Consider the following 144,179-nt stretch of genomic DNA (forward strand, 5'->3'; position numbering starts at 1 on the left):
AATACTACGTTGGATACATAGTTTTGAAATATAGGGACAGCTACTAAGGATCAAGTCCAAACTGGCGGGTGAGCCCTCATCCCTAGGTTTGCTCGGTGCTAAATCCTACTCCCAACTGAACTGACACTTGTACTGAACTGAACTAAATTTAACTGACATTACTTCTTATTGTGCACATCATAATTATATCAACTAAGTAAAATAATAATAATATCCATTGTTTAACTGAATAATTACTTAAAAATCTAAAATCATGTAAAGCATATAGGTATTGGATGTTCATAACCCGCCAACACTGAATAATCATAAAAGACAATATTAAAGCTTAAAACTGTAGTAGGGAGTCATGGTTCAAAAACCCAGAACATAACATTTCACTAATTAAGTGAGAAGCATGATCTTGAACATGGGGAGGTCTTAAGAAAACAGCATGACTTCATGGCTAAATTCACAATTCGATATTATGACATGAAATTCTATTGAATATGACATGGAAAATAAAATCTTGAAACATGAGATAACCTAACTTTCCATGGAATCATACTAGGACATTTACTGAGTCAAACTACTAGGGAAAAACATGAATTAAACTCATCTTGAACATATGCATCTTCATAATAAAGAAAAACCCATATTTTTAATCAAATAAAGGTTTTTGGGCTCCATGGGTGAAAGGGACCCAGGGTTGAACACCCTACATACCTAAAAAATTGAATTCTTGAATATTTATTGGATTGAAAGCTTGAACACTTGATTTCTTAGGAAAGAAACTTAAGTTTCATCTTAGGAAAAGAGGACGGTTTCTTGAGAGCAATTTAGAGTGAAAGGGGAAAATAATTCCCTTTTGGTAATCCCAAATTGTGTTAAGGATGAATTTAGTTGTGGCAAATTACTAAAATTCCCCTTAGTTTAATAACCAAGGGGCTAGACGGAATAACACTGGCATACCCGGGGCTTTAATTTGATAGGTCAAGCTCTGCGCTGCGGGCTTCAGTCCGGTGGAGCAAGCCTCATGCCGTGACACCTAGTACGATGGAGCAAACCCCGATCTGTGGGCCTATAGCGGTGGGTATTTTTTTCTAGTTTTCCAAACATGCCCTTATGCCAGTCTAAAATCATGAAACACCCTCAAGATATACATTTAGAAACTCTGAGCATGAATCAATTCAAAAATCAATGTCTCGAGGTTAGGAAGACCAAAATAAAATCATCAAAGTTTTTAGGGGTCTTAAAAATGACTAAGTCCTTATCACTTAGAAACAATTTCAAGTCTTAGACCCCTTAAGCATGCAACTACAACTGAATTGGGCTTAGGATCTTACGGGGTATTACAATATCTCCCCCTTGGTTCAATTCATCCTCGAATGAGATTGGTTAGACTTAGAACACTAAGGCAACTAAGATCATATACTGAACATTTATAACTTGCAACATGATTATATAACTGATTCAGAAACATGATAAAGGAACATAACTAATTTTGTGAATACATACAATGACATGAGAATGGTTACATAGCTAAAATAGAGAATGAAAAGAAGTCAGTCTAAGGAAGATCATTATCTCAAACTAAATTTGAGTTAGTAGAGAAAAACTGATCGTACTTGGCTTGCATATCTGCTTCTTCTTCCCAAGTAACTTCCTCAACAGACTAATTGCTCCAGAGAATTTTAACCAAGGGGACTTCTTTATTCCTTAGCCTATGAATTTGATGATCAAGGATCTCAACTAGAACTTCTTTATAGAAAAGGCTATCCTAAACATCCTACTTTCTAAAGGAACAAAAATAGCCGAATCACCGATACATTTCTTTATCAAAGAAACATAGAACATTAGATGCACTTATGTCAAATCTGCAGGAAACTCCAGCTCATAAGCTACCTTCCTAAAATGGTTCAAGATCCTATATGGGCCAACATAGTAGGGACTGAGTTCCCTTTCTTGACAATGCTCTTCACTCGCTTCATAGGCAAAATTTTCAAATAAACTAAATCACCAACCTCAAACTCAATATCCCTTCTTCTCACATTTTCATAAGATTTCTTACGGCTTTGGGCTATCTTCAACCTCTCCCGAATCAACTAAACTTTATCCATTACCTTGAATACTTAATCTAGCCCTATCAAAGAAGCTTCACCTACTTCAAACCAACCAATAGGATACCTATATCACCTTTCATAGAGAGCCTCAAATAGAGTCAATTAAATAGTGAAGTGATAACTATTGTTATAGGCAAACTAAACTAAAGGCAAGTGGTCATCCCATCTACTTTTAAAATCTATAATACATACCCTCAAAATATCCTCTAAGGTATGAATAGTCCTCTCTGGCTGATTATATGTTTGAGGATGATAGGCTATACTGAGATGGACTAGGGTACCAACACTCTTCTGAAAAGCCTTCCAAAAGTGAGATCTGAGTACCTCTATCTTAAATGATAAACAACAAAATTCCATGCAACTTAACCAACTCCCTAATATAAAGACTACATAATCCTCAGATGAGTATGAAGTATGAACTAGTAAATGGGGTAACTTAGTCATTATATCTATAATGACCCTAATTGAATCATGTTGATGAAGCGTACTAGGTAATCCTATCACAAAATCCATGTTCACTACTTCCCACTTCACAGTGGAGATGCTAAACTCCCGCAAAGTACCAATGGGCCTTTAGTACTCAATGTTAACCTACTAATAATTCAAACACTTAGCCATAAACTCTGCAATATCTTTTTTCATACCATTCCACCTATCGATTTCTCACAAATCATGGTACATCTTAGTGGCTCTTGGGTGAATAGGATATCACACATCATGTATTTCTACAAGAATTCTTTCTCTTAGACCATCAAAACACAAAACACATAACCTATATTGAAAACAAATCACACCCTCTCCCACTTAGGAGAAAACCTCCACCTTCAGGTTTGTAACTGCCTCCTTCAACTTAACTAAACTAGGATACCTATCTTTCTTTTCTTTAACTTCAGCAACAAATGAGGATTCCAAACCATTCTAAACCCAAATACTATCCTCAACTAAGTAAACCAACTAAAAACCTAATCTAGAAAGGTGATGAATCTCACTAGCTAACTTCTTTTTATCTACCTCAACATGAAAAATATTACCCATGGACAATCTACTAAGGGCATCAGCCACTACATTGGCCTTGCCCAGATGATACAACACACTCATACCATAATTTTTTAACAACTAAAGCCACCTTCTCTGAGGAAAATTCTAATCTTTTTGCATGAACACATACTGTAAAATCATGTGGTTATTGAACACATCAACATAAACCCCATAAATATAGTGCCTCTAAATTCTCAAGGGAAAAACAATAGTTGCCAACTCAAGATTATAGGTAGGATAGTTATTTTCATAGGATTTAAGCTTTCTAGAGGCGTAGGCTATGACCTTACCTCTATGCATTAATACACAACTAAGAAAAACTCTGGAAGAATTATAGTATACAACCAACCCATTTGTGCCATCTAGAAGAGTCACAACTCGGGCAAAAGTGAGTCGAGTGTTCAAATCCTGAAATCTCTTCTTGCAAGAAACTGACCAGTAAAATTTGACTTTTTTCTGTGTCAAATGGGACATGGGGGATACAATAGAAGAAAACCATTCAATAAACCATCTGTAGTAGCCAGACAAACCCAAGAAACTCCTAATATCTAATGGATAGATAGGTCTAGGCCACTTTCTCACTGTTTTGATCTTTTGAGAGTCAACCAGGATTCCATAACTAGAAATAATATGGCCAAGGAAACCTAATGATCTCAGCAAAAATTTGAACTTACTAAATTTAGCAAACAATTGATAAGCTTTGAGGGTTTGTAATACAATTCTCAGATGGTTTGCATGATCACCCTTACTATGGGAATAGAAAAGGATATCATAAACAAAGACCAATACAAACATATCAAAGTACTTCTTGAACACCCTATTCATCAATTCCATGAAATTTACAGGATCATTCTTTAGTGCGAAGGGCATAACTAAAAAATTAAAGTGATCATATCGAGTTCTGAAAGCTGCCTTTGGAATGTCACAATCTCTAACTCTAAGCTGATGATAGCCGGACCTGAGGTCTATCTTAGAGAAATAACTGGCACCCTAAAGTTGGTCAAACAAGTCATTAATTCTAGAAAATAGATACTTATTCTTTATTGTGACTTTATTTAGTTGACGGTAATTCATTCCCATTCAATGAGAACCGCCTTTCTTATGCATGAATAGGGGTAGATCACTTTGGAGAAATATAGGGCCTGATGAAACCCTTATCTAAGAGATCTTTTAACTCTTCCTTTTATTCCCTAGGTCAGTTAGAGCCATTCTTTAGGATGGAATAGAGATAGGCTGGGTTTCTGGGAGAAGATTTATTCTGAAGTCGAGTTCCCTTTTGGGAGGAACTCCGGGAAGATCTTCAAGGAACATATTTAAAAATCCATTTATTACAGGAATGAACTCAAGACTTGGGGTTTCAAAGTTTGAGTATTTTTCTAAGATAAGATGGTAAACACACCCCTTAGATATCATTTTTTTGGCTTTAAGATATGAAACTATCTGACCCCTAACCAGTGAAGTACTACCCTCTATTCAATAGATGGTTCATTGGGAAACTTAAACTGAGTGACTCTATTTCTACAATAAACTAAACCATAGCATATGTGGAGCTAATCCATGTTGAGAATGACCGATATTAGTAATCTCTAACTCTACAAGATCAACTCAGGTAACATTTTAGGACACTGTGACAAGGTAATTTTTGAATATTCGTCAGGCTATAATGGACTTACCCACTGGGGTAGATACTGATAAAGGATCTACTAATATTTCTGGATTGATACCAAAGTCTACAACTATATAACGAGTCACAGAGAAAAGTAAAGCTCCATGATCTAGCAATGCATACACATAAAGATAAAAGACTTGTAATATATTCGTAACCACATGGGAAAAACTTTTCTAATTATGAAGAGTCTAGAGAGCAAATAGTTTGTTCTAACACTACCCACTGGAGGCACTGGACATGGCACCCTGCTGAGTTAGATGACCTGCTAAAGCTGGTGAAAAATTAGACTAGCCCTATTGGCACGAATCCTTTCCCTTTTAGGCAACCACTAGGCATTCCTAGATCCTATGGTCTGGCTTTCCATATCCAAAACACACATCACTACTAGCCTTACACTTACCCTGATCATTCCTACCATATTTCTAGCAAAGTAGATTACTGCGACCACTGTTTATACTGTCCTGGGACTTAAAGCGTGGCACTCTATCTCAACTATCTTTCCTGAACTTAGGCACTAGCATACTAGTTAGATATGGATCTAGGGCTAAAAATGTTTGATAGAATAGAGAACAGTTACCGCCTTCTGACCTTGGCTGAGAAAAGAATAAACTACCTATTCTGGCCCTCTTATTCTCTCTCTCCATCTTCTTATGCTTCTCCTTCTTAATATGCTAAGAAAGAACCATGTCTCTAGACAGGTCCATCTCCTTAATCAACATAACGGTCCTATACTTCTTAACCACACTATCACCTATACCAAATACAAGCTAACTCAATATAGACATATTATCCACCACCATTGTAGGAGCATACCTCACCAACTGGGTGAACTTAAGTGAGTACTCCTTCATGCTCATATTACCCTACTTCATATTGATGAACTAATAAAGCTTAGCTTCCCTCAACTCTAGGGAAAAGAACTTATCTTAAAAAGTTATGGCAAACTCCTACCACTCTACCGGCCCTGCATAAACACCATGATCTTCCTTCTACTACTTAAACCAGATATGAGCTATATCCTGCAACTGGTATATAGCCAACTCTACACTCTCACTCAAAGTGATTCCCATGATATTTGTCACTTTTTGCAACATGTCTTAAAACTCCTGTAGATTTTTCTCAAACTTGTATCCCTAAACTAGAAGGAGATTCATCTAAGTAAAATCCTAAATCCTAACTACAGCTGTATTTACTAATTAATTGGCTGGGAAAATGACTTGCTAGTTGTTTTGAGAAGCTACAGAATAGGGTAAGGTAGTGAAAGTGGCCCTGAATTTGGCATGACAAAGACACTTATTTAGGGGATCTTCCAGAATAGGTGGGGGTGCAGGATGATCCCCATTCCTTCTTCCATTGCTTCTTTTGGGAGACATTATTTGTAAACCAAATGAAGGATGAGTTAGAAATACTAATTAAATAGAGCTCATGATCTTTTGCATGACATAAACATTGAACGAAGGGAAACTTTCCTAAAATATCTCATAGGCTCTTGCACATAAGTGGGGAACGCATTACACCTATGCACAAGGCTCTACTCAATGCGACTTTCAGACTCCCTATGACACTTTAAAATGTTAAGCTCTACTACCAAGTTTTGTCATAACCCAGGGCTACCTACTAGTTATGATAATGGTACTTACAATCACAGGTAACCATAAGGTAACCCATCAGCTGATAGCTGTTATAATTATTAAATAAATAACACTGATATAGCATATGTTAAAGATAAGCTGATAAAATACTAAAAATATGGATACTAATTATATGTAACAAACAAGTTTAAAATGCCGGTAACAACTGATAATATTATAAAACTGAACAACTATTTACTGACTGACTATCTGAACGCCTCTAAACATCATGAGAAGTTGTTGTTACAAACCCCCAACTAATTCTAACTGATTGAACAATAGAAAATACTAAAATAATTGAGAAAAAATATCACATCCTCAATATATAAGGACTCACCACTATTGTTGTGGGGTAATGTTGAGCTGTCTCAGAATGGCTGAGAAACTAAGTGTCCGAACATATGTTATAAGATAACATTGCATAAAGAAAAGTATGTGGTTAATACTTTGAATATACTGGTATGTGTGATAAGGACTGAATGAAATATATGACATAACTAAGCATGAATGCATAAGCATGTAATATCAAAAAATACAAAACCAAGACTAAACATTATACATGAGTAATATGTAAGTTGTACGGTTAAAATTTCTATAACTGAATAACTGGCCGTCTTCTCACTTAGTCAAGCAAAACTAAACCTATGGGAGGTATTATGTAACTGACACACCCTAATTTGTTCTAATTAGGGTCCAAACTATAACCCCATTTTGTAGGGCGTTAGTACCTTGCCATGGGTACAAACAGTGGCTGTGTAGATCCACTAATTTGATGTTCGAAAGGACTAGGGAGTCAGTCTTAAACTAGCAGGTGGCCCCTAAGAGAGTTTCAGTCCTAGGATGATGGGTGATATCTCATAATCCTACGCTGTCTACATAGTTATAGAACTTACGGACTGCTACTAAGGACCCAGTCCTAATTTGTGGGTGAGACCACATCCCTATGTTTGCTCAGTGCTAAATCCTACTCCTAACTGAACTGACAGTGGTACTGAACTAAACTAAATTTAACTAAAATTACTTTTGATGGTTCTCATCATGATTATATCAACTGTGTAAAATAATAATATCATTCATGGTATAACTGAATCATTACTTGAAATTTTGAAATCATGTATAGCATATAGGTATCAGGTGTTCATAACTTTCCAGCACTGCATAATTATAAAACTTAATATTAAATCCTAAAACTATAGCATCGAGTCATGGTTCAAAAACCCAAAACATAACATTTCACCAATTAAGTGAGAAGCATAAACTTGAACATGGGGATGTCATAAAATGTAAGAAAACAACATGAATTGATTGATAAATACATTATTCAATATTATGACATGAAATTCAATATAATACAACATGGAAAATTGAAACATGAAATATGAGATAACCTAAATTTCCATGGAATCATACTAGGACATGAACTGAGTCAAACTACTAACAAAAATCATGAATTAAACTCATCTTAAACATATGCATCTTCATAATAAAGGAAAACTCATATTTTTTTTATCAAAGAATGGTTTTAGGGATCCATGGGTGAAAAGGACCCATGGATAAACACCCTACATACCTTAATAATTGAATTCTTAAAGATTTCTTGGATTGGAAGTTTGAACTCTTGATTTCTTGGGGAAGATGCTTGAGTTTGCTCTTAGGGAAAGAGGAGGGTTTCTTGAGAGCAATTTGGAGTAAAAGAGGGCAAATAATGTCCTTTTAGAAGTACCAAATCACGTTAAGAACGAATTTGGTTGAGAGAAATGACTCAAATTCCACTTAATTTAATGACCAAGGGGCTAGACAAAATAGCACTGGCACTCCATAGGCTTTATTCAAAAATTCAAGCCCCATGAGGTGAGATTCTGTCTTGTGGATCAAGCGCAGCGCTGCAACACCTAGTCCGATGGAGCAAGCCCTGTGTCGCAGGCTTATTATGGTGACTCTTCCATTTTTATTTTCCAAACACGCTTCTACGCCCGTATAAAAATCCTAAAAACTCTCCCATGACATACCTTTAATAACTCCAAACATAAATTTATTTAAAATCAATGTCTCAAGGTCGGGAAGACCAAAATAAAATCATCAATGTTTTTAAGGGTCTTGAAAATGACTAAGTTCTTAACACTTGGTGAAAATGTCAATTCTTGGACCCCTTAAGCATGCAGCTACAACTGAACTGAGCTTAGGATCTTATGGGGGATTACACTATAGGTGTCAGTTCATAACGGTTAAGATATATAATTTAGGCTAATGCTTTAAAGTTCAGGCTAAGCCTTGTTCCCAATCCCAATTTATTATAAATATAATATATATATTTATTGCATATGGTTGTGAACATTGGCTCAGAATAAGTTGAACTATTATTTCATGGAATTACGTTATCCCCTTTCCAGAGTTATATGCTAGCGCTAACCATGCTAACCATCTCTGAAGACACTTCTAATTTACCTGAATAGTGATAGGATTTTTGGGGTTTTCAATAGTCAACTTTGAACTGGTGAGCTTTCATTGTCTAGAGGGCTATTATTTTAAAGTCTTATTTCATTTATGTCTTATATTACTTCTATTGGACTCTTTTGGCTATTGTTGGGGACATGTCCCTACTTAGATTAGTTTTGGTCTATTTAGAGGATTTATGAAATACTATTAATTGGGATGGTTATTGGAATTCTTAGATTTATTTCTGAATTAGTTGTATTATATTCAATTTTAACTAGGCCAATATGGTGGTCTCCATTCCTCGATGGACTTGAGATACCCATCATGGCCAAGCCATGCTTTGAGTCATGATAAGTTTTGTATCAGAGCCAGGTTCACATTCAATTAGGTTCCACAAAGCAATTTTAAGTAATGTCTCTTTTATGGTTGTGTAGCATGCCACACTTTTAAGGGATAGGCTACGAGGCTTGTAGGAATGTTTCCCTTTCTTGTGTTCTATTTTTTTTGCTATAAAGTCTAAGGTCTTGAATCTTCTCTAATTCTATTTGTTTGTATTTTAGATCATGCATCCCTAAAGATCTGATGCTCATAGAAACTCCTTTGTTTCACCAAAGGACAATATGGATGGAACATATCTTGCTTATGGGGTACGAATCCAGTCTAGGGTCCTTGCTCCTAACTGTCCACATGGAGTTTCACTAGTCTTTACTAGTCCTCCCTGGGCTTCTCAAGCTGATAATAATACTACCGTATTACCTTAATGTGATGTATCTAATGCTAAGTTTCTCCAGTCAATTCATTTTCTTACTTAATTTGTGGCCTTTCAGTCGCGCCAATCTAAGTGTGTTACTCATGTCACTCTTTTTTTTATGCCGCAAGGGCTTACCAATTCATGAGGTTGAGTCCACCATTTTTCACTGGTTCTAAGTTTAAAGATATCCACAAGGATTCATAGATAAGATAAAAAAGATATTCAGAGTGATACATGCTTCTGCCTCTGATTGTGTGAAGTTTATCATAATTCATTGAAGTTTATGTCATATTAGTGGTATGAGAAGCGGGAATAGCTAAGAGAAGATGATGTTGAGCCAGCTATGTAGGATGACCCCTCTGGTGCTTTTCGTGATCATTTTTTTCTCATGTTTGTTAATTTAAAGCAAGAAAGAATGACTTAGAAGGAGTACGACTTAAAATTTCATCAGCTATCTCATTACATTCAAAAGTTGGTATCTTCTATGAGGGATAGAATGAGAAAGTTTACTTTAGGTTTGTCTTGGGACTTGGTGTTGGAGTGAAGGCAACCTTATTGAACAAGGACTTGGATATCTCTAAGCTTATGTGTATATACTATAGGTCAAAGATAAGAAGAAGAGGCAATTAGATAGTGTTGAGAGGAAAATTAAGAAATTCAGGTCCTTTAAGCAGGGTAAAGGCCAATGGTATAGTGGTAGAGATGGCAGGCAGTGGTCTAAGATAAAGTAGGGATATTCTAGTTATTATTTTGTGGCTAGTGCTTTATATCCTAAGATATTTGGTGATCTACTCTTCTAGACTGGCATTGGGTTTAAGGCACAAGGTGCCCAGTCATAGACTAGTAGAGCCCAGTCATCCCCATCTTATCCCCCTTATCGATTTTCTAGTCATATGGATCCTGGAGTTTGTGATGTAGGAAGAATTAAATGCTTTATATAGAGTCATCTTGGTCACATATATGAGGAAGTGTCCTTTAATGATTGCTTCTAGGCTAATAAAGTTATGATTACTGAATCCTTAGATCCAGCACCAAATGGTGCTGTGTCTAGTATCAGCACTAGCCAAAATCATTTTTATCCTCTTGCCACCCATTAGGAATTAAAGGTGTCTCCTGATGTTGTTACTATTATGTTAAAGATTTCCTCTTGTGATGTGTATTTTCTGCTTGATCCAGTGTCAACTTTTTCTTGTATGACCCCTTGAGTACTTATTCATTTTGGTTTTGGTCCAGAATGTATTTCTAATCCCTTTTATATGTGTACCTCAACTAGTGACTCTGTTATAGCTAGAAAAATCTATAAGGGTTGTATGATACTTATCTATGGTAGGGAGACATTGGTGGATCAGATAGAGTTGGATATGATAGATTTTGATGTGATTTGTGGGATGGGTTGGCTCTATTTGTCCTATGTATCTTTAGATTATTGGACCTATAAGGTTAGCTTAAAATTCCAAAATAAACTTGTAATTTAGTGGGAAGGGAGTTCCCTAGTTCTTAAAGGAGGGTTTATTTCTTATCTCAAAGCATAAAAATTAATTTCCAAGGGATGTCTGTATCATCTATTTTAAGTTAAGGATTCTAATTTTGAGGGCACTTCTTTTTAATATATCCCTATAGTCAATGAGTTCGCTGAAGTATTTCCTGATGATCTTCCTAGTATTCCTCTCGATAGGGAAATGACTTTGGGATTGACCTACTCTCAATACCCATCCTATATCTATTCTCCTTATAGAATGGCTCTGACTGAGTTTGAAAGAACATAAGAAGTAGTTTAATGATCTTCTTAATAAGGGTTCTATTTGCCCTAGTGTTTCTTCATGGGATGCTTCTATATTTTTTGTTTGTAAGAAGGATAGTTCCCTTCAAACATTTATAGACTATTGGTACTTGAATAAAGTGACTATGAACAATAAGTATCTTTTTCCTAGTATTGATGACTTATTTGACCAATTTTAGTGCTCTAAGTACTTTTCTAAGGTTGATCATCAATCGCGTAATCATCAATTGAAGATTAGGGCATCGGATATCCCTAAGACTATTTTTTGTACCTGGTAGAGTCATTATGAGTTCTTAGTCATGTCTTTTGGGTTGACTAATGCTCCAACGGTGTTCATGGATCCTATGAATTGGGTGTTTAGGCAGTTTTTTGGATTTGTTTGTTATTTTATTTAATAATGACATCTTAGTATATCATAAGAGTGAGGAGGATCATGCCAAACACCTCCATATGGTGTTGCAGACTCTTAAGGATCGATAATTGTATGGTATGTTTTTTGAAGTGTGAGTTCTAGTTGAATATCACTACTTTCTTGAATTATGTTATTTCTAGTGAAGGTATCATAGTGGATCTACAGAAGATTGAGTCAGTTAACAAGTGTCCTAGATCAATAACTCCAATCAATATTTAAAGCTTCTTAGGTTTAGCCAGGTATTATACTTTATTTGTGGAGAGTTTTTCTTTGATTGATGCTCCATTGACTAAGTTGATTCAGAAGAAGTTGAAGTTTTTATGCTCTGATGCTTGTGATAGCAGCTTTGAGAAGTTGAAAGATAAGTTGACTTCAGCTTTGGTTTTAACCCTTCCGAGGGTACTTATGGCTTTGTTGTTTAATGTGATATGTCCCATGTAGGTATGGATTATGTTTTGATACGACATTGTAAGGTTATGGCATATGCTTCGGGTCAGCTTAAGGTGTATAAGAAGAATTATCCAACTCATGATTTAGAGTTGTTTTCTATGGGTTTTGCTTTGAATATTTGTCATCATTACTTGTATAGAGTTCATGTTGATATATATTCCGACCATAAAATTTAGCAGTATGTATTAACTTAGAAAGAGTTAAATCTCATTCAAAAATAATATCTTGAGTTGCTTAAGTATTATGATATGAGTATCCATTATCACCTAGCTAAAGCTAATATGGTTGTTGATGCTCTTAGTAGGTTGTCCATGGGGAGCTTATCTTATGTTGATATGGAGAAGTGGGGTTTGGTGAAGGACATTTACCATTTGGTTATTCTTTAAGTTTGTCTTTTGGATTTTGAGGATGGTGGGGTGATTGTTCAAGAGGTGCTAAAGTATTCTCTTAGTACTGAGGTAAAGGAGAAGCAAATTTTGGAACCTATTTTATGCAGATCAAAGATGATATTGGTCAGCAGAAAGTTTTGGCATTTGAGATTGGTGGTGATAGTATCTTGAGGTACCGAGGTAGATTGTGTGTTCCCAATATTGATGGATTGCAGAGAGGAACTTTGTTGAGGCTTATGAGTCCTGGCATACTGTTCATCCTAGTTCAATGAAGATGTACTAGGATTTGAAAGAGATCTATTTGTTGAACAACATGAATGAGATACAACCAATTTTTTGAAGAAGAGTATGGTTTGTCAGCAAGTGAAGGTGGATCACTAGAGGCCTGCTGGTTCGTCTCAAAAGATTAAGTTGCCCATGCTAAAGTGGGAAGTAATTAACATCGACTTTGTTACCGGTCTTCCACGGTCTCTTAACTAGTTTGATTTGATTTCAGTCATCTTGGATAGGATGTCTAAGTTTGCTTATTTCTTTCCAATGAGGGCTAATTCTTTTGAGGAGGATTATGCTAAGAATTTTATTTAGGAGATCATCAAGTTAGATAGTGCTCCGGTATCCATTATATCTAATCAAGGCCTACATTTCTCATCACACTTTTGGCAGTCGTTTCATAGAGGTTTGGAAATTAAGGTGAACCTTAGCATCTCTTTCCTCCCTCAGGAAGATGGACAAGTAGAAAGGATTATTCTGACGTATTCTAAGGGATTGCGTGATTGAATTTGTTGGTAGTTGCGTTGATCATTTTCCTCTCATAGAGTTTGTGTGTAATAACAACTATCATTCCTATTTTCAGACGGCTTTGTTCGAGGCTTTGTATGGTAGGAGATATTTTTCTCCTATTGTGTGGTTCGAGGTTAGTGAGACCATATTTTTTGGTCCTGATTTAGTTTATCAGGCCATGGATAAAGTGTAGGTGATTAGGGATAGGCTAAAAACCACCCAAAGTCGCCAAAAGTCCTATGTGGATGTGAGGCACAGGGAGGTAGAGTTTGATGTATGCAATTGGGTATTCTTGAAGGTGTCTCCCATCAATGGAGTGATGAGATTTATAAATAAGGGAACACTCATCCCCCATTATGTTGGCTTGTAATTAATTTTGAGAAGAGTGGGAAATGTCGTTGATGAGTAGGAATTTCCTTTATGTTTGATTTCTATCCATCTGGTCTTTCAAGTTTTGATGTTGAGGAAGTGAATGGGTGATCTTTTCTTAGTTTTTCCATAAGAGTATTGGCGTTTCTGATTTTTTGTCTTATGAGGAATCCTCGATTGAGATATTTGATAGGCAAGTTCATCGTTTGAGGACTAAGGATATGGCTTCAGTAAAGGTTCTATGGAGGAATCATAAGGGCAAAAAGCTACTTGGGAAGCTGAAGAGGACATAAAGTCCAAATATCCATTCCTATTTTATGCCTAGTTTTTTTGGTTTAATTTTGTTTTTTCTTAATAAAACAGCAAAATTAAATCACAAATGGACCAACCCATTTAAACAAGACAGCCTAGTACTATTATACTAACCCGGCCCAACCCGAGTCCAATTTAAATACATATAGCCTAAGTAGGGTTTCTAAAATAGTGTTGGGTTTCCTAATCTTTCATCTCTTTCACGCCTCTTTCTTTACAATTATGATTTCCTACACCAACATTAGCTTTTGTCATCTGATTCTCTGGGTGATCAATGTTGTGCCTCCATTATCATGACTTCCTTGTGATACCAGCTTACAAAAGTAAGTAGTACCTCCTTTACTTTGTTTTGCTTTTAACACCTTCAGCTAATTGTACTATTGATGATTCTTTTACTGAAGTTGTGTTCTTCGGTGGATAGGATAGTGAAATGGATTTTGTATAGCTATGAGGGATCTAGTTAGTTGAGATGAGCTGCTATAACCGAGTGAACTGACCCTCTTCTCTCTTTTACTTCTTTTTATGGATCTTTTGTTGTTGACCTTAATGCTTTCACTTGCTTGTGCTTCACAGAGATGGTAGCGAAGAAGATATAGGGATGCTTGGACCCACGAGTATTTGGTTAATATCCTTATTCCCAAGTTTATCAAGCTCAAAATGACCCATAGACCCTCCCATGATGTTGAGAGTCCTTTTTGTTAGCTGAAATAGCTTAGGCTAGATAGTACATGTACTTTTTTTGATGATTCTATGGAATGTACATATGTTGCATGTAAGCTATTCAACTGTAACCTCCCCTACCCCTTTATCCTCTTGATGGTGTAATTCTCAAGAGTGGACACTACCATTTGTCACTATTTATGATTCCTTTTCCTCTTTTCTATAGCTGATGAAGACTTGTAATTGTGAAAGCACCAATATCTATTGCTAAATTTGCAAAATAGTTAGCTAACTAGTTACCTTCTCTATAAATATACTGATATTTCACTTGTTTGCCTCGCATAAGTTGTTGTATCTGCATGACTATATTTGCTATGTTCCATAGGCACTTCCATACTTCTGTTAATACCTTCTGCATGATGAGTGAATCTATTTGAATGATTACTTCGTTGTATTGTGTATGTTTGTAATGCTTAGCTACCTGAAGGATAGCATTTTCTTCTACATGCATACTGAAGTGGCTCTCCTTTAGCATATAGTACATCCCTATTCAATTCTCTTAAGTAGAATGAGTATGAACTTCCTCTTTCTTTTCATCTGAATGCTCCATCTATGTTGTACTTTACCCATCCTTTTGTAGGAGTCTCCCATAATACTCTTGTAGCCTTTATTTTGTTCTTTAGCTTATCAAACTCCTTTATTATGTCTAGGCATTCATTGGGGAACTCTTCTGCAAGTTTTCTCACTTTCGAAAGCATCCTCAGATTCCTTGTTATATTGTAGATAATCCTCAGCCATGTGGTGTCCTCGTTGTTATGTTTCTTCTTATTTCTTCTCCTCCATATCTCCCACAGAATGATTCTAGGTAGTGCATAAAAGTATGGTTGTTCTCTCTGCTTCACCTCAGCATTCCACTATCTTAGAATTGTTCTTCTTAGGGTCAAGGCTTGAATAGGTATACCTGCAAAAGAAGAAAAGTAGGACCAAGTCCTGTTAGCATAAAACAATCTTTTGAAGACATGAGCTAGTGTCTCCACTGCACGCTCTTCATAACACCAACACTTTGAGGGTCCCTGAATCCCCCACCTTCTTATATTGTTATCCACTAGTACTCTGTTTTTCCACAATCTCTACATAAAAAAACTTATCTTAAAAGGCAGACCCTTAATCTAAATACTTTTATATGTGGTGTTTACATGCTCCTTATTCTTGCTGTACTGCCAAACTGACTTAACTGTAACAACCCTGTTGATTCAATGCTCTATATAGGGAAGTCACCCCCATCTTCTGTTGGGGACTTTACTAATAATATGCTCAGCCATCTCTTCTACAAAAATATCTTTGATTGCCTGTTCGTTCCCTCTGTCTTTCCTAACAAGATCCCTTACTGTCTGAGACTCCGCATTTTTATTACAGTTGTCTGCTACCAAAGAGTATAGATAACCTTGACTAGTCTAGTTATCTAGCCAAATATTAGAATTTTCTTTCCTCATCTCTAGCACTTAACATCTTTTTCCATACTTGTGAGCCAGATGCACCTTTTTTCCATATGACCAGCTTTGGATGCTCTTTTTTTCCATATCATCATCAGCAAAAGCTAGATGATTTAATGTAGGACTTCCTCTTGGCATACCAAATAGTTTGTATTCCCTTTTCTACATCAACTTCTTCAGAGTACTTGATAATACTTTTGCTGCTATTATCAATAATGTAGGAGACAGAGGATCCCTTTGTTTCAAACCTCTTGATGATTTGAAAAAACCTTTAGGCTGACCACTAAGTAGGATTGAATACCAATTATTCTCCAAGAGTCTGTACACCATATCTATGAGAACTTCAGAAAAACCCACCATTCTCAAAACCTTGGTTAAAAAAATCCATTCCACCCTGTCATAAGCTTTCATCATGTCTAGCTTTAAAACCATGTTTGGAGTTTTACCTCTTTTTCTTATTTTTAAATAATTTCCTGCACCACCAATACATTTTCTACAATGCTCCTCCCTTACACAAATCTTTCCTGCTCTAGTGATATCAGCTATGGAAGTAGACCCTTAATTCTCTCATTTATAATTCTTAAAAAGATCTTATTCACAAAGATACTAAGTAATATAGGCCTCATATCAGAAAATTTGTTCACCACTAACTTTTTTGGTAATAATACAAAATTAGTATAAGTAATGAACCTGGGTAATTTAAAGCCACAAAAGAATGTTATGACCATTCTCTTAATGTCCTTCTCAATTATCTCCTATGCATCTTGATAAAAAGCAACTGTCATTTCATCATGGCCTCCTGTACTATTTCTATTCAATCCCATTACTGCTTCTTTGATTTTATCTTATATTGGTATTCTAATAATTTTCTTATTCTGCTTATCATTTATCAGCAAGGGTAATTCATCTAGCAATGAAAAATCCACTGCATCCTTCTTCTTTGTAAACTACTTCTGAAAAAACTGAATAGCCGAATCAGCCATGTCCTATGCATCTTCCATCTAGTCCCCTTCTTCATTTTGAATCCTTCTAATCCTCATTTTTCTTCTTCTTCCATTAACAATAGTATGGAAGAACTTGGTATTCCTGTCTCCATCCTTAAACCACTCAAATCGTGCCTTCTGCCTCCAGTAATCTTCCTTTCTTTTAAGTTGCAAGTTTAGCTTAGCATGAGCCTTAAACAACTTTTCTCTATTTTCTCCATTATAATTCTCTTCAAATTACTTCTCTCTTACTTTGATAATATCTTCCAGTGTTGTAATTTCCTGGAAAATATTACCAAATTTCTATATACTCCACTTTGTGTATGCTGCTATTGTGTTCTTTAGTTTCTGATGAATAACTATAAAAGGATTACCCTCTATCTCTATGTTCCAATTCTACTATATCACTTCCATACAAGTTTCTTCCTTCAACCACAAATTCAAAAACCTAAAGACTTTAACAATGTAGTCCCTTTCCCTTTTGAATTAGTATTCTATCCAGCCTTTTGAAAATGTAATCCTAATCTTTTCTTCCATTCCACCATGTGTATTTACTCCCCTTAAATTGAAGTTCTTCCATATTATCCAAATTAATACACTGATTAAAATCTTGTGTTTCATTAAATGTAACGAGTAAGCCACCAAATTTTTCCTCTCTATTTTTTATTACATTAAAATCTCCTCCTCTCAGCCATGGTAGTTGATGTTAATCTGCCAATTCTTCTAACGAATCCCATAACATCATTCTTTCACTTGGAGTGCATTTTCCATAGACAAGTGTAACTATCAAAGAAACATCTGCATCTTAATTTTCAAATTTTAATGATAATTGTTGTTCATCACCCTTAATGATGTTGTACTCCACATTCTCATCTATGAAGGACCATATCTTTCCTGATGTACTCACCATAGCATGTTTCATACCCAGCCTCTTTCTATACTCTTCTATGTGCTGACTTTCTTAAAATGGTTCCATGAGGCCAATGAAGTAAAACTGGTATCTTCTTTGTAGGGTAATCAGCCTTGTGAAAGCTTGTGGTGTATCGACTGACCTTATGTCCCATATCAATGCATTCATCATGACTTTGTTTAGAGGTATGACTCTTTGTTTGCATTATGGCTTAACTAGTACAAGAATTCTTGTTCTATTTCTTTGTTCTTCCTTGCTTTGCTTTCAGTTATTATTTGTTTTGGTGACAAATAAGCTTCTTTAGACACTTGATTGATATTATCTTCCAAGTCTATCCCATCTAAATCCTCCTTATCTTTATTACAACTTTCCATTAAGTTCTCAATTTGGATAGGTAAAGGTAACACCCCTTTTTTCACCATCAATTCCTTTGTTGTTTAATCATGCATCTGTATTTGTATATCTTCTGCTGCCTTTTGAGAACCTTCTTTGTTTTGACTCTGATCCTTCTGAACTTATACTCTTTGCTGATTATCATTATCTTTGTGTAACACATTCTCCTGATTGACCCCTATCTTATCTTTTTTATTGCTTGAATCCTTTGAAACTGGTATATCTTCAAATACCTTTGAAAATTATTCTAGGTCTTCATTACTGCTAAAGCTTTTGTTTACCCAATCCTTTGTACTAAGTTTCTCTTCCTCCACTTCTTTAACATGATCAAAAATCACAAATTCCTCTTTATTTATTTTGTTATCATCATTTTCAGCTACTACAGCATCAAATAAGTTGGTTACCTCCACTTCTATTTCATTCTCCTTATTTACCTCCCCCAGAATATGCCCATATCTATCTCTCCTATACTTGCTCCTTCTTGTTGGCCATTGTTGGTTATTTGGGTTCCTTTTTCTTTCCTTGTCATATTCCTCCTGTTGCTGCCTTTGTTTATTTTGTTCTTTGCCTTCCTTCTTTATTGCTTCTTCCCTATTGTCTTCCTTTTTCTTATCATATAATTCTGGATGAATGTTTCAATAGCTATCTTCATCATATCCCAACAAATAGCAATCTTTATAGTACCTTGGTATGTAGTCATACCGGATTTGTACCCACTTGGATTTGATTTCTCCCATATAATTATTTTCCTCATTGATTCAAATCCACTGAGGTAGTTTTGTAACTAAATCTAACTCTACCTTAACTCTTGCACAGCTGGGTCTAGTTTAGTTTTTAGTGGCCATATCTACTATCAAAGGCTTTCGTACTACTGAAGGTATCGAGAATATTGCATCTCTGGCAAAGAAAGTCGGTGGTAAGTCAGGCATGGAGATCCAAGCTACTCCAATTGTTGTTTCTACATCAGGCTCAAACCATGGATCCCACTTCAATGTTTGCATTTGTAAATACATTTCCATCGATTTAAAGTAGTAGGTTGTTGTAGATAATAATTGAACATAGTCTTTTAGCACATCTAATCTTATTAGAATATGCCTTGAATCCAATACTCCTATCATACTCTAACCTTTGATACTGCATTAAACTGGTATAATTTTTCTCAAAACATCAATGGGGGCTTGCCATAATATAATTTGCCGATAATAGCATATTGAAGTTTCTCCGGTATGATAAGATTATATATTTCTAATGTATTCCACGTTATTGAAGGCTCCCCATGCATCATTATCATGAGTTTAGGTGGAACTCTAATACTATTATTATCAATTACTTTAGGTTTCAAAAGATCTGAAAATTTTGTACTATAAATCCCCTTTCAACCTCATTATTGCTCTCCTCACTCTTTTGTTTATTGTTTTCATCCGGTGAGATAGTCCCACCGGCCATATTGGCCATATTGGCCGATGATATTGGTTAGGGTCTTAGGTGTAGGTGATGTTGGTTAGGGTTTTTTGCTTGTGGTTAGATATGTGTTGGAAGAATTTTGTGCCTTGGATAATCGAGCTTAAGGTATGCGTTATCCTTAATAGCTATGTTTTCTGACATTGTTAAAGAAACTGTGGCTGTATTTTGTCTTAAAATCATGCTAATGGATGCCTTGATTCATCATTCAGTGACGAATTATCCTAGGGGGAGAATGTAACACCCCAGATTTTATGCCTCTAAAAAGTCCTTGAGTTTTGAGTTTACTACTCAAACCATGACTTACCTTATGACTTATAAGGTGTTCATATTGATTGCAGGACCCAAATCATAGCCTGAATAGTATGGTTTTTATAGGTTACTTCCCTAACCACAACTTTTACCTCACGATTCTTGAAGACTCCATAAGAAATATATTGTGTAAATTGTAACTTCACCAGTATGTGGGGCCCCTGATTCTGTTCTAATTACGACTTAGACCGTACAATTTGTAGGGTCACAATATGAGTCGCATGGCATAAGTTGTAAAAAAAGCAGTAGGAAGAACCCATGTGTCTGCCTAATCGTGCCCCTATAATACGGTCGGGCACACAAGAGATAATTTTAAAGAAAAGTGCAAATAATCCATAACTACACCAATCCAATGAAACGATAGTAGCCATCCAAATATGAACTGGGCTTAAACCAGTACCAATGGATAGTAACGAAAGGCCAGACGCCAGGCTTAAACCAATAGTGTTGGCTAATAACAAGATACCATATGCCCAATTCAAATAGGAAAATTGTGGGTAATAATAAGACGTCACATATATGATCTACATCATATCTCATAATAAATTGTTGGATGAAAACCAAAACTCAAAGGAACCACAACTCCTAGAACAGTAGTAATCAGTACCAAGATTCCTAAAACATCATAACCAGATATCAGACTCGAACCATAACTTATAGTAACCATACCCAACTATAAACATAAAACTTGAACTATACTTTTCATGACCTAAACTAGGTTCTGGCCATGGAAGGTATATCAAGTCCACCGACAACAAGAGACTACCCTCTTTTCCTAGTCAAACAGAACATAATATAAAATAACAGTGGAATTCCAAATGTAAAATAGATAGATAGGTATGAGTCAAAGAAAATCTAAGAATTCAAAAACCACTCCCATGCCTATAGTAATATCATCAAAGACTCTATACAATTGAATATCAATATTACTTGGGACATGCCCCCGATAATAGCCAAATATAAGTGTAAAGAAAAGAGTTAGTAGAATAAAGAAACCCATAACATGAAATAAGTTCTTTCGAAGTATGGAATCTCACCACTTAAATCTGCATAATGAGCTATCCCGTGATAACCTAGTAATTGTGCAAGAGAAGTAAAAGTGTGGCCAGTCCCTACATAGCATGGGGATACAGAGTCTGAAGATAGTTAGCAGTTGGAGCACTTGCACGTAATTTAGGGAAAAAGAATAAAATAATGTACTTAAACATAGTATAGAAATCATTAAAACTAGTGCACAATATACAATGCAATATATACATACATACACACACAAACATTTATCATATACGGGGAAAGGGAACAAGACTTAGCATGAACTTTAAAAACCTTACCCTGGACTGTTTAGCTTGACCATACTTTACCTACACCCACATGCCATATGGGTTGAGATCCCCCTCCTAAATCATCCCCAGTGTATGTTAGTTGCATAACTAGAGCTATTAGATAAGCACACGTTGAATAAGACCAACCTTCATATCGGTAAATGTGAGTTTCTATTATCAATCCTCCTAAGACCTCCACCTTCCACGGTTAGATACACAACCCTCTTTGAGCCCAACTAAAATTATTTGCACATTCTCATCCATTAACTAAGGAGTCTTTTAATTAGGCATTTACCATTGGTATCATCATACCAAAATTTAGAGCATACAAGTCTATTCTATTTTGCCATACAAAACTACTAAACAAAGTTGACTAAATAGTTTCCAATTTAAAAACCAAAGACTGGACCACCAAGGCCTTTCCAACCATTTGAAAACTAAACCAATTCAATTCATGTTCCATTTTTCATTATGCAATGCAATGTTTGAAAAAGAATAGCTAAAATAAGTGATAAATCATATTTTGAAGTCAATTATGCAAGTGGGTCGAGGTTATTATCAATTTTCATAGTAAAACTATTTATTTTAGGAATCCATTATACCCATAAAATCATTCACCATTCCTATACACCTAAAGATTTCATAAATCATCAATTCAATGCATAATAATTCAATAATAATCATGGGAAAACATTTAACCCAAATACATTCAAATCCTTAAGCCAATAGTTCAAAACCCTACATCAAAACCATATATAATAACAACCAATTCATGCCATAAAGAAAAGATAAGTATAGGGAAAGAGGTACATGCTTTAGCCACACAAAGATTTGTAAGAAATTGGGAACATGGAAGTCGGAAGGCGAATGTAAGATGAAAACCTTATGCTTTCTTAGGGTTTGGAGTTTGAGAGTGAAATAATCAATGTTGTATTGTGAAAACTAATGGAAATAGGTTAATATAGTGTTTAAAGGTCGTCCATAGGTGAAAAGACCCCAATACCCCTTATACCAAGTAAACTAAACAAAATACAACCTGAATTTAAAGCATTAGCATGACACGAAGCTTATCGTGGAGATTATTCTCCATGGCAAGCTCAAATCACGGACCCTGACTGGTTCCTCACAAAAATGCTCATAACTTTTTGCTCTGGTTTTGGATTAAGGCGAAATCGTATGTTTTGGAAAGAGGACACATTTATATATTATTTGGTGGGTTTTAAGCCCCAAAATTTAATATATTCTAGAAGTTATATACGTTCAAAGTTGACCCTTGTAGAATTGAATTCCAAAATTTGGTCAAATCAATAGTTCTTAACTCCATTACACTCTAAGTGTTTACTGTGAACATTCTTCCCCTCAAAAGCACTTTAAACCATTGGTAAATGATCATGGCACTTATATTTAAATAGAAATAATTGGATTTAGGTTTATACATATAGAAATAACGGTTCGAATTCTAGCCCAAAAATACGGGGTGTTAAATTATCACCCCCTTGGAATCTTTCTTCCACGAATGATGGATAGGAATCTTTTGAAGCTTTAGAAGTATGGAACGAAGTATGTAACTTCACATTAAGAATTCTACTTCAACAAAACAAGTATAGTAAATAAAAGAAAAGGGATTCATGGTATCACCAAGCGAATTATGTAAGCACGAACCATGAGATAACGGGACAAAAGTTATAGAAGGTGTAAAGTACCCAAATCCCCTCACCCTAAGTGAGAAAATCCAAGCTGGATAAAATTTTACACCTTGGTGTGACACGTTGATTATTAAGAAGGCTAACCTCCATTCCACACCACTTATTGCTAATAGTAGCCTTTGTGAGACATTGATATCATAGAGGGTTAGTACCTCCATATTACAAAATCATCTTGAACCCCTTTCAAAAATTTCAAAACTCTCCCGAATGATTGTAATACCCCGAGAATCCCAACCGATAGAAGAACCATGCTTCAAGCTCATGAGAAATAAATTTTAGTGATTTAGTAGTTTTATGATCAATTTTGATGTATATTAATGACTTAAATACATCCTAGCTATTAGAGAATCAAAACATCCCTTACCGATTAAATTCTTGAGAAGGACATTGCCATAGTCAACTTCAAATGAGCATCTCCCATTCTACACTACATTGAATTTTCAATCTAGTGACCAACCAAAAGATAGATAATTGAATTATATTTCTAAAAATACCAATTTTGCTAAAATCTGGCATTGGAGTAAAAAGTTATGGCTGTTTTATTGAGAGTTGTCCGAGCTACCCAGAAGCGACGGGCAAGCTAACGGACCGTCAAGTCAGCGATGGACTGTCGCTTTGACCATTGCAATTGAAGCAGTAAGGATATTTTTTGGACTAAAAATGATTGTTGGAGTGATGGTCAGTCACCAGAGTGAAAGTCCGTCACTTAGACTGTTAGTTTTGGCCGAAACAATGTAGAAACATCGTTTTAAAGGGATTTTTGGATCTTTTTCCACCCTATTTAACACCCAATAATGTCAAATAAAAGCACATAACTCCTTATTCATCCATAACATTAAAATTAGGGTTTACTTCAAGATTAAAAACCCCAGAACAAGATTCAAACCCTTCCTCAAGAAATCATCTCTTCAAGAGCCTTCAAGAAAGAGTTTTCTAAGGTATGCAGATGTTGATTCTTGGGTCCCTTCCACCTAAGAAGTTCAAGAATCCTTTTTCTAAATTCAAAGATCCTATTTTTATGAGTTTTCATGATTCATGTGAATTGAAGTTGAAGTTCATCTTAGTATTGAGTTTTAATTAATGATTTGTTTACAAGGTTTCAAGCTTTGGCCTTAGTGTGTGGTATTAATGATAAACCCTCTTCAAGTTACTTTTTAAGTGATATGTTTATGTCAATTGACTGTAGAAATTGTTGAATAATCAAAACATGCTCCCCATATGTATTATAAATTGCTTATGTGAAGGAATTAGAGACATTATAGCATGTTGACTAAAAATCCCCAATTGTGTGCAAGCTCATGCATGCCAAGTGTTTGTTGAAAAGACTTAGTGACTGAACTGTGACATGATAACATGAAATTCCTCAATTATGTGTTGTTTAATGCATGCTAAGTGTTTGATGCAAGACTTTGTTGAATGAAGTATGAGCCAATAGCATGTCTCCCTATATTATCACATGTTTATGGTTTTCTAAATTCTTGAAGAGATGCTTTAGTGATTGTGATGGTGAATGAATGTCCATGGTTATGATTTTTCAAGAATGGTTATGTTTTACTTCTATGTCATTGATTTTTGGGGATTAGCTGCAGTCTAGAGCTAGTGTTAGTTTTCATGATAATCTCAGTCAAGCCACAATTCTTAGAACTCAGAACTCTCAGATAGTTACAAAACTTAAGTAATCTCAGTAATCTAAGAAATCTTAGTAATCTCAGTATCGTTAGTATTCTAGCCTCAGTTCAGTACTCATCTCAGATCTAGTAGTATTCAAGTCTTAAGTTTAGACCTCAGTAGCATTCAAGTAATTTATTCAGAGATTCAGTAGTATTTCATCAGATAACGAAACCAAGTGAACTCAGCTTAACTCAGTCAGATCATTCGAGAAATATGATCAATAACAGATTCAGCTCAGTTTAAGTTTAGTTAAGAATTATTTCATAGTCCTTCAGTTGGGAGTAGGAGCTAGCACCGAGTGAGTATAGGGGTGACGGCCTTCCTGTTAGAGAGGCAGTGTCGTTAACAGCAATCCCTAAAATCCAAAACTGCATAGCCAGCACAGGACCAGGAGTCACCTGTTAGATTAAGGCTTGACTATCATACTGCCTTAGCCTTGGCTTTTTGTTCAGGGTCACCCATCAGAAAGGCTTGACCAAAGTAGAGGTCTTTACCCGTAGCACGGTATTGACACCCTTCCATTAGGGTTACAGGTTGGACCCCACTAATTCAGATTTGGGGCATGTCAGTTAAGTGATAACTCCCACAATTGTAGGTTCAGTATCAGTCTTCAGAGTAGAACTCAGAATTCGAACAATCAGATACAGTTACCCATCTCAGTAAAGAACTCAAATAGTTCCATAGATTCATGGACCACCCTCTAAATAGGCTTGTTCTCTCATTAAGTTAATTATTATCAGTATTATCAGATCCAAAGATCACCCAATAGATAGGCCTGATCTTACTCTCCGATTCAGTTGAGTATTCTCATTATCAAACTCAGAGATCTTCTGCTAGATATGTCTGATCTCAAACATAATTATTTCTTATCATTGGTAGTAGATTCAGGGATCATCCATTAGAGAGGTTTGATCTCAAATTTAGTCAGTCAATTGTAGGAAGCTTAGAACTCAGTTATTGATATGAGTAGATTCAGTTAATTAACTTCAGTATCATTAGTTCTAGAGATCACTCGCTAGACAGGACTGATCTCAACTTCAGTACGCAGTTATCAATATCAAAAGTGTTAGTTATTCAGTATCTCAGTATTAATAGTGATTTCAGACGTCAGTAAAGCAGAATTTGAGTTTCAATATTCAGAGTCATGATGATTTCAGTTATGGTTTGTGCATTCATGCATGTGTTCTCATTTAGTGCTCTCATGATTATTCAGTGAAGTAATTGTTTATGCATAAGCCCTTGCATTTAGCCTTACCTCGTCTTGCATACTCAGTACATTCCCACGTACTAATATATTTACGCTATGGTGTTTTACTTTACACCATAGGTTCAGAGGTACGAGATCCAGAATACCCTTAGCAGCTCAGTCCCATTCAGTAGTAGTGAGTCCTCTTCATTCGAGGATGATCCTTATTTTATTATCACATCAGATTTAGTTTATTTTCAGTAGACAGGGTTAGTTGGGGATATGTCCCATCAACTCCACAGCTGAGACTATTTAGAGGATTTTCGGGCAGATGTATCAATATTCAATTTTCAGTTTTGAGAATTTTAGATGTTTTAAACCTTATGGCAAGTTTTCGCCAGTTTTTTTTGCATTTATTATATGATATTATGCAGAGCTCAAGTATAGATATTAGTGGAAGGTTAGCTTGTGGTCCTTCAGAATAATGAGCATCGTTTAGCGTTCGGGGTGCTAGACTCAGGGCATTACAATGATCCTATTTATAGACCTAAAGACCATTTAAGTCAAAAATTGATGTTTCAAACACGGGAGGGTAAAAAATGATGGAAATTTTAAGGGTATTATACTAATATTCAGCAAATATCATAATACTCTTAAACTATGAATTCATCTACGAATACCATACTTTATCATTTCAATCTTATAATTTCCCCTTAAGGAATATCAACACAAGAGCCTGAGGTTAACTACGCATTGCTTCGATATTGAAATCTACTTTGGAGTTAAAAGGTGCTAACTTAAGCTACAAGGCTTTATACCTTACAAACATCCGAGAATACTACTCCATCTTTTCACTGTAGTCAAACAACATCATGTCTTTTTATGAATAGAAGCCACAAAATACAATGATTTGTGTATCTATCAATCACAACATTCAAACCTATCTTTACTACACCCACTTTACAAATCTCATCCCTATAACTTTAATCACCTTCATAATGATTTTCACTACATACCCACTCCTAACTATTTCACATAACAAAAGCTCCATCTCACTCTTCCTATTTCATCTATAACATTAGTTTGAGTAGCCACTCCAAAATTTTACAATAATGATCAACCACTTTTTAATCAACAGTATTAATATTCTCGCATAACCACTACCATCCTTACACAAGGAGAGTAACTTAGGAAATAGAGTACGAGCTTCAGAAATAAGTGTGACGATATTAAATTATAGCATATATTTATTGTACTACTCAAGGTGGGGTGTGTGACGTACGATATGATCTAATAAGCATGAATGGCTTCCCATATCCAGACACTCAGATCATAATTAGAGGGTCAAACATGGATATAGAATGAATAGAGAACAAGAAACATATGAACAAAAAAATTTTGATTACGTAGGATGTTGGTAGAATGTACCTAAATAAGTGGAATTTGCTAGAGTCAGAATAGATTTATCATGACCCATCCCTAAAACTTACCACCATGATACAATTCACCCCTTGGCTCAAAGATCACTAACCCAATCTTGAAATTAAATACCCCTATTAATTCTATGCATAACACTCCACACAAGAACACTAAACTCCCCTTGACAACTTTAATATGAAGACACTAAATTCTTTCTAGGATATCCCCTTTAAGGGTACTAATCACAACTTCCTTCAATCCCTAAAGTCATTGCATTATAACTAACAATTCCATGGGCATAGACATTCATGCTTCTAAACAGTTAAAACTGAACTTTCAACTCCTTAGAATACGAGCATTACACCTCTAATATCATAACCTCATAATATTAACAAAATTTTAAAACTATGCTAATAGTTCTCATAGTCTATTTTCTTCTCCCTCAATTCAGCTCTACATAAAACCATATAACAACTCCCTAGGCTTATCCATACTAAGGAATTTAAGAACATAAACTAGGCATACATAGAACTCATAACTCAAGACCGAGCACATTTTATTCATTAAGCCTAAATCTCTTACCCATCTCTTGATTTAGCCACTATTGGTATTTCAATACTAGACCTCATGCATATATCATAATTACACTCTCCAATATTTCATAAGTTATCAACCTAAATTCTTTAATGCATTACATAAAACCTACTAATTCACTCCCACAAATCTTGCATCACAATCCTCAAGCTAATATTCTCATCACCACAATTAACATCTAAAGTTCAAACTTAGTGTCTAGCAAGTTTTATGTAGCTCTAACAAAATGTCTTGCATAATATACTAGTCCACCAAATAGATAAATCTACCTAACTTCCTTATTTAACTTAACCACGACCCACAAGCATATTATTCCTCACCATATTAATACTATACTTTAATATTAGTTACATGTTTTATCCTACACTAACCAACTTACAACTACTAGATAGAAACCAAGGGGCCCTTAGTCTATTAAAACCACCTAATAAGGATAGTCGATCTTGATCTTATTACCTAACCCCTTATGGTCTATGGAACATTCAGCTTCTCATATTACATCCTCTTACCCATGCGTACACCCCCAACTATCTTCAAGACTCTATAAACACAATCGATTCCCCTCTTTCTATGATCTTCCCAAGTGAACACTAAATTCATAAATTATTAGCCGATCAATCCTTCCATTCAAAACCTATGATTTATTTCACTACTACCATATCTAGTCCTAATGAGCTGTTTTTTTATTTAAACTAAAGATACAAACATTCCAACTAACCACTCTCTTTTACAAACTGTCGCAAGAGAATATTACTTAACTAACACCATAATAGTATGCCAACCCCAAGACTTCACATAAAGGTCATTCAATTACAACTATCTCATTTTTTTTCACTAAAAAGTTACACTCACTTTGACTTCTAAATATAAGATTCATATCACTAACCCCGAGTTCACCTTACTACTCATTGTTCATAACACCTAAATCTATACTACCTCTTAGGATTGAAATACCACCCCAATATTCACATCCATATCCTTTTCTTAAGAGAGACGTTCGCAATAAAGTCCTTCAAAGGGACAGATTTGCAAATCTTACCTTAGGCTGACAAGCATGATTCATAAAGTTAGAGATACATGCTAGAATCAATACACTTTAACTAACTAATGGACTTCTTTTAAGTCCTTGCACCATTTTATTACTTTTGATAACTCATTTGGAAAGGACCACACTTTTGGAAAGCTAAGACATTTGCACTTGTAACACCTCGACACTGAGACATAGCCCACAAATTAGAGTAATGAATTAAGTCAGAAAAATTTCATATGTGTAACACAATTACATAATCTAGAGTATGAAAGAATGAGAAATATTTCATAAATGCCTCGTAACCTCTTGATTATAAGTGCGGTGCACGACACACCCATAAGCAAGACTCGACCAGACATAGCTTTGTCGACACCTAATGACCCTAAACCTAGGCTCTAATAAGAACTTTGTCATGACCTGAACAAGGTCCTAGTCATGATGGGTATCTCAAGTCCATCGAGAACCAGAGACCACCCCTTTTACCTAGTCAACCAGAACATAATATAATAAAAAAGCAAAATTCCAAAAATAAAACAGACAGATAAGTATGACTTAAAGAAAATCTAAGAATTCAATTACCACTCCCATGCCAACAGTAATATCTATAAACCATCTATACTATAGAATACCGATATTCATTAGGACATGCCTCCCGATAATAGCCAAAAATAAGTCCAAAGGAAAGAGTCAACAATATAAAGGAACCCAAAATATGAAATGAGATCTTCCAAAGTATGGAAGCTCCCCACTTCAGTCAGACTCACAAGCTATCCCACAATCACCTAGTCACTGTATAGGAAAATTAAAAGTATGGCCAATACTTGCATCGTGTGGGGATAAAGCATCTGAAGATGGTTAGCGATTGGAGCATGTCAGGACTCAAGTTGAGGCCCTAGATGAGATGAGCATCCCAAACCATAAAGGCCCGAGCACCCTTTTATATCTGGCAATCATACACACTATTCATATACTATAAGGAAATACAAAAAAGATAATAAAGATGGAAACATGGTCAATCACTGAGTTCAACTGAATAGTACAAAATTTGAGTTCATAACCTTCGAAAAAAACACGACATAAGTCTACGAAATCTCTAATAATATGAAAACCATCATTTATCTAAAAAATAGGACAAGGCCCCCAGTTGGACCGTAAACCCAAAATAAAATAAAAACGATCTGAAAATAGGCCATCCAAAATAAGGGAGGCTCACCAACTGCAATCTCTAATAGAATTCAACCTATTGCTTAGCGGGACCCTGGGACTGTGCCTCAGATCCTAAAATATAGAGGGTTAATATAATTGTACTGGTATGCAGAGCAATCCAAAATAACATACTTTTATCCAACATAAGTGAGAGAAATTCATAAAACATTTTACATACGAAATATATATAAAAATACATGGGCATACTTAAAAGGCTTGGAAATATTTTTTGAAACCATGACTCACTCTTTGTCTTACTTCTGAGCTAGGTGGTACACCCTACAAGTCTAAGACCCCATGGGCTATATGGAGTTCTTCCTTGACTCGTCGGCCAAGCCCCCAACCAAAGTTTACCGCAAGGGATGGAGTTTTTGATTATGATATGCCATAAGGCACTAGGCTAGTGTGTAATCCCTCTTTGGGGACATAATAACCCATATCAGCAAAACACGTTTGGGACAATGAGTGTTAGAACTAATGCCTTCTTTGGGTAACCACCTAACTCTCTTTAGGCCCATTTTTAACCTTTTCTAAACATGATCTTTATGAATTCAAAATCTAAATGAAATCTGTATTTTGTTCTATGTTTATCATGGTATTATCTATTTTGGTATTGTCATACCAAGACTTCTAAGTCATATCTTCTAAGAAAAAAAAATATCATGTAAAACTCTTTCATTCAAAATAATGCTCAGACCACCAAACATTCAAATAATATAAGAGAATTCATATTTCAAAACATACGTCAAACAATGTAAAGATTCTCATTTTTTAAACTTCTAACAAATGGTGGTCAATTTCTCAAAACAATTATGCAATTTCTTTGATTATCACATTTAAAATTTAAAACATGATACTATCCCCCTCTTAAGTTCTCAACCATCATAAAATTCATATAACATAGTAAGGCTCTTGACTCATTCTTTAAATCAGGTAATTTAGGAACCTATAACTTATAAATCAAGAAGTAACACAATGAGAGAGGGGAAAATTTATTAATTCATGCTCTCAATTCATATTTAAAAACTCCTAACACATACATATATATATACTAACAAAATCAAATTTAAGGGAAGGCCTTAAGAACAAAACAATATTATCAAAACGGGTTCATAAAGCATAATTGTTAATGTAAATCTCAAAACCCTTTTGTAATTTCAAGGCTTCAAAACATTCAAATATCATTAAAACCATTTCACCATTACCATGTAGTTTTAGGAAAACCCCACGTACCTTATATTGATTAGTCTGAAGATTGGAAACCTAATATTGAAACCTTTCTTGAGAATCTTGAATTAAAAGACTTGAATTCTTGATCTTTGGGGAGGAGCTAGGGTTATATTTTTTAGAAAATTTGAGATGTTTAATTGATGAAATAGGAGGAAAATATCGAACCCTCGAGGGTTATCAGGCCTGATCTGGGAGTTATAAGGTTGGAAAAGACTAAAAATTCATTAAAAATGCGGAACCAAGAGTTGTAAACTCGGAGTGAAGTGGAGCGTGTGTTGCACGCTAATCGCGCGACCTCACTGCCTCTCTTACGAAAATGACTATAAATTTTTTCTCGGGTATTGGAATTTAATTATCCATAATTTGGTGGGTATTGAGATAAAAATTTTCATATATATCTAAAGTTATACACACTCAAAGTTGACTCTTGTAGAATTGAATACTAAATTTTAGATGAATCAAAGATTCGTAGCTCAACTTTGCACTAGGTGGTTTCTATGAACTATTTTCACTTAGAAAGCACTTCCCACACTAGGATAAAAATCATGACACAAGAATCGGGGGATTAGAGTTTACACACATCGGAATGACGGTTTGATTTCTAGCTTAAAAATATAGGGTGTTACAGAGCACTAACATGTAACTTAGGGATGAAGGATAAAATAATTCCATGAACCATAATACAGAAACCATTAAAACCAGTGCACAATATCATATGCAATATATATATATATATCATATGCCGGGAAAGGGAACAAGGCTTAGCATGAACTTAGAAATCTTAACCTGGACTGTGTAGCTTGACCGTCCTTTAACTATACCCACGATCCATATAGGTTCAACTCCTCCTGTAGAAAGGGTCCATGGCGTGTTATCTGCTTGATCAAAGGTATTGCAGAATCTCAGGGAATCCATACCTTTCAACATCCTTGATACAAATACATATATATATAGTGTGTGTGTGTGTGATAGAAGAATACGATCATTAAGATTAACCCTTACAGCTGCAAACATGAGCTTCTAGTATCGGCCCTCTCAGGACCTCCGCCTTCCATGGTTAGCTACACAACCCTCTTTGAGACCAATTAAAATCATTTAAACATTACCATACATTAACCAAGGAGTCTTTTAATTAGGCATTAATCGTTGGTATTGTCATACAAAAATTTAGAGCTTTCAAGACAATTCCATTTTTCCATATAAAACCATTAAATCAAGTTGACTCAATAGTTTCCAATTTATAAACCAAAGACATGGCCACCAAGGCCTTTGCAAAACCATTTTTTAACCTAACCAATTAAATTAATGTTCCATTTACCATTTATGCAATGTAAGGTTTCAAAGAAAATAGTCAAACCAAGTGATAAATCATATTCCAAAGCCAATTATACTAGTGAGTCGAGGTTATGATCAATTTTTATACCAAAACAATTTATTTTGGCAATCCATTGTACTCCTAAATTCATTCACCATCCCTGTGCATCCAAAGAGTTCATAAATCATCAATTCAGTATATAACAATTTAATAATAATTATGGGAAAATATTTAAACCAGATACATTCAAACACTCAACTCATAGTTCAAAACCCAACACCAAAACCATGTATAATAATAGCCAATTTATGCCATAAAGAAAAGATAAGTATTGGGAAAGTGGTACATCCTTAGACACATATAGATTTGTGAGCAGTTGGGCACTTGGAACCCAGAAGATGAACGTATTATGAAACCTGGCTTTCTTAGGGTTTGGAGTTTAAGAGTGAAATAATTGATGTTGGGCCATGAAAACTGATGGAAATATGTTAATATAGCTTTTAAAGGTTGTCCATAGGTAAAAAAAACCCCAATACCCGTCATCCCAAATAAACTAAACAAAAGACTACCCAAATTTAAAGCATTAGCGTGGCACGAAGCTTATCACGGAGATTATCCTCTCTAACACACTGAAATCGGACCCTCACCAATTCCTCAAGGAAATGCTCATAATGTTTTACTTGGGTATCAGATTAAGAAAAATTAGATGCTTTGGAAAGAGGACACATTCATCTATAATTTGGTGGGTCTTAAGTCCCGAAATTCAATATATTACAAAATTTATACACATTCAAAGTTGGCCCTTGTTGAATCAAATTCTAAAATTAGATCGAATCAAAAGTTCTTAACTCCACTACACTCTGAGTGCTTACTATGAACCTTCTTCCCCTCAAAAGAAATTTACACCCTAGATAAATGATAATGACACTTATATTTAAAATGAAATAATTATATTTTAGCTTATACATGTAGAAATAATGTCTTATGCTCAAGCACGAAAATCCAGGGTGTTACAATACCATAACCAATGCCAAAGTGCTACAAAAATTCACAATCAATGATCAAAATAAAGTATATGCATAACCTAAACCATAACTAAAATATATTTAAACAACCATTCACGTATCTTTAGTAAAAAAGGACGAATCAAAGGTTCTGCAACTTAATTTCACATCCTAAAGTGATAGATGCTATGTCACAATAAAAGATAAGATACCAAAATTTACTAGAATGGGGTCCTAACCGGATAAATAAGGCATGATATATATATATATATATATATTATATATATATATATATATATTAAATTAAATGGTATGCAAATACATGTACTTTTTAGAAACTAGTAGGCCTAGCCTACCTAGACACCAAGGTAAATATGTCTCTTCAGGAATTCTCCGAAGAGTGCTCCACTAGAACCCAAGCTTGAATAACTTGGTAAGGATAATTATTTATCTTTTGGAATCCAATTAAAATATCAAAGCTCACTCTAGAAATGGAATGATAAAGGCAGTTACTTATATCTATAAAAGGATGTAAATCAAAGAAAAAAAATATGTTTATGCCTACTAATATATATATATATATGTATATATTCATTGCCAACTTAAGCAAGTTAGGCTAAGTGGAAACATTTTAGTAATTAAGTGGTACTAATTATCTTTAAATGTTGTCACATTGAATGTTTAATGCAAATTGAACTCTCCCTCCACTTCCAAGTGGAAGTGGAGGTCTCACTTTATTAATTTAATACCCGATTAAGTATATTTGGGTATTGCATAGGTTTGTGGTAAAATAAATAAAATATTTTGAATATATCATAATTAATAGAAAATTATTACCAGTAAAACCTCTATAATATAATAATAACATTTTAGTATTTCTAGTTTCATTATATCCGCTTTAAATATTAGTTGACTATAAAAGTTATTATAAAGTGATATAAATATATCATAACTGAAGAATTTTATCAATACGAAAAATACTTTCGAAGGATAATAAATTATTCTTTTACTAAATGCTAATTTAGATTAAATATTCAACAATATATTTGTTATTATTAAACTTCTCAATTGAACCACCCAAAAACTGAACTATCAGTCCCAACAAGTTTTATATAACTTGGGGAAGTTATAGAAAAGCTCTAGAGACCAAAAAATATATAAAAGAAAGGTAAATGTCTATGAGGGTCATTTCAACATCCATGACTAAAAGTACTTTCATCTATGAAAGTAAAGGATGAGGAAATACATGAAGGTTCAAACAGGTAGAGATATTGGGCTTGCATATCATGCTCGGTCTCCCAAGTAGCCTCCTCTACTGGACGGTGATGCCATTGAACCTTAACTACTAGAATATCCTAGGAGTGCAACCATCTAACATTTCTGGCCAAAATGGACACTGGTTCCTCTATAAATGCCAACGCCTCATCCTACTAAACTGAGTCCCACTAAAGCATGTGCGACTCATCTGGAATGTACTACCATAATATAAATACATGAAGCACCACGTGGATGGCTAAAAAGGCAAGAGGCAATGCGAATATGTAAGTTACCTGCCTAGCTATCTACAGGATCTGAAAGGGTCATATATATCTATGGCTAAGATTGCCACTCCTCCAAAACCTCATCACGCTCTTCATAGGTGATACTCACATGAAGACCCTATCATGAACTCTAAACCTCAATGGACGATGTCTGCGGCCAGTATAACTCCTCTACCTACTCTGAGCTACTTATAGCCTGTCCTTAATCACCCAAACTCTATTCAATGATTCATTAAGAAAATCTGTGCCATAAGGCCTAGCCTAAGAATTATCGAACCAACTAATAAAAAACTGACATCACCATACGGTGCCTTAAAAGGTGCCATCTGAATACATAAATAATAGCAGTTATTATATGTAAACTCTACCAAATGTAGAAACTAGTCCCACTGACCCCTAAAATCCAACACACAACTGTAAAGCATGTCCTTTACAACCTTGATAGTCTACTCCGACTGATCATTAGTCTAAGGGTGAAATGTGATGCTAAGATCAACCTAGGTGCCCAACTCTTCTTGAAATGTCCTCCAGAAACTCGAAGTGAGCTGAGAGCCTTGGTCTAAAATAATGGACATAGGTACCCTATGTTAGAGAACCACTTCTTTATTATAAACAGGGGCTAACTTCTCGACACTGTAGGAAACTTGAATGGGGATAAAATGTGCAAACATGGTCAATCGATTTACTATGACCTAAATGCTATCAAAATCATAGGATAAGCATAGTAACCCACCAACGAAATCCATCATAACTCACTCCAACATTCCCTCAAGAATGGATAGTTATTGAAAAAATCTAGCAAGTATCTGATACTTGGCCTTTGCCTACTATAAACAAAGGAAATTGAGCCACAAACTATGATATATATCTCCTTATGCAACTTCACTAGTAATGTTGTGTCAAATCCCAATACCTCTTAACTGGCCCAGGTGAAAAGAGTATCTGGAGTTATGGGCTTTCCGAAGAATCAGTAAAATAAAATCTCTAACCCATCGAACACAAATATGACCACCAAACCTCAGAACTCTCTCATAGTCTAAGAAAATCCTCCTACACTCACCTCTCAATACTTGCCCTCGAATTCTACAGAGCATGCTATCCTCAAATTGACAACTTCAAATATACTCCAACAAGGTGGATCTATCCTCAGCACTTGTAATGATATTCTAGGGGTTAAAAATATACAGACAAACCATCAAGTTAGCTAAGGACTGGATGTCCAAAGAAACTAACCACTTAGAAACTTAAATGAAGGATAAGCTACTCTGTCTCACTCACTTTCTGGTTAAGTCATCTGCTACCACATTTGCTTTTTAATGGATGGTAAAAAATAGATATATCATAGTCTTTCAACAACTTAATTCATCTATGCTGCATCGAATTAAGTCACTCTAGGTTATAATATATTTAAGTATGAGGTGGTCAGTAAATATCTCACAATGAACCCCATGCAAGTAATTCCTCCAAATCCTACGTGCAAATACTACCACTGCACACTCTTATAGTAATCTGCCAACCCGATAATACTATGAACCTCAATAGGTGCATAGGTCTATCCCAACTATACATAGCATCAATCTTTGTTGGGTCCATGATGATACTATTCTTTGAAACTATATGGCCGAAAAAGATACAAACTTTAGCCATAACTCACACTTTGAGAGATTTGCATGAAGCTGATGATCTTTTAAAGTCTGGAGCATGGTCTTTAAATGTTTCTCATGCTCCTTCCTACTCCTCGAATATACCAAAATATCATAAATAAATACTACAATGAAAGAGTCCAAATACGGCCTAAACACGTAGATCATCAGATCCATAAAAGATGTTGGGGCATTGGTCATCCTAAAAGACATCACAATGTTCTCATAATGGTCTTAATGAGTTCTAAAGGATATCTTAAGGATGTCTGCTGCCCTAACTCTTAACTGATGGCAATCAGACCTCAATTCTATCTTAGAAAATACTGGTGCACCCAGAAAATGTTCAAACAACTCAACAATACAAGGCATAGGATACCAATTCTTCACTGTCACCTTATTTAATTTCCTGTAGTCAATACACATATGCATCGATCTATATTTCTTATTCACATATAGAACTGGAGCACCCAATAATGATACACTTAGTATGATAATACCCTTACCGATAAGATCCTACAGTTTACAATTTAACTTCGTTAACTCAAGAAGATCCATATTATAAGAAGCCATAAATTAAGTTGGGTGTTTACCTCGAGGTCAATAATAAACTCTATATCATGATCGGGAGGAAGGCCAGGTAGGTTAGTTGAAAACACATTAGGAAACTCGTGAACACCTAGAATAGAGTTAAGTGATGGACTCTTAGTACTAATATCCCAAACATAAGAAAAAAATGACTCACAACCCTTCGATATCCGTCTCCTAGCCCGAATGTAAGAAATAATTTGCGTCAGAGCGCATCTAATAGAACCCTGCCATATAGTCAAGTGTATGCTAGGCAAGGCTAAGGTAACAGTCTTAGTAAAAAAACTCAAGACTGCATGATAAGGAGATAACCAATCCATTCTCGGAATGATATTAAAATATACCATATCTAGTACAATGAGGTCAATCTGAGTATCAAAATCCTACATCATCACAAAACAAGATATATTTACCCGATCTACTACTAAAGAATCACCAAAGGGGTAGCTACAGGTAATAGTAAAGATAAGGACTCCGAACATAAACACAAACATAGTGCAAAATAAGTAGAAACATATGAAAATGTGGAATTGGGATAAAAAAAATAGAAGTTGGCTAATGGAATACAAAAATCATACATGTGATCATAAGATCTGAAGCCTCAGCCTCTAGTCTTTCTAGTATTACATACAAGTAACTGTCACGACCCGAGGCTACCCCATAGTCACTATAATGGTGCTTACAGCCACAATAACCACAAGCTAACCCATGAGATAGTACCTGCTACAAGCACTACGTAAAATAGTAATACAACACATAAGCAGAAAACAAACTAATAAGGTATTGTAAATCTAAATACTATGTCAACAATATGCCTGAAAAATCTAATAAAATACTAAAAACCAAATTTTCCATTTGAAGCAACTATTAATACTAAAAGAAATGGCTGACTGTCTAACTAATTGTCTAAAATCTTCTAAACATCATGATGAGTTGATGGGACAAACCCCCAACTAACTCTGACTAAGTGAACATGAGGAATAACTAAAATAACTGAGATAAACACATCATGTCCCCAATTGATGAGGACTCACCACTATTACTAATAATTAACATTGATCTTTCTAAGGATTGTCGAGAATATGAGTGTCTGAACCTTTGTTATAAGACAATATAGCGCAAAGAAAAGTATAGAGTCAACACTTTGAATGTAATGTTATATGAGATGAGGACAGACTAAAATACGTGAGATAACTGAGCATAAATGGATGAACATGTAATATCTGAGAATGTAAGACAAAGCATAAACATATTTCTAAGATAATATGAAATCCGAAAGACTAAATTCTATGTAACTTAATAACTTAAGTTCTATACGCTCTGGTAAGGCAATCTAGAGTTAAGACATACTGAATACTGGCTAAAACTGTAAGAGGTATCATGTAACCAACATTCCCCAATCTGAGCTAATCAGGGTCCAACCTATAACCCCAGTTTGAAGCTTGTCAATACTGTGTCATGGGTACTAACATTGGCTGTGTGGATCTACTAATCTATTGTCGCAAAGGACCAAGATGTCAAGCCTAAACTAATGGGTGACCCCTAAGAGTAAGTCAAGCCTAAACTAAAAGGTGACCCCTAATAACGTACGTTGGCTACATAGTTCTAAAACCCAGGGACTGCTACTAATGACTCTGCATAAACTGACGAAAAAGCCACCATCTCTACATTCATTCGGTGCAAAATCCTACTCCCAACTGAACTAACACTGTTACAGAACTAGACTATGTTTAACTGAACATTATTTCTGATAATGCTCATCATAATTAAATCAACTGAGTAAAATAATAATTTCCATGGTTTAACTGCATCATTACTTGAAAATCTAAAATTATGTAAAACACGTAGGCTTCGATTGTTTATAACCTGACAACACTGAATGACCATAAAATATGATAACAAAGCTTAAAAACTATTGTATTAGATCATGGTTCAAAGATCGAAAACATAGGAATTTCATCAAATATGTGAGAATCATGAACTTGAACATAGGAATGTCTTAAAACATGAGAAAGCAACATTATCTCACGGCTAAATTCATAATTCGATATTTTGATATAAAATATGATTGAATACGACATGAAAAATCTAGGTTAAAATATGAGATAACCTAACATTTCATGGAATTATACTAGGACATGAATTAAGTCAAACTACTAAGAAAAAACACGAATTAAAATTATTTTGAACATATGCAACTTCATAATAAAGCAAGAACCCATATTTTAATCAAAGAAGTGTTTTGTTAGGCTCTATGGGTGAAAAGGAATCCATGGATGAACACCCCACATACCTTAATAGCTAGTTTCATTTGAATTTCTTGAGGGTTTATTGAACTTTGAAGCTTGAACTCTTGATTTCTTGAGAATGAATTTGGATTTTATTCTTGGGGAAAGATAAGGGTTTCTTGAGAGCAATTTGGAGTGATAAGGGTAAATAATGCCCTTTTAGAAGTCCTAAATCGTGTTGAAGACAAATTGGGTTTAGGGGAAATGACTCAAATGCCACTTGGGCACTTAAATTAAGAAGCAGGATGGAACACCATTGACGCTCCATGAACCTTGCATCAGTCAAGCGGCCATCGCACCGCGACCCTTGCTTGGGTCAAGCAGCCACCGCATTGCGAATCCCTTCGCCTATGGAGCCATCCTCGCATCACCGGCCTATTGCAAGGCTTCACTATTTCAGCCACCCAAACATGTCCCAAACCTCATCAGAAAGTCCTGAAACTCTCCCAAGACATACTTTTATCCTCCCTAAACATGAACAAATTTGAAAACAAACATTTCAAGGTCAGGAAGACCAAAATAAAATCCATAAAGTTTGGGGATCTTAATAATGGCTATGTCTTAAAAACTTAGTGAAATTTTCAAGCCTTGGACCCTTAAGAATGAAACAAAGGGCTGGATCGATCGTAGAATATTATGGGGTATTACAATATCACCCCCTTAGGAACATTCATCCTCAAATAAGACTGGTTAGACTGATAATACTAAGGCAACTAAGGTCATATACTAAAAATTAATGACTTGGAATATGACTACATAATTGAGTCTGAATCATGATACATGAACTGAAGTGATTTTGTGAATGCATACAATGACATGAGTAGCTGAAACTGAGAATGGAAAAGAGTCGATCTATGGAAAATCATTACTTCAATCTAAATCTATGTTTGTGGAGAAAAGATGAGGGTACTTGGTTCACATATCTCCTTCTTTCTTCCCAAGTAGCTCCCTCAAAGGACTGATTCTGCCATAGAACTTTAACCAAGGAAACATCTTTATTCCTTAGTCTATGAATCTAACAATCAAGGATCTCAACTAGGAATTCTTCATAGGAAAGGCCATCTTGAACATCCAAACTTTCTAAGAAAACAACAACAACATAATCACTGATCCATTTCTTTAACAAGAAAACATGGAACACCGAATCTATTGATGCCAATTTCGAAGGAACCTCAAGCTCATAAGCTACCTTCCCAAAATGGTGTATTATTCTATATGGGCCAACATAGCACGGATTGAATTTCCCTTTTCATACCAAACCTCTCCATCCCTTTCATAGGCGAAATCTTTAAATAGACCATATCACCAACTTTAAACTCAAGGTCCCTTCTCCTCATGTCTGCATAGGATTTCTGATAACTTTGGGCTATCTTCAGCCTTTCCTGAATTAACTAAACATTTTCCATTGCCTCAAACACTGACTCTAGCCCTATCAAAGAAGCCTCACCTGCTTCAAACAAACCAATTAGAGATCTAGATCTCCTTCTATAGAGAACCTCAAATGGAGCTATCTGAATACTAGAGTGGTAATTATGGTTATAGTCAAACTCAATCAAAGGTAAGTGCTCATCCCAACTACCTTTAAAGTCAAAAACACATGATCTTAACATTTTCTCTAAAGTCTGAATGGTTCTCTCTGCTTGACCATCTGTATGAGGATGAAAAGTTGTACAAAGATGAACTTGGGTACCAAGACCCTTCTGAAAAGCCTTCTAAAAATAAAAGGTAAACTGAGTACCCCTATCCGAAATATAGATAATGGAATCTCATGAAACTTTACTCACTCTATAATATAGAGCCCGACATAATCCTCTGATGAGTACAATGTATGAACCAATAATAAATGAGTTGAGTTGGTCATTCTATCAATAATGACCTATATCGATTCAAGTTGACGAAGCATACGAGGCAACCCTGTCATAAAATCCATGTTCACCATTTCCCACTTCCAAGTGGTGATGATGAACTCCTACAATGTACCACTAGGCCTTTGGTTCTCAACTTTAACCTACTAAAATTTTGAACACTTAGATACAAACTCTATAATATCCTTCTTTATATCATTCCACCAATAGATTTCCCGCAAATCATGGTTTATCTTAGAGGCTCTTGGGTGGATAGAGTATCATGCACCATGAACTTCTACAAGTATTTGTTGTCTCAAACCATTAACATAGAGAACACATAACCTACCCTAAAAATAAAGCACACTATCTCCCCATTGGAAGAAACCCTCAACTTTTTTATCTCTAACTGCCTCCTTCAACTTAACCAAACTGGGATCCCTATATTATTTTTCCTTCACTTCAACAACCAATGAAGACTCTGAACTATTTTAAACTAATACACTACCTTCAGCTGACTCAACCAACCTCACACCTAAACTACTAAGCTGATGAATCTCCCTGACTAAATTCTTCTTGTCCTCTTTAACTTGAGCAACACTGCCCATGGACAACCTACTAAGGGCATCTACTGCCACATTAGCCATGCCCAAATGACCCAACACACTTATATCATAATCTTTTAACAACTCAAGCCACTTTTTTTGATAAAGATTTAGATCTTTCTGCATGAACATATAATGCAAATTCTTTTGATCAGTGAACACATCAACATGAAACCCATAAAGATAATGTCTCCAAATTATTAAGGTAAAAACAACAGCTGCTAATTCAAGATCATAGATAGGATAATTTTTTCATGGGGTTTAAGCTGTCAAGAGGCATAGGCAATGATCTTGCCTCTATGCATTAAAACACAACAAAGATCAACTCTGGAAGCATCACAGTAATCTTCAAATCTATCTGGACCATTTGGAAAATTCAAGATTAGGGCAGAGGTGAGTCGAGTCTATAAATCCTATAAACTCTTCTCATAGAAATCTAACCACTACAATTTAACCTTTTTCTGAGTCAATCGAGACATGGGTGATGCAATAGAAAACCCTTCAATAAACCATCTATAATATCCAGCCAAATCTAAGAAAATTTAGATATCTGACAGAGAGATGGGTTTATGCCAGTTTCACACTATTTTGGTCTTTTGAGGGTAAACTCGGATGCCATCACCAAAAATAATATGGCTAAGTAAAGCTATTCATCTTTGCCAAAATTCTCACTTACTGAATTTGGTAAAGAACTGATGATATCTAAGGGTCTTTAATATAATTTTTAAATGGTTTACATGCTCATTCTCACTACCGAAGTAGACAAGGATGCTATCAATGAAGACTATGATGAATAAGTCCAAGTACTGCTTGAATACCCTATTCATCAAGTCCATCAAAGATGCAGGGGTATTTGTTCTTCCAATAGACGTAACTAGGAATTTGAAGTGACCATACAATGTTCTAAAATCTGTTTTCAGGAAGCCAGATTCTCTAACTCCAAGAAGATAATAGACGGATCTGAGGTCTATCTTAGTGAAATAACTGGCACCCTAAAGTTGGTCAAACAAATCATCAATTCTAGAGAGTGGATACTTATTATTGATTGTGACTTTATTCAACTTAGGGTAAATGATTGACATTGTGATAGACCATCTTTCTTATGCGCAAACAGGACTAGAGCACCCTATGGAGAAACACTAGGAGTGATGAAGCCCTTAAATAAGAGATCTTTTAACTGTTTCTTCAATTCCTTAAGCTCAATTGGAGCCATTTGGTTAGGGGGAATAGAGATAGGCTGGGTATCTAGAAGAAGATCTATTCCTAAGTCCATTTCTCTCTCAAAAGAAACTTTAGGAATATCCACAAGGAACACATCTGGAAATTCCCTTTCTACTGAAATGGACTAAAGACTTGTAGTTCTAGAATTTTAGTCTTTGACTCGGATAAGGCGGTAAATACACCCCTTAGATATCATCTTTATTGCTCTAAGATGGGAAACAAACTGACATTTAGGTATTGAAGTACTATCTATCTATTCTACGACTGGTTTATTAGGAAACTAAAATTGAATGACTCTATTTCTACAATTAACTGAGGCATAACATAAGTAGAGCCAATCCATGCCGAGAATTACATCAAAATTAGTCATCTTTAGCTCTACCAGATCAATTGAGGTGATTTTATCAAATACTATGACTGGGTAATTTCTGTGTACCCATTTGGTTATAATAGATTTACCCACTGAGGTAGACACTGAGAAAGGCTGTGCTAACATTTTGGTACTAACATCAAAATTTATAGCTATATAAGGTGTCACAAAATAAAGTGAAGATCTGGGGTCTAATAACATATGAACATGGATATGGAAGACCTGTAACATACTCATAACCATATCAGGAGAACTTTCCTGATCTTGCTGAGTCTGGAGTGCATACAATTTTTTTTGGCATTACCTACTGGTGGCACTGGATATGAAAACCAGCTGAATCAGGTGACCTACTAATGTTGCTAAAGGATTAGTCTGCCCCTGCTGGCAATCACTTCTGCCCCTCTGAGCAACCACCGAACACTCCCTGATCTATGTCCTGGGTTGCTACATCCAAAACACATATCACTACCCACTGTAAACTCACCTAAATAGTTCCTACCATATTTCCTATAGAGCAAATTTATGCGACCACTGTTCATACTTCCCTGGGACTTAGAGCTTGGCTCTCTATCCTGACTGTCTAACCTAAACTTAGGCACTAGCATACTAGCTGAAGATGGAGCTGGGGCTAACATTTTCTAATAGAACTAAGAACGTTTACCACCTTCTAACCTTGGCTGAGAAAATTTAAAACTACCTATTCTTGCCCTCGTATTATTTCTCTTATTCTTCTTACGTTTCTCCTCCTCAATCTACTAGGCATGAATCATGATTCTAGATAGGTCCATTTCCATAATCAACATGGTAGTGCTACACTCTTTAACAACATTATCAGCTACACCAGATATGAACTTATTTATTCTAGACCTATTATCCACCACCATAGTTGGAGCATACCTCGCCAACTGAGTAAACTTAAGCAAATACTTCTTTAATCTCATACTTCCCTGATTCAAGTTAATGAACTAGCTTTCCTGAACTCTTGGGGAAAAAACTTTTCTAAGAAAGCTATGTCAAACCTCTCCTACTTTATAGGCCCTACATCAACATCTCGGTCCTCCTTCCACCACTTAAACTAGGTGTGAGCTACATCCTATGACTGATATGCAGCTAACTCTATACTCTCACTCAAAGTGATGCCCATGATTTTGTAACTTTCTGTACCATGTCCAGAAATTCCTGTGGATCCTTCTCAAACATAGATCCTTAAAATAGAGAGGGATTCATTTGAGTGAAATCTCAGATCCTAACTGCAGTTGTGTTTACCACTAGATTGGCTGAAGCAATAGCTTGTTAGTTGTTTTGAGCATCTTCAGAATTGGCTAACGTCATGAAAGTAACCCTAAATTAGGCGTTAGAGACATGTCATTCAAGGGATCTTCCTGAACAAGAGGTGGTGTGGGTTGATCCCTATTCCATCTTCCATTGTTTCTTCTGGGAGGGATTGTCTTAAACAAACCAATGAATTAGTTAGAGAGAGGAATTACATTAATCTCATGCTCTTTCAAATGACATGAACACTAATAGAAGGGAAGCTTTCCTAAGAACATTTCGGATACTCTCATCCATAAGTGTGGCGTGCTTTACACCCCCGTACAAGACCCTACTTAGTCCGACATTCAAACTTCCTAGGAAACTTTAAAATCTTAGGCTCTGATATTTTGTTTTGTCATGACCCGAGGCCACCCCTAGTCGCGACAATGGTGCTTACATCCACAAGTGACAACAAGCTAACCCATGAGTTAGTACCTACTACAAACACTGAGTAAAATAGTAATATAACACATGACAAATAGATAAGGTACTGTAAATCTAAATACTAAAATATGTGTCAACAACATGCCTGAAATATATGATAAAATATTAAAAACCCAATTGTTTGTCTGAAGCAATTGATAATACTAAAAGAAATAACTGTCTGTATAAATGATTGTCTGAAAGCCTATAAACATAATAAGGAGTTGATGGGACAAACCCCCAACTAACTCCGACTGACTAACATAAGGAAATACAAAAATAACTGAAATAAACAAATTATGTCCTAAATGGATGAGGACTCACCACTACTTCTGGTAAGTAACATAGAGTTGTCTAAGAACAATTGGGAAACTGAGAGTCCGAACCTCTATTATAAGACAACATAGCACAAAGAAAAATAAGCGGTCAGTACATTTTATGTACTTGTATATTAGTTGAGGACTTACTCAAATGCGTGAGATAACCGCGTATGAATGCATGAATATATAATATCTGAGAATATTATACCAAGCATAAACATGTTTCTAAGATAATCTGAAATATGAAAGACCAAATTCTATGTAACTGAATAACTAAAAATCTATATTGTTTGGTCAAACAATCCTGAGTCAAGTCATATTGAATACTAACTGAAACTGTAGGAGGTATTATGTAATAGACATACCCCAATCTAAGCTAATTAGGGTCTAACTTGTAACCCAAATTGAAAGGGTGTCAGTACCATGTCACGAGTACTAACACTGGTTGTGTGGATCCACTAATCTATTATCCCTAAGGACCTGGTGTCAAGCCTAAACTGACGGGTGAGCCTTAAGAGTAAGTCAAGCCTAAACTAATGGGTGACCCCTTATAAACTACTTTGGCTACATAGATTTGGAACCCAAGGACTGCTACTAATGATTTTGCCTAAACTAACGGGGAATTCTCCATCCCTACATTCACTAGGTGCTAAATCGTACTCCCAACTGAGCTAACACTAGTACTAAACTTGACTAAGTTTAACATAACATTATTTTCCATAGTTATCATGATTATATCAACTGAGTAAAATAATAATATCGATGGTTTAACTGAATCATTACTTGAAAATCTAAAATCATGTAAAACAGATAGATATTAGGTGTTCATAACTCTCCAGCACTGAATGACCATTAAATATGATAACAAAGCTTAAAAACTATAATGTGGGATTATGGTTCAAAGACCTAAAACATAGATATTTCATCCAACATGTGCGAATCAAGATCTTGAACATGGGAATAAAACATGATAACAGAACATGATCTCATGGCTAAATTCACAATTCTATATTTTGACATGAAATTCGATTGAATACGACATGAGAAATTGAATTTGAAACATAGGATAAACTAATTTTCCATAGAATCGTACTAGGACATGAATTGAGTAAAACTACTAAGGAAAAATATGAATTAAACTCATCTTGAACATATGCAACTTCATAATAAAGTAAGAACCCATATTTTAATAAAAAAAAAGGGTTTTTTTGGGCTCCATAGGTGAAAAGGGACCCATGGATGAATATCCTACATACCTTAATAGCTAGTCTCTTGAGGATTTATTAAGGGTTTCTTGAACTTAGAAGCTTAAACTTTTGATTTCTTGCGAAAGAATCTAGATTTTTTTCTAGGGGAAAGCGGAGGGTTTCTTGAGTGAAATTTTGTGTGAAAAAGGCAAATAATACCCTTTTGGAAGTCCCAAATCATATTAAAGATGTATTGGGTTTAGGGGAAATGACTTAAATGCTCCTTGGACACCTAAATTAAGAAGTTGGGTGGAACATCCTTGTCATGCCACGACCTTTGCTTAGTTAAAGTGACCATTATGCTACAGCCCTTGCTTAGGTCAAGCGGCCAACGCGCTGTGAACCCTATCGCCTATGGACCCCCCCTCGTGCCGCGGTGCTATCATGAGGCTTCACTATTTCATCCATCAAAACATGTCCCAAACCTCATCGGAGAGTCCCGAAACTCTCACGAGACATACTTTTAACCTCCCTAAACAAGAACCAACTCGAAAACAAATATTTTGGGGTTGGGAAGACCAAAATAAAATCCAGAAATTTTAAGGGTCTTGAAAATGGCTAAGTCCTCAACACTTAGTGAAATTTTCAAGCCTTGGACCCCTTAGCATGCTATTAAGAGCTGGATCAATCTTAGAATATTATGGGGTATTATAGTTACCTTGTCCACTAATCGAATAGGTTCTTTTTCGACCACCGGTCCTACCTCCCTGCGGAATACCTATGAACCTTGGGGACTACCCCTACAACTCTGTTTACCATACTTAGCTGGCGGCGACACTGATCTGATCATTTGTGCATTCTAAACATAATGCACAATCATCCCACGATTGGGACACTCATGGGAGAAGCCAAGAATCTCATAGTCATAACATGAGCACCCGACTCTGTCCAAAAGGTTTGGTGGATTCAAAATGACCATCCTGACTTAAGGAATTTGACTAAGTACCCCTATATGCTTGATTGCTACTCTGACTACTGGTACCACTACCACTGCGCTAACCTCTTTATGATATCTAAAGTGATGTCTGGACTATCCGACTAGGTTAACCCTGATGTGGATAACTATCACGACCCAAACTAGGGCCTGGCCATGATAGATATCTCAATTCCACTGAGGACCAAAGACCACCCCCTTTTTCTAGTCAAACAGAACACATTATAAACTATACTAACAAAAGCAACCAATAAACATCAATAAGATAAGTGAATAGCTCAGAGAAACTAAGAATCTAGCACAATGCCAACCCACAGTATCCACAAAGCCTTTATGAAACCAACATCAATCTAAGTCGTAACATGCCCTCACCGATAGACAAAAGAAATTAAAAAATAGTAATGACATAAGCTAAACTAAGAAGCAACACACTATCTGGAAAAAGAGGCTCAGCACTTCAAGATGACTCATAAATAACTTTGAGATCACCATTACTGTGCAAGGAAAACAAAAGTGTCTTTGGTTCTTGCATCGTGCGGGGATACAATATTCGAAAATGGTTAGTGGTTCAAGTGCTAACATGTAATTAAAGGAATGGATAAAATAGTGCCAAGTCAAAACCACAGTAAAATCAACATGTACATAGTGTACATGTATACAAATACAAAATGTTGGGATAGGGAACAAGGTTTAGCATGAAGGTGAAACATTAGCCTAGACTATGTAGCTCAACCATCATAAAAAAACCATGAGCTATATGGGTTTATCTTCCTCTGCTAAAAGGGGACCACTGTGTGTTAGCCGCACGAAAGGTAGGAATCAAAGAAGTCTAGCAAATTCCCCAACCCAATGTCAATTAAGGATATAAATATATATAAAGTACAAAACATGCACATGATCATCAAGACCAACCCTTAAATCGAAAAATGTGAGTTCCCAGGATCAACCCCCCGAGAAATCTACCTTCACGACTTAGCTACGAAACCCTTTTTAAGCCCATATTAAAATAATTACACATTCTCAATCACTAAACCATAATTATCCACGTAGGCACATACTGTGTGTATCATCATACCAACTACGCATACAGGCTAATATCATCATGCCATAGCAATTATCATCACTTGAAAGAATGCATTGACCCTCTTTGGTTTATTTATTTAAGTTGGTGGAATGCCTCGACCCCTTTTGTTTATCAAATCAATACGGGGGAATTCCACGATCCCCTAGCTTCCAATTTAAAATAAAATCATGGCCAATAAGGCCTTCAAAATCCATGCTTATCTATTTAACAATTTATGCAATGCAATAGCTTAGGGGAGTAAGTCAAACCATGTGATAAATCATATTGCAAAGCCAATTATGCAAGTGCTTTTAAGGAACACAATTTTAGAAACCAAGTTTCAAACCAAAATATCAAATTGGGGGAGTGCCTTGGCCCCTATTCCAATTACAATACTCATACACCCAATTAGTTTAAAACATTCAATTCAAAGCATGAGCAAGTCATGAAAACCATAGGAAAACAATTCAAGGATGAACCATTCCAAAACTCTCAACCTTTATCAAAATCCATATAAATAATCATGTAATACATGTTTTTATTTCAAAAAAGTTTAGGGAAGAGATGCATTCTATAGATACACAAAAATTTGGAGCTTGGAACACATAAGATGAATGCATAGCGAAATCCTTAATTTTTTCATGGATTTTGATTTAGAGAGTGAAATTGGGGGATTTGATCTCTTAAAACTGAAGGGAATAAACTTATTTTATATTTAAGGGTCGTTCATGGGTGAACAGACCCGAAAGCCCCTCACCCCAAGTGAATAAAATAAAAACTGCATAATTTTACACCTTGGCACGGCACACTGCTTATCACAGAGACAATCTTTTGTGCCACGCCAATATCGAAGAGAGTAACCTCTATGAAATGGCAAAAACACAGAGGCTTACCTCCTTAAAATTAAAAAATAACCCCAAACCATATCAGAAAATTTGAAAACTCTTATGAAACACCCTATTGACATATCTTAACATAATTTAAGTCAATAATCGATGTTTTAAACATGTGAGGGTCAAAATAAAATAATGGAAATTTTGAAGGTGTTCATTATCCACTCCTTAGGATCATTCGTCCCCGAATGATGAGTTAGGATACTTTTAGCATGAAAATTGCTGTACACCAGAATCAAGTAAAAACCTCCAAAGGTAACAAGAGGAAAACAAAACTCATACCTTAAGCACTTCTGTCCAACCCATAGAACAAAAATGGCTACTTTGCCTTTATATCCTCTTCAGCTTCCCAAGTAGCTTCTTCCATATTTTTGATTCTCCAAAGGACATTTACTAGAGCTATATCTTTTGTCCTTAATATATTAACTTATCTATCCGAAATATCCACCCGGATCTTCTTATAAGACAAGGAATCAGAAATGTCAACACTATACAAAGGAACAACCAATGATGGATCGCCCATAAACATTTTTAACAGACACATGAAACATAGGGTGAAAGGAACCCAAAATCAAAAGCAATTCCAACTCATAGGCAATATTTCCCACCCTTCTCAAAATTAAGCACATGAAAATATAATAGGTATTTTGTTTCCCCTTCTTTCCAAACCTCATCACTCTTTTTATAGGAGATACCTTTAATAAATCGCCAACCTTAAACTCTAACTCCCTATGCCTCATATCCGCATAAGAACTTCGGAGACTTTGAGTTGTCTTAAGCCTATCTCTAATCACCTTCACCTTCTCTATGGCCTGATAAACCAAATTAGGGCCAAAAAATCTAGCCTCCCCAACTTCAAACCACCCAATAAGAGAAAGATATCTCCTACCATACAAAGGCTCAAACAGAGCCATATGAATACTAAAATAGTAGTTATTATTATAGGATAACTCGATGAGAGGATAATTATCAACCTAACTATCACCAAATTCAGTCACACAAGCCCTTAGTATATCTTTAAAAATCTGAGTAGTCCTCTTTACTTATCCATTCATCTATGATGAAAGTGGTGCTAAGGATCACCTTCATCCTAGACCTCTCTGAAATACATTCCAAATATGAGAAGAGAACTACATACCTCGATCTAAGATAATAAAAACTAGAGCACTATTGATGTTGGGTATATTTATGCACTTTAGTGTAATTTCTAGCTTGTTTAGTCTTTTTTTGGGGATGATTCATGTGCTTATTGTGATTAGAATAATATAAATAAGAATTTAAGTTTGCAAGTATGTGATTATAATGTCTATAAGTTTTTTCAAATAAATTTGGGATCAAATCAATCATTTAGAGTCTAGACGAGAAAAGTAGTTTTACTAGATTGAGCTAGGTGTTATTCTAGTCTATTACGATGGATTCTAATGCGTCAAATGAGTTACTAATGATTTTATTTTGTATTTATTAGTGTAAAAACGTTTTCATAATGTTCAAAGTGTAATTAGAGGAAGACAAGAGTCAATACAATAAGTTAAATATCAACGTAGGCTAGCCTAGTTTTAGCTCAAGTTTCACCTTGTTTTTCTTGATGTTTTGTTGTATTGAGATATAATCCATAGTTTTGATGATGTAGGATGCTTTTGCAGTTGATTATGGTGATATATTTATCTTTCAAAAGCTAGAAATTAAAGGGAAAACAACACCAAAATCTTGGAAGGGGAGGCAATTGCACAAGTCAAAGAGTAGACACAAAAGTGGACTTCCATAAAGGGCTTGTAGATAAGCCCGCACAACCCCCTTTACAGTGATACTCAAAGTCAAGATGAGACTCCTTTGGAGCATTGAAACAGCACAAGTGGTTCCCCTTCTACTCCCATTCTCTAGAATGGGCGATGCCCCCTAATCCCACATGATAATTTTTCCTATACTATATATACACATTGTACAAAATCTTTGGACTTCTTGGAGCATTGTAAGGGGATGATAAATAAATTATTTATGGATATTATTCTTAAACTTTATATGTTTAATATATTTGATTATGTATTCAATTTTTAGATCATTATTTTGTCGATTAGTGGCTTAACGCCAGCAAGGAACATGACTGCCATCATTTCGATTGTTACTGGTGTAACCATTACCTTAGGAAGCGGTACTATAGGTTGTGACCCTAAATAAACACTAGCATGTTCTGCTGGTTGAGATCCTTAGTTAGTGGACCACCAACTAACCCCAATAATTATACCAAACTATCCCAAAGGACAAAAAAGGATATAAATTAAGAGAATCCTGGGCTACCCCTTGTCCAACTTACTGTCATCGTGGAAAAATACCTAGAGCTCTCTCCACCTTAGAATATATGACAAGATCAAGTAATGGATCCTTAACCTAATCTTTAAATAGGACTGCTGTACTATCCTGCCCCGGACCTTTGGGTCGATCTCGGCCCATAATCAAAACTTTAGTAGTAGGCTCGGGGTCTAGTTCCATGGCTCTTGTACCTCACATCCTAGTCATCTATGTAAAGAGTCAACCAACAAATATTAACCACCAAATTTTACCCAATTTCTAGAACTAGATCAAGAAAATGAGATTTTTCCCTAAAAATGCTCCATAGCCTCCCTAAGAAAGGATACAAATATCTCCATGCCAGTTTGTACGACTCTACTAAACATTGACACCAGTACCAACAATATTAGTAAAACCTAGGCGTTGACACCAAGCTTTCACAACCCGAGTTCTCAAGTTATCATGATGCCAAATTTATCCCACCGATAGGCAAGAAAAACTATAGCCTTGAATAATAGGTGATGGGCTAATGGGCAGAAACCAAAAAAGACCATATATCATTATAACATAAGTAATAATAATAAAACAAAAAGGAAACATATAAATTATATCCAAACGTGAGAAGGTAAAGGACAAAATTATACAAATAAATCCCTCCCAAGACCTGGCAAGGTTGGTACAAGAGCCACTACTAAAATATACCTAAAGTACTAGACAGAATCCAAAATATACTAATATATAAGACATCTTGGATACAAAAGACTAATTTGGAATAGATAAAGAAGGATCAACCTCGAATGATAAAAGGCTCACCCTACTCTAGATCAATATTGGAAAATAGGAATAACTTTAACGTTATTGCTAGTACTCGAATCTGTATCAGATTAAAGATGCAAAAGTATAGTATGAGTACCAAAGCAATTGGTACTCAGTAGGCATCATCAGTCGAATGAGCTCAATATAGGAAAATTTCAACCAAATAGTGAGGGTATAGTCAACAATAAATAAGCAATGACCTCTTTTATGGTCATAGTCAGGAGGATATAAAAATACTGTTTCTCTAGTTTTCTTCCATTATTAAGACTTTAACCTCCTGGTTAAGAGATTTTTGGATGATTTCTTCCATTCTTTGAAATTGGATAGGCTCCAAATCGCTATTTCAATTATTTTACTTTTGTTATGTCATTTGAAACCCTTTTAAAAATTTATTTCAAAATTCGGAATTGGGGATTGAGGATTTTTTACTCAAAAGGCATAAAGAGTATTTCTTTGATTTAAACCCCTTCTCTAACCTATTTTCATTTGGTTTTCCCCCATCACATTCTTTAATCATGGGTATGGTATTTCTAAACAAAAATGTTTGTTTTATCCTTTCATTTTGAAAAACACATTTCAAGAGTCCGCTTTGACCTCGACTTAAAAATAGGAAATATGGGTATTTTTGGATTTATTTAAATGCATAGATTCTATATTTGTATATATTAGTTGATTCTGAGTCCATTCAACAGAGTAATGCTCTATGTTGAAGGGATTTAGATAGGGATTCCATCAGTTCAAGGTAGGTTATGGCTTAACTTTATTTAGACTAGGATAGGTAGCTAATAAATATGTAAAAGCATGCTATGGGTATGGGTAAAAATGATGGAAAACTATACTTTTAATGATATTATTATGGTTGTGTTCCCGAAAAGGAGGCTTGTAGTCTTATTGTTGATGATGTTAGATGATGTTTATTATTTGTTGATTGTGTGAGGGATTTATTTGATATTGTTGGAATTGTAATTTGTATTGGTTGCTTTGTTTCTAATAGAAAAACCCAAGGTTTTGGATTATGTGATATTAGTGACGCTTTGCATGCACATTTACTCCAATGGAACACTACTTATATTAAATCATGGTATTTGACATATTGAGTAGATTCTAATCTCCCGTGCATGTGTATTGAATGGATTTGAGATCTTCATAAAAGTTTAGTTATTCACATTACATCCTTATATCACACTTACATTTATGAGACTTTGGCACCATTGAGGAAATACTGATTTTGATAGAACTAAGACACTTTTACAAAACCCTCTATCATAGCCCATGAGTTAGAGAGGATATATGAATATTGAGATTTAGATTGAATAGTAAGATATTATTTGGGATACGAATCCCCCATGGGTCCTATTTGGATGCGTAGAGGCTCTATAGGTCTATACGAATGTTATGCGATAACCTCTATCATATCACATCATCATCATTGCATTTCATACGTTATGCAGCTGTACTATTATGCTTCTGTGTTTCGTTCAATGCATGTCTACTCTGTTTTTATGCATAACTATTTTCTTTTTTATATGCTATAGTTAGAATTTATAGTGGAAACGGTGTGAGCTACTTTTTGGAATATTTTCTAACTGTACGTGATGTGCTCATAATATTATTTATATACCTTATTTTCTAATTTTCTCAGTAGACCTATTATACTTACTTAGTATAAGTGGATCATACTCACCCCTACTGTGCCCTTTTGATACAGATCTAGGTATGAGTGTATTGCATTCTGGTTAGCTCATGCGGTTGGTTATTGAAATTTTTAAGATAGTGTCCACTCTATGCCTTCAGAGTAGACCTTAGACCTTCTCTTATCATGTTGATGTCTTTATTTTGTATTTAGAGATAGACTTGTAGATTTGGATTGCCAGTTGTACTTCTAGTTTTGAGTTGTATTTGATTGTTCTTACACTATGAAATTAGGTTTTGGGGTGGTTTATTGTATCTTTATTATTAAGACTCCTCTATTATTATATATGCATGGTCTGTCTTTGCTCTAGTAGTCTCGCCTTAGGAATTGTTGTACCATTTTCTTCTGACTTATCAATTTGGGTTATTGGCTTACTTGTGAAGTCTTAGCTGCGATAAGTGACATATAACCTTAATTTTTGTGTCACGACATAAAATAGATAAAAACTGGATAAATACGTAGGATGATGCCACATGTCCTAACTTTTAGGTAAATGGTATAAACAACACAAAAGATTGACAGAAAGTGTATATATACACCTAAATTAAAATGGAGGGTATATGCTAGAATTTATGATAGTTCGGGGGTATATTAATCCCCTTTTTGTATACTATAACATATCAAATAAAATTTGTTTTTTTTTTAAATTTTAACAAGAGTTTTATTGATCAATTTAAATTGGATATTTTTCCAAACTTTGATGGTGTGAAATAATTTGATGGGACAGGTTAAACCACGGATTAGGGAATTATGACTTGATGGATTATTTTTTAGATAAATTATATAATACCATACCTTAACTTACAACTATTTCTTACAATCCCAATCCTTTAAAATAATTCCATAAATCTCTTCTTTCTTTTTTTCTCTCTAAAAAGGTCAGATATATCAGTAACTCCCCCATCACGCTTAATTACTTAAACCCTCCATCCTCTCTCCTTCAAATCTCAACTGCATCTTTTCCGTATTACTCGATATTCATATCCTCCTTATTTCTCCCATCCAATAATCATTTATTGATATGCCGGTAAATGGAAGCACATTTATGTCCTTAACTATGGATAGTTTCAAGTTTTTAATCAATCGTTATTGTTTTTACTGTGTTTTTTGTGTTTAATTTTTTGTAATAGTACTAATGAAAAAATATAAGAAAATATGGAGCTTTAAATAGGTGTGACGGCTTCTTATTGAATCATCAGATCTCTGATGAGCTTTCACACCACTCATCATGCCTAAGCGGAATAATTGTAAAATCAAAGCTGGGTGACGGCTCAACTAATGGACCATCAGAGCCCCGATATACCGTCACCCCATCTATCGATTCTTAAACAAAACGGTCAAATAAATAAAGGCAGGTGACGACTCACACGACTGATCACTAGGAATGTGATGAACTATTATCTTATCTATTACGCCTTAAACTAAATGTCTGCTCCAGTTTCACCAAGCAATAGTTCAAATGACGAACTAATACCTCTCCAACAAACCGCTAGACGACCCATCAATGTGGATGCAATAGCTAAGATTAAAATTTTAAACTATCATCTCTTTGGGACCTATAACCCAGTCTAGGGTTAAAAGGTATCTTCCATAATTTGCATATTTTTGTAATTCTTCATTCTCTGGAGAATCGATTAGGGTGAAAAACACAACTTCTTGGTTCTTGCTAAATATTAGAATTTTGAATTTCTCCATGGTATGGTTTTCACTTTACATTATAAAATATACTTCTTTCAACTCTATTATTATCATGAGTGGCTAAAGACCCTGTAACTTGGTTGTGGAATCCTTGGTGGAAAATCACTTTTAGAGTTAATGTATTAGTGAATTTGGATTAATTTTTTAGCTGTATTTTTATTCCTTCAGTGTAATGGATTTCTAATAGTTGAAAACATTAGAACAAGCCTTAAATTTAACTTGCTTGAACAAAGAGTTTAACAATAGGATAAGGAATTAGTAACAAGAATTTAAAGTTCTAACCTCTACCTGAAGATTAATTCTTTAACGCTATTTATCTCTTGAGGTTTAAACCATGTATAATCCCACTACATTAAGTTTGAAAGAAGTAGACTAAAAATTATATATTTAGATTGGAAAACACTTTGATCAATATTTGGAAATGATATCATTATAATTGCATGTGCTGATGTAAGTTCATATTTTACTTGACCATAAGAGATGGGAAGTCAAGTTGAACATAATACTAGTTTATCTTCACTTTATTGATTTAAACATTGCAAACTTAACTACCATTATTAGAAATAAGTGAAACTATTCAATAAACTTTCAATACAACAACCCCCTCTATTTAATGGAAATTGTTGATTAATCATTATTTAAAATACATATAACTTAGATAACACCATATTCCCTATGGGATTCGACCCAAACCTTTGTTAGGTTTTATATTTGTCAATATCTTATAGTTTCTTAAAAGAGTTGTAGTTTTGGCATATTAAATTTATGACCCATTGTTGGGGAATATGGTTGTCAATAAAGTATATGTGTTTTATTTAACGTTCAGTATCATTTCCTAATTTTACTTTTATTTGTTATTTTGTATTTAGACTCTATTAGTTATGCATGCCAAGTACTCATCTTTCAGGTGAGACGTTATTGCCCTAAAATCCTAAACTCAATAGAAAGTTAAGAAATATGGATGAACAATATGAAGAGGAAAGATGGGTTGCACTTGTCACTACTCAGCTGAATCAATAAAATGTAGACGCACTTGGTCCTATGAAAAATAATGGCAATGAATAGCTAGATGATAATGAGTTGGCTAATCCTATGAATGGGCAATGTGTTGATAATATTGCTTTAGTAAAATAAATAATCGAGAAGGAGAAAGAGTGTGCCAACAACCTACATCAAATTTTGCCTTTAATAATGATTATAATGGTAATTTAGATGGGGTTGGTGATACTAGTGCAATTATAATACCTCCTCTAGCTCCTGGGACATAGTATAATATCGCTAGCATAATGATTCAATTACTTAATCTAAAGGGCTTATTTGGTGGGTTGCCTAGTGATGATCCAAACATGCACATGATAAACTTTATTAAAATATGCAAATCCTTTAATTGCTTAGAAGCTGGTCAAAATGTAATTTAGTTGAGGTTTTTTACATTGTCTCTATCAGGGGAGGAGACTTTGTGGTTAACTGGGATGGTGTTCAATTATGTAACAAATTAGAGGCAGTTGAAAGAAACTTTCCTAGAAAGGTTTTGTCTGCCTTCTAGGATTTTACAATTAAGGGATGAGATAAGCAACTTCAGGTAGTTTCAGATTGAGGCATTGCATGAAACATGGATTATATTGAAAATGAAGCTAAAACTCAATGTCCCAATCACAATATGACTGATGAGCACTTGATGAAACATTTTACAAGAACTAAACTCGAGCATGAATCCAAAGGTTGATAATACAGTGGGGGTGAATTGATGGCACACACTTTCAAGGATGCAACCATGATATGGGTTAGATTGACCAAAACTAATAAAGTTGCTATACTTGGGATTTTGAGGCAACAAACACTTATTTAGTTGTAATATCAATCGAGCAACGCTGGAGAGAACTAAAGTGTGACCAAGATATGGAACACATGAAGACTTGGATGGAATTTCTAAAAGAGCACTTATTGTCTGGTAGTGTTGAGAAGGTGAAGGCAGTTGGTTCACATAGTAGAGAAGCCAAAGTAGATTCTGAGAAAGAAGAGAAATACTTGAATAACCAAGGGTGTTTCCAGTCTAATATCTAAGGAAACCAAGGTCGGAATTATAAAAATAATAACTATTATCAAAGCTGGTTACACAGATCTTAAGTAGGGGAATTGAAAGAACAAAGGCAACAACAATAGGATGTATGTACCACCAAGTAGTCATGATAATGATGCAAATGATTCTAGGAAGCTTTTTATGGAAGCTATAATGGCAAAGTTGTTTAAAGGGGTGGAATCTACCAATGTGGGTGTTAAGGAAATGAGTAACCAATTATCTACTATGAGTCAACTAGTTGACTCTCATTCAACTTTTATCAAGCAACTTGCACACCAAATTATTCAATTTGAATCCTTTAACCCAAGGAAGAGGGTGCCTTTCCCCGCGACATGGTGCAGAACCCGAGAAATAATGGAAGTTTTTTAGTTATTACATAAGAAGTGGTAAAGACTTACGAGGACTACAACCTATGTCTCAAAAATAGTTGAAAGACTTAGTCGATGATTACAAAATATTTGATGTTGTTGGGGTTGATGAGATTCCATTTGATACTAAAAAATTGGAAGATGTTGATGGTGAAAAGGTAGATGCTGAAAAATATGGTAACTTAATGAATGATGACTTTGCAAACATGGAAAAAGGTAAGGAGATGACAAAACCTCTAACCCAAATTCCTAGACCTCCTTCATCATTCCCATATAGAATAAAGAAAAACATGGAGGTTGGCAAGTTCAATTAGATTTTTTTCCATGCTTAAGCAATTGGCAGTAAATATTCCATTGGTGGAAGCTCTTGAACAAATGTTAGGATATGCAAAGTTATCTATTGGTGTATTTAGTTTATCTAAGGCACTTTTTGATCTTGGAGGTAGAATCAACTTGATACCATGATAACGCGCAACAAACACATCAATTTAGTGCAAGGCGGTCGTCGTTAATATATTTACACAAATTTAGAGTCGGTGTCGAATCCACGAGGAACAAAGTTAGTGGCGATTAAACTAATTTCAAACTATAGCTATAAGTTAAATTGAAACAAATGATACGAAAAGATAAAATGGGGGTTTTTGATGATCAAACAAATGTTAAAGTTTTAACTTGCTTCAGAGCTCCAAACTAAAATTTCAATAGTTCAAATCCGTGATAGAGGAACTAGATTTGTGATCACTATGATTATTAATCCCCATTAAATAAAAACTATAGTATTGGGTTCTCATGACTTGTGGGAAACACCAAATTATCAGTTTTGACAGTCCATCTAAGTGTTTCTCAACCTGCCTAGATGTTGAACTCCCTAATTCTCTCGAACTTAGGAAATCATTCTATTCATACTGATTTTATCTCAAGTTGATCAATCATGTTACAGCATTAATCATTAGATGGGAGCTTAACCTTCCCAAATCCTTATTTATAATCCACTACCTTAAGTTTATTTCTCAGTTTGAGCAAATCAACATAAGGCTGGATTTATTATTTGCAACTAATAAATAAAAATCATAACAAAGGAATTATCAATATGTCCCCAAAATCACTCAAACCCTATCCAACAATTAATTCCATGGGGGAATAATCATAGATCCCATAACCCTAGTTGTGGGTTTTAGTTCCACATGATAAAGAAAGAGATAGCAAAAATTGTAATCATCATTCAAAGTAATTAAACTTACAAACGATGAAGTCTGAAGTTGATTCTTTTCTAAGTTCAACAGAAAATTCCCACAACCAAATCAAAGAGTTGAAGATTGAATTCTAAGTTAAGAGAGCAAAAAAGAAAGTAAACTCCCTTTGAATAAGTTCCTGATGTTCCGCCCTTTCTTATTAGAAAACCCTAACATATGCTTTAAATACTTGATCCTAATTATGGAAACAAAATCACCGATCACAGTATTTTCTCAGACAGATGATGACATGTATGACAGCTTATCAGGAGTCTGATGCCTTATCAAGAATGTCGTCATCTCCTCTTCACATTCAAACAAGTTCTGTCTTCAGCTGACGATGAATCTTGACGGCTTATTAGACAAGTGATGACTTATTAGAATTGTCATCGCTTCTTCACTTCAAGTTCTCAAGCACTACCTAAGCCTGACGATAAGCCTAATGGCTTATCACAACTCTGATGGCCTATCACAAGTTGTCGTCACTTCTTCCAAATAAATCTCATTCTCTGTCTAAGGCTGATGGCAACTCTGATAGCTTATCACAAGGCTGACGAGTTATCAGACAAGTCATTAGCTATACTTCCCTCTCTACTTGCTCAGAAATCAACTCTTTTATTTCAATTATTGCTGGTTCTCTTGCATCTCGACTTTTACTGCAATATCAAAGAGAAAATAATATAAAACGACAAAAGTTACTTAATACTTTACAATTGTTCTCAGTTAAAAGCCTCAAATGTGTTAGCATCTGCTTATACATCAACACCCTCAACTTAAAATAATTTCTTGTCCTCATGCAACTAAAACAAAACTAAAAGGATACAAAGCACATTCGGCAGTCAATCATCAATTTTAGTTCAAAACATCTTCACCATCTCCAAAGTCAATTAATTTAAAAAACAACTGTGCATATTATTGAAGAACAACAATGCGACATACAGGAATCAAGATATGGCATCAATTCAGCAACAACAACTATGCATGTACTAAGATTACACTATCCAAACAAGTTAGCAAATAGAAACGTAACCAGTGTGCCCTTAGAACAAAGTAGTCCCTCCTCACTCATATGTGAACTCAAGCATGTCAATGTGAGGACGGTCAAGAGATACTCACTCTGAGAAAGAAGTTCCAGTCAATGTATGCCAAATACCATAATCTTGCCCTTATTTTCATTACCGAAGCTTTCAGACAGTTAAGTTAGGATCACTATAGGACTTTTCTTCAGCTTGTAATGTAGGCTTGGGGTTGGTATGATACATAAGGATATTTAAAGTAACTAAGCTTTATTAGCACTACACCATTTTTGGGGTTTCATTTATCAACCTTTACCTTATTTCTCCCTTTCTTGATCAAAGCACATTCAAGTTGGGTATAGTTTTTATTCATTCATATCCTTTTTTTCACAACTTTTCTTTTCTCATTCATTTTCTACCACAGCCAGCCTTGCATTTTTTTTACCCTTCTTTATACTCACGTTACATCACACACCCCTATGATAGCCACCCTCAACTTAGGCTATTTGCCTAAGTCAAAGTGCATAATATCCAAGGAGGACCAGGGCCAAAATAGGTTCATTTTGATACAAATAGGAAGATGATAGGTATAGTACAAAGAATAGACATTCAGGCTCAAAATTAGCATCAAGGGATATTATTCACCCATGGAAGGTCATTTAGGCTAAAAGTGGACTAATATCAACAACGTCCTATGATCCTTTCCTAACCACTATCCTATAACCACAGAAAGACCAATCGGGCAAGTTCTAGATTTAATAAACAATGGGAACTAGGTAGTATCTCACACACACAGCATAAAGGTACATCACATACTACTACCCATTCGGTTTATGCAATTGTTTAGCAATGGTTATCATGTCACTAGTACTAATGCCATAAGAAGATATACAGTGGTCACACATATCATGTTAACTGCGTAAGGCACTTTTATTTCTCCTAGTCAACTACAACATTTTATAACAAATCACAATATTCCTAAACATGCCGAATCTACTAGGAACAAGACTCCAGGGAAAAGAGGCATGACAATAAAAATCCCAAGAGGACATCAATACCCACAAGTAACCCCACCCTCAACTTAAAATCATGCAATATCCCCAATGCGTCAAACCAAAACAAGAGAGTTAGAAATATATTTGTGGCACCATGGGTGCGAAGATCTGATGTCAATCACATAATACGAATATAAATAACAAAATACCTTGGGTTGTCTCCCAAGAAGCGCCTAATTTAGTATGACTGCAAGACCCAACTCAATTTTTTCCTCTACCTTGAGGATATAAATTTCATCCCCAACTTAGAGTCCATCTTCTTGCCTCGCTCATAGGGGTGGTGTAAAAGTTAAGAAGTTGAGTAATGGATTAAGCATGGTAAACCACTCAGCCTTAAAGAGAGGTGTGTTTTTATGTTGCTTGTCTAATGTAAAATCAAGAATATAGGATTCTTGTTCCTCATCTTCACACTCTTCTACTATTCTAAATTATTCCACAAACAAGATATCATCTAAACATAATGTAGAAAAGTGATTTGAATGAGGCCCAATCAATCCCACTTAAAAATTTACACTATCTACTACACACTCACTTTTATTCACTTTCTCGACATCTTCACTTTGAATTGGGATAGATTCTTTATTAGATATTTTCTTTGTTTCTTCTTTTGCCTCTAGCACCATGTCCTCAATCTCGGCATCATCTCTCATGTTTGGTTCGGTTGGTTGGGAAATCACTAAGGGTTGCTCAACATCAAGCTCAATATTAATATAGGGTTCTTGCTCCTTATCTTCACACTTTTTAATTATTTTAAATGATTTGACAGACAAGATATAATCTAAACATAATATAGAAGAATGCTTTGAATGATTGACCTCAAAATCTATCTCATAATGAATGATTGGCTTCATGTATTGACACATATCACATATGAGATCATATGTTTCTTTCTGGTGATCCAACATTCGTTGAAACATAGCTTCAATGCCACTCTTCCCAGTGTTTTGTTCTTCCTTTTCTTGACCATAAGACCTATTAAACTCATAAGAAGAACTAGAATTTAGGTTAGTGCAATAAGGGGAGGGAGAATTTGGGCAATCACTCTAATGTCCATCTTGACCACCACATAAAGAACAATTATACTCCCGATAGGATGGAGATGGTGCACACATCTCTCTTCGGGGAGCATATCTACAATCTTTCCAAAAGTAAGGTCCATCACAATACGTACATGGATCATCAAGATAAGAATTCCAACCACCAAGCTCATGTTTATTCCATGATTCCATAGTAATAAGTAAACTAAAATAAAAATCTACCTAACACAAGAAATACAAGAAAACTAAAAACAAATATTTACAAGTTTGAATTCAAGCAAGTAGGCTAAAATTTCAATCCAACTCAATACGCCAAATTGTTCCCCAGCGACGGTGCCATTTTTTATAACGCCCAACTTATACATCAATTTAGTGCAAGGCAGTCATCGTCAATATATTAACCCAACTTAGGAGTCGGTGTTAAATCCACGAGGAACTATGTAAGTGGCGATTAAACTAATTTGAAACTATATCTATAAGTTGAATTCAAACAAATGATATGAAAAGATAAAATAGGGTTTTTTGATGATCAAACAAATGTTAAAGTTATAACTTGCTTCAGAGCTCAAAACTAAAATTTCTATAGTTCAAATCAGTGATAGAGAGGAACTAGGGTTGTGATCACTATGATTATTAATCCCCATTAAATAATAACTATAGTATTGGGTTCTCATTACTTATGGGAAACACCAAATTATCAGTTTCGATAGTTCATCTAAGTGTTTCTCAACCTTCCTAGATGTTGAACTCCCTAATACTCTCGAACTTAGGAAATTATTCTATTCATACTGATTTTATCTCAAGTTGATCAATCTTGTTACAACATTAATCATTAGATGGGATGTTAACCTTACCAAATCCTTATTGATAATTCGCTACCTTTAGTTTATTTCTCAGTTCGAGCAAATCAACATAAGGAGGGATTTATTGTTGGCATCCAATAAATAACAATCATAACAAAGGAATTATCAAGATGTCCCCACAATCACTCAAACCCTAGCCAACTGTTAAATCCATGGGGGAATAATCATAGATCCCACAACCCTAGTTATGGGTTTTAGTTCCATATAAGAAAGAAAGAGATAGCAATAATTATAATCATCATTCAAAGTAATTAAACTTACAAACGATGAAGTTTGAAGTTGATTCTCTTCTAAGTTCAAGAGAAAATTCCCACAACCAAATCAAAGAGTTGAAAATTGAATTCTAAGTTAAGAGAGCCAAAAAGAAAAGTAAACTCCCTATGAATAAGTTCCAGATGTTCCGCCCCTTCTTATTAGAAAACCCTAACATATGCTTTAAATACTTCATCGCAATTAAGGAAACAAAATCACAGTTCACACTATTTTCTCAAACAGACGACGACGTTTGTGACAGCTTATCAGGAGTTTGATGCCTTATCAAGAATGTCTTTAGCTCCTCTTCACTGAACAAGTTCTGTTTTCAGCTGATGATGAAGCCTGACGGCTTATCAAACATGTGATGACTTGTTAGAATTATTGTCTCTTCTTCACTTCAAGTTCTCAAGCACTGCCTAAGCCTGATGACAAGCCTAACGACTTATCACAACTCTGATGGCTTATCACAGGTTGTCGTCACTTCTTCCAGCTAAATCTCATTCTCTGTCTAAGGATGACGGCAACTCTGATAGCTTATCACAAGGATGACAACTTGTCAGACAAGTTGTCATCTTTATTTCCCTCTCTACTAGCTCAGAAATTAACTCTTTTACTTTCATTATTGCTGGTTCTCTTGTATCTTGACTTTTACTGCAACATCACAGAGAAAACAATCAAAAATGACAAAAAAAGCTTAAGACTTTGCAAGTACTCTCAGTTAAAAGCCTCAAATGTGTTAGCATCTACTCACACATCATGACACCAGCAATCTGTTAGTTGTTCATATTAGAATCCCCCAAACCAATGTCAATACAACTTTTGATGGATCATCATTCAATCAAATAGTCAATTGGGATTTTATATGATGTATTGGTAAATGTGGATTACTTTATATTTCTCAAGAATTTGTGATTCTTAATCATGAAGTAGCCATAATCTTAGGCAGACCCTTTATGGCCATCAAAGTGTCTTAGTGGATAAGAAAGTTGTGAACTCTAGTTTCCACTCAACAACAAGAAAGTAAAATTCAATGTGTGTTAGTTAATGAAACAAGCAAGATACATAAATGTTGTTATGGTCGTTGACATAGTTGATGAAGATTAGTTGGTCGCGTCTATTAAAGAGAAATTTGTTGAAGAAACTTTGGCAGCCGTGTTGACGAATTTTGATGGGTAATGCATTGATGATGTTCATATTACACTTTTGTATAGGTGTAGTGGACATTCACAATATATTTTACCCAACAATGAGTAGGGGTCGATTCCAAAGGGAACAATGTACGTGGAAGTTAAGTAAGGACGGAATAAAATTAACTCACTAAAATCAAAACTTAAGATTCAAGTATTTTGGGGGGTGGGGGGTGTTCGATAATAAAAGTAAAACATGGACGAAACAAATTTATAATATGAACAAGTAATCAATGGCTTTCACAACAATGGAAAACAAGGAATAGGGCACTAAGAATAAATTCTACCAACGATCCATCATATTCAATTCACTAATCACAAATTTAGTCATAGATCCAGTAAGTTAGCCTTAGATTAAAAATCATCCCCTAATATGTCTTTCATCCATTGAGGGTTTTGTTATGGGCCAGTAACCATGGTCATGACGATACTTATTGTGGCTATGATTTGACAAGTAATCAGATCACCAATCTAATAAGAAAGAAGAAAATAATACAACAATTCCTAAGGCGAGACTTCTAGAGAAAAGTCAGCCTAAACATGTACAATTATAGTCGAACTCTGAACAGTAATGATACCATTAACCATCCCAAAACCCAGTGTCATAGTGTAAGAACAATCTAAATACAACTAAATTCAAAAACTATAAATTTGTTTCTGAATACAAAATAAAGATATCAACCGATAGGACGAGGTCGAACATCGAAACCTGTAGGCATAGATCGGTCACTATCTCAAAAGTGTAAATAACCAACTACATGACATAAGTTAACTTGAGATGCACTCGTACCTAGATTTGCACCGCAAGGACTTAGTAGAGGTGAGTGAGGTCCACTTGCACTTAGTAGGTATCATAGGTCGACTGAGAAAAGTAGAAAATAAGGTACATAAATACACACTATGAGTACATCACCTGCAATTTAAAAATGTCAAAAACAGTAGTTCACACCGTCTCTGCTAATAGCTCTAAATATTGCACATACAGAAATAAATAGCTTCCTAAATAAACGGAGTAGATACGCGAGGAATAAATTACAAAAGTACAAAACTAAAGATCCATAATGTATGCAATGCAATGATAATAATGATGATGATGTCACATAATTGAGGTTATCTCATAACCTCCGTATACACCTACCGAGCATCAGTTCTTCCAAGTAGGACCCATAGGGGGTCGCAATCCATATACTTCCTCAATACTCAATTTATGTCTTAGTATCTATATCTCTTCCACGACTCATGGACTACGATAGAGGGTTTTGTAAAAGTAGCTCATTTCTATATAAAATAGTGTTTCCTCATGCTCCCAATGTCAAATAAATGTATGTGTGATATAAGGATGTAATGCTCCCAACCAAGCTAGTATGAAGATCTCAAATCCATTGAATATACATATACATGAGCTAAGAATATGCTCAATATGTCAAGCATCTTTGATTTAATTTAAGAGGTATACATTGGAATAAATATGCATGGAAGGCATCATTTATATTGCATTAACCCAAACTTGAATATTTCTATCCGAATAAAGAGACAAATGCATATACAAAGACAATAATATCAAATAAAACCCCTACATGGGCTATAGGCAGTAAATATCATCTCAAGTCACCAACAAAAACAGAATAAGACCCAACAACGGCAGATAACAATAATAATATCATTGAAATATGTTTTCCAAGATTATTACCTATACCCATACCATGCTTATATATATATATATATATGTATGTATATATATATATATGTATATAATTATATATATAATACCCATCCAAGTTTTATAACAGTTAAGTCATAACTTACCTCGCGATAAAAAAATCAAAGCCTAAAGCCCTTAAACACAAAGCCTTCCCTATTTGAATGGCCCCAGAATTAACTAAAACATACAAATATATAATCTATGAAATAAAAGTAAGGTAATGATACCCATATTGGCTATTTTTAAGTTGGTGGCAAAAGGAACCCCCAAAATCGGTTTTCAGACTGAAAGGGTAAAAATTTGAATTTTTGTTTAGAAAGGCCTTAGCCCTGATTAAAGGAGGCCATAGGAGAAAACTCCCGTGAAAATTGGATAAAATGAGGTTGTAATCAAAGAATTTACATTTTAGGCCCTCCATGCCAAAAAAATCACAAAGTGTTTTAAGCGAAGAGTTGACCGCTTTAGCGGTCTAGCCCCATACGCGAGGCCGCTAAAGTGATCCCCTACCGCTTTAATAATGAACTCTAAAGTGGGAAAATTATTTATTTAATGGTAGATAACGGGTTCCATGGGTCCTCTTAAGTGGTTCATGGGCCACTTAAGTGTCTACCTCTTAAGAGGTCCTTTAATTTCGTAAGCAGCGTAATCAAATACAACTTCATCAACAATATTACTAGGCTGCAAAGTTGTCGATCAATGCCTTAAGATTTTTTTGAATATCATGAAGCCAAACAAAATATTTTACTTGGATAAACTTGACATTTTTAACTCAATGCCGACATAAGATTTTTTAAATGAGTTTTTTTTTTTGCAGAATTGATCCTTGGACCGAATTTTACTAATTTCCAAACCAATGGACAAATGAGATTCAAATTCCACATAACAGAACCAACCATGCTACCAATCCAAAATCAACATTCCAAATCTGTTGGCATAGTCCATTTTCCATCCAACACACCGAACAACAAATGTTGACTAAAGTGAATATGGTCCTTTTTTAACCTCTAAAAAACACAAAATCATACAAATAATTTTGAATCGCATTGAGAACTATGCGAACCATCCCCACACCATAGAAATAACACATTGGAACAATATAGGTAAAATAGTCAAAACACATAAAAAGAAAAAGTTTGCATAATTTAGTCATTATAATATCTACTACTAATAATTTAGTTTGTCCTAGAAAAAAGGAATGAGAATACTTAAATCAGTGAAAAGCTATGGGTAACTACTACGCATGTTAGACTCGACCTCCTAAGTAGACTCATCTATTGAATGGTGTCTCCATAAAATTAGATCACAGAAATATCTCTAGAATGCATATGCCTGATATCTCAGTCTAAAATAGAGTTAGGCCCTCACCAAAAAACAACTTGTCACAAACTTTGTTATGTACCAATGAATTATGTGAAACTCACTCGAGATATAACTATATAGCATGGATACATGAAAAACTAGATGAACTACTAAAATACCTGGGTGTAGTGCTAACTCGTAAGCTATATCTCCAATAGTTCAAAAATCTTAAATGGGCCAATATTCTAGGTCTAAGATTGCCCCTCTTCCTAAATCTCTTCACGCCCTTCATGGCTGATACATGAATGAAGACGCCATACCAAATACTAAATCTCAAGTAATGAATTCTATGATCCACATAGAACTTCTGCATACACTAAGCCACTCGAAGTATATTATTAATGACCCAAACTCTATCCAAAGTCTTATGATGCAAGTCCATACCTCGAGGTTTAATATCAGAAATCTCAAACCAACCAATGGGAAAGCGACAATGCCTACCATATTAGACCTCAAAAGGTGCCATATAAATACTCAAATGGTAGCTATTATGATACACAAACTTTACCAAGGCTAAATATTGATCCCACTAACCTCCAAAGTCGATAACACAAGAACGAAGCATATCCTCCAAAGCCTAAATGGTTTACTCAAAATGATTGTTGGTATGGGGGTGAAAGGTTGTACTAAGATCAACTCGGGTACCCAATTCCCTCTAAAAAGTCTTTTGGAAGTGAGAAATGAAAACTAAAGTTCTATCTGATATAATAGATAGTGGTACATTGTGGAGGTGAACTATATCACAAACATAGATACGTGTTGACCTCTCAGGAATGAAGGAATCTTGAATAGGGATAAAACTTGTAGATTTATTCAATCGATGCAAGGTGACCCAACACTATCAAAATCACGAGAATTTTGAGGAAACCCAGTCACAAAGTCCATGGTGATCCATTCCCACTTTTACATAAGAATAGGTAACCTCTTAAGAAAAGCACAAGGCCTTAAATACTTGGCCTTAACCTGCCGACAACATAGGCAACAAGCTACAAAATCCACTACATCCTTCTTTATACAACCCAACTAATAATGTTGTCTTAAATCACGATACATCTTAGTCACTCCTAGATGAAGTGAGTACCTAGAAATATAGGCCTTCTTCATGATCAACCTTAGTCAATCACCCACTCTTGACACATAAACTTGGCCTCTAAACCTTTAAAAACCATTAGAATCAAGTAAGGCTTCCTTAGCTTCACCAGTAATCACCTTATCCTAAGTCAATCTCAAGCCATCATCATCAAACTAATGAGCCTAAATTTGCTCCATCAAGGAAGATCTAGCCTCCACCAATGTAAAAATGCACCATGTTTCAAAATATTAATCCTAACTAACTGGTTTGCCAAGGGCTGAACCTCCAAGGCTAAAGACCTCTCCTAGGTCAAAAGATACGACAAGATACCTATAATAATCAACTTTCGACTGAAGGTATCCGCAATAACATTAACCTAATATAGTATTAAAATACAAAAACTAACGATGATAGGAGAAATTAAGGATAATCAATAAAATATATAATTCAACATATGAAAATAAGAAACTTAGAACTAAAGAGTATGTCAAACTTTAATACCCTCAATTACAATCTAATTGAACAACTAATTCCCATGATGACCAAGAGGGAGAGAAACGCCCTCTAAACAAAACTTTTTAAACAAAAGTTCAAGAAAATTTGTCCAATACGCTCACTCAATAAAGTAGAATTCATCAATTCATCAATAATCAAGCAAAATCTAAGAGAATGAGCTAGCCTTAAAGGTATTTATAGTTTAGGCTTTTTATTATAATTTTAGGGCCCAAAAGTCACCCAATTGATATAAAAGGCCCACTAGGGACTACTTTGATCTTCTCTTGAAATGCTAGAGCAAATCAAAAGTAGACCCAAAGTGCCTTTGGTGCAAGTCCTTTCCAAGTGTGTTTCTAGCCTCGTTTTGCATTCCCCTACCTACTCCAATAATCCTTTGACCAATACGAGTGTGGTAATCAAAAAATTACACCCTCTTGATGGTAAAGAGTCTTTTTCAAGTATTTATTGCTTCATGAACAATCCTTGGATCCTTTGAAGATCTCGGTCTTAACATCTAGTGAATGACTTGGAGCTAATTCGGATTGTATCGTCCTGTCTATCTTGAGAAGAATTTGACCTCAAATTAAATGGAGGATCATCTTATTTCATTTAAAAAAGTGAAATATTGCACACATTAAAGGTTTTATTCACTTGATATTATAGAAGAAGGTCAATCTTATAGGCGTTATCATTTTTACTTTTAAGTACTTAAAATGGATAATCACCTTGTGGGATCAATTTGGATTTTCTTTGGGTTGTAAACCAATTATTTCATAGGTTCACCAATACCCAATCACTCGGTTCAAGCACAAGCACTTCCTTCCCTTGTTTACTCTTTTGGCAACCTCTTAATTCTTCTTCTCAAGGCAAATTCTCACCTTCTCACGCAACTTCTTCATGGTTTCTTCTCTCTTGCTTCCATCTAAGCTTATCACAACATCACTAGTCAAAGGATTAAGATCTAAAAGGTGAAAGGGGGTTAAAACCATAAACACATTCAAAGGGAGTCATACCAATAGTCGAATGGATATCAAGATTATAAGTAAATTCAACTAGAGATGGGTGGTCCTCCCAAGAAGCTATTTTTCCTTTATCTATGGTGCACAACATAGAACCCAAGGTTAAATTTACCACGTCCATTTTCCCATCTATTTGTAGGTGGCATGATTTTGAGAAAAGTAATTTGGTGCCAAGCCTACCCCACGACTACCTCAAAAAGTGACTAAGGAACTTAGAGTCCCTATCATGAATAATAGTCCGAGGAATTCCATGTATTTTGACAACATTCTCAATAAACAATGAAGCCTTATTAGAAGAATCATCAATTTTATGACATGGAATGAAAAGGTCCACTTTTGAGAACCTGTCAACCACAATAAAAATGCAATCTCTACCCCTCCTAGTTCTAGGCTATCCCAAAAACAAAATCCATAGAGATATAAAGCCATAGGCATTGAGGTGTGGGTAGTGCGGTGTATAATCCTTGAGGGAGAATCCAAGATTTTGAACTTCTACACTATATGAATTGGCCAAAAATTTTAGAAACATCTTAACGCATCTTGGACCAATAGAATTTTTCCTCTAGGATTCCAAGGGTATTATCAATTCCAAAGTGACCCATCATACACCAATCATGCTTATTATGATATAAAGGGCATACACAACCTCCTTTCTTCAAATAAGAATCCATCACACTTGGAGTAAGGAATAGAAGCACAATCTCTCTCCTATATTTCCCTAGACCATGTCTCATAATCTTAGTAGATTTGAGCAAATTTAGGGTTCTCAGGGTAGATTGTCTTTAGAATCTCAAATCCCATCAATTTAGAAGAAATGTAGAAATAATAACATGTTTCCTTAACAATGCATCGGCTACCATATTTTTCTTTCCCTATTTATATTAAATTACATAAGGGAAAGTCTGTAGGAAAGAAATCCACTTGGCATATATTTTATTGAATTTATCTAGGGCCCGAAGATATTTCAAGGATTCATAATCGGTGTGAATCACAAATCTTTAGGTCAAAAATAATGTTGACAATTACCCAAGGCTCTTATAAATACGTATAACTCTAGATAATAGGTGGTATAATTTAGAGTTGCTCCCTTAGGATTTTCACTAAAATAGATAATAGGTTATGATCTTGCATTAAGACAGCACTTATTCCTACCTTTCTTTTATTACATTCAACATCAAATATCTTATTAAAATTATGTAATTGCAACAAGAGAGTAGAGATAAGCATAGCCTTCAAAGCTCAAATGCATGGACATGCTCATCACCCTATTTAAAAGATTAATCCTTACAAATCACCTCAATCAAGGGAGTGGTGATGGTACTAAATTCTTTGAAAAATCACCTATAAAAACTAGCCAACCCATGGAAGCTTCATACTTCACCAGTGGATTCTAGAGTTGGTCAATTCTTAATGGAATCTATCTTAGAATCATCCACATCGACTCCTCTTGAGCACACAACAAATCCCAAGAGCAGTACTTCATTCATACCAAAAGAACATTTTTTAAGATTAGCATAAAACTTTTCTTTTCTAAGTACTTCAAATACATTTTGCAATAGTATGAAATGTTCTTCAAGGTATTTTCTATAAACTATAACATCATAAAAGTATAGCACTAATGTGTGAGCAATTGCTAACACATTTAAGACCTTTAACCAAGAATAATTGCGAAGTCTTAAGCAATTTTTGTCATTTTTTATTTGTTTATGTCTGATTTTACAGTTTAAGCTGATGGGAATGAGAACCAACAAGAATGGAAGTATAGATGTTAAAATCTGGAGGAATCTGAAGAGAAGTGCGGCTATCGATATCTATGATAAGTCGTCAGCCCTATGATACGCTATCACAGTTATCGTCAGACTTAAGTATGAGTTGAAGCTTGTGACGACATTTGGTGATATGATGTGAAAAGTGTGATACGCCATCATGAATGTCGTCATCCTTAAACAGAGAATGGGAGTTGAAGACATTTTTGTGACGACGTTTGTGATAAGCCGTCAGGTTGATGATAAGGCATCAACATCATCGTTAGCCTTAGACAGCAGAAGCCAAAAGTGCAGAGGAGATAACGACATCCGTGATAAGCCGTTAGACTCCTAATAAGCTATCACGGATGTCGTAATCTCTTCCAAGAAAAAGATGCTACTTTAATTTTATTTCCTTATCTAGGTTGAACTATTTAAAGTTTTGTTTTAAGGTTTTCTAAAAAAAAAATTCCATTCATCATCATTATTTGAAAGAGATTTCGATACTTTGAGTCTTGGAGAATATTTTTTGATATTTCTTTCTCTATCTTTTTGGATTCGAACAATACAACTATTTTGGGGATTTTCCTTTGTGATCTAATCTACAATTCACTAATTATTATTCATCTCTCTAAGTTAATCTACTCAATTATAAATTCAATTATGTGTTTCGTTCTTTACATCATGAGTGGCTAAACTCCGTTAACCTAAATTATAGGATCTAGGGTTAGGTCATAATAATGTGCTAAACACTCAAGATTTAATAGGTGTTAGGATATCTTGATAATTCTGAGATTTTAATTAACGTATGTTGGTTGCAAATAAGAGACATACCTAATTTGATTTGCTTAAGAAAGAAATCATATACAGTAGGAAGTAAATTATCCACAGGGACTCGAAAATAATTCGTTTAATAATCAGCATTGTAACAAGGTTAATTAACCTAAGGTAAAATCTAGACAGTGAACAGAAACTTCCTAAGTTCGAGAGGATTAGGAAATTAGACACTTAAATAGGTCGAGAGATATTTGAGAATATCATCAATAAAGATAGCTTGTTATCCTAACCACCGTGAGAATCTTGAACCACTTTTAGCATCTGGCATGTACCGAAAGCGCTAGTGAACATAATTCTGTTTATTTGATAAACTCTTAATCGCCACTCACATTGTTCTCTGTGGATTTGACTCCAACTCCAAAAATTGGGTAAAAATATTGACAACAACCGCCCTGCACTAAATTGATATGTAAGTTGAGTTTTATCAAAAATGGCGCCATTTCTGGGGAACAATTTTGGCGTATTGAGTAGGTTTGGAATTTTAGCGTACTTGCTTGAATTTAAACTTGTAAATATTTGTTTTTACTTTTCTTTTATTTCTAGTGTTAGGTAGATTTTTATTTTATTTTACATTACTATAGCGTCTTGGAATGAACATGAGTTTGGTAGTTGGAAATCGTCTCTTGATGATGCATGTCCATATTGTGATGGACCTCACTTTTGGCAAGATTGTAGATATGCTCCTCGAACAGAGATGTATGGACCTTCTCCATCCTACTTGGAGTATGATTGTTCTTTATGTGGTGGTCAAGATAGACATTGGAGTGATTGCCCAAATGCCCCCTCCTCCTGGTATGCTAACCCAAATTCTAGTTTTTTTTTTATTTTGATAGGTCTAATGGTCAAGAATAAGAAGAACAAAGCTCCAAAAAGAGTGGCATTAAAGCTATTCTTCAACTAGTATTGGATTGTGTGGACACAATAAATGATATAATTCATGATATACATCAAGACATAAGGGAAAATAACAAGGAAAGAAGAATGATAGAGGATATGGATATAGAGGTCAAGCATTTAAAGCACTTTTCCACATTATGTTTAGATGATATCTTATCTGTGGAATCATTTAACATAATGGATAAGTGTGAAGATGAGGAACTAGAATCCTATATCGATGTTGTGTTTGATGTTGAGCAACCCTTGATGATTTTCCAACCAACTGAACCAACCCTGAGGGATGATTCTAAGATTGAGAAAAAGGTGGTAGAGGCAAAATAAGAAACCAAGCAAATCTCTTCTAAAGACTCTAGCCCAATTCAAGGTGAGGATGCCCAGAAGGATGTAACTCCGAAATTAAGAAGAAGACCTCATTTGAACTATTCTTCAACATTGTGCTTAGTGGATGAGATGGAAGTCCACCTACCCAAGCAAATAAGGTATTTTGAGGATGAGGAACATAATCCTTATATTTTGGATTTTGGCATTCAAAAATAGCAAAATGAAACCCCCTACTTGAAGGTCAGTAAAGGCAAAATTTAATGTGCATCAAGTGGATTATTGATAATCTCATCAATACCCAATGAGCCTATGAAATATTTCATATAAATTTGGGTAAGAGATTCAAGTCATCAATGTGGCGAGATAAAGAAAGTGTCATTGTATCCGTACGTTTGCCTAATGCGCCTTGAAGATGTATTGATTAAAAGTTGGGTCAAATCCTCCAAGTGGAGACATAAATAATTGTCAACATGGTATCTTGATGAAGTCTGAGTAGGCAAGATAACTGAGTCGTGTCGCGACATTAAATCAGGCACTGCTTGGAAAGCAACCCATGTGATTGACATCAGATCTTCGCACCCATAGTGCCACAGGTATGTTTCTAACTCTCTTGTTTTGGTTTGACGCATTGGGGATATTGCATGATTTTAAGTTGAGGGTGGAGCTACTTATGGATGTTGATGTCCTCTTGGGGTTTTTGTTGTCGTGTTTTTTTTCCCGGAGTTTTGTTCCTAGTAGAGCCAGCATGTTTAGGCATATTTTGTTTTATTTTGTGATGTGTTGTGGTTAACTGGAAGAAAAATAAGTATCTACGGCAGTTGACATATTTTTGTTAATTTTTGAATACCTCTCCAAAGGACTATTTTATAACTGTGTGATATGCATTTATGTGTGACCATTGTGAATCTTGTTATGGCATTAGTTCTAGTAACATAATAACAATTACTAAACAATTGCATGAACCAAATGGGTAGTAGCTTATGATGTACCTTTGTGCCATGTGTTTGTGAGATACTACCTAGTTCCTATTGTATGTTGAAATCCAAAACATGCCTGGTAGGTCTTACCTTGGATGAAGGATAGGGGTTAGGAAAGGATCATAAGCCATTTTGATATTAGCTCACTTTTAGCCGAAATAACCTTCCCTGTATGTAGAATATCCCTTGATCCCTGCTTTGAGCCTGATTAGCCTATTTCTTTTTATGACACCAGTCACTTTTCCAGTTTATATCATAATGAACCTCTTTTGGCCCTGGTCCTCCTTGGATACTGTGCACCTTGACTTAGGCAAATGGCCTAAGTTGAGGGTGGCTATCATAGGGGTGCATGATATAAAATGAGTATGAAGAAAGGTAGAGTGAAATAAAAAACTAAAAAGTTGGTTGCGGTGGAAAAGAGAAAGAAAAGAAAAAGTTGTGAAGAAAAGTGATTGTAGAAAAGAACCGCACTTATCCTGAATTAGTGTGATCAAGAAAAGAGAAGAATAGAAAAAGGCTAACGAGTGAAACCCCAAAAAGCTAGTGTAGTGTCAAGGAGGCTTAGTAACTTTAAATATCATCGAGTATCATACCAGCCCCTAGCCTATATTACAAGCCTAAGAGAAGACTAATAGTGATCCTAGCTGACCTATCTGAAAGTCTTGGTAATGAAAATAAGGGTAAGCTTATACTATTCGGCATATATTTATTGGAACTTCATACTGAGAGCGAGTGTCTGGTGATTGTCCCCATGGTTACATATGTAATGTCTGATATAAGTGACCTGGGACTTCTTTGTAGCGAGGGCACACTGGTTACGTTGCTAGTTGCTAACTTGTTTGGGTAGTGTATTTTTTACATATGCATAGTTATTGTTGCTAAGTTGATGCCATATCTTGATTCCTTTCTATAATATTATTTATCTTCATAGATATACACAGCTGGGTTTAAAGAGATTAAAAATGGAGAGAGTAATGTGTTTTGAACTAAAATTGATAATCAACTGTCATAGGTATCTTATGTGTCTCTTGGTTAAGCATTGTAGTGTTTTGTTTTAATTGCTTGAGGAAAAGTAATTGTTTTAAGTTGAGGGTGTTGATGTGTGAGCAATTTCTAACACATTTAAGACCTTTAACCAAGAATAATTTTGAAGTCTTAAGAAACTTTTGTCGTTTTTGATTTGTTTATGTTTGATTTTACAGTTTAAGCTGATGGGATAGAGTACCAACAAGAATGGAAGCAAAGAAGTTGAAATCGGGAGAAATCTGAACAGAAGTGTAGCTGACAGCATTTGTGATAAGTCGTCAGCCCTGTGATAGGCTATCACGTTGTCGTCAGACTTAAGCATGAGTTGAAGCCTATGACGACATCTGGTGATATAACGTCAAAAGTGTGATACTCCATTATGAATGTCATCATCCTTAAATAGAGAATGGGATTTGAAAACATTTTTGTGAAAACGTTTGTGATAATCCATTAGGTTGGTGATAAGGCGTCAACATCGTCATCAACCTTAGACCGCAGAAGCCAAAAGTACAGAGGAGCTGACGACATCCATGATAAACCGTAAGACTCCTAATAAGCAGTCACGGATGTCGTTGTCTATTTCGACAAAAAGCTTCAACTTTAATTTATTTCCTTATTTAGGTTGAACTATTTAAGGTTTTTTTTTAGGGTTTGCTAAAAAAAAAATTTCATTCATCATCATTATTCGAAATAAAGTTCGATACTTTGAGTCTTGGAGTATATTTTCTGATATTTCTTTCTCTATCATTTTAGATTCAAACAATACAACTATTTTGGGGATTTTTCTTTGTGATCTAATCTACGATTCACTAATTATTATTCATCTCTGTAAGTTAATCTTCTTAATTATAAATTCAATTATGTGTTTCGTTCTTTGCATCATGAGTGGCTAAACTCCTTTAACCTAAATTATGGGATCTAGGGTTAGGTCATGATGATGTGTTAAACACTCAAGATTTAATAGGTAATAGGATTTCTTGATAATTCTGAGATTTTAATTAACGTCTGTTGGTTGCAAATAGTAGACACACCTACTTTGATTTGCTTGAGAAAGAAATCATATACAGTAGGAAGTGAATTATCAACAGAGACTCGAAAATACTTCGTTTAATAATAAGCGCTGTAATAAGGTTGATTAACCTGAGGTAAAATTTGGGCAGGGAATAGAGATTTCCTAAGTCTGAGGGGATTAGGAAATTAGATGCTTATATAGGTCGAGAGACATTTGAGCATATCATCGATAAAGATAGCTTGTTATCCTAACCACCGTGAGAATCTTGAACCACTTTTAGCATCTGTTATGTACCGGAAGCCCTAATGAACATAATTTTTGTTATTTTATAAACTCTTGATTTACAAAAATTGAAACTAAAGTGACCAACAATTATTTACTGATCATCGAAAAACCCTATTTTATCTTTTTGTATCATCTTTTTGAATTCAACTTGTAGCTATAGTCTCAAATTAATTTAATCGCCAATCATATTGTTCTTTGTGGATTTGACCCCGACTCCAAAAGTTGGGTAAATATATTAACGATGACCGTCTTGCACTAAATTGATGTGTAAGTTGAGTGTTATCAACCACAACAAATTTTCCTATGAATAGATTCATTACAAGTTTATCAACTGCATAAATGTTCTAGGAATGTTGGTGAGGCCAAAATCCATGACCAACCATTCATAAAGACCAAACTTGGTCCTGAATGCGGTCTTCCACTCATCACCTAGTTACATCCGGATTTGGCGGTATCCATTCCTAAGATATATTTTATAAAACACACAAGAAAAATTTAACTCATTAAGCATCTCATCCAAATGGGAACTATGTAGAGATACTTTACTGTTATTTTATTGATGGCTCGGCAATAAACTTACATACTCCATGTTCCATCTTTCTTTATCACTTGCAACACCGAAACCATAAATGGACTCAAGCCCTTTTTGATGTATCCTTTGTTGAGGAATTCCTAAACTTGAATTTAGAGCTCTTTTGTATCCTTCAGATTTCTTCGATAGACCGGTTTGTTATGTTATTGAGAACCCGGTACAAAATCAATTTGATTCTCAATCCCCCAAAAGTGGGGGTAAACCTTAGGGAAGCTCCTTTAGTCCTGCAAAACAAGGGAAATAAAATGTGATATCGGATAAGTAGAGTGGTTAACATGAAAAGCATGGGCTAGTTGGAGAATAGGTGTGTTGTCATCATGCTCTTTGAAAAGATCTTTGTTTCCAGATAAAATCACCAAGGGACTCTTCCCCTTCAACCTCCTCTTCTCCTATTCTTTATCCCACTCCTTAGTTTGATCCTTATTCTCACCTTGTTCCTTACTATTCTCTTTTAATTCTCTTAATTTTTAGTGATCGGCATTAAATTGAACTGGTGAAAGTGGATGGAGAGTGAATTTTCGACCATTCAACTAAAAAGAGTATCAATTGGTCCTCCCATCATGCTTGGTTGAACTATCATATTGCCTTCGTCTCCTTAGAAATAAATAACAAGCTTGCATAGGTATTATATCATTATTTACCTCATTATGATAATTCCTAACTTTGAATAGAATCATCACTTTCCTAGTCACCTTCAACTCACCATAATTATTTATCCATTGAAACTTTTATGGTCTTGAATGTTTGGTTGTAGGCAACATCAAGAAATCAACAAAAGTATCACAAGCCACATGAGCACAACTTCTGCTATCAACAATACAAGATCACATATTTTCCTTTATAAGACATTTAGTATGGAATAGATTCTCCCTTTGACTAGGGCCATCTATAGACTTACTAATCATTTTATGCTTTACAACCAAATTTTAAACCTCATACTCTCCATCTTGATGCCAAGCATCCAAATTGTCCTCCTTTACTTTCTTATCTTCTTACGACCGCTCTCCATCTTGGGCATTTTAATCATTGTCATCTTCATATCCCACCTTTTCTCCAAGGTAATAAAATTTCTCTTCACTAAGGATCACATTTTGATAGTTTGGACATTCACTTGCCTTATGTCCCACCCTTGACATTTAAAACATTAAAAATATTTAGGATTGGAAGTAGTATATTTGTTACCTTCATTCCTTGGTGGGTACTTTGGAGTGGTCTTCTCTACGAGTTTCTTGTCATTGGACTTGTAGTCCCTATTATTGTTCTATCCTGATGATGATTGTGATACCTCTTTACTCTTACTTCAAGTATTGGTAGAGGAGTACCCTTTTTTTTAAAACGTTGTCCTTTCTTTGCTATCCCTCTCAATTTCCAAGGCCACTTTGAATATTTTTTCTATGGTTTCAAACTTATGGATAGTCATACATGTGGAGATATCTTTCTTCAATAGAACCTTAAAGTGTATGATGTCATGGTTCATGTTCTCTCGATGATCGAGCTTCAAGGTCAATCATTGGAATTAATCATTATATGCCACAACACTCTTACTACCTTGCCTCAAGTTGTATAATTTGGCAAGTAGCTCATGTGTCTACCTCTCCGGAACATACCTTTGTCTTATAAATACCTTTAACCCATCCCGTGGAGGGGGTTGTCCTTCATTCAACACATTTCCAAATTTTTTGACATTTAGGATGGAGGAGTAATTGTTCAGGAAGTGGTTAAATCATCTCTTGGTGCTGAGGGAAAGGATAAATATTTTTTGGATCCCATACTTATGCAAATTAAGGATGATGTGGTCCAGCTAAAGGTTAAGGATTTTGATATTGAAGAAGATGGCATCTTGATGTATCTAGGAAGGTTATGTGTTCTTGACGTTTATGGGCTACAAAAAATAATCTTGGCTAAGGCTCATGAGTTTAGATATACAGTTTATCCCAGTTAGATTATAATGTATCATGACATGAAGGAAATCTATTGGTGGAACAATATAAAGAGAGATGTGGCAAACTTTGTGGCTAAGTGCATGGTTCTTCAGCAATTTAAGGTAGAAAATTTGAGTCCTGGTGGTATTTCTCAAGATATAGAGTCGCCCATGTTAAAGTAGGAGATTATTAATATATACTTTCTTTCAGATCTTCTATAGTATTATAATCAATATGATTCAATTTGGGTAATTATGTATAGAATAAATAAGTTTGCTCACTTCATGTCGTGAGGTCTAATTACTTAAGAGAGGATTATGCCAAGTTGTTTATTCAGGAGATAGTCAAGTTGCATGGGGAGCCAGTGTCCATCATTTCAGATTGACATACATAGTTTTTTTTTTCACTTTTGGCATTTATTTCATAAAGGTTTGGGTACTTAGGTGAACCTTAGCACTTTATTCCACCCTCGAATGGATGGACAAGTAGAGAAACTATTTATACTTTGGAGGATATGCTTATGGCTTGTGTGATTGACTTTAGGATAGGTAGGTTTACCATTTGCCTCTTGATTATTATTATTATAATAATAGTTACCATTCTAGAATTCAGATGGCCCCTTTTGACGCTCTTTATTATAGGAGATGTACGTATTCTATTAGGTAGTTTGAGGTTGGTGAGACTAGATTGGTTGGTTTTGATATTGTTCACTATGCCATGGAAAAAGTGAATGTGATTAGAGCAAGACTTAAGACTACTCAAAGTCACCAAAGGTCTTATGCGAATGTAAGGCAAAGAGAGTTGGAGTTTGAAGTGAGAAATCAAGTGTTCTTTAATGTTTCTCCTTTGAAGGGAAACATGAGATTTAGGAAGAAGGGAAAGCTCAGTCTCCATTACATTGGGTCCATATAAGGTTGTAAGATAAATTTGGAATGTCATGTATGAGTTTGATTTACCATCTAGTTTTGCCTTTATTCATCCTATTATCCATGTGTCTATGCTAAAAAAAATGGGTAGGTTATCCTTCTTTGATAGTGCCTATTGAAGATGTTGGTGTTTTAGAATCATTGTCTTATAAGGAAGTCCTGGTGAAGATATTAGATACGTAAGTTCTTTGATTGAGGACCATGGATATATCCTCGGTGAAGGTTCTCTGGAGAAATCAAAAGGTCGAAGAAGCTACATGGGAAGCTGAGGAAGATATAAGAACCAAGTACCCATTCTTTTTCTCCATGATGGATGAAATTTCTTGAGGTATGAATTTCGTTCCCTTTTGAATTTGTCATTTGGTTCTATGTATTCTTACTGTTATTATGCTAAAAATGGCCTAACTCCTCATTCGAGGATGAATGATTCTAAGGGGTTGTTAATGTAAAACCCTGTAAAACTTTAATGAATTTTTTTAGACCCTCCCACGTTCCTAATGTCAATTTTTATTTGAATTATATTTAGGAATGCTAAAAGGGTGTTTTTGGAAAGTTTTGGAAGTTTCATAAGGGGTTCGGGGCTATTTTAGAACTTTGAGGTAGTAAGCCTCTGCGATATCGGTGTGCCACAGAGGTTAGCCTCCACGATAAGGGTGTGGCGCAAGGCTACCCTCTGCGATATTAGTGTGCCAGACTATGCCATACTGCTCTTTTAATTTCATCCATTTTTGTTTTTTCACTAAGGTTTAGGGGCTTTTGATCTTTTTACCCCTTGTACGACCTGTAAACATAAAATAACCCTCTTATTTCGATTTTTAAAGATCAAATCATTCTCTTTCTCTCTTAAACTCAAAACCTAAGAAAAATCAAGGGTCTTGCAGAGGGCTTACCATCCAAGCTCTGAACTTTCAATTTACTTCAATTTCTTGCGTATTTCAAGAAAGTATCTCATTCCCTGTCTTTAATTTTACTATGGCATTTAGTTACTCACTATCCATGTGGTTGAATGATTGGTTTAAAATTGGGTTGAGGGGTTTTGATTGGTATTACTTGAATTACTTTTTCCATATTTTGAAATGATGATTTATGCTTTAAATTTATGGTTTTTGGACTAAATGGATGTATTGTTATGGGAATTGGAAGGGGAAATGGGTTTCCCTAAATTGATGACTTTTGGCTTAGTAATAACATTAACGTCAGCCTATTTTTAAAATTTGGTTTTGAACATGGATAATTGCATAACGTAACTTGTCTTTTGGAAATTGATGTGTTGCATTAATGGATAAATGGATAAAACAGATTTGAAAGGCCCTTGGTGGCCATGGTTTGGATTTTTAAATTGAACTTGTAAGCCAAATGGTTACCTGGATTGGTTTTGCATGATTATATGAGCTTACAAGCATAATTGGTATGATGATATCAAGGGGTAGATGCCTTAATTATATGACTCCTTGGTTAATGGTTGGGTTTATGTGCAAACTATTTTAATTTGGGCTTAAAGGGAATTATGTAGCTCACTGTGAAGGTGTGTCACTAAGGGACTAACACTGGAAACCACATTTTCTGGCGTGGAGTCTTATGACCGTGTACTTAGTTCACAGATTATATTATGAAATGGATAGAGCGTCGGTGTCTTTAGAATTTCCTTTTATTTCATCGATTTATGTGGCTAACACATACTGGGATGATTTCAGAAGGGGAATTGAACCCATATAGCCCGTGGGTGCCTTTAAAATGGAGTGAGTTACACAGTTCAAATGAATACTTTCAACTCTCATGTTCATGACCATTGTCCCTATATCGGTATCCTATATATTTATCTATAAATGTTATGTATGTGGTTTTTGATTGGTTTGACATTTGCATTATTTTATCATATTCCCTCAGTTATATGTCAGTGCTTATCCCACTAACCCTCCCTAAACTCTACATCATTTCATGATATAGGGTTCGGATGGTTTTATATTACTTGTGTGCAATGTTAGGTGATTTGGTATCCTAATGATCTGTTGTGAAGTGGTGAGCCTCTACCTTTTGGAAGGCCCTGTCATTTGGTTGTTTTCGTTAGTGTTTTCAGTATTGTTTAGCATTCCATTTTTTACTTTCATGTCATAGTAAAGGGCATGTCTTTTCTTAGTTTGGTATTCTGGCTTTAGATGCTTTTGTAGACAAGCGTGGCTTGGTTGGTTATTTTAATTCTTCGTTCTCATTTGGTATATCTATTCTTCTTATCATCATATTTACTTGTCTTACACTATATTCTTTCATCGTTATCTAGATGTTAGGCTAATGGGTTGGTCTCCAGCTTATGCTGAGCTTGAGATACCCATCACGGCAAGGCCCTAGTTCGGGTCGTGACACTTGGAACCCAAAGTCACTATACAAGAACATGTAAGAATAAACTAAGTTTGAAACAATAAAAATATCCAAAAAACTTAATAGGGAATCGTCTTAGACTTGAAACAAAGGACATCACCATCAATACGAAGATCCTAAGGTATCCTAGTCATGGTGCTCACCCACAAAATAAAGTCTAAACCACTAAAAGAGTTGAGGTCTTGTGTCAGCCACTAGAAGATATTATGCACTACATCAGTACATTAATAAGTACTGGTAAGCATCATAGGCCAACTTACTCAACAATGTACATGAAAGTAAACCTGATAAGTATAAAAGTGATCATAACAAAAATCATAATCAAAGATATCAACAACTAAATGTATCACACGGATATAATTCACATATTCACTTCACAATCTTTTATACTTAGCCAATTCCATCAACAACTTATCATCACATATAATCATCATGAATACACCCAACTCATATGAATTATTTCATGTATGAAAGATATGTACATCATCTCTTACTCTTTTAATCATCAACTTCAACATCATAGAGTACCGGCATGTGTACAACTAATTATTATAACACATCATATCTATGCCAACATGTTACCCAATCCTTCATCACCTACTATCTTCATGGTGGTAACAATAATTCCATATTTCATCACCATAAGCCCATCCTTGGACACCACATGCCTTATGAAGGCTACATAATTAAACTAAAATTTGCATTTAGAGAATTTGGCAAAAAGTTGTTGATCTCTCAAAGTAAGGAGCATAATCCTTATATGTTCCTTATGCTCCTCCCTACTTCTTTACTAAATAAGTATGTCATCAATAAACAAAATTACTAAGCAGTCTGAATAAGTCCTGAACACAGAGTTCATTAAGTCCATAAATGTCATTAGGGAATTGGTCAACCCAAAAGACATGACTAAGAACTCATTGAAGACATAGAGAGTCCTGAAGGTTGTCTTGGGAATGTCCACTATTCTAATCTTCAAATAATGGTAACCAAATCTCAGATTGATCTTAGAAAACATGACTTCACTCTGATTCTAAATCATCAGTACGCGACATCTGATACTTATTCCTTATAGTTACCTTGTTCAGTTGCTGATTATTGATACATATATGAATATTGTCATCTTTCTTTTTTTTTCAAAAATAGGACAAGTGCACCTTAAGAAGAATAACTTGGTCTGATAAAACCCTTACTAAAAGATACTAAAGCGGAATATTATGCTCTCTTACCTCAGTGAGTTCCATTCACTAAGGTAAAATATAAATAGGCCTGGTTCCTATCCTAACTTCAATAGCAAACTCAATATCTCACTTAGGAAGAAGGCCAATCAAGTCATAAGGAAAGACATCAACAAACACATTGTACGAACATAATAAAGGAACTTATGAACATAAGAAAAATTAGCCAAACACCCCTTTGACACCATCATCCTAGCACGAATATAACAAGAAATCTTGTTGATAATTGACTATTAGAGCCCCCACAACATAAACAAGGAAATTCCAAGTATTGCTATGGTAAGGGTCGTGTCTAATCATTCTAAGATGGTGTGATAAGGGGATAGCAAGTACATGCCTGGAATAGCATAAAAGTCAACCATATCAAGCATAATAAGATCAGTGCAAGTGTCAAAATCCTCTACAATCATCACACAGGATCTCAAAACCTGATCCACTATTAAATAATAACCTAGAGGAGTAGCTACATGCATGGGCATAATAAAGGCTCACTAATCATCATAGTCTATAAAGAAAATATACCAACATAAAAGAAGAAATGGCATCGAGATCAGATAATACAAAAGTTGGGTGTCAACTTATTGAAATCAAAACTTGTGATCACTGAGTCTCATGCCTTTACCTATGGCCTAGCAGGAAAGGTATAAAACAGTCCATACCTACCGCCAAAATGAGAAATTAACCAACCACCTGTCATTCCTTCCTAAGAACTTCCACGGGAACCCTAAGAACAATATAAGAAAAATAACCATTAGTGAGAGGAAATCCAATCATTAATAGTACACATCTGGTTGTTCAAAGTCTATATCGACCAAAAATAGTCGTCAATGGTTTCTAAAAGATTCGTCTTTAAATATTCATGATTGGATTGCGAATTCGATCATAAAAACCCCTTTAACAACAATGGAAGTTCTAGCAGTCTTATTCCATTTTTGCGATGGATTTCCCTTTACGAATTACCAAATTTTCCTTTACTAATTCTCACTCTATTATTTATTAATCCTATTGTATATATCCCTTACTAATTCTTACTTAATAATTCATTAATCCCATCGTATATATCCCGTCATCAGATATAGAAAAGAAATGGTAACTCATTTTTTCAAAGAGATAAGTTTTAATTACCCCCATAAACTTGTAAGGTTTTATTTAGTTTAAACCTAACAATTGGTTATCTTAAAAAAAGCTAGGAACTTGTTATTTTAATATGTCAAGTCCCTCCTCATGGTCCACCTGGCAAAAAAATAGAGTATAAACTCGAGCAAGCGCATGACATAGTAAAAGATTTACGACATCAAAATTTTGCAATGGTAAAAATTAAAAAAAATACACCATTTTTCTTTATTTTTACAATAATTTCAAATCCCCCCTCTCTCCTCTCTTCCTATTTATTTTCCCTTCTCCTCGATCTCCTTTAAAGTTTCTAAAAATGATTTTCTTTCAATTTCTTATATTTTATCTACTTAAATAGCAATTTCTTACTCCATAATTATAATAAGAGACTTGTTTGTGCATGTGGGTCTAATCCAATTATGAGAATTTCATGGTTGGGTGACAACTCCAGATGTAGAGTCCTCGGTTGTATGTAATATTTATATTTTCTTTTTCTAATTTTTGTATCAAGTAATTTTTATAACTTTGGTTTCTATGAACTACGGTCCCTATTTCGAACTCATTGCAACTTTTTTGATTGGTATGATACATAATTTCCACGTCATTCCAGTGTTGTGACTTTGAGTTTGTTGAAGAAGACCAATAAGCATCAAAAAGAGTTGAAGGGCAAAAGAATCTTAAAGCTAATTTTATATATTAGTTTATTATGTAATGTGATGATGTTTATTTAATTTTTATGCTGCTAAATGGCAAATTTGTGTTGGTGTATGTATGATGGTGAAGATAAGGTTTCCTTATGAAAGGATAATTGATATAACTTTTTGTTTTAGTCTATGTTAGATGGTGTATTTTGAAAGATATTGTTGTATTTCTCTACTGATTTAAGTAATATATGTCCAGTTATAGTTTTCATTTTTCTTTGTTTTAGTTTCCTTTTCTCTAAGAACATGATAATGATGAGGTAATACATGAAAACTTAATCATAATGCAACAACACAACTATGTACATAATAGATGCATTCCATAAATCTTATCATGAACATAACAACACCATAGTGCTTAGTTGTTTCAACCAAAAGCAAGTAGAGTACTTAAAACACCAAATGACAAAACACATAAATAACGACTAGTGGAAGTTTTGTTTTACAAAAACACAAGACGTCGCAAAAAAATACTAAATAAGACCATCACCATACATTAACTAAGAAGTCTTTCCCTTTGCCCTTTATATTTTTCTTTGATGAAGTTTCTTCCTTGGTAGTCTTTGATTGAGGTTTTGTAATAACTTGTGCCCTTGTCTTAATTCTAGTAGCTTTCTATCTGCTTTAAACTACAAGTTGCCTTTGAGTAATAGCACGATTACCTTTCCACTTCAGTCCCTTAGTTGGTTGATAGCCAATATCACCAGTTACATGTCCATAACTCACCATGCCCACGTTAACCCTTATATTGCTTGTCAATCTTTGCTGAAACATAAATAGCTTGGTAATTTTTTGACTAACTTTGGCAAAATAATAAGAAGTATAAATTTAGTATGACACATATATTAACACAAATATATCACTTTCAGAAACAAATACACCTTAACCCACAACTCTTGCCCTTTTGTAACTACTTTTGCACCTATTTTATCAGTGTTCTTTGTACTTTCTTTTCCCGTCTTTCCAGTAGAAGGGTAAGCCGAACCATTGCTCGAAGGTAGATACAATGGGCTACCCTAATGCAGAATAGCCTAAAAGCCCGTAATTAACAATCTAAGATTTAAATAGAAATAATACAGTCAAAAGGTCTAATAGATAGATAAAAATAAGCAACCATCCTAAGACTCAGTAATGTCGGTACAAGAGCTAATACAAATGAACTATGAGTACCAAATTGTTAAATACAATTTGTCTCAGAGATGAAAAACTCGACATAGTTAAATAGATGGAAGTAGGGTAACTCCAACTCTAAGAGCTCACCCAATCTTTGAAATCAACCCTGCACAAGCGTTGTATCAACGACGACAACTAGTACTCGGATCTGCACCACAAAGGTATAGAAGTGTACTTTGAGTACCAAAACCTCGGGTACTTAGTAGGCATCATCGACCGACTCAGCTAAATTATAATGTAAATAGGATAAAATATAAGGAAAAATAAGATAAGTCAAGGCAAAATGGGTAAACCTGGAAATAAGCTCAAACACTAATGTACATAAATAAATAAATAAATGCATGAGTGATAATAACATAGAGATCACATAACTAAAACTACAAGATTGGCCACCATAAGCCAATAAGTGCAAAAAAGTAAATAACCCAATGTAGGTCCCCATAATCCTAGAGGGTACAATCAAGGTAACTAAGCAACTTCATATTCATAAATCACAAAATTATCATGCCATAACCAAGAATCCATCTGAACCATATGATCTCATACATAATTCCTAATGCCGAACTTTAACCGAAACTAAATATTATCATCATCATTTGTAAGACTTAAACTGGTACTCATATTGTCAAGATCGTTATTAACTGTCAAACACAAATTGGAGCTCATATTATCGAGATCATTATCCACTGTCAAAATTGAACCGAAACTCATATTATCAAGTCATACCAATAAACTAACCCAATAGACTATACCAATACTGCATCTATTAAGTCATGCCAACAACCATGCCCATAGGACATGTCAATAGTCATAATCATATGTTATTTTAACAATCATATCTATAAGCCATTAATCATATCTATAAGCTATTACTCATATCTATAAGCCATATCATTAGTCATATACGAAATTAGCATCAATCTTTCAATATCAAACCACAACCTCATTAAATATATTCAATCATGTTAAGTCCCAAAACAAGAATTTATAAGGGCATATTATACGTAAATGAGCCTGTGAATCTAACACTTGTCTTGGCCTAGGGTGGGCTGAAAAACCCATTTCTAATCCCCAAAATCAAATTTCGGCAACTTCTATCCCAGAATAGGCTAATGTATCTAAGTTCATTTCTAGATGTTGAATAATCCATAAATAGATCTAAGATGGTAATTCTTCCTAAACACGAACAACTAAGTTAATCCAAACTAAAATAATAGAAACTAAGGTAATTTCCTTAACTTAAGCATTTAAGGCCAATTTCACCCCAAACATGAATGAAAGGAAATTCCATCATAACCATGAGCTACGAAGCCCAATTCACCTAATACATGAATAACTAAGCTAATTACTCTAAATTTATGATTTCAAGATAGGTTAAATGGTTTAAATAATCCAAATATTCATACTCATACTTCCAACACCTAAATCCCACCCCACATGGAGCATAATATCATAATCATACTATAATATAGCTCAATATATGAAGAAGGTAAACCTAGCCTACCTGAAATCAGAGAAAAGCCTGACGAATCTACTAAATCAATAATTTCCCTTGTCAAGAAGCTTCGGCAAGGTGCCATTCTATCAAAATCACAATCTATGAGTAAAAATAAGAAAAATGATACCCATATTGCACTATTTTCTTCAGGTCCAAAATATATAAAAATACCATGTGGGACCCATTTACAAAATTTAACTTTTAAAACCAACATAATACCCTTTCAAATGGGTTAATTTCGAGCTATAATGGTGATATATTCAAGCCACCAAGATTCTAGGGATTTTAGACAAGAATGGAGAGTTAATCATGAAAATAATGGAAACTTACCCCAAATTTGATGAAGAATCATATACATAAACTTTGCCCAAGCTTCAAAATCACCCACACATATTTCACCCAAGTTTCCTCACTATTTAGGGTTTACTCTCTTGAGAATGGGAGAACAATGGTGAAAATCGATCTTAGTGGGGTATTTATACCCTTCTGAGGCACGCGAACGCTGCTAGAGCAGATACTAGGCCACTTTTGCGGTCACCACTAAAGAGCATTGGTACCATTAAAGGGTACTCATCCCGACAAACCAAGTATCTAAAATGGACCATTGTCCACTTTACCGCAAGCCACTAAAGTACCTAAGTGCCGGTATAGCGGTACCTTTTGGCTGAGCTAGGGCAGCTAAGGCTCCCAATGGGCCATTAAAGCACCCAAAGGGCTGCCTTAGCTGTCACACCAGATATTAGGCACCAGCTGGAAACTTGAAATTTTTTAAGTCTCCTCCAACACCTCAGGATTCATATGGAATCCTGTATACATAAACAAACTATGCTACCCTATCAAATTCAATTTTCTAAACTCAAGATACAGTCAAAATTTCAATCTGAGGTCATTTTGATGAAAAGTGGGACCTATACCCACTTGTTGTTTTCTTAATTTTTAGCCAATAGCCCAAAATGAGTTTAGGAACATCAGTACCCGAACTAATGGTCCACCTAACCTAAAATTGACTTTTTGGAATTGTTGGAGCTGTCAAAATTGGCATACGAGGTCATTTAACTAAAATTTTCACTTAGTTGCCAATTTGAACTAATGAAGGCTTCAAAATAGGGAATTGGTTCTAAAATCCACATGAACCACCTGGTGCCCAAACTGTCAGTTCGAGCAAGTCATAAATGTCTAGGGGCATCTATAGAAAAGGCTTATTTAAGAGGAAATATAGAAAATGACTTGTAGGTTCATTATAATATCCACTACTAAAAGAATTTTCATCTGTTAGAGTAAAGGATTTGGATATACTTGAAGTCTCGAACAGGTAAGGATACTAGGTCTGCATCTTACTCTCAATTTCCTAAGTAGCCTTCTCTACTAGGAGGTGCCTCCACTGAACCATTACTACTGGCATCTCTTTAGTACACAACCTCCTAACATCACTAGCCATATGAGCACAAGCTCTCCTACAAGGTTCAATCGCTCATCAAACTAATTTGAGTCCCATCTAAGCATATGAGACAGGTCAAAAATATATCACCGCAAGATAGAAACATGAAAAACTGGATAGACAACAGCAAAATCTAAGGGTAAGGCTCACTCATAATCCATCTCACCAACCGTATGAAGAATCTCAAAAGGTCCAATATATCTAGGGATGAGCTTGCCTTTGCTCCCGAACCTCATCAGGGGCTTCATGGGGGATAAACGAAGGAATACCCGATCACCAACTCTAAATCTTAAGGAATGAATTCTATGATTTGTATAAGCCTTCTGCATATTCTGAGATGCCTTCAACTTAACCCAAATAACCTTGACTCTATCCAACGAATCCTTAAGCAAGTTTATACCATGGGGTCTAATCTCGGATGTCTCAAACTATACAATCAGAGAATGACATTGCCTATCATACAAAGCCTCAATAGGCACCACCTTAATACCCAAATGGTAGCTATTATTATACATGAACTCTGCTAAGGCTAAGTGCTCCTCCCACTGACCTCCAAAATCCATAACACAGGTTCAAAGTATATCTTTGAGAACCTAAATTGTCTGCTCTGATTGTCCGTCGGTCTGAGAATGGAAGGCTATACTAAAATCCACCTGAGTACCTAACTCCTCCTAAAATTCTTTCTAAAAGCTAGAAGTGGACATTAAACATCGGTTTGAAATGATAATATAGGCATACTTTACAAATAACTATCTCACTAATATAGATATGGGATAACCTCTTGATAACGCTCAACTTACACATTAATTTAAGTGCAAGGCAGTCATCACAATATATTTACCTAACTTTAAGTTGGGGTCGAATCCATGAGGAACAATGTGAATGGAAATCAAATCATCTTGAAATAAAGGAAACTTGCTAAATTCAAACCTAGAATACAAATATGTAAAAATTGGGGGGTTTGAGTGAGTGTCAAAGCTAGTGTTTTAGTTAATGGACTTTTAACGGACTAATTCGGAGATACGAATAATTAGAGTATAATCAATTAGTTACGGATCTTGGGATTATGCTTTCCTAGGGGCAAGTATTGCATTCATCACAAATTCTACTCATTGATAATGTGGTAGGCAATGTTGAAAGTCCTCGGGTCTAGTTTGTCAATAAAGTCTCAAGGATGTCACTCATAGACCCTTTCTACTACCTCACGAGTACGTCAATTAAAGCTACCCAAAACCTCAATTAGTCACCCCTATTCCTAGGTTGATACCTAAGATATAGTCTACTTCATAATCACCCTTATGTCTAAGATAGTGAAAATTAGCAAGCTAATCTTAATATTTGTCTACTATTTCCTTGGTTCCCACATCCCTCTTTAAAGGATGATGAGGGTTACTAAAGTTCACCCAAACCCCTTTTTCAATGATGGTTTGAGCTTTCAAGAGCTTGGTGTTTTCACCCACAAACCCATTTGGGTATTTGGGGCTTTCACCCACCAATCCCAACAAATTTAGTCAAGAAATAGTAGAACCCATCATCAACAAGATATCATATGCATAAATAAATGATAACCCATACACAATTTGCACCTTGTTCCAGCATAATCCCAAGAGGAAGAACTATCTACACATAAGAATAATAAACAAGATATACCCAAAGGTCTCCGTTGATTTGATTTGTAAAAGACTAAGTAAATGTTACTGCAAACTTTGAATTTCAAAAAATCATTAATGGGAGTTTGCTAATCCTCCACTTGGAAGCTACTTCAATGTATTCTTCACCCAAAATTAATACAATATTTGTGCTCCAAGAATGGAAACTAAGAACTAAAATAAAGTCCAATAATTGGGAATTGTTGAACGGATCACTGGAATTACATGTCTGCCCCTGGGAAAAATCCCACATTACCGCGATCGCATCAACTTGACCAAGATTGCGGCTACCACAACCTCGATAGGGCCTACGTAATTGTAATAGATGACCATTTTTGACTGACCATGATCGCAACCCTCAGACTGCAATCGCAATAACTGAGCTTGATATGTGTAGGGTCTTCGGTTGTGCAGTTTTCCTCTCATTTTTTCTCTCTTTTAGCTCCAATCCATATCTTTCCATCTCATCATGTGTGTTCCTATAAAATATGGATATTAGCGCATTCAATCACAAATATGTCTTATTTGTTCATTCAAAATATGGATATGTGCTCGAATGTTTAGTAAAAATAAGTTGTAAATTCACCACTCATCAACACCCCCAACTTAAAGCTTTTCTTGTCCTCAAGCAACACTACCTCTTACCATAAGACAATGCACATGTATTGCCTAACTTATATTACCCAATGATCACAATGACTTCAAGATTAGTCACTACCATTAGTCGCTCATTAAACATAGGCAAAGCTATTCTCCTGACACCCCTCAACATAAAATCAATATTCAAGGATGAAAAAGACTTTAAAGAGGGACAATGAAACAATCACCAACACTCTAGAAATGACTCACTTTTGACTTTGGCTACACTATACTCTTTTTGCCTTATTTCTCAGAAGATGACAAAATCACCCACTATTTCTCCTCGTAAGAAGAAAAATTCCACACACCAAGCTACCAAATATGAAATAAGGAATTTAAGTACAAAACTCTCTCCCTCATAAGAACTCTCTATCCTAACAAGTGTCATACATTGGCTTGCCCTTATTTTCAATCGCCACTGCAATGAATGTAAATAGTTATAGATCTCAAAGGATCTTTTGAGCTTGTAACGTATGTTTGGGGTAGGGTACGATATCATTTAGGAACAATCATGGCTTATACCATCCTTGAACGTCTACATCACACTTATTTAATCTACCTTTCACTATGAGCCACTTATTTTATTTTACCAATGTGCCTACTTTAATTTCCTTATTTCACTCATTTTATTTCATTTCTTTTTCTTGCGAATTTGATGCAATTTTTTCCTTTGTTGGGTCTATTCTTCTTCTATTCATTTATTTTAATGCTTAAGCTCGTAGACACTCACTAAGAACTTCATGGCCCAAAGTTGCTTCCTTAATCTTCACCACCCCCATCTTAGTTTTTTTTCAACTTTAAGTTCAAAGAGGTTATATTTCAAAAGAGGGATAAAAGTTAAATGGCTCAAGGTTTGTAATATGTTTTCCAAAAAAAATGCAAAGTCTCAAAGTGGATGACTAGGGATAACATCTATGCATGGGTAGGAATTTTAGACTAACTGGGCTTCCAATATTAAAAAGATAGCCTAAGATCATCTCACCAACCAAATACAATCACAATTTAGACTTGAGAAACTAATGGGGAAAGTTCTAGATGACACAAGTTTACATGAGATTTAGACAAATAAACTCACCGCAGATTGTATGTGGACTCTCCAAGGAGGCTCAATCTCCCCTCACATTAGAGACAATAATGGAGTATCTATCGATATTTACAAGCCAAAAATTTTATAGTCATGAAAAGAGAAAAAGTTTTTTTACAAGGTTTCTCACATCCATGCCCTTGATTTTTAAAAAAAATTAAATGGAAGGGTATTTACTTTGCATTTTCACCATGCACAATTTGCTAACCATGGAAATAACCTAAGCCTTCATCTTACATTTTTTCTCAATACGAGAAAACCAACCATATGGTTACTCATACTTCGCCAATGGCATGCATGCAATCCCAAATCCACAATGCCATAGGTACTCAGACTTCCCTTGCATTTGTGACCTCGATGCCATGGATACTCAAACTTCCCCTATATCCATTGCTCAGAACCCAATCATGATGCTTTTCTCTTAAGAATGTCATCAATCAATCTATCATAGGAAAAATCTCATCAAGCATCACTATGATCTAAATAAAACTAAAGTAAAACAGAAAATAAAAAATAAAAAATAAAATGACTAATCCATGAAATATGGGCACCATCAAAGTACCCAAATATTACAATCCTAGAAAATAAGAAAAATGATTATTTGGAACATTAACAAAACAAAATCAAAACATTCAAAAATATATGAAAACAATATAAATCCAGGGGTACCCCCAACTAAAAGGCTAGTGGTGTCCTCACTTCATAAATATTAAAGCACACAACAAAAGATAGAAGTGATCTTTAAAAGAGCCTTAAGAACTACTCAGTACTATAGACTCTGCATCATCTCCACCAGTATCAGCATCTGACCACTCAGCAAGTGCCTCATTATTACTCTCGACCCTGGAAGAAGGCAATCTGTCGCGGGGTTTCAGAACCTTCCACAAGCCCCTAACCTCCTTCTTCTCCCTTTTTCTTATCTTCTCATAGGAGTCCAAAAGATCCCTATGAGACTCTGCCAATGCTGAGTATGCCCTTCTGAGCCTAGAAACTATGGCTTCTTGCTTCTCCTACTCCTTTTATACTTAACTTAATTTGCTCGAGACACATATGAGTATCTCTTAGTGGAGGGATCTCCCGGACCCCAAGGTAGTCCTAAAACTAGCTCCTTGATGACCCTAATATAACCATCAATATCTTCTAGAGGCCTAGTAGTGGATGGTCTATATGACTCTGACTCCTCAACTATCGACTTGCCCACATCGATCTTTCTCCTTTATTTCTTATCGGGTGTACCCTCACCCCGAATCTTAAGTGAGTAAATGTGGGTTCCAGGGCACACCCAAGTGTCATTCGAGTTTTCCACCACCCCTGCTCTCCTACACAGCTCAGTAATAAGAGATAAGAACAAGAGATGTCTACCACCATAGATCCTTTAGAACTTTATATTAGAAATCACAAGACGATCGGCATCAGAGGAATGTTGTCAAGTATGCAGGAAACTATTTGGGCATGTATATCTGTAACTACAGTCATGTGCATGAAAAGAGAGATTCAGCTGCAAATGATGTTCATCCATATCCGAGCCTCACCTGCGAAGTCATTCATGGAGATGCCTTTTTTGTTGTATCCCACGGGACCTTCTTTCCAGGGCACAATTTCCCTGCCGTCCAGTTGCCTGGCTCACAACCCTTGGCCTCAAAATCAGCCATGTCTGAATCTGGGAGCCCATATAGATTGTTAATTTTCACTGCTCCAAAATTGACATTTACCCCCGAATCCTGATTACTGGGTCAGAAAAAGATACTATGCTCAGATTTGTATAGAACTCTCGCACCCACTGCTTATTTTCTAAGCAAGGAACTGGGGGAAAACAACACCATTTAGTGGACTAGAGTCTAGTATGAAATGTCAGAAGCTTCGTTGTCACTTTCTCCAAGAATATACCCCTTTTTTCGAGCAGCTTAGTCCTTAGAAACTCATCGTAGTATTGGTTGTGGCAGTCAGGAGTCATGAACTGAATGTGATTGTAGTTCTCCATGATGGAATCCTTTAAGACATAAGGACAACATAAAATCATTCTTCATCGACATTATCATGATTATACTACACGATATTATTTATTAAACTTCATGGAATGGGTATTTGGTGGTGTTTGAATAAAAAATTAAACTGCAGTAACTTTAGCCCAGGATGATAGCCAGTCTCAATTATAGCAATCGCGGTAGCTTATCCACGATCATGGATGCTATGATCGCAACCATAAGACAGTGATCGCTGGTTCCACGACCACAATACCGATGACCGATTGCAATACCTGACACTGGACTTCTCAGTATTTTTCACTAGTTTAAAAATTTATTATGAGGGCTAAAGCATGTTCCAAAATAAGAATAAATCACAAATAACATGAAACATGTGTTCTAACGGATCGATCATGCCCCTATACTACGATAGTACTTAGTTATTTACTCATTGGGGCAATTTATCTGACACTATGTGTACACCCTATATTTTGTTAAATTTCACACAATTTTGGGTACTCAATACTTCCCCATATGTGTGCACACCATATCTACATCTAATTACCACACAATCATGATTCATTAGCCACTTATAAAAGAAAAACACAGTATTAGGACCTACCTAGTTCATGCACCCTAAGGCCTTTTCGTAACAAACAAGAACATAAGCTTGAAGCACTTACCAAATGAGTGATGCAGAGAGGGTGCAAATTTTTCTTTGAAATGATCCAATGATTTCCACAAATGGGTGAGATTTTAAGAGAAAAGTTAGAGGGGAAATGTGGGGAAAATAGAAGACTGATGGTATTTTAAAACAGGTCCAACCGTGATCGTGATCAATTGTCCTCGATTGAGGACACACGGGTGACCGCGATCACTATTTGGTGCCCGCATCACGGTAATAGAGGGCATTTCTGCACCTCTTTTTCCCCTGATTAGTCCCTCATGAAAACATCTGACATTTTTAATTTTCAATTCATAATGCACTAAAATTCCACAAATTCATGGATTAATCAATGTCAAACTTAAAATCTACACTATCAAATTTAATAGGAGAGGATACGGGCCACTTTTTATGTTGTGATGGGGTACCTCCCATTGAGTGCTTAGTTTAGCATCGTGGTACGACACTTCTTTAACTACCTTTTTGTGCTTCTACTTAGAAGATTTGAAACTCCATCCCAACTTTCACTCACTATGCATTGAGCGGAAGAGGGACAGAAGATCCAGATCCTCTAAGTTAAAACACAATAGAGATGAGTACATGATGAGAAAAGTTCTATCTCTCCACTTGGAAGACTTGAACCTTTTACCAAATTTCATATCAAATTTCTAATTTAGCTCCTTGGGTAATGGTGGGAACATCAATAGGCCACCAGTTAAACATTGAAAGTTGAGTTCCTTGCCCTTCAAGTGTGGGCCTCCCATGTGCTCTTTTCGAATATCAAACTCCAAAATGTAGGGGTGGTGCTCTTTCTCCCCATGATACTCTATTTGCTTAGGTAGATGGAATTTCATCACATGATCTAAGCATAATGTTGAAAAATAGTTTGAATGACGTCTATCCCTTAGTTCCAGAGTTACATCTTCATTAGCAGCTTCCCCCCAAAATGGAATAAAGTTGTCATAAGAGATTGGATTAGCTTCTTCTTTTAACTCTAGGACCATTTCCTTGAATTCGACATCTTAGCCAACATTTGGTTTAGTTGGTTGAGAAATCACCAAGGACTCTTCACTACCAAGATCTTCATTGACCACATACCTTGGTTTCTCTTCTTGATTAACCTCCTCTTCTGAAGTGGGTAAGGTGATGGTATTTATGAGATTTGTTTCCTTACCTATTTTCTCTATCATGGCAATATCCCTTCCAAATACCTCGTTGGATTGATATATCTCTGCATATTCTACCCTTTTGAAGCTACCCAATCCAAAATAGTTTGAAGCATGAATTTAAAACTATTGTACCCTACATGTTGTTCTTTCTTTATTTCATCATGAGACCTATCAAACTCATAAGAAGAACTAGCATTTGAGTTAGCATAATAAAGGGCGGGGGAATTTGGACAATCACTATAATGTCCATCACAACCACCAAATAAAGAACAATTATACTCCTAATAGGATCGAGATGGTGATTCCATCACTCTCTAGGGAGCATATCTACAATCTCTCTGAAAGTAGGGTCCGCACAATATGGACGTAGATCGTCAAGATAGGATTTCCAACTACCAAAATCATATTCATCCCAAGATGCCATGGAGTAAAGTAAACAAAAACAAAAATTTACCTAACACAAGAAACAAAAGAAAAATACAAACACTTAATTACAAGTTTGAATTTAAGCAAGTAAGCTAACATTCCAAACTAACTCAATACGTCAAATTGTTCCCTGGAAATGGCACTATTTCTTCTAACACTCAACTTACACATCAATTAAACTGTAAGGCGGTCGTCGTCAATTTATTTATTCTACTTTTAGTCAGGGTCGAATCCACAAGGAACAATGTGAGTGAAAATCAAGTTAGCTCAAAATAATGGATACTTGCTAAATTCAAACCTAGACTACAAGAATGTAAAAAGGGGGTTGAAAGATATCATAACTACTATTTATTTTTATATTTTTCAAGTACTAATTTGGGGCTATGAATAATTAAAGTATAATCAGTTAGGTATGGATCTTGGGGTTATGTCTTAATATTGGAAGCTAGTACGTGGGTGAAAGCTATCAACTGCACATTTAGTAAATCATGTGAGGGTAGACTCAGTAAGGGGTTTTGGTACTAGCCTTACGATGAAGTGCCAAACTATCGCCCACTAATTCTCTTGAATACCAAGTAGGTTCGCTCAACTATTGGTAACCAACCCTCAATTTTGGCATCTCTATTTCTAGGATGATGCCTAATACATAGCTATTCTACAATTTATCCTTATTTCTAAGATAACAAAAAGGGATCAACTGCTATCTAAGTAATTGTTCACAAATGCTTATGTCACCAACAACCCCTTTTCAAGGATAGTTGAAGAATCTAGGTTGCCCACTTTTCTTTTTCAAGGATGATGTAGGGGTTAGGAAATTTGAGGCTTTCACCAACAAGTTCCATGTTATCAACAAGAATTTGCAAAACCCATTAACATGAAGTACTAATTGAAGCTAACAATAAAAACCCGCACACACTTAGCCCTATTCATACATAACCCCAAGAGGAAGAACTAACTACTCGTGAGATAAATAAGTAAAAAAGGACCAAAAATCTACTTTGATTTGATTTATAAAAAACTAAGTGAATGTTACTTCAAACTTTGAGCTTAAACAAATCTTCAATGGGAGTTTGCTAATCTTCCACTTAGAAACTACTCCAATGTATTATTGCCCAAAATTAATACAATATTTGTGCTCCAAGAATGGAAACTAAGAACTGAAACAAAGTCCAATAATTGGGAATTGTAGAATGTTAATCAAGAGATAGGGTTTAAGCTTCTTTTAGTGATTTAGGAACAAATCACTAAAATTATATGTCTTCCCCTGGGCAAAATCTCAGGCTGCTGCGATTGCATCATTTTGGTCGAGATCGTGGCTACCGCGCCCATAAAGGGTCCACACAATCACGGTAGATGACCAATTCTTAACTGACTGTGATCGCAACCCTCTGACCGCGATCGCGATAACTAAGCTTGATCTGTGTAGGGTCTTCAGCTGTGCAGTTTTTCTCTAATTTTTTTATCTCTTTTGGCTCCAATCCATATCTTTTCATCTCATCACCTGTGTGCCTACAAAATATGGATATTAGTGCATTCAATCACAAATTTGTCTTATTTGTTCATTCAAAACATTGTAATATGCATGAATATTTAGTGTAAATGAGTGGTAAATTCACCACTCATCACCTGTCAGTGCTGAAATGTATCTGAGTAGGAATGAGATGCGACGACTTGGTCAACAGATCAAAAATGACCCAAATACTATTGGAACCATAGGAAGTAAGAGGAAAACCACTAACAAAGTCCATGGTAATTTGCTCCCATTTCCACTCGGAAATGGCAATCTCTGAATCAAACCACTATGTCATTGATACATGGCCTTTACCTACTAACAACATAGGAAACGAGCTACAAAATCAACTGAATTAAGTCATCAACCTTCTGAACACAAATATGACTATCACATCTAGAAATGCCCTTAAAATCTATAGTAGTCCTCCTAGACTCACCACTTAACACATGTCAAATTCTGCAAAGTCATTAATCCTAAAAGTAGCAATCTCAAATTTTCTCAAATAGCGAGAACCTCGCCTCAACAATAGCAAGAATACTCCTATGGTTTGAAATATCAAGTCATACTATCAAATTGGATAAGGACTGAATATTCCTTTACAATGGCCTTTGAGAAACTTAAATACAAGTAAATCTACCCACACTCACTGTCTTCCGGCTCAAGGCATCCGCTACCACATTCGCCTTGCCGCAATGATACAAGATTGAGATATCATAATCCTTAAGAAACTCCATCCATCTACATTGTCTGGCATTATGAATATCTCTAGGTTATAGTATGCTAAAGACTACGATAATCCGTGAGGATCCACAATGCACACCATTAAGGTAATGCATCAAAATCTTAAGCATAAAAACTACCGCTGCCAACTCCAAATCATGAGTAGGGTAGTTGCACTCGTCCATCTTCAGCTGCCTTTGCACATATGGGATAAAAAGACCCTACTGTATCAATACACAACCTAAAACAACACTCAAAGCCTAACAATATATGGTGAATCCCCTACCCTTAATGAAAAGAGCTAGAATAGGAGATAAAGTAAGAAATCCCTTGAGCTTTAAAAAGCTTGACTCACACTACTCGAACCATCGAAAAGGAACCTTCTTATGAGTCAATCTGGTCATTAATGCTACAATAGTAGCAAAACTCTCAATGAATTGTCTATAATAACCGGCAAAACCAATGAAGCTACAAACCTCAATAAGAGATGTAGGCCTGGCCCAATCATGAACGGCCTCGATCTTTGCTGGATCTACTATAAGTCCATCCTTAGACACAACATGCCCAAGGAATGTCACTAACTTAAGCCAAAACTCACACTTAGAGAATTTGGCAAAAAGCATATGATCCCTCAAATTCTAGAGCACAATCGTACAATGTTGCATATGCTCCTCCCTACTCCTCTAATATACAAGGATGTCATTGATGAACATAATTATAAAGGATTCTAAATAAGGCCTAAACACGTGGTTTATCAAATCTATAAATTTGACTGAGGTGTTAATAAGTCCAAAAAACATTACTAGGAACTCATAATGACTGTAACAGGTCATAAAGGTTGTCTTTGGGATATCCTCAGGCTAAATCCTCAACTAATGGTAACCAAACCTCAAAGTGATCTCCGAGAACACCACTGCCTCATAAAGATGGTAAAATAAATTATCAATGGTCCTTCACCGTCATCGTATTAAGCTACCTATAATCAATACATATACGCTTGGAGCCATCTTTCTATTTTAAAAATAACACCAGAGCTTCCCTAGGAAACATACTCACTCTAATGAAACCCTTAATAAAAAAAATCCTGAAGTTGAGAATTCATCTTCTTAACTCGGCAGGAGCTATATGGTAGGGTGCCATGAAATAGGTTAGGTGCCCGATTCAAGATCAATAAGAAACTTAATATTATGCTCAGGAGGAAGGACAAGTAGATCAGTAAGGAAAACATTAGGAAACTCACAAACTATAGAAATAGAGTCAAGTGATGGACTCTCCATATTTACAATATTAATATCAGCGAGATAACACTCGCAACCCACCAAAATAAGCCTCATATCACAAAATAAGAAATAATCCCCATCGGGTCATGACTAATAGCTCCTTACCAAATGATAGGGGGTACGACTGGCATAGCTAATGTAATGGTCTTTGCAAAAAAATCCATAACTACATGATAGTGACATAGCTAGTCCATGCCTAAAATAAACATCAAAATTAACTATGTCTAAAATAATAAGATCAACTTGAGTATCAAGCTTTCGAATAGTCACAACACATGATCTGAAAACCCGATCCACTACTAAAGAATAACCAATGGGAGTAGATAAACTTAATGGCATAAATAATTAATCTAAAGATAACTGAAACCACATGGCATAATAAGAAAACACATAAGAATATATGGATCCTAGATCAAATAAATCAAAAGCTAATTGACGGTAAACCAAAATCGTACCTGTGATAACATCATCTAAAGATTTAACCTTGGGTCTAGCAAGTATGGCATACAACTGACCATGCCTGCTGGGATACTGAATGATCTCTTGTCCTAGATTCCTGAATAACCATGCATACCACCTCTAGTTGGGGGATGAACTACCCTGATAGGTGGAAGACTCTGAGATGAACGAACAATCGCTCCATGATTGGGCACTCTTAGGAGAAATAACCAAAAGCTCCACAACCATAAAATGCTCTTGGTGCTGAGAGAAAATCAAAAAAATTTGGCTGACTCAAAAGAACCAAGATGACTATAATAACTAGAAGATGAACCCCACAAAAACTGTCCACAACCCTGACATAGAAAATCATTAGAGTTAGATTGGTCTTTATTGATAATCTAAAAATATGGCATAAATGGGTCTACCAGACTGATCCTGATGCTCATAAGGCTGACATAGAGGGAACCTACCTTTCTAATCATTACCTCTGAATTGGGAGTTACTATGGCTTCCATTGAACCTACCTTGGTATCTCGACCTCTTATCCCTACCCTCTTGGGATCCATGATGAATCTCTTCTATACGTTGAAACCTCAGCAAAAGACCTACCTATAACAACTAAACGTTGTGTAGACATGCAAAGAGAAAGTCTTAATACGCAGACAATACAAAGAACCCTCTCATACTTAGTAGCTAGAATAGAAGTAGCATGCTTAGCCAACTTATGAAATTGACCCTCATACTCAATAAACATCATGGATCCCTACTCCAACCTTGAGAACTAATCTCTCAAATTATCCCTAAGACTTAAGGAATGTACTTCTCCAAGAAGATCTCGAAGAATTGGGTCATGTCAAAAAGAAAGATCCCATGAGCCTTGAATCAAGATGACTTCTCCACTAATGTCGAGCTGCCAAAGTAGTGTAATCTACTCCATGAGTCTTAATTAGGCTTAAATTAAGAATCCTATCCTTATAAGAAATCAAGAACTCATACGCATCCTAGGCCGGTGCACCCAAAAATCTAGGAGGAGCCAACCTCATGAATCTACCCAACATCTTTTACTCCTCAGTAGACATGGCAGGTTAGACAACTACTGGCTGAACAAATACAGGTGCAAGAGGGACCTCTACTCTGGAAGGTGCAGCTATAAGCTGTGCCCCTACCTCAGTACTATTTTGATTTATAGATCGTGCACCATCAGACGGTGCACTACCAAATAATCCCAAAAGATAAACCAAAGCATCCCTGAGAACTGAAGAATAAATAAACCCTGGTGGAGCCTGGGTTGGTCCTTGTCCCACTGCTAGCTTGGGTGGAAGAATCTTTGGCTTGGGAGCAGGAATAGGGTCTGGAAAAGTCTACCTATCCTAGACTCTAACTGGGTACATATCTCGAGGCTATCCATGAAAGCTAGGTCATCCTGGAAAAATGATACGATTACTAGGCTCGTTCTCAAAAATCGCATCTCATGTAGTGGTAGAACGTGTCCTAGACATCTATGAAAGAGTAAAACCAAATAAATTCTTTAGAAACCAACTCAAACTATTAGTACTAAATAAATGAAAGAAATAAAGAACTTATAAGAATGTCCTATAGACTTTCAAAGATAAGAAACATATGTCATCATTCTAATCTACGGGACTCGACTAGAAACTTGCTCTTGTATCAACAATATTTGTGAAACCTAGGCTCTGATACTAATTTATCATGACCCAATTTATGAGTCATAATGGAACCTACTCTATCCCATAATTAGGTAAGCCGAACCAAAACTCACAGCTAGATACAACGGGTTAACATGGTGGAAATGGCCTAAAAGCCCAAAATTAACAATCTAAGACATAAAAAAGAAATAATATAGTTAAAGGGCCTATTAGATAGATAGAAATCAACAACCATTCCAAGACTCAATAATATCTGTCCAACAGCTACTACAAATGAACTATGAATACTAAATAGTAGAATACAATCTTTCTTATAGATAAATGTCCCAACATAGATAAATCTAAGGAAAATGGATAACTCCAACTCTAAGAGCTCACCCAATGTCTAAAATCAACCCTGCATAATTATCAAATCAGGATGGCAACTAGTACTTTGATTTGCACCAAAAAGGTACAAAAGTGTAGTATATGTACCAAAACTATAGGTAATCAGCAGGCATCATCAGCTGACTGAGCTAAATTATGATATAAATACGATAAGATACAAGATAAAATAAGCTAAGCCAAGAAACAAGAGCAAATTTAGAAATAAGCTCCGACAATATTGTACATAAATAAAGAAATGCATGTAAGATAATAATATAGAGATTACAAAACAATAACTATAAGATGAAGTAATAACCCAACACAGGTCCCCATAAGCCTGGAGCGTACAATCAAGGAAACTAAGTAACTACATAGTCATAAATCACCAAATTATCATGCGATGACAAAGAATCCATCAAATTGTATCATGTCATACATAATTCCCTATGTTGGACTTGAATCAGAACTCAATAGTATTATAATCATTATAATCATTATAATTATTTGTTGAACTTAAACAAGAATTGATAATATAAAGATCATTATCAATTGTCAAACTCAAATCGGAACTCATATTATTAGGATTATTATCAACTCCCGGACTCATACAGAAACTCATAGTATTAACCCATATCGATAAACTAACCCAATAGACTATTCCAATACTGCATCTATTAAGTCATGCCAAAAAATCTTCCCATAGTCTATGTCAGTAGTCATTATCATAAGTTATTTCAATAATTGTATCTATAAGTCATTAATCAAATCTATAATCCATATCATTAGTCAAACCAAGAATTAGAATCTATCTTTTAATATCTAACCACAAACTCATTAATATTCAATCTCCTCAAGGCTGAAACAAAACATTTATAAGGGCACACCATACATTAATACAAGTCTTGGCCTGGGGTGGGCTGAAGGGCCTATTTCTAATCCCTAAATCCAATTTAGGCAACTTCTACCCAGACTAGACTAAGGAATATAAGTTTATTTCTAGATGTTGAATAAGCCATAACTTAAGTATATAAGGCCAATTTCACTACGAACATGACTAACTAAGACAATTTCATCATAAACATAAGCCACAAAGCCCAATTCACCTAAGACATGATTAACTAAGCTAATTACTCCAAATTTATGGTTTCTAGATAGGCTAAACATTTCAAATAATCCAAATATTTTCATTCCTATATCAAACACCAAAATCTCACTACATATCAAGCATTATATAATAATAATAATAATAATAATAATAATACTATGAGATAACTCAATCTATGAAGAAGGTAAACCTAGCCTACCTGGATGCCAAAGAAAAGCCCAATGAAATGCTAAATCACCAATTTCTCTTTCCAAAAAGCCTTCGCAAGGTGCCACGCTATAAGAAACACAATCTACTCATAAAAATGTAAATAATGATACTCATATTGTACTCTTGTGCTTCGGGTTCAAAATACGTGAAATCCCATATAAGGATCATTTACAGAATCACACTTTCAAAATTAACACAACGTTCCTCTATTCTCAAGGAATATTTACCCTAAGAATGGGTGAATTTTGAGCTATAATGGTGCCATATTAAAGCCACCAAGATTCTAGGAATTTTAAACAAGAATGGAAAATTAAATAATAAAAATAATTAAAGCTTACAAAAAATTCAATGAAGATTCACATAAATAAACTTTACCCAAGCTCCAAAATCACCCAAAAATATTTCTCCAAAGTTTCCATACTATTTATGGTTTTGCTCTCTTAAGAATGGGAGAAGAATGGTGAAAATCGGGCTAGTTAGGGTATTTATACCCATCCCGGGCATACGATTGCTGCTAAGGCAGACACTGCGCCACTTTAGCGGTCACCGCTAACGAGCCTAGGTGTCGCAAAATTCATACCCATCCCCACAAGCCAGGCCACTAAATCTGACCATGAGCCACTAAAGTGGTACCTATTAGTTTAACTAGGGCCGCTAAAGCACCCAATGGGCTGCTAATACGACATCCGCTAAAGCGCCCAAAGAGCCACTTTAGTGGTCACACAAGATATCAGGCACCAGCTGGAGACTTGAATTTTTTTGAGTCTCCATTAACCCCTTGAGATTTATTCGAAAGCCTATATACACTAACGAACTATGCTACCCTATGAAATTCAATGTTTAGGACTCAATGAAATAGTTGAAATTTCCATTCGAGGTCATTTCAATGAAAAGTGGGTTTCACACCCACTTGCCATTGTCTTAACTTTTGGTTAATGGCCCAAAATAAGTCCAGGAGCCTCCGGACTCGAACCAAGGGCCCACCTAACCTAAAATCATATTCCAAAGCTTTTTGAACTATCAAATTTAGCATATAAGATCGTTTAACTGAGGTTTTTTCCCAAAATATAATTTGAACTTGTGAAGACTTCAAAATAGAAAATGGGTTCTAAAGATCAAATGAACTACCTAATAACTGAACTGTCAGTTCCAACAAGTCATAAATAACTTAGGGTAGCTATAGAAAAGCTCTAAATGGAGAAAATGATAAAAAAATGTTGAAAATATCCTAAAGGGTCATTACATTAAAAGAATAGACTAGTTAGTAAGGTATCTAAAGATATAAGTCTTAGTAAGCTAATGATATTATTACCTCTTTTATGGGTGCTGGTATGGATCTATAATTGGTATTTTGTTGACAACCCCTATTATTTTGATTTTCTCCTTTGAAGATTGAACATGTCATTGGTACCCCAAATTTAGGAAACTTTCTAGATTTTCTCACTTCACCAATGTCTTTTTTGTGTTATTCGGTGGCCTACCAGGAATTTAACTTACTTCGGGTTGCTTAACTATAGGATTTCTGCTTTTGGGCCATATTTTGATGTTTGGAACTTGTTGACTAAAGTTAGAATAGGCCTTCATATATGTCTCCTTTTTGTACTAGCTCAAATTTTTGTAATGCATCAAAATTCAAGTAGTTCATTTTTTCTATGCCATATGCACAGGGGATTTTTCTTAGTTCTCGGATGCTTATATGCCTCTACCGATATTTAAATCCTTGATCACCATTCTAGTCAATGTTGAACTGCATTGATCTTTCTACATTTGCATTAAACACCATCATTACCAATGGATATATGTCATCTATCATAGAATTAGCAAATATTCTTGCCTTACTTACCTTTGTCATCACCTTAAACTTGATTTCATCTAATATTGAACAATAGTCTTGTTCCTAAGACCCAAAATCCAAGCATTAAAACTCCTTGACATGTTATTATCTATATTGTCAAACTTGAAAAAGGTGTTAAAGTAAGCCTTGAACCATTTCTCCTTGTTCTAACCTATAAAATCTTTGATAATACCTCTACCCAACCTAGCTAGAGCATTAAGATTATTCTTAAATTGTGCCTTAAAGTTGATCTAGCACAAATCCAAATTTTTTTCCTTCTTTCTAAGCCTCTCCATTTCTTTGACCAATTTGCTAAGATGTGTTTAGAACATATTATGTGCTTATATCCAGGAAGTATTTCCTCTGCAGCAGCAACTAGTTTCTTCAGTTTCAAAAATAAATAAAGTTAGTTAATTTGGTCTAAATTAAATTCAAGAAAGAATTATAGTTACATTTATGTATCACTGATAATAATGATCAGAGAACCATCCCCTAGGTTAACATCATCTTTCAACATCATCAAGAACCATCTCCATGTAGCCTTGCTTTCAATGACTACTGCCCATGTTGTTGGAAATATTTGATTGTTTACATCCTTTGAAATAGTTACCAATAGTTGATCTTACAAACTTCTTTTAAAAAGAATTGATCCAAACCTATACACTTTTGGAATCCCTCTTGAAATTCTCCTTTCATAGAATCAAAACATATGTAGAAAGTGTGAAATTATTTCATCTCTCTATCTGAATCAGTCATCTTCACAACATAAGTGCTACAAAGATTTATTTGAATCAATACATCCTTCTAGTCTAGGATCCTGTTAAATTCAGTCACATGGTCCTCCATAACTTCTTTCAAAACTAGATTCCCTGTCTATAAATTCACTACTTTGCCAACATAAACACCCAACTCTTTCCTAACCCATTCTTGAATCTCCTACCCTTTGATAGTTAGATTGGATATAATCCTATCTTTATGATACTTTGAAGGAAATATTGAATTACAAAATAAATTAGTACTGGTTCGGGTACATTTATGCCTTGGGTTGTAGGTCTTGATAGAGAAGTTATCACTTCTCCATTCTTTGCTAGAATACAACAACTATGGACAACCGCTTTTATATTTCACTCTTACTCTATAACTCTCATTCATATACTTGTCTAACTCAAACCTCTTCTTTATAGCATATTTTGTAACCGCTTCCCTAAACTCCTTTGCACTTCAATATACTAAACCTAGATGCCAAACAATTACTTCACAAGTTGGATCATATATCACTGCAATACTTATTTTTTTTCCCCCTTAATTCTCATCCTTCAAGTTCATCATCAGAAACAGGCAGCAAATCATCACCACGTTGAAAACTATCACAATCAGAACTATCACAGTATGACTTATCTTCTGTCAGTTTACCTTTGTATTTTTTCTTGCCCTTGTCAATATCATCATACCCATCATCTAGTCCAACTTCATCCAAAATACCTTTTGGTTTCTCTTTCTTCTTATTCCACTTATTTTCTCTATTTAAATTTCACACATTTTACTTCATAATCCTCAACTCCTCATGCACATCACTTCCATAGTCAGTAGATTGGTTAGAATCATCATCATCACATTTAGTGCCTCTAACCTCTTCTTCTTTGACAGCAGGTTCAACTTCTTTTTCTTTATCGGTCCATAAACCCCAACTTCTTCTTCATATTTAGATCTATCATTACTATTTGGAACAACAATAGCAGAAAAAAAGATAACCCTAGATCTTAAATTTTTCCCTTGGTATTTCCACATGAAACAAAAATAGATTTTGTCTTTCCATCTATAGGTGCATTAAAAGTATCTCTAACACTTGTAACTAGACTCATTTGTTCTTTAGAATAACCCACATATTCTACAATTGACTCCTTACACACATAGATATATATTGTGTCCCCACTCTTCAAAAATAATACAATGTCATAAATGTCCCTATGTTTTCTCAATTCAACCAGATCACCCCTCAAAGATGATACAACATAAGTCTTCCCCAACTTAATAATACCAAATGACTTTGCATAGTCTACAATTTCAAAAATTGATAAGTGCTCTTTATCCATATTGAACATATGTTCAATCCCATTACAAATGTTCAATCCTATTACCAATGTAGATTGGACCAACCTCACTCAACTAGATATAAGTGCACAAACAGTCCAACAAGACAACAACACATAAGTAATTTATCCCTAATATTTAACAATACAAGATAATTATTCAAAAATCTAAACATTTAACAATACAAAATCTGAACATCTAACAATACAAGTCAATATACATTACTATTTAGAGAAAAAACCCAACAATCCAATGGTACAGAAGGAATTTACAGAAAACTCAAAAATTCAACAATATAATCGATTAGTAAGCAAAACAATATGCAATAATGTAATTAGAATAAAAAATTGTTTTACTAAAAATTTCTAATTTTTGAAGTAATTACGAAAAACCCTAGTAGCCATGCATGCAAAATTTCTCAAAGTTTCACAGTAATATAGTCAGTCATCAGCTCCACAATAAATAATATGATTTCTATGCTTTATATCAAAATCCTAATCTAAAATTACTTGAAACACTAATCGAAAAAACAACCCCATATTTTAACACAAACAAACAAACAAAAATTACAATTTTTTAGGTAATAACATACTTGGACAACAAAAATTCAACTCAATTTCGGAGTAGAGAAAAACTCAAAAAATTGACCCTTTATCTTCACTAAAGGCTTATACCAAGGCAATCACTATACCTTCACCACAACCTTCACCGAAATCTTCACCAAAACCTTAACCCAAAAATCGTTCAAAGTGCAGGTAGATTGAATCTCCAAAGTGCAGTTCAGAGTGACAGTTTTACTTCTAAGAGATACTTAGAGAGAAATGGAGAAGGGAAAGTGAAATTATGGATAGAAATGGGTTTTTTTTATATATGAGAAAATATGAGGGAAATGGATATTATTTCTCCACGTGAACAAACACATAAGTAAATTTTCTACTTTGTATTCGCGTGTTTACACGGTTGTGGTCTTTCGACAATAAAAGGTTATAAAAAATATTAATATAACAAGTTTTGGGGAATCTTTAATACAATCGATAGTTTAACTGTACATTAAATGAAACCTTACAAGTTTAGGGGATGACTAAAACTTCACCCTGTTTTCAATCGCATTCATCCATCCGCAAATAATATATCCAAAAAATTACAAAATAATTAATATCTATATAAAATTAATAGTTAATTACAAGAGAAATAAAGCATCCCAACTCATCAGTTCCTAATTCTATTTTATGGAATGTACAAATGTGAACTTCAAACAATTCCTTAACAAGAACAAGCATAATGTACATGAACATTCCTCTAATTTTGATTTTCTTATTCTCAGTAGCACGTGAAAAATAAGCTAAACCAAGTCACTACATCTTTCACTGCATCCTCCATGTTCTTCCCTCTATAAAAAGGACTGGCTAACCAATGAGATAGACCAGGTTCAAACTCAAGCTTGCCATTCAGAGGCAGGAGACACTCTCCTCCTCAAGAACTAATGATATCAAAATTATGAGTAAATGAATCTAAGAGAATAGTCTTAGGCAATGATCAATGAATTTACAGAAAATTCATACACAAAAGGAATTGATAAAAGTAGTTGAACACCAAATATATACAAATTGGCCCAAAGCTGATATATGAACAAACCTATCAATGATAATCCATAAACAGAACTAATCAATATTTAATAAAAAAAATTAATTATTAAAGAACAATATCTTATAATCACTCAAAAAACTACATTGGAAAATACTAAGAAACTTTTTTTAAAACAAAAACCAAAGCCAGAGGCAACCAATTCGTATTTTAATAATAAACCCAAGAAACATGATTTTTGTTTCATTCATGGTGAAATTAAGAGATTATCCCAAACAACATCACAAATACTCTTTTATTCAAAAGTAACTAGGAATTAAATCATATGATCCATTTGAGTAGAACTTTAACATTAAAAACCTAAAGATTTGATATGAAGAAACAATATTTCTAGGGATAAATTTATTTATAGAGGAAATGCAAAGCATATTATAAGTTGTACCAAGAAACACTATTCATGTTAGTTTAACAAGTTTCTAAGTATAATGTATACTAGCATCTATTTTGACGTTTTTTGAGTTTAGCATAAATTCATCTGCTATACCATATAGAGGACATTGCTACATTAAAAGAACAAAGAAATGTATTGCTTTATTTTATAAAGCTATGTGCATTGATACGTGTAGGAAGTCATTTAAAAGTCTTATCATTATTTTTGTACGTACTTGACCCCGCTTGGGGTGACACATTTGTATGCTATGCTTGAGCTCAACATAACAGTTCCACTTGATTGCATGTCCTAATTGAGTTTCATGTGAAAATTTCAGTCAATTATAGATTCATACAAGAAAATATTCAAAGGAGGGGGTGAACAAATAAATAAAGTAACATCGAATATGCGTAATTTGTATAATAAATGAAAATATTCATTCATAGGGAAATAGACAAAAACATGTGAATCCATATACTAGGTTATTTGATTTGAAACACTCATTCTAATTAAAAACACAAAATAAACCATCTTAAAACATTTGAGAAGATACACTTAATGTAATTAAAACTAACCATGAGCACCTCTATATCATATTATAAAAATAATGCATCTGACTTGAGATTACACTTTGAGGTACACTAAGAATATTTGTTGTTTTCCAAATAAATTAAATGCTAGAAACACCATCAAATTAAGCTGATCTCAACTTAAGGTAAATTTAGGGCAGAGATTTACAGTGCATAAAGGGTAATAAATATTCCTTTTGATGGCTAGGAGTGACTTTCTGATAAGACAGATAGTTAGCTAGTGGATATCTTATCCCTTTTCATTTTTTGTGGTACTACAAAATCCTTCACCCAGCCTGGTTTCTTAGATATGCTAGGTATCCTAGGTTTAGTTCTTGTGAGGTTACACACATGTGGCAGTGTAGTGCTATCTGGTTTATGAAGAACTATCTTAGTTTAATCATTAAGTAAGATGTCTATCATCTCTGCATCAATTACTTCAGGATCAATAGTTGAGGAGTTAGAATATGAGGAATTTTCATTTTCAGAAGTATCTCTATATGATCAGCTACATTTATTTGTTGTTTCAAAAAGTCTACAATAGACTCATCAATAGTTTTATCTGCAAAGGGAAACACATGATCTTGGAAAATAACATCCCTGGTCACAAATACCTTGTTGGTGGTCAGGTCCACTAATAAGTATCCTTTCTAAGTAGTGGAATATCCCATTACAACTACAAGATTGGCCCTTTTTAAAAACATATCACCCCTTGGCAGCACTGAAGCATAACACAAACATCCAACAACTCTCAGGTATGACAAAGATAGGATTTTAGAAAATAACATTTCATAAGGGCGTTTACCTTCTATAGCTGAAAAAGGCAATCTATTTATAAGATAAACTGTAGCTTTAACATTGAAACCCCAAAAACTTGATAGGCATCTGTGATTGGAACTTGATGGCTCTTGCTATGTTCAAAATCTGCCTATGCTTTCTTTTAACTACACCAGTCTGTTGAGGTGTATAAGGATAACTACTTTGATGTATAATTCCTAAGGATCTAAACAAATCACTGCATTGAGAATTGAAGAACTTTGTTCTATTATCAGATCTTATAGTTTTAATATGAGCACCAAACATAGTCTGAATCATACACACAAATATTTTAAGAGCCACAATAGTCTGAGATTTCAATTATAATAGATTAAGCCAAGTATATCTACGATGATCATCAAAAATCGTTAAGAAGAAGTATTTCTTATCAAAAGTTGGTGTTTTATAGGGTCCCTAAAGATCTATATGTACAATATCAAAACACTTATCAACTCTAGTGTTGCTTATAGGAAAGGTTGATCTGGTTTTCTTAGCTAAGGGACAGTTATGACAAATACTAAGACCTTCTTCATCCTTACTATGATTCAAGATATTCAGCAACTTTAATACTTGAGATGAAAGGTGACCCAACCTTCTATGCAAGAGATTTCAATCCTTCATATCTACTTCTTCTATAAACTTGTTATGAAACTACAATCTTTGTGTTCTAGGCACTTCAGAGTTTTCTTTAACAATGCGCAACCACCAATTTCCTTACAAATACCCTTCACCTTACCACTATGAAGGTCCTGAAACACCCAAAAATCAGGGTAGAAGGAAACAAAACATGAAAGTTGTCTAGTCATCATGGACACTAATAGCAGATTAAGCTTAAAATCAGGTGCAAATAGTACATCCTTCACAATTCCATCTTTAATAAAAATATGATTCTCCAGTATATGATATATCAACCTTATCACCATTAGGAAGATTCACCGTATCCTTTTCCGAGTTACTTATTTGTAGCATTTTGGTAGAACTTCTTTATTTATTGCTACATGAAGTGTTACACAAGAATTTACTATCCATTACTGAGACATGTGATGAAATAGTGAACAAATAACATTACCTGACATGTTTACTTGTTTCACTTCTTTTGTATCCTTGTTTAAAATGTCCATAATTTGATTTTATTCTCTATTTTTGAAGGTTCATCCCTTGTCAAAATAACACTGTGAATCTCCTTGTTTCCTTTATGACAGGTTGAAGCAACTTGCCCTGCATCTCCACAGAAATTATTACAAGTAATGTTGTTTGTTGAATGCTGAGTATTTGTTGGGCCTCTATACTGATTTCTTTGACTCCCATATCCACCATAACTTTATAAGCATGATTGTTGTTTCCTCCAGAACAGAAATACTGGTGTGATCCTCTTGAGTTACCATCATAACCTCCCCTTCTTTTCCTCTTCCAATCATTAGGATAGCCTATCAATTTGTAGCAAGTTTCTTTAGTATGCCCAATTAAGTGTCACAACATGAACTAAGACCTAGCCGTGATGGGTACCTCAAGTCCCACGTTGATCGGAGATCACCCTTACATCAAACCAAATAAAGTATAATATCTCCCAATGTCGGATGAATTTCTAACATATAACAAGATAACATGAAACAAGCTTAAAGAAAGTGAAAACATATCTATAACCAGTGACCAATGACCAGCCAAACAACTAACCAACATCAACCAATGTATACAGTAATCCAAACAAAGCCTTTTAAACAAAAAACCAAAGCCAGTCTTGGTCGGGACATATCCCCAACTCTAAAAAATGACAATGAGAATGAAAATTATAATGTTAATGATAACAAAAGTATTGATCAATTCAAATCTAAGAATGAAAGCTGGTGAAATAACTAAGCCTTCCAGGGGATAGAATCTCACCACTTTACCACAAAGCAATGAACTGAGACAACTAACCTAACTCTATGTATGAAAAAGTAGAAATAGCTCTGGTGCCTACATCGAGTGGGGATACAATGTTCGAAGACTCTTAGTGGGGTGAACACTAGCATGTATCTCAAGGATAAGGATAACATAATGCCATGATCAATAGTTCTAAATCATTCAAAATCAATGCACATAATCAAATGCATATACATATATATACATATATATATATACATAAATATATACTATCACATGCTAGGATAGTGAAACAAGGCTTAACATATTGTTTAAAACTTTAGCCTGGATTGTGTAGCTCAGCCATCATAATATAAAAAAAGAACTATAGGCAATATGGGCCCAGATCTCCTCTAGCAGATAGGGCCCCACTGCGTGTGGCCGTACGAACCAGAGGGTATACATAGGAACTATGGGGACTCAAACCTCCCTATATATCAAGGTGGCATGATCACAAAATAATGAAATAATATTTAGGGGTCTTTCCTCTCAAACGTATGATGATAATAATAAGGGGGACTTGAACCTCCTAGTAATATAGACCTCTGCGTCGGCAATTGCGGTTTCCAGTTTTTGTCCCTCAAAACCTCCACTTTCACAACTCAACTACATAGCCCTTTTTAGACCCTAATTAAAATAAGTATCACACATTTCCATTCATTAAACCATATTACATATTAAGGCATACACTATTGGTATTTTCATACGAACTACACTTGCAAGGTAACATTAATATACCACACCAATTATCTTAACTTGGGGGAATTCACAACCTCTTTGGTTTAATTTTATAAATTCCCTCTTTTCTCATAGTTAAAAACTAAATTGACAATATGGGGTTAGGGTCATAACCACTTCAAATGTCACAAGTTTGAAAAATCACAATCCCTAGTTACTTCACCACTCCCATGCATCAAATTTACTTTAAAACAACCATTTAAACTTAACTCATACAAGATAAAACATGAAATATCACATAAACAATAGTTATACAAAAAACCCCCAACCCATGTTTTAAAACCAACACAAATATTTCATGAACAATACTTTAAACCATATGCTTGTAACAAATTAACAATGAGGGAATAGCAATATGCCTAAAATACCCAAGATTGCCAAGAAAATTCAACCCTTAAAACTCTACTAGACCCACTTTTTGGAAACCCTAAGTATGGCTACATGAGGGAATTTAAGAGAGCTTTTGAAAGTGTTTTAGTGAGTTAAGAACGCTAATGGGGTCTGCAATAGGATTTTAGGTCATGGGTTATAATTGGGGTAAAGGGGAAATGTCCAAAGTGCCCTTACAATTGGAGTAATAGTCAGGACAGTAAGGATAAACCTCCAAAAATTCTTTCAAGGACCGAAAATCGAAGGTGTTACATACTCTTCCCCATAGAATTATTCATCCTCGAATGATAAGACAAGGCATTTGTAAGCACGATTTGACTCCATATACCACTACTCTTACCTTTAATAAATACAGAAAACAACGATGCCGAGGAAATTACTATCTTATTTAATAAAGTTAGAAAATAAAGAAGTTAAGAAATACACATACCTCAAGCATGATTATCCGGAATTAGAAACAAGAATAGATACTTGGACTTCATGTCCTCCTCGTCTTACTAAGTAGTTTCCTCAATAGTTTGGTTCCTCTTATGAACCTTTATCGAAGTAACGTCCTTAGTCTGCAACCGAGGAACTTTCTGATCCAAAATCTCAATTGGGCCCTCCCCGTAGAATAAGGAATCTGAAATACCCACCTCATTTAAAGGAACAATCATTGAAGGATCAACAACGTACTTTCTCAACATCAAAAAATGAAACACCGAATGAATGGAGCTCAAAGTAGAAGGCTACTCCAATTCATATGCAACATTACCAACCTTCTACAAAACTAAGAATGGAACGACATAACAGGGATTGTGCTTCCCCTTCTTACCAAACCGCAACACTTCCTTCATGGGAGACATCTTTAAAAACACCTAATCACCAACACTAAACTCCAACTCCCTTTGCCTCACATTCACGTAGAAATTTTAGCAACTTTAGGCGGCCTTAGATCTATCCTAAATCACCCTCACCTTCTCCATGTATTGGTGAACCAAATTAAGGCCAAACAAGTTTTTCTCACCAACCTCAAACCACCCAATCGGATATCTACACCTTCTACCATATAACACCTCGAATGGAGCCATACCAATGCTAGAGTGATAATTGTTGTTCTAAGCAAATTCTATGAGAGGCAAGTGGTCAACCCAACTACCTACAAAATCAAAAACACAAGACTAAAGCATATTTTCTAAAACATGAGTTATCCTTTTTACTTGCCGATCCATTTGTCGATGGAAAGCGGTACTAAGGTTCACCTTAGTCCTCAAGCCCCGCTTGAATGACCAGCAAAAGTGGGATGAGAATTGGATACCCCAATCAGATATGATGGAGACTGGAGTACTATACAATTTCATGATCTTCTCAATTAACATCTTGGCATAATACTCAGAAGAAAAATTAGTCCGCACTGGCAAGAAGAGAGAAAACTTAGTCTTCTTATCCACGATGACTCAAATCAAATCAAATTGATGGTGAGACCGTAGAAGATCGATAACAAAACCCATATTAATTACCTCTTATTCCACACTAGCAGTTCAATCTCTTGAGTCAACCCATAGGGCCTTAAGTGCTCTACCTTCACTTGCTAACTCACTATACGCATAGCCACAAAATTAGCAATATGTCACTTCTTGTTATTTCATTAATAAATTTCTTTTAGATCATGATACATTTTCATCAAAATAGGATGAATAGTATAACACTACTCGTGAGCTTTGGCCAAAATACTTCTTCTTAACCCATCAATATCGGGAACATAACCTACCTTGGTACCTCAAGAGACCATCACCACCTATTTTAAAAATCAACACCTTCTGCCAACCCACATCATTCTTGATTTGCATTAGAATAGAATCCAACACTTGTTTTTCCTTTAATTTAGAACTAAGAGATAAGTTTGACCTCTTGAACAACCACACCACCATCCTCAAAATCTAAGAGACAAACTTTGAGATTAGCAAAACAATGAATATCATTTACCAAATCCCACTTCTCCTTATCCATATGAGATAAGCTTTCCATAGACAACCTACTAAGATCATCAGCAATCATGTTAACTTTACATTGATGATAGTGAAGACTTATATCATAGTCCTGGAGCAATATGAGCCATCTCATTTTCCTGAGATTCAATTCTTTCTAAATAAACACGTATTACAAGATCGTATGATTACAATAAATATCAACATAGACCCCATACAAATAATGCTGCCATATTTTTAATGCAAACACCATGGCCAAAAACTCCAAATCATGTGTTGGATAGTTCTTCTAATGAACTTTTAACTATCTAGAAGCATAAGCAACCACCTTACCATGCTGCATAAACACATAGCCCAATCCCACTCGATATGTATCATAATAGACAACAAAATAATCAGTGCCTTCAGGTAGAGTCAAAACTAGAACCGAAGTTAACTTATTCATCATTTTCTTGAAAATACCCTCAAAAGTATCAAACCACAAGAATTTAACCTACTTCTAAGTCAACATAGTCAATGAGGCAATAATAGAAGAGAAATTCTCCACAAAACTTTTATAATTTCTGGCTAAACCCAAGAGGCTCTGAATGTTGATTGGAGTCGTGGGTCTAGGCCACTTCTTAACCACCACAACCTTCTGTGGATCCACCATGATCCTATCACTAGAAATAACATAACTCAAATAAGTCACAATATTCAACCAAAACTCACACTTAGAAAGCTTTGCATACAAATATTGATCCTTTAGGATCTGCAACATAAGATGGATGTGATCAGCATGATTTGCCTCGCTCTTCAAATACACAAAAATATCATCGATAAAAACAATGAGAAACAGTCCAAGAAATGACAAAAAAAAAACAATTCATAAGGTCCGTAAATATTGGTACACATTTCAAAATACTACACTTAACCATTTTTAACTCTCTAATTCAATTCTTAAGTGACTAAACTTAACCATTTTTAAGTCATGAATTCACATTTCAAGTGACTATACTTGATCAATTTGAAGTCACTAGTACACATTTCAAAACACTACACTTAACCATTTTCAACTCTCTAATTCACTTCTCAAGTGACTAAACTTAACAATTTTCAAGTCATAAATTCACATATCAAGTGACTACAATTGATCAATTTGAAGTCACTAGTACACATTTCAAAACACTACACTTAACCATTTTGAACTCTCTAATTCACTTCTCAAGTAACTAAACTTAACCATTTTCAAGTCGTGAATTCACATTTTAATTGACAACACCAAACCAATTTCAAGTCATGAATTCACACTTTCAAGTGATTATACTTTACTAATTTGAAAATACAAGTTTACCTATCAAGTAACTACACTAAACCATTTTCATGTCACTAATTCACTTCTTAAGTGACTACACACTTGATCGATTTGAAGTCACTAGTACACATTTCAAAACACTACACTTAACCATTTTGAACTCTCTAATTCACTTCTCAAGTGACTAAACTTAACCATTTTCAAGTCATGAATTCACATTTCAAGTGACTACACTTGTTCAATTTGAAGTCACTAGTACACATTTCAAAACACTACACTTAACCATTTTCAACTCTCTAATTCACTTCTCAAGTGACTAAACTTAACAATTTTCAGTCATGAATTCACATTTCAAGTGACTACACTTGATCAATTTGAAGTCACTAGTACATATTTCACAACACTACCCTTAACCATTTTGAAATCTGTAATTCACTTCTCAAGTGACTAAACTTAACCATTTTCAATTCATGAATTCACATTTCAAGTGACTACACTTTATCAATTTGAAGTCACTAGTACACATTTCAAAACACTTCACTTAATTATTTTTAACTCTCTAATTCACTTCTCAAGTGACTAAACTTAACTATTTTCAAGTCATAAATTCACATTTCAAGTGACTATACTTAATCAATTTGAAGTCACTAGTACACATTTCAAAACACTAAACTTAACCATTTTCAAATCTCTAATTCACTTCTCAAGTGACTAAACCATTTTCAAGTCATGAATTCACATTTCAAGTGACTACACTTGATCAATTTGATGTCACTAGTACACATTTTAAAACACTACACTTAACCATTTTCAACTCTCTAATTCACATTTCAAGTGACTAAACTTAACCATTTTCAAGTCATGAATTCACATTTCAATTGACAACACCAAACCAATTTCAAGTGATGAATTCACACTTTCAAGTGATTACACTTTACTAATTTCAAAATACAAGTTTACTTTTCAAGTAACTACACTAAACCATTTTCATGTCACTAATTCACTTCTCAAGTAACTACACACTCGATCAATTTGAAGTCACTAGTACACATTTTAAAACACTACACTTAATCATTTTGAACTCTCTAATTCACTTCTCAAGTGACTAAACCATTTTCATGTCATGAATTCACATTTCAAGTGACTACACTTGATCAATTTGAAGTCACTAGTACACATTTCAAAACACTACACTTAACCATTTTCAACTCTCTAGTTCACTTCTCGAGTAACTAAATTTAACCAGTTTCAAGTCATGAATTCACATTTCAAGTGACTATACTTGATCAATTTGAAGTCACTACTACACATTTCAAAACACTACACTTAACCATTTTCATCTCTCTAATTCACATTTCAAGTGACTACCCACTTGATCAATTTGAAGTCACTAGTACATATTTCAAAACACTACACTTAACCATTTTCAACTCTCTAATTCACTTCTCAAGTGACTAAACTTAACCATTATCAAGTCATGAATTCACGTTTCAAGTAATTGCACTTGGTCAATTTGAAGTCACTAGTACACATTTCAAAACACTACACTTAACCATTTTCAACTCTCTAATTCACATTTCAAATGACTAAACTTAAGTCATGAATTCACATTTTAAGTGACAACACTAAACCAATTTCAAGTCATGAATTCACACTTTCAAGTGAATACATATCAAACCAAACACTGGATTAAAAAATACAAGCATAAATAATACAAGCATAGCTAGCCAAACATTACTAAGACACCACATTTAACATTCTTACTCTATACTCTACCAAACGACCCCTTAGTTATCTAGCTTAATCTTTCTCATTCAGAAGCATGAGTGTAGATATAGACACATTTTACCCTAGATCTAATTAAGTACTTAAGCTAGAAGAACCTCGAGGTGATAAAATTAAAGACAGTTTTAAATACTCAGCTAATTAACACTAGTCTTAAGTTCTATATTTGTCTGTATGTTTCACTTATCATAAAAGGAAATTAATTTAATAAATCACTAGATCTGTTCTAGTATTTAGTTTTGCTAACGTGTTAACAGTTCAAGTTTGCTCCAAGTTTGACATGTTAATCATGGGGTTGGATTACAACTTATCATACTTTATTTCCTTGATTCTAGTGTTAGAAATTCCATGAATGTTACACTAAACCAATTTCAAATTATCATACATTTAGAGAGAAAGAAGTAAACCTGGAGGAGGGCGACGCTAGAATTTTTGGCGGCGATGGCGGCGGTGCGGATGGTAGTGTCTTGATTTGGGGCGGAGGTGGCACAATTTGGAGTCTTGATTTGGTTGTCAGCGTGGTGGTGCAATCTTTGGGTGTGGCTGAAATTTTGTGATTGTGTTTAGGGTTTAGGTATTGGGTGTCATTTATATGAAAAACAAGATTTAATCCCAGCCGTCAATCTCATGAGATCGACGACTGTGATTAAAATTGAAAAGAGAATTGAAAATTGATTTAAAAAATAATCAAATTGAATTTAAAAAAGGGATTAAAATTGACATCAATTAGAAATAAGGATGGAAAGAATTAAAATAAAATTGAAAAGATAATTGAATCGACTTAGGCTACTATTTAAATATAATAATAAATTCATAATAATAATAATAATAAATACTATGAAAATTATTATTATTACAAATAAATTATGTATGTCACACAAAAAATATTATATCAAAATTACCAATAATAAATTTGATATAAGTTGGGCATAAATGTAATAATAATAATAATAATAATAATAATAATAATAATTAATCAAGATGACATCTTTAGATTATTTTCTCTATGAGATTTTGAGAAAATGAATACAATAACTAACCCAATTTAGTTCCACAAATTGGGGTCTGTGGAAGGTACAGTGTACGCAGACCTTACCGCTGTAGATAAGTTGTTTCCAATAGATGCTCGATTTAAGAAAAATAGTCTGAAATAGTCCAATTTCAAGAAAAAATACTAAAAATTGATTTAATATGACTGTTGATCAAATATGACAAACGGTTAAGATTAAAATTTAGGAGATGAGTCAATTGGGATTAGAAATTAGGTTAAAAAGGATTGAATTGGGAATTTCGATTGAGTCCAATTAAACTCAATTGACACAAATTGAGTATAAAATATTTATAATTTAAATAAATTAGAAAAATTGAATTGAATTAGGTTGATATTTAATATACTAGTAACTATATAAAATTAATATTAAAAAATAAATAAAATTATTATTTTCAAATTAATTATAATAAATTATGTAAATAAAATTAATAATGTCAATGCATTTCTTATCCTACAAATAATTTTTGGTTAATTAATTTTTAAATACGGTATTAAATATATATATATATATATATATATGTCGTAATAAAACATAATAATCTGATGAATTATCGGTTAATTAGCTTCATTAGTTTAACTTCAAAAGTGTATTATTACCTCGATCATATGATGTTAACGTATTATTCAAAATATTTGGATGGATAGATTTAGTTAGTTAGCTTTTTACACTACACGAGAGATACGTATATATATAAATATATATATATATATATGTGTGTGTGTGTGTGTGTGATTGACTATCAACTTCGAAATATGTACTATATACATTACATAAACGAGTATATTACTTGTAATACAACGTATTTCATATATACTCTAATGAATTGTCATTTAATTTAGCTTATATTGTTATATTATAACATCAACAGTATATTATTACTTTGATCAATCTATTGTATGTATCCATGTATTCAATATATAATTGAATACATTTAATTTTTTTCAAAGATAAAATTATTTATTTAGTAGTAAATTAAAAATATCAAATTTCGACGGACACTGTCGTTTTCATAAAGTTAATTTTTATTTATTTTTAACAAAAGTAATACTGTCTGTCGCTTTTTGGAAAAATATGAAAAAATAATTAAAAATTATGATGGATAACGTTGCTTTTCTATAATTAATATTTTAAAAATAAAAAATTATAGCGATGTTGTCCGTTGATTTTAATAAAAAGAAACAAAAATAAAAATTTAATTTAAAAACCAACGAACAACGTCATTTTTTATCAAAAAGTTAATTTTTATTTATTTTAAACAAATGCGACACTGTCCATTGCTTTTTATAAAAATAATTAAAAATTACAACGGATAGCGTCGCTTTTATATAATTAATATTTTAAAAATAAAAAACTATAGAGACGTTGTCCGTCGATTTGAATAAAAATAAAAATTAAATTTAAAAACCGGCAAACAACGTCACTTTTCAAAAAACTAAGTTTTATTTAGTTTGAACAAAAGCAACATTGTCCATCGCTTTTTATAAAAAAAAAAAAATTGCAACGAATAGCGTCGCTTTTCTAGAATTAATATTTTAAAAAATAAAAATTATAGCGACATTGTCCGTAGATTTTAATAAAAATAAAAATAAATTAAAAATAAATTTAAAAATCAACGGACTATGTCGCTTTTCAAAAAATTAATTATTATTATTTTTAAATAAATTACGACACTATCCATCGCATTTATTATAAAAAATTATAAATTATTGTTAATTAGTTGGCACAATAATCCTCGTAAAAAAGCGACGGATATTAAGACGTTGGCCGTCAATTTTAATAAAAAATAAATAAAAATTAAAATTAAACTAAAAAGCGACGAACAGTGTCACTTTTCTCGTTGCTTTTTAAAGCGACACAGTTCGTCGCTTTTTTTGCATCACTTTTTGGCCTTTTTTTAGTAGTTAATGGTATGGATCCTACTTAATCATGAATGAATTTCTATTTGTGTGCTTCATTCGGTTCTTTTTTATTTTAAAACTGTTCTTCATGATTGTGTTGCCCCAGTGGCCATGAGTTAATTAACAGTGCTTATCTTTACTCTTGATTTACTCTCTTCACTTTTCAATGATGCCAAAAGGTGGAATATTGACTTCATGTGTTAAGGACCATATGTGTTAAAGTACCAGATGAGTATGACATATTGATAGGTAGAAGAAATGATGGTGCACAATGACTGAAGGGGGGAGTAAATGAGTACACAATGACAGGGGGAAGTAAATGAGTTGAGTTCTTGATAGAATTTGACAACAAGTGACAAAGCCCCTAAGTTGCATGATGGTGGAAGAATGGTATTACATGATATGGTGAACATTCATCTTCAGTAGTGGTAATCACACTGATTAAAATGAATTATTATTGATACTCAAAACTCTATGGTTGGTTTATCATCATCAAAAAGAGGGTAAATTGTTGTATCTTGTTTTGATGATGAGCAGCTGACTTCAAGAGATCAGGTCCCTGGAAGTTCAAAGCTACAATACAGCTGGCACACATCTACATAGTTTTGTTCTCTAGTGTAACAAATTGTGCAAGTGAAGCATGTACTATTTAGGACAACTGGTCCAATGGCATTTCAACCTTAATCATCACTCATCTATAAAAGAAAAATAATGCTTCTCTATCAAGTAGTTTTTGCAAACACAGAAAGATAAAGAGTGAAAAAAAGTCAAAAACTCAATTTCAATATTGCTCAAGTTCTTATTTCTCGTGTGCTAAAATAGCAAATGTTCTTGAGTCCAGTTTGAGTGTATAACTGAATTACTCATTCTATAAGAGTAATGCTCTTTTCTTTTTTATTTGAGTGTGCCTTAGGTAGAGTATCCTAAGCTTGAAACTAGTTAGAGTTAACCAGTGTTGAGGAGTCATGTCATGGTTGTCAAGTTGAGATTATAGAAGAGTTACTACAAATAGGAGGAGCCTAGAGTTAGGTTCAAGTTCAAGTCTGTAATCAAGAGGTTGATTATAGTGAACTTTTCAGAGCTTGTGAGAGCAAGCTGTAGTTTTTTCTCCCTTGAGCAAGGAGGTTTCCATGTTATATCTGGTATTCTTTATATTTCATGCACTGTATTGTATTCCTGGTTGGTTTACTGTGTTTTTGCTTGTGACTGATTTTGAGAGACCTGGGCCCTCACTGTGTGGTGCAACCCCTAGGGTTCCAACAATACCAATAAGGAATAATAAGTCTTCACCATTAGTTAACTTGCCTTTTTTTATTTTCTTGACTACTATCTTGTGTGTTGACTTAGATGCTTTCTTTGCTATTGTCTTTGTTTTGTAAGGTACTTTTGTTTGTGAAACATTAGGAATAGATTGATAAGGATGATAACATTTTAGTTCAATAAATATGACAGTTTTGCATGTCAAACTAATTTCTCCAGACCTCATCCAACTTGCTTTTATTCTCATATATAAATCTACATTTGAGAAGCTCATAGTCCACGCCTATTTGGATACAGATATTACTTTCCTTCAACAAATCAAGATATTTCTCAAAGTAGTTATCCCAAAAAAGCATTCAATTTTTATTTCAAAGTATCTTTTGAAGTTTGTCAAAAGATTTTTTTCATGGCTGACTTTACCACACAATCACTAGTTAAATCAGTACAATATATTTTGACAAAATTATTAGTTAAAGGGTTGTTAGGATTAATGTTGGCATTTAGATTATGTTGATTTTTTTATCTAAATTATGGATCACTTGTCAATTTTTCCTCTCCATCATCTTCATTTTCGTCATCTATCCCTCCTTTCTTTCATTTTTTTTCATTCATCATTTTTATCACCTTTTTCTTCACCATCATCTTCCACATCCCCTCCTATATCTACACCTTCTTTATCTACTTTCTTTACTTACTTTTCATCATCATCTTTATTATCTACTTCAGACTGTCCAGATTCTTTCCCATTTTCCTCACTTTTCTCCTTTCATTGTTTATCTCTATCTAAATCTCCAGATACTTCACTTGTTTCTACTTTGTACTCATCCTCTCTTTTCTTCTCTTTTTCTATATCTAAAGTTGATTGAGAAGAAATTTTTATGAAGAGAATAAACTTTTGCTTTTGATTAAGATATTATTTGTACAATAAGCTTATCTAATACTAAATGTAGCCTGGCTACTTTACTTTTTTCTTTTCTTGGAGTTGATTATCTTTCTTTTATTTTGGTTGGAGCCATTTTATCTACAAACAAGTGTGGACAAAATAGGTTAAAACTTATTCAAAAACGGGGTAACAATTCATTTAATAAATGCAATAAAGTAAAATACTTTTCCCAACATATAAGTGATCTACTAGGAAAATAACGAAGTTTATAGTATTGTTTTAATTTTTTTCAATATATGGATGATCTGTTGCAACAGATGATTCATTTTATTGGATGAAATCAAATCAACAAAGCTATTGCTTTGATTTCTCCCAACAGATGATTATATATTGAAACATATCACCTATCTGTTAAACAAGATCAAAACATCAAAGCTTTTTGTAATATTTTTTCAATAGATGTTATATATGTTCCCAACAAGTGCACAATTTGTTCCAACAGATACTCATCTGTTGCAACATATCATTCATCTGTTGGGATATTAAAAATATTTTTATCATATTATTTCATTTTTATCCATTCGGTGACTAATCTGTTGGAGTAGACAAGTCATTTGTTGAAAAAAATTAAAGAACTTGCAAAATCCACCAGCAACAACAAAGGACAACAACAAAAAATCAAGACCCTTCTCCTATATAAAGTCATAAATTTCACCACTTAAACAACGATGTTTAGTAACAAGAACAACACTAATAAATTCTATTTCACTAAAGAAGATACACAAATTATTTACAATACAACAATCATATCAAGTGTTAACGGAACAAATATTACAACTTTATTGACAATATCACTAACTTAACCTAATTTTGAAGAGAAAATGACACTAACTTATTATTAACCAAAACAATAATCTGTTAAAAATCCTAAATTTTTGAACCCATTTCATTACACTTTTAGACCCAATTAAGAACACACAATATAATCACAAGTGTGCACTAAAAGATACGGTACAATCTCAATAGTTATTGAATTTTCTCACAGCAAATTTCTCATGAAAAAAAATTAAATTTAAATTTCAGCATTTTTACAATAATGTGCGAGAACAACAACAACAACAACAAAATCATATTTTACTGAAAAATAACACAAATACAAAATCATCATGTTAAGAGAATAAAATACCACAAATTAGAATTTATTGGATTTCTCTTTCTTTCTTATGTATGAAATTTCAAAATTGTTAAACTAGAGAGAAGAAATTTTATTCTTAACCAGCTAAAAGAGAAGCATTTACCTGAGAAGGGAGTGGAATTGATGGTTATAATAGAAGAAGAACTGGCAGATGAAGTCGAATTTACGATCGTCGAAGCTTGTTAGTTGCATAAATTTGTTGGAAAACGAGGGCACAACTACGGAGAAAAAAAAGAACGTTTGAGAGCTTTGATTTTTGTTAGAACTAGTTCTGCTTTTATTTTGGGAATCAAACGAGTTTGGCTTATTTTGTATTTTAGAAAAGTTGAGCAAATTTTAAAAATATTAATTTAGTCCCCAATTAATTTAATTTATAATTTAATTTATATTTGACCTTGGGTGGTCAAAAGTTGTCATTATATCAGTTTCAAAACTTATTGACACCCACCATTAAATTTTTTTGGAATAATTTGGAAGATTACATGGAATGACTACCATAGTGGTTTTTTTCCACCATAAGAAAAGTTTTAAAGACTATCTTACTTCTCTTTTATGTATAGGTCAAATGCATTTTGCTCCTCTACACCTGAAACGTTTTTACACTTGCCATGCTTATTTGTTCTCAACTTCTATTTTTATTTCTTCTTTTTTTTCTCTTTTTTGTTTTTCCTTAATTTTTATTTTTCTGTTTTTTCTTGTTTTAATTCATTTTTCTTGAATTTATTTTCTTTTTTTCTTCTCTTTTTTCTTTATTCTCAAACATTATTTATTTTTTATTTCTCTTTTTTTTTTACTTTTCTTCATTTGTTTCAACTTTTTTTAATTATTTTTTGTTTTTATCTTTTCTTATTTTTTCTTCTTATTTTCATTTTTCTCAAGATTTATTTTTATTTTTTTCTTCTCTTTTTTTTTATTTTTTCCCAATATTTGTTTTCTTTTCTCTTTTTTTCCTCTTCTTTTTCTTTTTTTCTCAAGTTTTATTATAGTTTGCTGATGAAAAGAAAGTTGGATAATCTGCAAAAAGGATATTCTTTCTTTAACAACGAAGTAAATTTAAGGGTGTAACTTGTTGTTTGGAAGTCTTTTGGGATAAGTCCTGCCTCTAAGGCAAGAGTTATAAAATATCTCATAAATTATGACACAATGTGGTAGTGTTAAGTCTTGCTTGTGGGGCATAACTTGTTGTTGAAAATCCTTGAGTTAAGTATTGCCTCTAAGGCAAGAGTTATAGAACATCTCATATGTCAAAGCATAATAAGGCAGTGTCAACTCTTGCCCATGGGGTGTAACTTGTTGTTTGAAAGTCCTTAGGTAAAGTCTTTTCTATAAGGCAAAAGTTAGTGAGCATCTCATAAATCAAGACACAATGTGAGAGTGTCAACTTTTGTCTATGGGGCGTAACTTGATGTTTGAAAGTCCTTGGGCTAAGTCTTGCCTTTAAGTCAAGAGTTATAAAACATCTTATAAATAAATCAAAATACAATGTGATAGTGTCAACTATTGTCCATGGGGCGTAACTTGATGTTTGAAATCCCTTTGTCTAAGTCTTGCCTCTAAGAAGAAAGTTATAGAGCATCTTATAAATCAAGACACAATGTGATAGTGTCAACTCTTGCCCATAGGGTGTAACTTGTTGTTTGAAAGTCCATGGGCTAAGTCTTGTCTCTAAGGTAAGAATTATAGAGCATCTCATAAATAAAATCATGGCGGTGTCAACTCTTGTCCATAATGTAGAACTCATTGTTTGAAAGTCCTTGGCTAAGTCCTGTCTAAGGCAAGAGTTATAGAACATCTCATAAATCAAGACATAATGTGATAGTGTCAATATTTATACGTGGGACATAACTTGTTGTTTGAAAGTCATCGGGCTAAGTTTTGTCTCTAAGCTAAGAGTTATAAAACATCTCATAAATAAAAACACAATGTGGTAGTGTCTACACTTGCCCATGGAACGTAACTTATTGTTTGAAAGTCATTGGGCTAAGTCTTACCTCTAAAGCAAGATTTATAAAACATCTCATAAATCAAAGCACGATGTGATAGTGTCAACTCTTTTCCATGGAGCATAACCTGTTCTTTGGAAGGAATCGATGAAAAGAAAAAGAAAAGAAAAATAATAAAAGTTGAGGAAAAAGAAAAAAATGAAGAAAAAACATTAAGGAAAAAACAAAAACTAAAAATCAAAGACAATAAAATAGAAATATAGAAAAAAAAAAGAAATAGAAATTAGAGGAGAAAAGAAAAAAAGAAAAATAAAAAATAAAGGTTGAGAAAAAAGAAAAAATGAAGAAAAAATCCAAAATAAAAAATAAAGGTTGAGAAAAATAATAAATAAAAAAAGAAAATAAAAGAAAAATAAAAAAGATAAAAATAGAAAAAAAGAAGTTGAGAGGAAAAAAAGAAAAAATGAATGCTGAGAAAAATTTAATAAAAAAAATTAAAATAAAAATGAAAGTAAATTAAAAAGAGAAAAAAATAGAAGTTGAAACATAAATAAACATAGAGAGTTGTTTAAAATATTTGAGGCATTGAGGAGTAAATATGTATTTATCTAGTATATAAAAAAGAAAAAAATTTAGTTTTGTAGGACTTTTTTATAGGGGACAAAAAAAAGTCACCCATTATGGAGGCCATTATCTAGTTTACAGGAATAATTTGGTATACCTTTATACTAGACTCAAATTTTCAAAGCACTTAAATCCAATGAAGCTAATCTTTTAAACCCTTTATTATCTGATCATTGTGTTGGTAATACTATCATACTACTTCATTAAAGAAAAAAATGAGATTCTTTGTTAAATAGCCTTTTTAAATCTACTTTTTAATTAAATGGCTTATAAGTCTTTTAAAGAGAAATGACCTACTTTTAAATATTTTAATTTATTTGTGATTTAAAAATTAATTAAAAGTTTTAAAAGTTACAAATTAATCCACAGATCACCAACTGACTGGAATTTTTTTTTAAAACCCCTCTACCCAAAATGTTTTAAAAATTACAAATTAATTAAAAATCTAATTTATTTGGACAGATCAATTATTGATTCGACCGATATAGATAGACCGATTACCGATCCAACCGATATATGGATAGATCAATTATCGATCTGACCAATATATGGACAAGTTGATTATCAATCCAAGCAATATATGGACAAGCCGATTATCAATCCAACAGAGATAGACAGATCGATATCGATCTGACTAGTATATGGATAGATCAATTATCAATCCGACCGATGTTAGACATCGGTCTTCTATGTTATTCAATAACTGACCTATTATAGTAATGTCACGACCTGAACCAGGGCCTAGTCGTGATAGGAATCTCAAGCCCGCCATGGACCAGAGACCACCCCCTTATCCTAACCTCAAGAGCACAATAATATTAGTAATGCAAAAGCCAATTAAGATAGTAGTAAAAGATAAATAAGCCAAGTGAAAGTTTTAAGAGTCAAAAACAACAATCCAACCCAAACTTGTCCACTAAAGCCTCTAAAATCAAAATAGCATCTAAGTCGAGAATGCCCCCAACTATGACAAAAAAAATCCAAAAGTGCTAAGACAATAAAGAAAGAATAATGAAATGACAAGGCCTTTCGAAGGATGGAGGCTCACCACCTCACAGTAACTCAACAAATGTGCTCAACCACCTAACGTTGCATAAGAGCAACAAAAAACTCTTCGTAACCTACATCATGAAATAATGTAGTATCCAGGGACAGTCAATAGGATAAGTACTGGCATGTAACTCAGGGAATAAGAATAAAATAAATGCAATTACCAAGATTCAGTCATAAACCATATGCACCACATTGATATACATATATATAGGATACTGGGATAGGGACAAGGGTCATGAATATGAGATCTTAGAGATTTAACCTAAATTGTATAGCTCGGTCCGTCCTAATGGAGCCCATGGGCTATATGGGTCTAGCTCCTCTGCTAGAAGGGCCCCAGTGCATGTTAGTCTTATGAACCGAGGAAAAATCAAAGGAAAACTAAAGCCACCAAGGTAAAAGTCATCCCTATATATATATATATATATATATCAAGTGTATACCAAGCACACGATCATATAGACCACCAACACCAGCTAACGTGGTTTTCAGTGTTCATCCCCCTAGTACTTACACCTTCACGATGAGATATACAATTCCCTTTAAGCCCAAATTAAAATAATTTGCACATAAATCAATTCATTAACGCAGGAGTTATTCATTAAGGCATTTACCACTTTGTATCGTTATACCACTATGCCTGCAAGCTAATATATTTATGCCAAACTAATCCACATAATCAAATTGGACTCCCAAGTTCCATTTAAAATCTAAAACCAAGGACACCAAGGCCATCCAAAACTATCCTCATTCATTTATTCTTTAATGCAATGCATTTGGTTCAAAAACAAGTTAAACCATGCAATTTTCCATATTCAAAATCAAGTTTACAAAGTGGGTTGAAGTTAATGCACTTATCAAGCAAAAATTCCATCAACATAGGGAAGCCCAGTCCCCCATTCCAACCATTTATACCATGTACGAATTCAATCCCATAAACATCAATTTAAAGCATGAATAATCAATTTAGAACATGGGACAAGTAATTCAATCAGTAACAACCAAATCCCCTCAACCCAATTGCAAAACCCATAATTAAATCACTTGAAAATCTATTTAATTATTCCCAAAATGTAAAATTAAAGTTATGAGAAGAGAAACATGCTTGAAATACATGAGAAATTGAAGTCAGTTTGAAGTTTGGAGCTCGGATGATGAATTTTCTATAAGACCCTTGAATGTTCTTGAGTTTTGAGTTTAAGAGAGAAAAGGAATGATTTGATCTTTGAGAACTGAAGGGAATGGGGTTATTTTAAGTTTAAAGGTCGAACAATGGGTAAAAAGACCAAAATCCCCTCACCCCAAGTAAAAAATAAAAACTGCATAAATTTAAAATAGCAGCGTAACATGGCAATATCACGAAGGTTAGCCTCTATGTCATGCTAATATCGTGGAGGTTAATCTCCGTGACACGGACTTATCTCAGAGTCTTATTGCCTTGGGGTCTCAAATGACCTTGAACCCCTTCAGAAAAATCTAAAACTTTTCCAGAAGACATTCCTAAACATAATTCAAGTCAAAAATTAATAATACGCATGTGGAAGGGTCAAAAATAAAATTATCATTATTCAACCCAAAATGATGAGTTAGGATACTTTTAGCATGAGAATAGGAAGAATACACCAGAATCAAATGACAAACTCAGAAAGTGATAAGAGAAAAATCAAGCTCATACCTTAAGCACTTTTATCCAACCCGAGAAACAAGAATGGGTACTTGGCCTTCATATCTTCCTCAGCTTTCTATGTAACTTTTTCTAACTTTTGATTTCTCCAAAGAACATTCACCGAGGCTACATCCATGGTCCTCAACCTATGAACTTTCCTATCCAGTATTTTGATCGGGACTTCATCATAAGACAAGGAATCCGTGACACCAACATCCTCAACATGCACTATCAAGGAAGGATCACTCACACACTTTTTCAATATGGACACATGAAACACGGGATGAATAAAAGCTAAACTTGCAGGCAAATCTAACTTATACACGACATTCCCAATACTCCTAAAAAATATTATATGGACCAACGTAACTGGGATTGAGCTTTCCCTTCTTCCTAAACCTTATGTTTCCTTTTATAAAGACACCTTAAGAACACCCAATCACTGAGTTCAAACTCAAAATCCCTACGTCTCACATATGTATAAGACTTTTGGCAAATCTGAGTGAGTCTTAAGTCTTTCTCTAATCACTTTTACCTTCTCCATGGCTTAGTGAACCAAGTTAGGACCAAACAACCTAGTATCACCTACATCAAATCACCCACTATGACACCTACACCTCTTACCATAAAGAGCCTCAAAAGAAGCTATTTGAATGCTAAAATAGTAACTATTGTTGCACACAAACTCAATAAGGTGAAAATAATAAACCCAACTCTCTTTAAAATCAATCACATAGGACCTTAGCATATCCTCCAAAGTACGATCCACTTGCCCATCTATTTGAGTGTGAAAGTGGTGCTAATGTTCATCTGTGTACCTAAACCTTTTTGAAACAAATGCCAGAAGTGAGTAGAGAATTGCGTACCTCAGTCTAAAATGATGGACACTAGCGTACCATGCTAATTTATTACCTCCTAAATAACAACTTAGCATAATCCTCTCTTGAGTAGTTAGCCCTCACAGGTAAGAAATAAGTAGACTTAGTCATTTTATCCACAATAAACTAAATAGAATCATACTAATGGCAAGACTGTGGAAGATCCATAATGAAATTCATATTGATCATCCCTCACTTCCACATGAGCATTTATATCTCTTGAGATATGCCACCAAGCCTCAAATGCTCAATCTTAACTTGCTGACAAACCATACATTTAGCAACAAAATTTGCCACAACTCTCTTAATATTGTTCCACTAGTTGATTTCTTTCAAGTCATGATACATATTAGTTGAATCCAGATGAACTATATATCTAGACTCAAAATCTACCTTGACATATCAATATGCCATCTTTCCCAATCTCGTAAGCCATAAACTTTTGTTGACCCATATCATCCATAATCTCCATAAGTATGGAATCCAAAGCATGTTTCTCCTTCAACTCACCACCAAGAGATGACTTAACCACTTCCTGAATAATCACTTATCCATCTTCAAAGTCTAAGAAATGTGTAATGACCCTTTAGGTCATTGTCCGTATTCTTGATTATTTTGATGATAGAGTTATTACATAGCCACACCAAGTCATTAATGACTTGTTGGAACTGATAGATTGGTTACCTAGCGGTTCATTTGGTTTCTTGAACCATATTTTCAATTTAAAGTCTTCATTGGTCCTAATTGACCACTAAGCAAAAACTTTAGAAATCAACCTTAAATGAGAAATAAAACTTTACCAATACGTTGAAAACTATGTGATTACATATCTTATTTGTTTGAAATGGACCCCGGATGCATCTCGAGGCATTGGCCAAAGTTTGGAACTAAGTTCCAAGCTTCAGTCATACCTTGCATATAACGAGATACCGCAAATGTAAAGGTTAGGGTGAGACTGTGGTGCTTCAACCACGGCTAGGAGAAAGGCAAGATTGCACTACCCGAGGCTGGGTGAAACCTATTTAAAGGCTGCTTTGCCTGAAATTTTGCCTATTCGTGCCTTCTTCTTGAACTCTAAAACCCTAATAGAGTGTGAAATCTTCTAAGTGAGTCTTATGGATTGATTTGGAGCTTAAACAACTTTTGTAATTGAATCTTGCTACTAATCTAAGGAAAAATCCATCTAGTTGGTGTGAAATTGTTGATTTCTAGACCCAAAACCCCTAAAGTCCTTCAGACTTAAATTAAACTCCACATGTTATTGATTTACTCAATTTTATTGAGGGCTATAACTCCTTAATAATATGTGAGTAATGGGTTGGTCTGGGGAACTTATTTTTTTAAGGTGGAACCCACTTGGGAGTTTGGTGTTATTTTGAACCCATGGAATAATGGTACCATAATGGGTATTATTATTCTCATTATAATGCTTAGATTGTATTGTTGATAGCTTGGATCGTGGAAGAAAAAACTTTAAAAAAAAAAGGAAAGAAAAAGCTTGTTGGTTTGTGAGTTGCTTGGACTCTAGGTTGGTTAGGCTTACTTGTAGTTAGATTGAGCTTGATTGCAGTATAAGTGTTAAAGTATTGTGAGATTAAGTGGGGTTTAGATGATAAATGGTTGAATGGTGATATTGGGGATTAGTGGATTCTTATAGGTTATTGAACTTGCAAGGTGTGATGCTTGACCCTTAGCCTAGAACCTTGGATAGTCTACTTGTAGTCTCATGAATAGTATGAGAATACTCTAGCTGCTCTAATAGATGAGAATGATGTTGCTCCCTAACCTTAAGAGTATGTTGACCTAGCTATTTCTTAGTCAAGAAATGACCTTGGTGTTGGGTTGACTTAGGTGGAATACTTGAAGAAGATTTACCTATAAGCTTAGTAAGGATTGATAGGCCCTTATGATGTGATTTAGATAACTTAGCCCAAAATTTGGGTAGATGTTAGTCTTGTCATAGTGAATTTGGCATTCTTGGGATTTAGGAGTAGGACTTGACCCACCTTAAGCTTGAACTACAAAATCCCTTAGAAACCTAGATACTAAATGAATGTCTAAGTTATATTGTTGAGATTATAATGGTTAAACCCAATGGTTATATAATATGTATACTTGATTAATTATCTCATGTTCATGATATAGATAGCCTTGAATATGTATGTGGGACAAGATGTCTTCCTTGGTATATTATTGTTCATCCCTTTTCTGTATTCACTAAATAAGAGGTGTGGCTCTTGTTGACTCTAATTGGTAACTAGAGGTAATTTATACATATCATTGGGTTAAGGCTAACTAGTATGTGAAATCTTGTGTAGAGCCAAAGGCTCACGTAGTAAATCTACTTGACTTGAATTAATGGTTTTGTTATGAAATTTCTCCTAGTAAAGTGGCTTATGTGATAACTAGTTATTTCTAATAAATTATTATGACTTGTAGGCTAGAAGCCTAGTGAACTAGTTGGTGGACCTTACTTGGTTAAAATATGGAAACTAGTCGTTAAGGTTATAACATGCTCAATAATAATAGACTTGGTATTGTATGATGGATAGTTAAGTTGACATCTAGTATGTGATGTTATGGGGGCTAAATTGAGGATTTATTAATGAGTTGAAGAATAAGTGACTATATAGCTATGTTATGTCGATATTGGTTTTATTGTGATTAAATTATGGTATTAGTGATGATTATGGACCTCGTAAATTAGCCATGGCAGGGTTGTGTTACCCGCGGCTTTATTTAGTTATGGTGTAGTATTGCCTTGACGTATTATTGGTTGATCTTTTTGGTGTACTATCTGGTGGTACGAGACCCCGTGATGTTATTATTTGTGTTCTTTTCATATACTTACCGTTGGTATGGGAAGTCATAGTAAGTTCTTGTGCTTTATATTCTAATGAAGGTTGGTGTTGATAATGGTTAATTCATTATTGTTATTGTATATATGTGGCTTTATGCTTCCGAAATGATTACTCATTTATGGGATGAATATGGAATGTATTGATATGAAACATTATGCTATTACCCTAGTAGATTAGTTATTCTATACAGTAGTATCGAAAAAGATATAGGTTCAATTTTGTACATTGACTTTAAGTTATTATCTGGTCATGGGATTGGTATTTGAATATTGATTGTCTTTAGTTGTGGAATGTCATTGTTTATATTATGTTCTATTATAGGGTCTATGTTGGATATTTCCACCAAGGTGACCTATTGCATTAGCTCCGGGATACGGTATTGATTTACCTACCGGTGGGATGTGGTAGGTTCCATCATGACTCAGAAATCGGGTCATGAAAAATTGATATCTGAGACTAGGTTTCACTGATATTATTGGTACAAGAGTAAGTGTCTAATAGAGTCTTACGTATCAAAATACTGACGTTCATTTCCTATCTTCAAGAGGCTATGAGACATTCTTAGGAGTCCTTCACTTATTTAACTCATATCATGCTAAGAGTCTTTGTTGGTTTTTAGGATATTCTGTTGACTTTACTCTTTGAGGATTCCCAGGATACATGCTTCGGTGATACGTGAAGAAGGTCTCGAGACCTAGACTCATGATATGTCCCTAGTTAGGGATCGGGGTGTACCTCTCCAGAATCCTATTCCTACACCCGAGACAAAGACTTCTCCAACTCAGCCAGCGGTGGGCCAGGGACCAGCCTAGGCTCAGCAAGGATTCATCCCCTCTTCTTTGCTTAGGGATGCTTTGGTTTAGCTGTTGGGTATTATTGATAGTTTGGAATCTACTAGAGCAGGAGTGCAGTTAGCAGATGCATCTCCTAGAGTTGAGGTCTCTCCTATTCAGGCAATTGTTTAGCCAGTTGATACCCAGACTGCTATATCTGCTGAGGAGCAGAAGACGCTGGGTAGATTCTTAAGGTTAGCTCTACTTAGATTTGTTGGTACTCCTAGAGAGGATGCATTTAAGTTTATGACTGCTTGTGAGGATAGGCTTTGTGGGTTAGGTCTTTAGAGACTCTTGGTGTGGACTACACCATATTTCAGTTGGACTTATCTGCTAGACACTGGTTAACGGGTTTTGTGAGTTCCAGACTAGTTGGATCTTCCCTTCTCTCTTAGGCTCAATTGTCCAAGATTTTCTTGGAGAAGTTTATGTCGCATAGCCTTAGAGATAGTTTGAGAGATTAGTTCTTGTAACGCCCCGATATCCCATCCTGAGATGTCACACAGTGCTTATGACCCCGAAGAACCATAAGCTAACCCTTTACTAATATCTATACCAGTACACTGCATAATATCTAAAATAAATGCGGAAACTAGCCATAAGGTTCAACACATCAATGAATACTCATAATACAGAAAACTGAATACTAATACTTCCATCTGAAAAGCTTCTAAACTATCTGAACTGCGGATTTGATGAGACAGGTCCCCAACTAACTCTATCAACTGAAAATAAACAAAGACTGAAGCAATAATAGTAAACTAAAATTTATCCTCGAAATAAGAGGACTCACTATTACTGCTGCTGACTGGGACTGAACTGCTGAGGATACTCTGGATCTTGTGCCTATGAACCTATGGTGCCAAATAAAACACAATAGAGCAAATGTGTCAGTACATAAATGTACCAAGTATGTAGACGAGGTAGGCTAATGTAAGGGCTCATGCATGCACAATATCTAAACTGAATAATCATGAAGATGCCGCATGAGAACACATACATGAATGCACAGACCATGAACACAATCACCGCAACTCTAGATACTGAAACTTGGATACCACTTTACTGCAGACTGAACTTACTACTAACACTGAGATAGTAAATCACTGACTCATCTGATACTGATAACTGAGAGTCTGGATATACTTACATCAAGGACTACATTCTGAGCTTACTGGTTTTGACTGATAGAATTAGAGATCAATTTTTCTAATAGATTATTGTGGAAGCGATTATCAAGGATAAGAAGTATGATTATGTCCAAATCTGATAACAAGAATACTTAACAAAAACTGAGATGGAGATCAAGCCTATCTGACGAGAGATCTCTAGATATGATAATAATAATACTCAACATGGTCTAAGACTAAGATCAAGCCTCTCTGACGGGAGATATCTAGATATGATAATAAGAATCTGTATATGAGACCAAGCCTATCTGATAGGATGGTCCATGAATTAATGGAACTATCTGAGTTCCTCTCTGAGATAGACAACTGTACCACATAGTCCTGATTTCTTAAGATTGATGCTGAAACTGCAACTGTGGGAAATAGTTACTTCACTGATATGCCCTAACCTACCACAGGTGGGGTCCAACCTGTAACCCCAGCTGGAAGGGTGTTAATACCGTGCCACGGGTAAAGACCTCTCCGGTCAAGCCTCTCTGACGGGTGACCCTCGTAGGAAGTCGGCCAAAGGTAATATAATAGTCAAACCTCTCTGATGGTGACAGCCTCTACTGATGGGGACTCCTGCTTCCTGCACTGGCTATGTAGTTCTATAGTTCAAGGATTGCTCCTAACAACTCAACCTCTCTGACGGGGAGCCACCATCCCTTTCCACGCTCGGTGCTAACTTCTACTCCCAATTAAAAGACTCTGAACTGAATTCTCAACTGAACACAACTAAACTGAATCTGATACTGATCATGTTTCTCAAAAGATCTGACTGAGTTACACAGAGATTACTTAGTTCCGTATCTGACGGAAAAGGTATTGAATCAAGGTATCTGACTGACGATACAGAGCTTGAATAGATTACTCAAATAGCTTCTAAGATTAGAATTGAATCACTTGAACACTATTATATCTTAGCTGATTACAAGACTAAGGCTAGATTACTAATGATACAGAGATTACAGAGATAACTAAGATTACTGAGCTTTCTTAAGTTCTGCACTTGTCTGAGGATATAGAGTTCAATAGTTCACTGAGTTCTGAGAATGACAGCTCGACTGGAATTATAGAAAAACTGACACAGGCTCTATACAACAGCTCTATTGTCGAGTATAAATACCCCCAGGACTCAATGACATAAAATTAAAGCATAATCATTCATTCATCATCACAATCATTCATGCATCATCATAATCATTTAAGGATCACAAACATTTATTCATCATCACAGTCGCCAAGGGGTCACTTTAAGCATCTCAGAATCATAATCATATAATAACTTAGGGAAAATATGCTACTAGATCATACTCTATTCAACAAGATTTTACCTCAACTATTTCATACCTATATCAGTCTTGACATGTGTTTGGATATCACATGATTTCGGGAAACTTCGTACTATCATGTTATAACTTACTTGCTAACCACTTGACATGTATTAAAAGCTTAGCATATATCAAAGAGCACATAATTGGGAATTTACTACTATCACATCTCCACTTGTTCACTAAGGTCCTTCAACAAAACACTAGACATGCAGGGGTTCACACTTACTTAGGGATTTCCATACTATTATGGCACAATTCATTTGCTAAAGCATTTCATCAAATACTAGGCATGCATGGACTAGCTCACAATTTGGGGTTTCACATTCAACATACTATAATGGCCCTTATGCTTCACCTAAGCTCTTTATCAAACCTATGGGGGACATTATTCGCTTATTCAACCAATTCTATACCTAAATGTCATGAACACATCATATAGAAAGCAACATAAGGAAGATTCATCACAAATATCACATGGATTCCACCTACTAGGGTCAAGGCTCATGAATCTTGTAAACAAACATGAATCAAAACTCAAAAACACATGTAACATTAATTTCAACTCATACAAATCATTAACAACTCATAAACATAAAAATCTTTGAGTTTTAAAAAGGGTTCTTGAGCTTCTTGGATGAAAGGGACCCAAGAATCAACATCTACATACCTTAATCTTTGAAATTAGATGAATTCTAATACTTGAGACTCTATCCGCACTTGTAATAAATGATTCTCGAAGCCCACACTATGAGGAACTTGATTCTTGAAGAAATCTTAAAAATTTATGGATGGTTTTTGGGAAGATTAGGGTTTTTGAATGAAATCCTAGTGATATCTTCTTAAGAGAATTGAGAAAGAAGATGGAGAAATTAGGGTTTAAATGGGGTTCCTAATATTTATAGAGATCTTTAAAAGATGAGAAAAGACCAAAGTATCCTTACAAAAAGACCCTTAAATTGCTGGAAAAAAATAGTTGACGACATTCGTGACAAGCCATCAAGTTGGTGACAAGTCATCACGAAATGTCATCACAAAAGGGTAAAATTTTGAGTTTCAAGTTAAGGTCGATGACATTGGTGATAGGCCATCACGGGCATGATGGATTGTCACAAAATTTCATCAACAAGGGTAGAAATCTGCCCAGGGATAACGACATTGGTGATAGGCCATCACGCTCTTGACAGCTTATCACGAATATCGTCACTCAGTTTCTCAACCTCACATGATGGAGTAAAATGGGCATAAATCTTTGCTCCGATATCAATTTTTGATAAAATTAGTGTCCTTGGAAAGATAATTCAAAGAAATTTCATTTGATATATAGTAGGTCCTCTAATTCCATATATACAAAGAGTTATGGTTGATTTAAGTTGACCAAAGTTTTGACTCTCACTAAAACTTGAACGATAGAAAATCTTTCAACTCGTCCTTAAGTTAGGGGACCTCTATGATCTTAATTCATGATCAAATAGATTCCACATGATTCATAGTATTTCATACTTGAGAAGATATTTTGGAAATATTTAGACTCAGATTTTCGCTTTACCAAATACGCTCTCAGGCTCAGACTGGAAGAGGATTTTAAGAGGCATTACATTATCTCCCCCTTAGGAACATTCATCCTCGAATGTCACTTGATAGAATGAAAATATGAATCAACAAAACCTACTCAATAAACAAAAACATTTCAAGGCATGCTTACATAACTGGAATAACTGACATATCAAGTTCTCACACTGGGCATGTATATCTGAGGCATAGAATACTCGACTAAATCTACTCATAGCTAAATTCTAATAACACTCATACATATCTGATGCATGGACTCATAACTAGGATAATCTCAAGAAAGCATGATTGATCACACACTGACAAGCTGGACTCATTTCTACTAAATGCGCATATCTAATGCATGAATGTCCGGCTAAGCTGACTTTCGACTGCACGACTTGACAATGTAATAACGAATAATGCTAACTTTATAAAGAAAATCTAAACATGCATCGGGATGAATCTAAGGGCATGTAACATCATAATACTATGGGGTATCTCCCCCTTGGGACTCTATGTCCCTCTAAACACACTTCGCTGAAATATTGGGGCGGTGTGCGGGAAACCTACAGACTGGGTCATGATTGACCGATCAAGATCTGAAACTCATGCATGACTCATGCTAACATACAAGCTCAAAATGGGACATGATGTCTTCCTTGGTGTGTTGTTGTTCATTCCTTTTCCTTATTCAGTAAATAAGAAGTGTGGCCTTTATTGACTCTAATTGGTAACTAAAGGTAATTTACGCATATCATTGGGTTAAGGCTAACTAGTATATGAAATCTTGTGTAGAACCAAAGGTTCACCTAGTAAATCTACTTGACTTGAATTAATGGTTATGTTATGAAATTTTGCCTAGTAAAGTGGCTTAATTGATAACTAGTTATTTCTAATAAATTATTATGACTTGTAGGCTAGAAGCCTAGTGAACTAGTTGGTGGACCTTACTTGGTTAAAATATGGAAACTAGTCATTAAGGTTGTAACATGCTCAATAATAATAGACTTGGTATTGTATGATGGATAGTTAAGTTGACATCTAGTATAGGATGTTGTGGTGGCTTAATTGAGGATTTATATAATGAGCATGCTAACTAGGGAATGGCCATGGAATGGGTGAATAAATAATAACATTGTTAAGTGATGGCTAGTAACTATAAGACTTGTAATCTAGTGGCTTATTGAAATGAAGGTTACCTAGTATAGACTAATCTTGGAGTTTATTAATGAGTTGAAGAATAAGTAACTATATATCTATGTTATGTCGATATTGGTTTCATTGTGATTAAATTGTGGTATTAGCGATGATTGTGGACCTCGTAAATGAGCCATGGCGGGGTTGTGTTACCCGTGGTTTCATTTAATTATGGTGTAGTATTGCCTTGATTTATTGTTGGTTGATCTTTTGGTGTACTCTCTGGTGGTATGAGATGATGTGATGTTCTTGGTTGTGTTCCTTACATATACTTAATGGTGGTATGGGACATCGTAGTAAGTTCTTGTGTTTTATATTCTAATGAAGGTTGGTGTTGATAATGGTTAATTCAATATTGTTATTGTATATATGTGGTTTTACGCTTCCAAAATGATTACTCATTTATGGGACGAATATGGTATGTATTGATATGATACGTTATGCTACTACCCTAGTAGATTAGTTATTCTACACAGTGGTATCGAAGAAGATATAGGTTCGATTCTGTACCTTGACTTTAAGTTATTATCTTACCTTATATCGTCTTTATATTATAATTTAGCTTAGTCGCCCTATGATGCCTACTGAGTACCCATGTTTTGGTACTCATACTACACTCTTATACCTTTTTAGGTATAGTCCCAAGTTCTAGTTGCCATCATTAAGTCGGGTTCGTACCGCATTGACCATTCGGAGATAGGGTGAGCTCTTATAGTTTGAGTTGCCCTTTTTCCCATCTATATTTATTTGACTTTTATTTTTAAGTCAAATGTTTGAAATTATTTAAGATATTTTTAGACTTAGAGTTGTAAAATTTTATTGTTAAGTCTAGACGCTCTTGTACTAATACTATCTGGTCATGGCATTGGTATT

Source organism: Capsicum annuum, chromosome 3 (genome assembly GCF_002878395.1).
Source record: "Capsicum annuum cultivar UCD-10X-F1 chromosome 3, UCD10Xv1.1, whole genome shotgun sequence".
In the NCBI taxonomy this organism is placed as follows: Eukaryota; Viridiplantae; Streptophyta; class Magnoliopsida; order Solanales; family Solanaceae; genus Capsicum; species Capsicum annuum.